The sequence below is a fragment of the Diadema antillarum genome, unplaced genomic scaffold (genome assembly GCF_040938485.1).
Source record: "Diadema antillarum isolate AM-2024a unplaced genomic scaffold, OU_Dant_1.0 scf00000089, whole genome shotgun sequence".
NCBI lineage: Eukaryota > Metazoa > Echinodermata > Echinoidea > Diadematoida > Diadematidae > Diadema > Diadema antillarum.
Genome location: NW_027270978.1, coordinates 33898 through 159905, shown reverse-complemented (window position 1 = coordinate 159905; position 126008 = coordinate 33898). Strand labels below are relative to the sequence as shown.

General features: G+C 37.9%; 4 protein-coding genes across 4 annotated transcripts; 1 reads left to right on the top strand and 3 right to left on the bottom strand.

Moving 5' to 3' along the window:
- Positions 1-6515: 6515 nt before the first annotated feature.
- LOC139718124 (protein SEC13 homolog) lies at positions 6516-29746 on the bottom strand. The gene is made up of 9 exons (XM_071629609.1): positions 29692-29746; positions 13041-13085; positions 11464-11579; positions 10464-10615; positions 9850-9980; positions 9103-9236; positions 8431-8611; positions 7867-7953; positions 6516-7017 (listed from the first exon to the last, which is right to left on the bottom strand). Exons 1-9 carry the CDS (start codon positions 29695-29697, stop codon positions 6883-6885), a joined length of 987 nt encoding a protein of 328 aa, XP_071485710.1. The 5' UTR covers positions 29698-29746; the 3' UTR covers positions 6516-6882.
- Positions 29747-36738: 6992 nt separating this feature from the next.
- Positions 36739-41046, top strand: LOC139718123 (putative deoxyribonuclease TATDN2). Its single transcript, XM_071629608.1, has 4 exons — positions 36739-36818; positions 37680-37880; positions 39100-39250; positions 40912-41046. Exons 1-4 carry the CDS (start codon positions 36739-36741, stop codon positions 41044-41046), a joined length of 567 nt encoding a protein of 188 aa, XP_071485709.1.
- A 9514-nt stretch (positions 41047-50560) lies between these two features.
- Positions 50561-82232, bottom strand: LOC139718138 (aminoacylase-1-like). The gene is made up of 15 exons (XM_071629622.1): positions 81884-82232; positions 75738-75802; positions 70786-70890; positions 68281-68352; positions 62549-62571; positions 60018-60094; positions 59390-59479; positions 58726-58782; positions 57716-57789; positions 57190-57239; positions 56060-56114; positions 54730-54810; positions 53786-53854; positions 53100-53176; positions 50561-52226 (listed from the first exon to the last, which is right to left on the bottom strand). The coding sequence occupies exons 1-15, from the start codon at positions 81966-81968 to the stop codon at positions 52019-52021; spliced, it is 1188 nt and encodes a 395-aa protein (XP_071485723.1). The 5' UTR covers positions 81969-82232; the 3' UTR covers positions 50561-52018.
- A 9190-nt stretch (positions 82233-91422) lies between these two features.
- LOC139718141 (aminoacylase-1-like) lies at positions 91423-111479 on the bottom strand. Its single transcript, XM_071629624.1, has 15 exons — positions 111265-111479; positions 108112-108176; positions 106231-106335; positions 105625-105696; positions 104918-104940; positions 103705-103781; positions 102915-103004; positions 100598-100654; positions 99238-99311; positions 97160-97209; positions 96654-96711; positions 96047-96127; positions 94692-94760; positions 93393-93469; positions 91423-92644 (listed from the first exon to the last, which is right to left on the bottom strand). The coding sequence occupies exons 1-15, from the start codon at positions 111365-111367 to the stop codon at positions 92431-92433; spliced, it is 1215 nt and encodes a 404-aa protein (XP_071485725.1). The 5' UTR covers positions 111368-111479; the 3' UTR covers positions 91423-92430.
- Positions 111480-126008: the final 14529 nt, after the last annotated feature.

Sequence of the window (126008 nt, the reverse complement as noted above, 5' to 3'; positions counted from 1 at the left end):
GCATTTTCTCTTTTTCTGTTGCTTCTTGTATTTTTGTTGCTTTCCATTTGAATGTCAATCTGCTGTTATTCTATGTATTCATTTCAGATTGGATATAAACCAATGATTTTGCTCTTTAAAGATGCCTTGCCATGTTCATAGTGTATGTATATTTTGGTTCGCATAGCTAGATAATGTATGGGCTATATTGAATCAGGTTATAGTATAAAAGAAGACAGTGGCAGGTTAACCCATGTTCTGTAAGAATCTGAAATCCTTCCATTGACTTTGTACATGATCCAACAGGTCACCCAGAGGGAATGAGTTAATAGGTCTATTTCTCAGTATGTGTATTGTCTGACCATCCGAGTCACGTAATGTTTTGGCACGTGGCAGTGAAGCCAGTCACACGCACTTCACGAAAGTGCAAATTTGAGCATTTCGATTTTGACATATACGTAATATGTTATGAATGTAATGTACCAGCAAACACCGATGCAGGAGCTTGATTTGTATAAATTTGTTCTTTTAACATCATTGAGAGTATGGCCAAAGAAGAATGCAGTCTCTACAAAAGATGAAGTACTGTTTTGTCTGAAGTTGAGGAATTTTAGGCATTTTGATTGAAATTCTAGCATTTTTGACCCATGTGACCTCCCCCCATCACCTTGAATACTCACATGGTGTTATTAAACGGGGAAGCCTATTTTCATCCTCTGTCCAAGCACTTGTACTGGGAACAATAATGACTACAGTTGTCGTACTGATGTTCGAATGGACATAAGTTGAAACTGGAAAGACTAAGAGATATATAAAGCAAATTAAGGTCACTATGCTACAAGGAATCTGACACAATATAACCTATAGTAGTTCATGTTTATTTCCTTCCCTACACTTTCTTGGTAGCAAGAGAGTTTTTTTTCCCCTCATGTTCACTTCAGCACTCTGAATACTGAAATGATTTGGTTGAAAACGCCCAGATAATGTGTAATTATGGTACTTATTAAATCAGTACTGTCCTTGATGCACCAAAGATCTGAAGATGTGGGAAATGAGGTGGTTGAGTTCACATTTGTAGCAAAAGATCATTGGGTTTACTGTAGAATAGCATTTTGGCTGTTGAGTACTTCTATGTGACTGCTGGTGGTACTAGATTGTGAGGATTTTTTTTCATAATTTTATGTTGTTTTTCTTAAGATTGTATTGTTTTTCAATGTCACTGGTTGTGTTGGAAGAACTCTTTACATCACTAACAATAAACAGTACTCTGAAATGAATGCCTGGGAAAAAAAGAAAAACTGCAAAAAATGAAAATAAAATCCATCTTGTCTTGTTGCACAGCATGTGAATTAAGCTGTTAGGATTCACCTACTGAACCTTGTTAAGAATTGGAAGTATATTGGGACTTATTGGCCCGAATTCACGAAAGTGGTACAAATGAAACCATGGTTTAGTCCATGGACAAAAACCATGGAGCGCCAAGCGTCGCACGGAATATTTCGTTACAAAATTGGTCATTTCGTTGACAAAATGACCGTTTCGTTAACGAAATGTTCATTTAGTTACAAAATGTTCATTTAGTTACAAAATGTTGTCATCTTGTTACAAAATAGTCATTTCATTGACGAAATGACTGATTTTGTAACGAAATATTCCATGCGACACTTGGCGCTCCATGGTTTTTGTCCATGGTTTAAACCATGGTTTCATTTGTACCACCTTCGTGAATTCGGGCCATTGTGTCTTCGTTGACAATAGCGAGCTTTAGATCTATATATGACCCGAATGCTAAGACGACGCATCCTCCCGAGTTGAACAATGGAAACAGCTGTTTCGTGCATGTGCAGAATGCCATTTCTTGTGTAATAGCGCCATCTCTAATATTCGCGTCACGCATCTAGAGCTCAACAACGAATCTTATTGGGATGTGTATTCTTTATGTGACAATCATGAAATAAATGCTATAGGAATTAGCATTTAATTACCCAACTTCACGAGGTAACGAAAGTTTGTTTGTTTGTTTTAATGGGACCAATCGTTATTGACAGTTCAGCTGTCTTTGCTGAATACTAGTAGTTCACATCATGAGGTAACAAAGATTAAACACCAAATTATCGTATACAATGTCACAAGGTCTACATTTGTCTGTGTGTGTGTGTGTGTGTGTGTGTGTCTTAAAACAAACAATTATGTAGCTCTACCACCATTCATACAAAACATCCATCTGTTTTGGAAGTGATTTAATTACAACCTTTGCATGTAGATGTACGATTCTCCTCGCGTAACTTGTTTTGCTCGAGGAAGCAAAGTGTGCGTACTGTGCCATTTACAATGTACTCCCATTTTCTTTAATAAGAGTTTGAAATTTCACCCAAATGCAGACAAATTGATGAAGTAAAGGTAGAGGAAAGCATGCAATGATGAAATTGCGGCTGTTTAAGTAATTGGTGTAATTTTAGAAATCATTGTATCGATATGACTTGGATAGAACCTTGATTTCTTTTCATTCGCCTGGTGTGTTTCAGTGGAAGTTAATTGTACCTGTGGATGCTAGTACTATATTTTGGAATCTTTCTATGTGCGCCACTTTTGTGATGTCTTTTGGTCAATCAAATCATAGAGTACAAAGTTATTGCATTTTATATTTTCCCCTTGTGTTTTCAGAGAGAAGTGAGATGTATTCTGTTTGTGCATTTCATACCCGAGTCAGTCTTACACTCAACATGTACTGCATGTGGAGAGTCCCAGGGGAGGGTAACAAATTATACAACATTGCTGCTGTGTACTGTAATTTATGGCAGTTTGTTCAATTTCTTACTGCTACTGCTGTATGAGTACATTTGTTGTGACAACTGTGTGTCTTTTTAAGTATGTTTGACTTGTCACTGTTTTCTTCTTGTTTACAGAAATGTTTTACCACTCTTTCATGATATTGTAATCCAAAGAACTGTCACAAATGATTTGTGGTTGTTATTTTTTTTCTGCTCAATATGACGAATTTGAAATACTAATTGGTGCATTCTTACTGTAAATACTTTCGTGTGTTTGACTATTTGTGTTGTACATGTTAAAGAGAACATTTGTGATATAATATACATTGCACCAGCTGCATTATAAATGTTTATAGTTGTAAAGAATGAAAGGTTTGTGAATATGATGTGTTTGGAAAAAACAACAACACAGGAGTCACTTCTTCTGACACTGGGTATGGACGTAAAAGGCTTCACTGCAGATATGGTTCTTGGTAGGTTTTCAGGACAAGGCAAGAGTTGATAAATGCACTTCAAACTTTCCTTGTAGCGTCTTTGAACAAAGCTTGGTACAAGTGGAATGAGGCAAAAGCACTGTTGTAGCTTCTGGTTTTATTTTTCAAGTTTTCCTGATTTATGCAAATTTCTTATCTTCCACCTCAAGTTTAATTTAGAAAGGTTAAGTCATCTTCCACATCAATATATTGTTTTGAGATCTTTCTTCACCCGTGTTGAATGTGTTCAGTGTAGTTTTTTTTTTTCTTTGCTTGTTGTAATGACAATAAAACTGTTGTATGGTTCACTACAATGGTGGTCTTGGATCACATGATCAATATCGTACGGTCATGAGACTTTCATTTGTTTTTTTTTAATGTGTGTTTGGCATGGTGGTTACAAAAATAGCTTCTTTAAGAAACAATTCCTGTATTCCCCCACATTTGCCACTTTTCTCATGGATGACTGGTTATAAATCAAGAGGAATTAAGCAGTTGAAGTACATTTAAAGCAATTCATAAGAGCAGTTGTGATGTTTGTGAACATTTCTGTAATTTTTGAAGAAAAAAAAATCTAAGGAAAAAAAAAAATCTTGATTATTGTGTCTTAATATGGCTGTGATGACAAATATTGATCAGAAAATGGTTATGATTTATTCTTGACTGAGTTTACCGACTGTGTGTCTTAAATGCATACCCTTGTAGCCTAAGTAGCTTTGGAAGGACATTTTGAGTAGAATGGTGTCGTAGTTTGTCTGTAGACCTGTGGACGATTAGATAGAGACAGAATCTTGAGAGAGGAGTTTTCACCATTCCCACCATATCTGTTACCCCCCTGCCTAGCTTGCTGTAGAGCTGTAAGAAAAAAACAAACAAAAAACAATGGAGAAGTGAATAAACTGCAGTCATTCTTGTCAACACCATCTTCCTGTACTGTCTGCTTCAGTTTTCGTCTCTCTCGGGTCAAAAGAGGATAGGAAAAAGTGTTGCCAATTCACTGCAGATCTGGGCCCCATTTTCAATAAAAGATGTTAGGATAGCAACTCTTGCTGGAATGGCAACTTCCCATAGCAACAGCCAATCAGGAAGCTGGATTCTTGTCATTACTATGACAATTGCCATTCCAGCAAGAGTTGCTATCATATCAACTTTTTATGAAATGGGGCCCTATACTTGCAATACATTGATTTTCAAGATTCACATCACTTCTACACTTAATATGACTGATATTGCTTTACTGTCTGCTATTTGGTTCCAATACAAGGGGAAAAATATTACATACAACAAAATTTGTCAGAAGAAAGTCTTTAAAAAAAACTAATATAACAGGTCTAGGGCAATTACTCAGTATGCAACTACCCCAGACCATTGCCCTAGCCCTAATCCTAATCCTGAACCTAATCCTAACCCTAACCCTAAACCTAACCCTAATCTTAACTCTAACCTTACCACTAACCAGTATTTAGCCGGGAGGTAATTGCCCTCTGGGGGTAATTGCCCGGATACGAATGTAACACAGCTATAGAAAATTGGCTGGCAATATCGTTAGCAACTTATCTACATATCTATAAACACACACACAAACTCACACAAACATGCACACATACATGTATCCAATAAATTCTCAATGATATGATGAAACAACCATAAAATACTGGTAACAGATTTCTATGTACATATTTTTATTCTATTACATTACATAGTCCTATAAGTACAAATGATGGACATTTGTTTAGTGAAGACATTCCATGAAACAAAAACAATGGCAACAACAACAAAAATTGAACCAATTTACAAGAAGCTACACAAAAGATTGAATTGACATAAATTGGCCTTATCGTCCTAAAGTATGAGATTTTGACTTTTGGGGAAAGATTAGATCACATGACTCTTGTCATATTTTGCCAATGTTTGTTGGCTTCTGGCAATATAGCAGAAAATTGCTTATTTCAGAGAAAACAATTCCAAAGGGCAAAGAGAATAATGTGATCCATAGCGTGCTCTCCTAAACTGTATCACCGAAGCTGTGGAATGTTTCCTGCTTGTTATGAGAGAACTCGATGGTCATGGAAATGTAACCTTTAGATTTCTCATCACTCACCATTCACACCTCCATCTAATTGGTAAAATTTATCTTGGCTTTGAAATCTGACTCACTTGTCTCACCATCAAGATTTAAAGGGATGGTACAGTATTGGTGGAGATGAGAATTGGGCTTTTAACTTTTTGTGAGATACCGAGAAAACACTTATATAGTACAGAGCATACCATTTTAAGAGGAATTCAAAGTTTATTTGATGAAAATCGGGTTTGGAATAACTGAAACATCCAAAAACAGAGTAAAACAAAGCGATCGTAATAAAGTGTGGGTCCCACACTTAATTAGTTAATTAGAATCACTCTTTTTTGGATATCTCAGCCATTTCAAAACCAATTTTCATCAAATTATTGTTGAATTCCTCATAGAATTACATGCTCTTTCATATTTCAAAAGAGGTTTCTCATCTCACCAAAAAATGTTAGAAACCTGAAATTAGGTCTCAACCAAAACTATACGATCCCTTTAATGTGTATTCTGAAAACTCTATCCTCTTCTCTTTCATGATGTCCTGTATGCTTCTTGTACTTTCAATGTCTATGTAAAAAATTGGCAAAATTATCCTTCACTGAATAAAACACATTAACACATGAGGTGAATTTGTATGTGTTGCACAGGCCATGGAGATGATGATCAAAACAAAAACTAGAATTCAGAAAACAGTTGGCTATAACCTACTTTCTGCAAATATACATTTCCACTGGACAATTTGTCCATTACAGCAGGTGACGTGGGGAAATATACATTACAGTAACTAGTTCTATACGATTTTTCTTTCTTTCTAAGAGAATTGTCTCAAAAGCAGAACATCTGTCGGATGTTATATCAAAATAGATTCACTGGCATTAGTATTTTCCTATCTCCATTTTCCCATATTGGTCAATAGCAGATAAAAACATGTTTGAAGCCTTTATTACAGTCCATATGCTAGCCGAAGTATTGATCAATGAAGTGTCTTCTCAGAGAAACTTTTAACACTTCTGTGAATTTCATTTCTTACTGAGTAAATGCCAGTTATAGGCCAGATCACATGGACCAGCATTAAAATTTAGTCAGAGTTGCTGAAATCAATAATACTTGAAGCAAGACCAGCGCAGACACAGATATGTGGGACTGCAAATTCTTGGTAGAGTTTCAAGAAGTTGCTGCCTACCTTTACTACATAAAGAGATGGAGATTTCTTTTTTTTTTTTTTAAGTCTGGAGTGTCACAGATACCACCATTCTTATATCCTCTAAGAATGCTTTATCTGTTCATGAAAAGAAAAGTTCCAATTTGATAATTTGCTTTGTGGGTGAATTTCCAAAACTGAATGAAGGCTTCAACATGCACGTACACTTCCTATTGGGTGTAGGGTGTGCTGTTCTTTTCTACCCACAATGCAGCACTTTTTAAAACTAGATATAAACTGCACGAAATGTAAGGTGATGGCTTGCCAAACCGAGACCTGCCATGTGTGATACGACAAGGACAGAGTTTTCAAAATACATCAATTGAGTCCGACACAAACATGATTACTGCTGGATATAAGATCTCATGCACAGACGGAAGTGGGTGACCCTCATTGTTCGGGCTGGGCGTCCCCCGTCGTGGTCGTAGCTGTCGGTGGTGTCTGGGTTTGTGACTGGCCCTCTCCCTTGTTGACATCACTCACACATACCCACTGGCCTTCCAGGGACTCCTTCCATAGGCTCACCTGAAAAGTGGGAAAAATAGAAGATAGAGAAAATATAGAGGAGTATCATCATTTGTTGGTACACATATGTCTTCATCACCTACCCAGAGATGCCAATTTTTGAAATCAAAATTGGGGAGGATTTGCAACAGACACCAAATAATGTGCACAAAGCGCACATCTCGATCGCAGAGCACTCAAACCTTGCAGTGGGGTCCAGGGCCTGCCTTAGGGCCTGGGAAGCTCTGTGGTTCTTGACGCTCTCTGGTGCAATCTGAGGCTTATTTTAGAACATTTTCACGTTTGAAAAATCCCCATTTCTTCATAGCACAATTAAATTACCCCCAAAAAGTAAAATTTGATTTTTTAAAAAAAATGTAGTGTCTAAACTTTAAAGTCTATCTAGATCTAGACACAAAATAACTTGTAACTTAACATTAAAAATAAGGGGACAACGATTATTAAATTTTCAAGCTCTTGGGGTTAGGCCTAAGCCATTTTGTCAGGCTATTTTCACACTACTAATGTATTTTGAGTGACACTCGTGTATAACTCATTGATCTAGCAGAGAGAATACTTGAGTTAACATGTGAGGTAGCACTCTACTGGTGCTTTGAGGTTAGCATAACGTGGAAACTCGACATAAAGAGATCTGATACAACACTCATATAAAGAACAAATTGTCTTGGTCCCAAGGATCTTGTTACGCAGAGCTTCCACTGTGTCATTTGCCATGGAAACAGTCGGGGTGTGATGAAGCAATTCTTTTTAAAATCTTTCTTCATTTCCTTTATTCACTTTTTCAATAATTCAAGGTTTTAAGTGACTTTGGTCAAGCACACAGTAACAGTTACCAGAGGGAACCCCTACCTTGTTGTCTCCTCCAGACACGGCCAGAATGTTGCCCGTCACTGACCAGCTTACGTGCCACACCACATCACTGAATTTATTCATAATCTGGGTGATTTGATGCATGGAAAAGACATGATATGAAAGGTGAAATCTCGCAAGAAATCCAGAATGGATCAACATGTTTTCCCCACACTATTTTTTTTTCCTAGTAGGCAGAAATGCTATGGGCACTTCAAACATGCAGCACTTTAGATTCACAGTTTGTAACAAAGAAATAAATAGGTGCTATCTTGTACACCATAAAACATGACACAGTGCACTCCCATTATAACAAACACAGTTGTGATGAAAATCTCATAACAGCATAGTAAAAATCCAGGTTCAAAAGTCATCATCTACATAATTTTCTATACATCGTTATTATTACATAACTAAGAAAACTGCCAGTCCCGAGGACTTGGTTACAACAGGAGTTGCCTGTACTCTCCCACATCAAAGTTATTACACATGATGCATACAGCAGATGTGCTACAAAACTGAGTTTTGAGTCCAATCGGGGGGTAAATTCAGCTTTAAACTCACCTTCGGCGTCCATGTGCTTCCCGTACTCTCGTCATTGGTCCAGATGATCACCCGACAGTCCTGCGAGCAGCTGGCTATGACGCTGTGTGGTAGGCCTATAGAGGGCGCCCAAGCCACATCACGCACCCAGTCGTTGTGCGCCTCCAACCTGTGCTCCTCTTTCCATTTGCCATCTTCCTCCCTATATAGCCATGCAGGTCAAAACAAAATAAAGCACACCATCAAAAGAAGGTGGAAAATATGTGTCTCATTATCAGTGGTATCCCATCGCTCACCAGAACCTGTTCGATCTTCCTCAAGGTTCATGGGAATTTCAGAATCTCATACTGTGGAAACCCTGTAATAACGAGCGTGCTTACAATGAGGTATCACTTTAACAGGGTGAATTCGGCAGTCCAGATTTTCCATTACTGCTTTTTTAGCTGGCCTCTTTTGGTATGTTTACAACTGAAACAATGAGGTAAAATCATGGGGCCCGGGGACCTCGACATAACAGCGGTTTCCCTTGATGGTATGGCTTAATATTTTCTGTTTTTATTCTTAAGATTGTGTATCAAGAGCTGAGAAAAAAGAGAAGTCATTCACTTGTACTCCCTCAGTGATGAAGCAGTAATTGGTTTCAAGTCAAATGAATGTGATTCAGAGATGCAGAAGGACGCTAGCCACACTTACTTCCAGACCTTGACGAGGTTGTCGCAGCCTCCTGTCACGAGCCTCCTGACCAAGTTCGGTTTCTCACCAGTCGGGGGTTCAATGAGGGAGCCCGGCTCTACGGCAGGGGCCCAGCTCACGGCATTACACCCAATCTGATGATTGCAACACAAGAATTCAGCATGGACAAAACCTATTTGCCAGTTGCTTGATTTGTGTTATGCAGTATGCTCATTCCAGTCATGCAAAAGCAAGACTTTTTAAACGAAATAAATCATTTTCTACTCAACAGCACATGCTACATTGCAGATGAGACACTCTCTTCCTCATGAGTAATCTATACTGATGACATAATGGGAACAGAATGCTAAATATTTCTTCCCTATAACAAGATTTTGTTGTTTTTTTAAATGTAGAATATGCTAAACCACAGTCTTGTTATCCTAAATGGTTAAATATCCCACTTCAAACTAATATTCATGATGTCTTGATTGAAAGAAACAGGAAAAAAAAAATTATGGCACACAGATTTCCTGAATACGTTCAGATTTTACTTCATGGTGGTAGTAATGTTTGAGAAAAAGATCTTTAGTGAAACTTTGTGGAAAGGTAACAGAATCAACGACTTACGATTTAATGCTATTAGATACAATATGATTGAATGACAGTAGCCTTGCACTCAATACGGTGGGGGGGGGGGGGGGTGAAAGAGGGGTCACGAGCAGTACATCTTTGGCTTGGAATAAGTTCTTGCAGTATCTAACTCACCGCATGGGCTTCTGTGATCTTCTGTGACTCCCACTGGCCCTTGGCATGCTCTAGGATGGACACCGACCCGTCGGACGAAGCGGCTGCCAGAACAAGTCCAAACTCGCTGGGTGCCCACTGGACAGAATTTACTGAAAACAAACAAACACACAAACATACAAAATTGTACATGACAAACCATTCAAACATTTCAGTGAGTAAAGTGAACTGTATATTTGCTGTAAAAGCAGTATTTATGAAAGCTGATCTCATGATTGCTAATTATCTTCACATGAATAAATTCTAATTCAGTATACACTGACAAGATTTAAACTTAGACGCACTTTTCAAATTGCATTAATGAGATAACTTTTGATGCTATTATTACAACCGACACAAGTTTACAATTCTACAAAATACACGATGAATAAACAAAACATTCCATAACTACACGTTTACAGTTTGATGAACTTTGTGTTATGAGAATAGACAGTCTTATGGGTATCCACCTGGAGGGAAAACCCCACACAATATCCATATTTTTAACATTCTCAGCATTCCATCCATATCCAACTGCTACATGTGATTTTACCCCTTCCCTCCCCAACCCTTGTTTGCACTCTGCATCATCTCACCGGACGAGTCGTGGCTGTTGTACTCGTAGAGTTTGTCCCATGCGCCGTTGGTCTCCTTCCAGATGATGACCTTCCTGTCGTAGGAGCACGATGCCAGGATGTTGCCGTACATGGGATGCGCCCACGCCACCTGCCACACAGGACCCTCATGGCTGAAGGTTTAGATGAATAGACATTACAACATACCGGTAGGCATCAATAATAATAATGATAATAATTGATAAAAATAGTAGTGAATCACATAAATCACCTCACACCAGCTATGTCAGAGTTCACAGTCATATTAACTGTGCAAAATATCTCTTTCAAGTTGCTACTCATGACATTTACATATAGGAATTTTTGCTTCACCAATCTCATAAATTAACTGAAATTAAGATGAAATTTCCATAAAAACAACAGTAACTACTGTCTTCATGGGACACAACCACAAAGTTTGCAATACAGAATCTCTCATCCTTTGGCAAGAAGACCCTTTATAGCAAATTTGCAGATGGTCATCTCTTACACTAAATGCAACAGTGAAATAGCATATTCAAAAATAGTTAAACAGTTATTCACCAAAGGCATTGTAGATTATTTCACATAAAATTGGTTATCAAACAGTCTGCCAATAAAGCTTGTTGCTGGTAGCATAATTTATTAATACCCATTGAGGATGGTCTGATTTTGCTACAACATACATTTCACATACACACCTGCCCATATTGGGACTTGTCTTCAACGGGTTGAACAGTCAAGCTGTTTATTATTTCCATAGCCAAATTATGAAAAGAGACAATACAGATATTTACATTTCATAAATTTAAATCTCCCATTTGATAACATTTTTATGATACATCAAGACTGTGTGATTAGAAGTATACACAATTTCATTATTGATGACACAACATTGGTACATGATGTGCTCTCCCTGGCAGGTTGAAACCTTTGATATAACTGCAATCAATTAAAACAAGCATAACAACAACACCAGCAACAAACAGATTCTGTTACTTACCCTCTTAAATTGGCAACAAGTGTCTGTTGGCCACCTTTGACATCAAATATCTTCACAGATCTATCTGACGAGCACGTTGCTAATCTGATTCCATAGTAGTCCATTTGTGCATCATGCTGTTAGTTGGAAAAACATAAAGTTAGCTTGACACTGCTGTCCCAATGCTCACTGAAGCATGGTTGATCTTACAGTGCCCAGCAAAATACATAAAAGTGTACCTATCAATATTCTGAAAATTAACTTCGTGACATGGAAGAGCATTGTTTTCAAGATGTGTGTTTATTTTTTTTTTTTTTGGACAATATCATCATTTGTATAAGAAATTCTTTGGCAGCTTCAGAAATCTACCTAGACAAGAGATAATGTTTATGACTGAGATTGTATCAGTTAAAGATAATATATCAAACATAATACATCATACATGAAATATGAATTTTACATTCCTTCAAAGAATCACCCATGACATCCCAATGTTACATCCTGTACAGAGGTACTGGTAAAAGAGGTACTGGTAAAAGAGGTACTGGTAAAAGAGGCACGAGGAACTTTTTTTCTCATTTCCTGTCTGTTGTGACCTATGCTGTACAGTACATTACATACTAGTACTGCTAAAGTACAATGTAAATCGATGGCAAAGTAGTTTTCGATACATACATTGTCTCATAATCATAATTCCATTCCTACACTGTATTGCTAGGAAATATTTGTATTTCACACAAAAATGATCATGTCTAATCCCAGCTATGTAAACATTCATTGCTTCTTTAAAGGACAAGTCCACCTTCATATACATAAGGATTGAGAGAATGCAGCAATATTAGTAGAACACATCAGTGAAAGTTTGAGGAAAATTGGACAATCCGTTCAAAAGTTACGAATATTTTAAGTATCTGCGCAGTCACTGCTGGAAGAGAAGACTACTACAGTGTATGATGTCACATGCATACAACTATGTAAGGAAAATAAAAAGAGAATTTCACAAAACTTTACTTTTTGAATAAAGTGCACATTTCTTCGACTTGCTACTGACGTATGTTAAGGGTAATATTACGGGTATTCCCCCTGCCTCCTGAAAGAGAGAAGTCGAGTGTTCTTTTAATATGCGAGAAAAATGAAAATATGTTGAATTTTCTTCATTCTTTCTTTATATCGTTGTACTCATGTGACATCACAAGCTATAGTAGTCTTTTCATCCAGCCGTGACTGAGCAGAAACTTCAAAAATTCATAACTTTTTAACGGATTGTCCGATTTTGCTCAAACTCTCACTGATGTGTTCTACTAATATTGCTGTATTTACTCAACCCACATGTCTATGAAGGTGAACTTGTCCTTTAAGTCGATTCCAGATGATAGGATACAAGAATGAATACCACAATATATTCTCTGCAAACACAACAAACAGAATAAAGTCCTTTATTCACTTCGAATCAAGAAATATCTTTGCACTGCCAATTATCTTTCATCATCTGTCATGCAGTTTGTGTGAGGAGCAAACTCAGAGATGAAAGAAAGTCATTCTGGGAATAAGAATGCAACCATTGAGAATAACTTCTGAAATAATAAAAAGCAACTTACAATCATATCTTCATGAGCAGTGTCCACTGTGCTTATTACAGACACCTGTAAGATAAGGTACAAAAACAAGAACATATAAAATTGTTTCTGCGGGTTTACAGGTTTGGTAGGTGGGGTTTGATTTCTAGAGCTGAAGTAGAAACAGCTGTTCACTTCTTGGTAGTCCAAGAAATCTACATAGGCAGACTGACAGATGAATACAGGTAGATGGGTATGACAAACTGTATCATTGTACTAAGGTTTTTACAGAAAGTGGAATAATCAATAGACAATGAAAATTCTCCACAAATTTGCTGAATATGTCACAAAGTTCATGAAATGATTTGTTTGACACTTACACTTTTTCAGTAACTTAGTCTCCAAGCAAAGTTTGTATAGAATCACCGATTACTGCACATCGTAGGTACAACATACTACTAACAGAGTTTACTTGCACTCATTAAATAACAAGAATGAGATGAACATCATAGTGTGCTTTGTCCAGTCTGGACCTCCTAGCAGTATAGATGGATGGTGCATGGTGAGACATTCTATTTCATACTTGATTTACAAGAGATGCTAATGTACTTTCACATTAAGGTAGTTATTTAAAATTCCACATCATTGAACTGTATAAAAATCACGACAGGAAGCAATTATAGTGTTGACGATATCAACATCAATTTACGTACATCTACATGTCGTCCTCTGAAACAATTCCTTCCTTGCAAGCTTCACAATGTACGCTGCTGTGACCTTCGCACGATGGAACTGAAGTTAGTCGCTCATATTTATTGGTAAATATATCCTCATCATATTCAAGTTAAATTAGGTTGCTAACTTCAGATTCTGATTGTGTAGGCAGTGTATGCCACAAAAAGGTCCCAAAAGAGCAAGTTGTTTTGAAAAATTGCAACAATACATTAAAATTAACCCATTGAGGACAGACTTGATACATCATGCATTTCTTATGGACACCTGCCCGAGTATTCTCGGGACTCGTCTTCAATGGGATAAGGCTTGAAATTAATAAATGGCTAGCCTGTCTCATCTAGCAGTAACAAAAATAACATACCACTTTAGCGCTTCGTGTTTAGGTAGCAGTGCAGAGAGCTCATTAAAAAGAGGTTTGGGCGATGAATATAATTAAAATTGACATCAACATTATCAGCACTTTCTGACAATAAAAAATGGTTTGGCCAAATTTATGAGAGTGATATTGGAAATGTAGCTTTTATCGAGCAGGGAGCAGGGAGATCTGGAGAGTGGAGTGTGCACTCCGTACGCAGTCCGAGGCTTGGGCATAATCCACCCACCTGATTCGATAACCACAAATAAATTGATATGTCAGCGACCCTCTCCTTCCAACTGTGAATCGCCCTCGAGCTCCGAATTACTAGTACCTCACGCCTAGCCCTTCCCTTCCCAAGATCTGTCAGAGTTGGTTAAATTTCACCGCTCGCTCTTTATCGATCTTGCGTAAAACTCCACTTACATAAATCTCAGTATGTGGGATAACGCAAGCCGGTCGCTTTGAAGTGACGATACATGGCCAACTACAAAAACAGAGTTTACAATACACATTGTACTCAACCAGAACATCACCTCACCTTGATTGATGAGAAGAAAATATGACAATTATCATACGACAGAACAGACACTAAAAATAAAAGAAACTACTCACCATTTTGCCCGAATAGGATCAACACTCGATATGTAAAGCGCTGGGAGCTGGGACCGGTAATTCAACGTGGCGATAAATGACACGACTACTGTACTAGTATACTATACTGTGTATACTGTGTATTGTATTGTACAGTGTGTATGTACTGTACGGCTGTAAGTACACTAGTGTGTGGACGTGTGTCACAGAACTATGTGTCCATTTTGCGTTATTTTGCGATGGCGCCATCTTGCGGCGAAAGGCCTAGACTACTGTTTTAGTTCAGTGAGGGGTTCCTTCCACAGAACTCTGGTTCCTTCCCCACCTCCCTCAATCTTGTTTTTGTTTCTCCCCTCAGCCCTTTATTTATTTACAATACATCGTGAATCATTTCCACTCATCTGTATGTATTTATTTTTTTTTTAGGGGGGGGAGACCTTGCTTCTTCAAGGTCCCACGCAACATTGGCCATTTTAACATGCATGCGCTCTGATTCAATTTTTGTAATTATTATACAAAACATTGTACTTGTCCCCACAACGATTTACTGTCACAAACCATTCACATGTATAATGTACCACAAACTTTGTGGTACATGTACATGTGAATAGTTTGTGACAATAAACTGAAATTGATTGATTGAAAGTGCTATACACGTGATTATGTGTATACTATTTTGCCTTGAGAGTTTAGTAATAAAGAGAAAGATCCCTGGTAGGATCATTGGTTAAAACTGCTGGTATCTATATCCGAATTGAGGGGCACAGGACGTTCCTAAGTGAATATTAAACCTACTCTTGGAGGTAGCGAGGCACATAGTTTTTTTTTTGACAAGAAACTCACATTAAAGGCAGAGTTCATTATTTTGAATTGAAAAAAAAAGAAGTAGGGGAAATGAGGCGGGAAGTGGTGGTGAATATGATGAGCATTGTGGAGGGATCCTACGCTGACAGAACGAAGTATGTGTACATAGGGGTGCGATGTCACGGACTAAGCACTCGGTGCGCGGTGTCAGCATTGCTTTGCGATATCATAGTAATAAAATTGTTTTTGACCGTATATGAAGCGGAGGGCAATGTCATATTATTGCTTTGATGATGTCACAATTGCTTTGAGACATCATTTCACGAATTAAGAGTGACGGCATTATTAGATTAGTGAGGCCTGTACATGGACTGTCAAACGGGTCAACATTCCGAAAAAGTTGAAAATCATCAAATTACGTGAAGCTCCCTTAACCAATCACTAGGGGATTTTTTTTTTTATTCAGAACATAATTCGAATGTTTCATAATTTTGGCATGTCTGAGAGTCCATAAGAATACATTTTGTGAAACGATGCAGTCGCAAATTGTGACATCGCGCGTTCCTTCGCACGGTCACTTGTGAAAATGTTCCAAAGTCAATGTGACATTAGGCTATAATTCGTATAATCATTATGGTCACATGCTTTGTGAATGTATAAGAACAAAGCGATAAATTATTGTGATATCAATAACAAATCAATTCTGACATTACCACTCGACCATGTCGACCTGCCTAGTACTTCATCATGCCTCGCTTTCTGTCTCTAGAATCCCTCAAAGAAAAATCTATGATACCACATGACTTATCGCCTAATTTGTCTCTTTCTTTTGTTTTGAAGTTTTAATAAGAATACGAGAAAATGAAAATATACTCTAACTAATTTTGAGTTTTTTTAATATAAAAACCATGGGCATCGGTGCCTCTTACAGTATTTTTTACTTCGGAGTCATGCCCCTCTGTTGGTATTGTTCCCAGCTATTAACCATCATCTGTATAGGCCTATATCAGCAGGACTTGACTGTGTAATGTAGCCTACTTAATACGCGTGACGTGTTTACACAGTCAGTTTCGGATGATGTTCGTTAGAAAACTGAGGTAATAAGGTTTGTTCCTCTGAAAGTTCCTTATTCCGAGACACATGCAACACAAGTTCCCCATTATAGAGGTTCGTTATTCCGAAAATTTGCAGGCCCGTAACTGGGGTGGTGTGTGTGTGTGTGTGTGTGTGTGTGTGTGTGTGTGTTTTTCAATGAAATGATTTCATTCTAGTTTTGTATAACGTATTTTTGTTGCTTTTTCATGTATATACCCTTATAATATTATATACCCTTATATACCCTTATATACTCGATTTATAATCGAGTTATGTTGAAGAGAGATGATTGGCAATATAAGTATACCATAGTCAAAGATATATATATATATATATATATATATATATATATATAAATATATATATATATTTTTTTTTTGTACATGTCAATACTTTCTCGTGAAGAAATGGTTAGAAGGTTTGATTTATAATCGAGTTGTTATGTTGAAGGGAGATAATTGGCAGTATAAGTTGGTAATGGATTTGTCTTTTGAATGGCATTTGTATAAGACCGTTTTTATGTTCATGTTACACCCAGAATGGGTTGATTTATGTTTGATTTGAATGAAATCAATAAAATATCATTGAAAAACAAGTGTTGGGGGGGGGGGGGGTTAGGGGGTTCCGCAACCACCCCCATCCCCTGCACCCGTTTAGCTGGCAGCCAAAAATATAAAAGAAATGAAAAAAAAAGTGAGTCGCGGAACCGAGAAAATTGCGTTGAAGCGTTTTTAGTTTTGTTCTGTTTTTGTTTTGTTTTGTTTTTGTTTTATTTTTTGCTTGTTAGCCGATGAAATCCGGAAGTGGCATGAGACTGGAAACGAAGAAACTTTTTTTTTGTTACTTGTCAGCTGATTAAACCCGGAAATGGTCCACGTTTTCTATAATTCGGAACCTTCCATAAAATCCTGGCCTGGTTTGTTATTCTCAAAATGAAATAAGGTTCTTTAATCCAAAAACTTGAATAAGGCTCGTTATTTTGAAAATTGAATAGGGGACTTTCAAATATCTGGGATGAAGAACGGCTCATCCTGATGATCATGTAGAGCCTATGTGGATCAATATTAAATGTTAAAGGGTGGCACACATAGAATTAAGGAGGATAGGGCCTATTCTTCCTTTTTTTAATCAATAACACAGATTGTATTTTAGTAGTCATCAATAAGAATATTGTGTATTTGCATAATTATGTGTTTAAATATAAATAACACATGTGTGTGTGTGTGTGTTCATTCACTGTGCCATTGCATAATTCCCATTTAATAATGATTCCATTTTGTTTAACCGTATATGATTATTTGTCACCAAATGAGGTTTACTTTTCCGAATTACGAACCTTTCATTTTCGGATTAATATTTCATTTCCGGATAAACAAACCTTTGGAATGATGGACCTAATTTTCTCATGAATGATTGTAACGAACCTTCGCATGCACTTGAACATCATTTCATTTTCGGAGGGTATACGAACCTTCGGTATAACGAACTGTAACTGTAACTGTAACTATGCGATATGTGGTATCAACCACAATGTTCCGTGGAAGGCTATCTTAAGAGTCAGTATACTAAAAAAACATACATTTTGTGTTATAGCGATAACTCATTTGCATACATCAACTCCATAACATTTTTTTTTTAAATTCATCATTTATTGTTTTTTATATCAAAATAATATAGGGCCTACTGGGGTCAGTTTGAGCCAAAAGGTAAGAATCATCTACAAAATTAAAAAAATAAGAGTTTGTCATCATCTGAATGTTCTATCAACATCTGCTTATAGATTTTTTTTTTCCTGAGGGTGCAATGCAAGTAAACCAATTTGAAGGAGACAATATATTTCTATTCTTATCTCAATTATACTCCCCCAATGAGCCAAATGTATAGTTTAATGAATGTCAATTGCAGGATCCACCGCGGTCAACTTTGCATGCTATCTTAACAACAACTGCAATTCAGTTCTCGTACAATTTTATTTGAGAAGAGTTCGCTATTTCATCATCCCCGAGTATTATTGGCCTCCACCCCCCCCCCCCCCGCTCTATCTCTCTCTCTCTCTCTCTTCTTTGGTCCCTGGGACCTATAGCTTCCCCGTTGAGGACGGTTTGATTTTGCTACAACACGCATTTCCCATAGACACCTGCCCGAGTATACTCGGGACTCGTCCTCAACGGGTTTTAACATGCCTGTTTTAAAAGTAGGTTCAATCATATTTCTCCTGTATATTTAAACAGTATCAAGTTTTCATAGACTGACAATCATGTTAGTAATATTTTATAGTGCACCAAGTTGCAAATTATGCATATTTTTAAATAGCTGACGTGTTTTTCTTGAGAAATATGAAAATAAATTGTAATGAAATTAAATTTGATTTACCATCCTTGTCTGCATTACTGTTTTTCCGATCCACTAATGTGGCATTAGAAATAAATCTTACTTTGAATTAAGCTGTAACTCACCAAATTTGTATCCCATTACCCATCTGTTGGAAGTCTTGATTGTGTCGTAGCCTGTGGAAGGCCTGTGCATGAGACAGCATCAACAAACACACCTGTGCGATCCGGTGCGACACGCGATCGAGGCCGATCTGTGCGTGCTCATGATGTGCGATGGCCAGCGACTTCAGCATTGCGGATGCGAATTACTGCGATCAGGCGCGAGAGTTGGGTACATGTACATGTACTACACCCACCACCCAGTTTACCACGGATCGCAGAAGATTGCTAGCTCCCGCTACTGATCGCCCGGGCAAGATGACATCATCGCGTAGGTGCTGTGATCGCAATCGTAGTAGTGAGGGGAAGCGCGCGGGGCGCGGCGGGAATTCTAAAGGTAAATTTCGGAACTAACGCACCGCACATGGAAGAAAAGCTAAAGTTTGGTGCTGCAGCCCCCGGCAGTGAGGCGTAAACACTCAGATTTCAAGACACTGCTGGAAATCTACCGCTTGTGGTGTATAAAGGTACTCGGTCATACGAGCAAGTCGCAATTCTTCATTTTCATTGCCATGACGGTAAGCATCATTATTTCCCCCCCACATCCGTTTCAGGTGCGGAAAAATTGATCGAACATCCACAGCTACAGACGAGTTTCTCGCACAACGTATCACGCCACGTGCCTACTACTAGTTTTGCAATGAGGATGGTATGATGGCATGGGCTGCGTACGACGACCCCAATAGCTGCTGGAAGTGTGAGTGGGCGCAAGGGCATGGATGGCGGTGGTGGGGCGTGGGGATGGGTGGGTCTCGTTTTTTCAGCCATGAATTTTTAAAATTTAACTCTGATATGATTCCTCCTGTTAGATTATCAAATGAGGACATAAACGGTCTGATTATGCAGTGGTCAGATCGATGGATTTATAACAGGGCCTTGCCTTACTTTTGAGAATTGTCTTTATAGAATTTGCCTACGTAAGTAAATTTGAGCCCAGTCCAACTTGGGGGGCCACAGTGATTGAAGGAGGCATACTTTTGTTAACGTTAGGCCTAACCAAACAGTCTGTCAAATGTTCTTTGTAGGCCCTATGGCTATGTGACGAACGTTAGGTACAGTAGATGTCTACCTACCGTGTATTAAGTCAACTCGTCATGCTCATAACACGAGTTGTACTTTCTGCAGTAAGTTACTTAACACTGTAAAAGTCAAAGACAAGTAGGTATAGGTAGGTGTCCTACATGGTTCACTGGAAGATACAGCAATATTCTTTTCTTTTGACAATGTGAATAATGTGAAATCGCTCACTGCATGTTTATTTTTGTCTAACTTTATAAGTTTAATGTTGTAAATTTAAGTTGTCAAAAGCCTAATTAAGACTTTACCAAGATAATGGCAGGGCTGGCGCAGCGTTTTCAAAAGTGTGGGGGCCCATTTCTGGGTTTCATGAGCTAACAAGCAAAAAAAAAAAAAAAAAATATGTTGGCTCATCTCTTCTCCCCGTCCACTTGCGGGTTTCTTCAGCTGACAAGCAAAAAAAAAAAAGAAAAAAAAAAGGGAGTCTTCAGCCTATCTCTTCCAGTCCACTTCGGGGTTTCTTCAGCTGGAAAGCAAAAAAAAAAAAAAAAAAAAGGTCCTCACCTCATTCTCTCCCCTCCTACTATTTCCGGGTGTTATAAAAAAAGTCTTTAGAGAAAACACATAACCTTAACCCCCACGGCCCCCACGGCTGCGCCGGCCATGATATGACTGAGCGATCGAGGTAAATTCTGACTGTTCTACATCATGTACCGGTAAATTTACTAGACTATGTAGTTCTAACGTCAACAACTATTGGATCGCCAGTTTTTGGAGGGTTTCTTAAAAATGACAAGTTCATTGTTTTACTTACATTGCAATGATATCTCCATGTGAAAATGATAATCCTTATCTTCTGTTTTCATGCAGTTTGAGAAGGAATTGTGATGGATTTTTTTTTTTTTTTTGTTGGGGGGGGGGGGGGAGGGAGAACCCTTCTTTCATTCAAATACTCCCGGCTGGTGACTCACCGAGCGTACTGCCATTGAGTTGCCACACGTGCGTGCAGTGAGCTGCACGCTTCCATGCACCCGTTTCATGCACCTGATGTGTCTGTAAACACTGCCTGTGCATCATGGACGTGCCACGAGCTGAGCATTCCAGGAAAAGCTAGCCGTGAGTTGTGTAACACACACACACATGCACACATCCCATCATGCAAAATAGTACACACGTCATACTATTTCGCAATGATTAGTATAATTACAGTAGATTCATGAACAGATTCCATTTTATCCTCCTAAGTCCTCTATGATGTGTATTGGTAATGTGTTTGTATTTTTTTTTTGTCAATACTTTGCTGAAAGTACAGCATAATTTCATTCTACCCATATACACTGTATTGATAACAATTGTACTGATTTTCTAATATTTATTGTATCTTTCATTTGTTCTTTTAATTATGGAATCAAATAAAAGATCATTGTAAACAAGCTTTGTTATTTATTGTGTTTACAGGCATGTATTGGCAAACTCAGTCTCACATCGATGTGTCCGCAGCACACACACATACACACACACAAGCACATTAGAAACACATACACGCGCGCACACACACTCTCCATTGTAAGTAACGTCATGACATACCAGATGGACAAAAAAACTGCTTTTCAAGATGGAAGAATTATCTTTAACTCAGAAGTACCAGTATATTATAAGAATAAAAAACAATAATACACTGCAAATGATTGGAAGTGGCAAGCACAGAACGATGTCAGCTACATATTGATGTCATTAGTCTGAACCACTATTCCCAAGGGGTACAATTAGGCATTACGATTGCAGGAAGAAGAAAATGACACTGATGGGGATCCCGCCCGTTCTGGATATTTAGTAAGTAAGAGGAGGAGGCATGTAGATAAACAACTGGACTGAGCTTTTCAAAATGGACTCGGATTCTGCTACGCAGGTAAGGATCAAAACACAGAAAATGTACGCTGCAAATGATTTGAAGTGGCAAGAACGATGCCAGCAACATTTTATTTCTTCAAATACAATTGTATTTAAACAAATGTCTCAGAAATACAGATCATGAAAAATATGGACGAGCCGTTTCAAATGAAATAAAAATTGAATATTGTAAATTGAATATTTATACAGTAATTCTATTCTGCAGTTTGCACACATGTAACAAAAATTTGGCAACAAACAGGGCGATCACTCCGACAGTATATGAAATATTCAAGCTACAAATAATGCTAAAAAGTAGAGCACGATCATCTTTATGCATCAGAAATTCTCAGAATGTATTTATAAGTTGTGTGTAATATCTCTGAACTACACTGTACAATGTACAGTGCACTCCCATTACAACGAACACGGTTATAACGAAATTTCGTTATAACGAAGTAAATCTTCTGGTCCCAAAATTATCACCATTAAAGTCTATGGTGCAAAATTCGCTTATAACGAACACGGTTATAGCGAAATTTCCGTTATAACGAAGTCTTTTTCGAGCGCCAAAAACAAAAGAAATGTGCTCCATTATAACGAAATACGAATTGCTTTCGAAAATACGTAGCGGAACAAGCATTTATACAGCGTCCCTGCATGGGTGAACGCTTCACATCACTGTGTGTTTGCTCCTTGTGTCACGCAGTTTCTGAGGGGAACTTGCGTTTATTATTGTAATACAGTTATCCCATCACATTTCACATAGCTTTCCAGTGTATGATGAGTATTCAGCAAACAGAATATGATATATATATACGTGGTTTCCTTGTTTTCGTTATATATTGTATTTGTTCGGTTATAACGAAATTTTGTTATAACGAAAGAAAACTGCCGGTCCCGAGCATTTCGTTATAACGGGAGTGCACTGTATATATACATTTACGCTTGTATACATGTATCTGTAAATTATTTGTTGGTATTCCATGATAAAGTAAAAACAAATCCATTCCTTGAAAGTACAATCACACATTTTCAACATCTCCATAAAGATCTAGAACTGCATGCCTTTTTTCAGAACATATTTACAAATGTTTGCAGTATAGATATCCACATATTATGCAACATACAAGTATACTTCCGAGTCAAATTGGATGCATCGGATAAAAGATAATTATAGGACTGTTCCTTCAATATTCCTTCAAAGTACAATCACATGTATTCATTGATCATTGATCATGATCATGTACAAATGTGCATTGTTACGTCACAATCACTAGCCACCGGACGACGCACTCTTACTTGCGCGCGTAGGCCTACCAATGGCCCAGTCTGACCGCGCCTAATATGCGTGCACTCCATATTTAAGGAAAAAATTGCCCTAACAAGATGGCGACGCAACACGGTAATTTGGCTGCACGGTCTCGTGTATGTTGTTAATAGGGACTCGCATTCCACTATGTTTTAGTTCGCTGGTTGTGGGGTGTGACTCGGATGGGTTAACTCCAAAATCTATTACTAAGAATGAAAATGTGTGATTTGTTATTCTCATGCAAAGTAGATATAGTATGAGATACAAAGGTATGAAATAATCATTTGAAAACACTTTAAATGTAGATCTGGAGGGGCTTTTTGTATAAACACACTTACAAAAGTAACTTCTTGACCTTTGTATTTTTACTATTTATGAATGATATAAAATGATTTGTGGACTGAATGTGTCTTTCATTAAAAAAAAGCTTTTATTGCAATTAGTCCAACACAAAAAATGGAGATGATTGAAATGAAAAAAAAAAAAATGTACAATGCATAGATGAATGAAAGTAATTGATTGTATGATAAGAATAAACAATAACTGAAGTGTGTGGAATATTTCACATGAATCAAGAAAATATTTGAATTGCATTTAATATTTCACACGAATCAAAGAACTGCCCTTTATTGTAAAAAAAAACTAAAAACTAAAAATCTGCAGATGAACAACTACATAAGGACTACTAAAAATTACCCAAAAAAATTCTATGCCAAAAAATAAAAATAAAAACCGCGAAAAATTACAGTTACGAACATAACTGCATAAACCTACCAATGATAATTCTCAACTACACAAAATAATATTTTTTTAAATCAATTGAAAACAGACTGAATAAAGATAACTCAATACTACACAAGATAAAAGATATAATTCTACTGTATGCCAAAAAGAGAAAAATTCTGCCATAGAAAATAAATTAAAGAAAAACCTATATAACTTCTTATACAAAACAAAACAAAGCTCTATGGAGAAATTAAAATAAAAACAAATTTCTACCATAATATTTACAGTTATAAACAACTACTCAATACTTCCCAAACAATAATTCTACTTGCACAAAGCAATAACACAAATGTGAACTATACACCGTTAAACGACACTGTCATCAAAATACAAATCCCACAATTGCGTAAACTATAAAAAAAATCTACAGTACTTGACAAGGGACGCCGAGGCAGCTAGTAATGATATAAAATTTATGATACATGAAATGATACACATGTGTATGGCAAGATGCATCCTGGTGTAAAAACACGTGTCCATTTCCCCCCTCTATCGCTGTATCCTGTTAGATGAACTCTGAGAGAAGTTGCTGATGGCAGTAAACATATATTGTAGTAAAGTTAAATGAGTTAAAGTACATTATGTTGTAGTTTGTAGCATGGAAAGCAATACAGAGTAGAAACAGATGGCAGTAGAACACTCTATGACTGCAGTTACACAAAATTAGATTGTTTAATACCACCATTTCATGGACATGTCTTCATAATCATGGTACATGTACAAACAACACAGAACCCAACTTCTTTGTTTAGTAAGTTAAAAAAAGACAGTTTGCATGTTGAATAATTCATTACACACGTACAGATAAATGAACACATTCATGAACCAATGTATAGTGGGAAGGATATTTTGTGCCTCAATGTCTTTTCTTTTTCTATAAAACTGCAAACATTTAGATTTTATGACTTTGTCCGAGCAGTAGATGTGTACATGTTACAGTAGTACCACTATCAGTACTCGGTGTTGGTAATATTTTATATACCAAGTCGGTGATTTGCAATATTCAACACAAATTATGAAATGTGTGGAGGGGAACAATTAAATCTGAATGTGTCTCTCAAAAGAAATAAAAATTAAAATTGTTTCTGAGTGTTTTAACTTGAATCTTTATTGGAACATTTAAATCTTCAGCAGTGGTATGCCTCTTCATTCTCTTACCAGAATGCACATTGCAGAAATAGTCCATTTCCTCTGCTTCATCTTCTTCATCATCTTCAACCTCTTCTTCGTCTTCTACCTCTTCTCCATCTTTTTCAGAGTTGACATTTACTTCAATGGGTCTCTTTTCTTGATTTTTCTTCAATTTCCCTCTTTCCTTTTTTTTCTTCTGCCTTTCGGCTTTCTTTCTCTGCTTCTCTTTGATCCTCTCTACTTCTCTCTCATAGTCCTCCTTGGCCTCCTTGGCCGTGAGGACACAGGCCTTGCTCTTTCCTCTAGGTGCCCGTTTTCTTCCGGGTGGGATCCACTCTTTTTCAGAGTTGACATTTACTTCAATGGGTCTCGTTTCTTGATTCTTCTTCAATTTCCCTCTTTCCTTTTTTTTCTTCTGTCTTTCGGCTCTCATTCTCTGCTTCTCTTTGATCCTTTCTACTTCTCTCTCATAGTCCTCCTTGGCCTCCTTGGCCGTGAGGACACGGGCCTTGCTCTTTCCTCTAGGTGCCCGTTTTCTTCCGGATGGGATCCACTCTAGTTGGGGGAGGAACACCTCAGCAACCTCTGGTGACACCACACCATACCTGACTAAAGGGTTATCCATCAATGCCTTGGAATACGATGTACTTGGCCTGTCTGGTGTCACAGCGTCTTCTGCTTCCGGCATTTCCTCAGTTTGGGGAGCCTCATGGACCTCTGCTGTTTGCTGATCGTGGGCTGTTACGGCATTGGTCCTGTCAGGCAGTGCAGCATCCTGCTCATTTGGGGGTTGGATGCTTGTCTGTGTAGTGGCATCAGCGTAGCGGTACTGTGGTGGAAGAGCCAAGTCGATATCAGTGGAAGGGATCATTCGTGATCTTACCAGTTGATGTTTGTCAATGGCGTTTGGGTCAAAGGGGTGGATTCCACATTTTCGGAAGCCTTGTTTGATGTTGTGGATTGTCATGGCTTTCTCGAACGGGGTCTTCAGTACTCGTGGGATTTCCGTCTTAGATACCCAGAGTGATCCTCTGATGGCTTGTCCTTCCTTGATATACTGGCCAATGTGGCTCTTCAGGCTCTTAAAGACGGAAACATCAAGAGGCTGACAAAGGTGTGTTGTGTGTGGAACTAACTGCAGAAGTATGACATTTTCTCGAATGGCCTCCAATATCAGCAAGGGGTCCAGATGTGACACATGTCCGTCTTGTAGCAAGAGGACGGGGTTCTTCTCACTCCTGTCTTGGGAGCAGTACTTCAAGAAGACCTTCTTGAACCACTTTAGCATCAGCTCTCCATCTACAAATCCACTGCTCGATTTGGAATAGAGGGCATTGTCTGGGCCTCCGACTGAATAATTCCCTCCAGGCATGCCTTTCTTGAAGATCAGGTTGGGAGGCATCACCGCCCCTGCAGCAGAAACGCAGCACAACAAGGAGATATGTTGTGAGTCCGTGACAGTGGCAGCATGGGCATGGCGCTGGTACGCAGGCACAACCACCTTCTGGGTTGATTTGTTTAGGTCAATCATAGTTTCATCTACATTGTAGATCCTGTCTGGATGATCATGAAGATTGTACCTATCCAGGACTCCTTTGAGAAGTTGAAAGTATTCTCTCAAATTGTCAACAGTCGAAGAAACTATCCTCGATCTATCGAGGCGATCTGGCCGACGGAGTTTCAGAGTCATGTCAGGATATGCCTTACGAAACCTCAGCCACCAGTTGTAGCTTGGCCCGTTCTCACCAAACTTGCTGTCTCCACATTTCCTGTCCAAGACCCACGCATACATCAGTATCTGGTTCACTGTGAGGGGCATGGCTTTAGCTGCCATATAATCAATGACAGTTAGGAGGTCCCTCTCAAGTTCTGTGGATAACTTTTTCATGGCACCAAGTTTTGCATTAAGGGGCACTTTACCATTGACACGGTCACCCAATGATCTCCTTGGCACACCATGGTCTCTTGCTGCGACGGATATTGGTACATGGTTATCTCTGACCTCATGGAACGCATTCTCCATATCCTCCTCAGACCACTGTCTGTACTTTACATTTCTTTCACCTGGCATGTCTGTAAAGTGTAAATGATATTACACCAACCAAGGAAAAATAAATCATGTAAATTATACGAAAAGGAAAGCAAAAGTCTTAATATAAATATATAACAAAGAGTAATTCAAGAACAATACAATCATAATGAGATATGACAAATGGATTTGGGCATTTCTATGGTAAATGGGTACTTTTCAGGGGTGTCTCTTTATTTTCTGTGTCCAATGTGCAGTACCTCTAAATACTATCCTATCTTCTAAAAAACTTAAGTGATAGATAACTTTGCCCTAAAATTGCTTCAAACAAGCAATTCATGAAAATTTATGCCATTGAAATGAAAAAATTTGGGTGAGCGTGTGTAACGCAGGACAGCAATTAATGTAAGTAAATGAAGCTCAAATTTTGAAAGGTCATTGAAACTTTGCACTGTATTTCAATTGAATGGCTTAATTTTGATGAGAGAAGATAATAACAGCTGTAAGATTCTATTGAAATTTGTGTTTTATACCATATCTAGACCTAGTGGTGAACGCATGTAAAATGGACAGACCATCTTGTCGCATTTTGGTCTGTCCTTGTTACGCGCGTTCACCACTAAGTCTAGAAATGGTATAGAACACAATTTTCAATAGAATTTTACAGCTGTTATTATCTTCTCTCATCAAAATTAAACCATTCAACTGAAAAACAGCAAAGTTTTTATGAGCATTCATAATTTGACCTTCATCTGTTTTAGTACCTATAGATTTCTGTCCTGCATTACATGCATTCACCCAAATTTTTCATTTTGGCATGAATTTTAATAGATCGCTTGTTGTTTGAAGCAATTTTGGAACAAAGTTATCTCTCGTTGAAGTGTTCTAGAAGATCAGATTGTATTTGGGGGTACTGCACACTAGAAACAGAAAATACAGAGACATCCCTGAAAAGTACCCATTTACTGTGGAAATGCCCATTTCAATGCAGATGGATAGGTGGGAAAAGGCACAAATAAATCATAATATTCAAAACGAATTACATACCGTACAAACCAAATAAAATATACAGGGGACAAGAATGGAGAGAGAACAGGGAAGGATCTACATATGTGAGTATTGAACAAGTCACATCATTTGATACTAGATTATACATGTATGTATTTTTAATATTTTTAATAATATCTTTACATACCATAAAGGCTATATTTTGAAGATTAAATTGTTTGCATGTAATAATTCTCCCACACATGTTGATTATTAACAGCTAGAGAAGAAATTAAACTTTGTTTCTTATATCACACAATATTGAAAGACCGAGTCCTTGCAGTGACGTTCTAAGAATAGTCCTTTAAGTTTAAGTGGGGCTATCCCAGCTATACTGGGGGCTAGGATGGAGGCAAGGGGCCCATTTATAATATTTTGGGGCGGATGCATATAATTCCTACTCCGATATAGCACTTGCACGTGACTAAGACAGTACGGGTACAGGATGACCAAAAATAATGAGGTAAGGCAACTACCAGTGACCAAAGAAGGGAACCCTCGACGCCCCCACCCCCATTCCGCCAATATTAGGAAATAAAACTAACAAGTTAAAAGGTGAAAGTTTAAAGCAAATTTACACCAATAACAGGGCTGCCAACATTGGAAACTACGTTGTAGTTGAAAGTGAGACTCCCATGGGCTAATGCTATAATTTAGGAGTCAAAATGAGATCAAGATAAATGCATGCAAATGAAATAAAGTTAATTGGCAGCCCTGCAAAAAGTTGGATGGTTCCTAAGCGTGACTCAGACAAAAGTAAGAGAAACTTTTTTATGATCAATACTAGTATTCTTATGCTTACAAGTCTCCAGGTCAGCGTCGGTCTACTTGATACCCTCCCCCCCCCCCCCCCCCCCCATTTACCTCCCAAGGTTGTTGACCCGTGTTGACTCCATCCATCCACCCGCATGCATTCGTGATCATGACAACAATCAGGGAGGTGACCTCCCTGCAACAATTCAGGGCACACGCAAAAATCGTTGATTTTTTTTTTTTTATTCCATGCCCACATGCACAGTGCACACTCTGATCGACATGAATTTTACCAGAAATAATAATGGACTGAAATACTTCTCATTATCTCAAGGATCTAGCAGATCTTCATTTAATAGCATCTTTTTGTTCTCGTTCTTTTAACATGCCCAAACATGCAACCATCAATTACTAGTATTCCAGACAATCCAGCAAGCGCTCCCATACGATACACGTACACATCGCACGTAATACACTATTCGCCAATACACTCGTTGAGTAGCCATCAAGCAGTCACGGTTCTATCGCGTATCGTTGAGCTGCCACTCTCACTTATTTCATACTTTCCAAACACATCCAAGGTTCAGGCCAATGCTCTAAATTCCAAGGTTTAAACTGATATAGTATAATCCTTCATAGTTTTAATAACTTACCGTCATAAACTCTTCTCCCCTCTACATGAAAGTCGACGATGCCATCGGTGTCGCGTGAACACCTTCAGTGCAGTAGTGTGTGTGTGTGTGTATGTGTGTGTAAAGTGGTACGACATGTATACAGGTTTCTACGCACAATTCTTCCTTCCCGCCCCCACCACATAGACATTTTACCAGAGTACTTTTGCGGAATTCCTATACATGTACTTCTCACTCCATACAAACAACAGACATGCACAAGAGTACAAGAGGAGAAAAGGGTAACAGGTGCATGAATTTACAGGTGGCGAATCAATGATAATGGCGACTTACCGGTAGGTGACGATAGTCTTCATTCTACTGTAAGTTGGATTTCTTGACCTCCAATACTTTGACCTAAGTTTTAAAATAACATTTAGAAAACCAATAAATGGCAACTGTTAAAGCATAAAACTATGTGAAAAGACAAAAACGGGCAGTTTCAGGCGTCTTAAAGGGATGACCGTAAGAGGACTAGCTGGCAGTAAGGGTCAGTAAGTAATGGGTTAATAGTGCAACTGCAAGGTTACAGAATGCATATGGAGCTGAGTGAATGTGCCCCCTCTTTATAGTTGGTTCAAATAAAAGAAATAAAAAGGAGAAAAAAGGGGGGGGGGTTGCATGAACCCCCCTTTAATTTTGCAAAGGAGCCTCCCCTTTATGGAATTCCTAGATCTGCCCTTGAGCTCCGTATGGGACATGAATTTTTACTGCAGGGCCAGCAGAGCGTTTTTAAAAGCGTGGGGGCCCACTTCCAGGTTTCATGAGCTAACCAGCAAAAAAAAAAAAAAAAAAAAAGGTCCTCGCATCCTCTCTCCCCTTCCATTTCCGGGTTTCTTCACCTAACAAGCAAAAAAAAAAAAAAGGTTTGAAATTTCAGTGGAAAAACGTAACCTTACCGCGCTCACACTTCAAAATCTCTATAGGCCTATTTCTATTGAGTGCCGGTTATGTACTTCCGGGTTAAAAAAAGTGTGGGGGCCCAAAGTGATGACACCTTATGTATTTCTTTATCCGTGGTGCACAGCTCCGCCGGCCATGTACTGTGTTGTACAGTAGACTCCTGCTATAATGATCGAAGTAGGCCTACCGGTACTCGCGAATTGCCGTCTTATTTCGTTATATGGAAATTTTGTTATAACCCAACAAATAAAAAAAAAAAAAGAGAGGATGAGGTTGCAACCTGAATTTATACTTCGTTTTAAACCGGAATTTGGTTATATACTTGTTCGTTACTTAATGGGAGTGCACTGTATTGCACAGTCAATATAAGACTTTGTCATGACCCTGTTAGACTCCAGAGACTTGTTTACATGTACCTTCTCTATTCATGTGTATTAAATGGTAATTGATATGATATGAACTGGCCCTATGGGGTTTCAAAATTTATCGTCTGAACTATGTTTTGCATATCATCCATGCCAAAAACCCAATCAAATATCGGTATAATGTATACGCCATATATCTAGCGAGGCAAAATTTTCGCAAATCTGGACTTCCCGACAATTTTGCGTGTGGTTAGATTTGCGATTGTGGAGTATTGTACTAAATGGGAAATGTAAGTGTGTCACATTCACATCGGAATCAGAATCATTATTTTCGCCTATCTTTAATTTGGTCAATAGCACCTGACTCGCAAAATTTGCGAAATATTCGGCATACGGTACTTACTAAATGACAGCACATTGACGGAGACAGGTGTCACACACAGGTGGGTGTAGGGATACATAACATCAGACTTGTCATGAAACAAACTTGTACACAGAACATTTGCTGATACTGACAGGACCATAGGATTTCTGAGGTAAAATTTACATGACTCTGGGCCAAGAAAGTCGGGGACATGAACTACGGTACAAGACCTTTAAGACCAAAGCTTGACTGCTGCTCAACAGTTTGGGACCACAGAAGCAGATCTTTATTTACAGACAGACTGGAAGCTGTACAAAACAGAGCAGCACAATTTGTTAAAGGGGGACCAACAATTTTACTCTAACAATGTTACTCAAACAATAGACTATATGTCAACCTTTTTATTATTGGTACATTGTACATACTGGATGTTACGCTAGCCATATCATGGTAACATGAGCAAAAGTTTCCCACGTATGTGAGCCCTAACCAAGTGGGCAAACTCTTTTGCTATTGTGTGATAGCGTGTATACATTGTCTATCCAAAATCCCATCGACTTTTCTTTTAGTGGGCAAGAAACAATTATTTGGCGTGCATATTTTGTCTGTTTGTCAAAGTGGGGCAATCTATGCAAAAATTAATTGCTCTGATGTCCAAAGTAGTTTATTTTATTTTTCAGCATGTAATATACATTGGAACGTGCATTAAAAGTTGTAACTCAGCCAAGCTTGTGCTCAGCGCTCTGCTTGTGTATTGTCCTGAGACTGACTTTTTTATTTGTTTTTGCATCCCATTCTAGAAAGTTATGTTTAGTTTGTGTTCCACACTCTCTGCCATTTTTAGTAAAGAAGTAACAATGTGCAACTGATTGACAAATTGCCCTACATCAACGTATTTAAAAAAAAAAAATCACATGTGGCTACTATTAAAACACTGATCAATTCAGTGAGCACTTATTTACGTCAATGTAGGGCAATTTGTCAATCAGTTGCAATGAAAACACCTTGATGGAAGAATTTCATGAATTTGAATAAGACATGACTTACCCTAAATAAGTGTCAGATCCTTATAAATTAACTTAAAGAAAAGGAGAGTACCGGTACAAAAGCCTTTGGAATTGATTGTGGCAGCAGTATTTTGTAACAATTTTAGGGATTCAGAATAGCACCCTGTGAATGAATTGATGTTGACTTACTGTATAATTGGACCATGTGACAGTAGCTTTGTCATGGAATTTAAATGAGACATTACTACACCTGCTTTGACTATTATTCTAGTCATTCTAATGGTTTGTTAAGTAGGCTATGGCATGTTTTTAATTTTTGCCTTTTTTCCCCAAGACTTCTCAGAGAACACACAAAATGAGTGTCGTATTTATAGTGCTTTCCTAGCAAAAGTTGGTAGGTTCAATATCACTACATCGTACCAGAAGTTACACATTTTTTTTTTTTTTTTTGGGGGGGGGGGGGATAAATTTACTGGGTCCATGACAGGTGTACTTTTGACAATTGCTCCTATGAGATATCTGCATGCCAAACCAAACATAAAACCTACCAACAAACAAAACCCTAACCCTAAGTCCTTGGAGAAAGTAAGACTGGAGCAGTTGTTGCTTTAAGCAAATGTAGTGTCACCAAATTTACTAAACAATTCTACAGACATTACAAATTTGATGAATATTTGCCAAAGGTGAAAACAAATTTGATGATGGACTTGCAACTTAGGTGAAATACTTGGTATAATGAGAAAATGCTTCCAGTAATGCACTAGTAAACTTATATTATTGACCTGTGGGCCTTTAGACTCCAAGTTTATGATACACCCTGGGGAAAGAAAATGCTTATAAACAGAAACTACTTGTAGATTAGCAAAACTTTGATAGTTGCAATTATCAATCATGATGGTAATTTCCTGATTGCACATGAGTACAGCAATGTGAATCTGTTGTCTTGCTCTGCCAGTAATGATAAGCTTTGATTCATTCACATTAATTTCATCGAATAGCAAAGTGAATATTTGTTTGATTATGTGAGTCAGCATTCACAGTACTAATCACTTTGATTCTAATATGTTTCAATACTTTCCTTTTTTATATACTTTTCCAGAACTGATCTCTAGTCTTTGAGCAGGCATTCCCAAGAATCAGCATGGCAGATAGTGGAATCTTCAACTGGAGACAGTGGAAACGGGGCCAGCCAAGACTGAGAGGGAGAGGAAGGGGGTTTGCAAGAGGTTACAGATGGAGCAGGGGCAGGGGTAGGGGTAGGGGTCAAAATCTCCAAAACGAAAAATGGGCCTCATTACATGTTGTTGGTCGTACAGATCAGAACCGTGGGGAGAAACCACCCATTCCAGCAGTCAAACAAAGTGTGCTCATGCAGCCTGATGAAGGTAGAAGTGATCACCATCATCTTCCAGATGATGCGCTAAGCCCCAGTTCTAGCTCTTCTTCCAAGCGTAGCTGTGCAGAAATTGAAGATGTCAGTGAAGATAGTGGAACTGCTCTGAAGAGGCGTTGCAGAAAGATCTTGTCAGGAAGTTTCCCTTCTTCCAGAGATGGAGACGGGATAGCGAGAGATAAACCAGTGCAGGATCTTGCTCAACCGAACCTCCAAGGGCACAGTGACAGTGTCGTCTGCAGTGAAAACTGGGATGAAGTAATCAATGATACAGAGCAGTCTACAAACGCGCGTGCTGTCAGCAGTTTAAAACAGGTCCAGGACTCATACCAGTCATGTGAAAGTACTGAAGAGGACCAAAATGACAGTGCAAGAAGGGAACAATCTAAAGTTTTGCAACCTCAGCAGCAAGAAGACAACAAACTGGTCAAGGATAATGTAGATGTGATACAACAAAGACAAAGGGATGCAGGTGTTGAACATCTTTCAAATGCCATCACAGAAAATTGTATTTGCACATCTGGTGAGGATGGAATGCGCCTTGCCTCAGAAAGGAAGACTCTGCTGTCGGTACCTGGACAGGAGCTTTTCAGTTTCAGCAGCCCAACGGCAGGATCGAGACAGCGACCTGGTATGCCAATAAAATCAAAATCAGATTCATGGATAAGTAAGGTGGATTGCTCAAAGAGAAGGGAGAAATTCAAGCGGAGACAGAGAAGTGCTGTGCTGAAGCTTGTAATGAGTAGCTCAGATGAGGACGGTGAAGTCAATGTGAAAGCTGTGAGCACTAAAGGGTCATCCCAGACGAAGCTTGGACAGACTGTAGGAACAACTGCTGCAAGTGATGGAAATGCCAATGACGGAAATGATCTAGCAAGTCCAGGCCAAATGACAAGCATTTCTAGGGAGCCCAACTGGGAAAGTGAGGAGTTTGATGGCGACGTTGATAGTAGCCCAAGCAGAGATGTACAAAGTGTAGATGACTCTCCAACAGATGATGAGCGCTGGGATTCAATTGTGCAAAAACTTTCTGCAGGAGGAGTGGATACAGAAGATGTCCCCTCTATTCAGACAAAACTCAATGAATTCAACAAAAAGAGTACTGCCGGAAAGAAAGCTGTTCCAACATCTACACTCGGGCCTCCACCCTATGTCCCTGTCATCCCTCGTGAACGATACCAGTGGCAAGACCCTATGGATGCTCCTTTGCAGTTCCGTCCTGGCTTCCATGCAGTGTACCCTCCATTGCATACCTTTCCCTATCCCAAGCAGTACATGACCCCACCAGGGCAGCACTTTCCAACACCACAACACCCATACATGTGGTCAATGAGAGATCCATACAATTTCTATGGACATCCGCCAGGGATGAGACATCATCAAGAATCTTTGCCTCCCTTTCCTGGAACATCTCCACCACCACATTTATGGCAGCCTAATGTCTCATCAAGGCTCCAGAGATTCACAGGCATTTCTACTGATGCGATAGACACGATGGAACCTCAGAGAATGTTTCCCATATCCAAATCTCTTTGTCCTTCTCTCGACGATACAAGTGACTGTCGCACGCATGAGGATGGACAGGGACTTGATGAAGAGAATTGGGCAGAAAGAGAAACCGACTACCAGGGGGAAAACTGGTCTGGTGATTTTCATGTGGACAGGTACAAGGATTTGGACAGGTACGAGGGTTTGGACACTGGCACCGCAGCTGACTACACCATGGAAAACCCAGACAGTAGTACTGCAGCATCATACTCCTCAAAGGAGGCAAAAGGCAGCTACCAGAATCGTGACCAGCAGATTATTCCAGATGACCGTACAGAGGTGATGTACCATCCAGAGTCTGACCATGCTCTGCATGGAGCTTTCATCCCAAGACAGGTTGCTATTAATTCATTCCGACAACGAGGCAGTGGCCAGAAGGAAGACCAGTCAGGAATGTTGCACGAGACTCCACATTTGGACAACCCAGACTGGCAACCAGCCAACGATCCTAGTAGTTCTCTCTCTACCAAAGGTAGTCAAATGCAGTACCTTGGGGAGACAGAAGGGACAGAAGTACCGCAGGTGACAAGTTTTGCACCAGAACAAGATAGTGTGAGAGAGCAACCTCAGCAGAACTGGTATGACGCCATGAATGCTGCTTCAGAAGAATTTGGACCCATGAGAAGGAAAAGTAAAGTCTGGGGACAGGGAGTGAAACCTCTGAAACACCAAGTTCATAACTTGGAAGAGCAGCCCACTTCCCGCATCTCTTCTGTGAGAAGTAGTAAGGGGCCTCTTTCATATGCAGCTATTGTGTCATCCAAGCAGCGAGCAGATGCTATGTCCATTTCTGAGAATGTTGGAAAGAGTACTCCAACACCAAATTTGTCAGCAACCAAAAGTTTTTGGCAGTGTGATACCCCTTCATTTGAGTATACTAGTCCAGCTGATGTGACGTTCAATAGGAATCAGAATACAGAGATGAGTAGACCGATGCAGGTAACAACACCACAGATGTCAGGTCCACACAGGTTTAGAAGCTGGTCTGCCGGGGCTCAAGGTTGGACCAAGAGCAGTGACACGCATGTCTTTCATCCGGACTCTGCCCCACCGAAAGCAAAGACTTTTGCGGAGGTCCTTCAACGTCCTCGACGCCTGACCCTTGAGGATGAGGTCAGAGCCGAGATGACTCCAAAACTGCCCTCATGGAGATCTACATCAGAGTCTGATGATATTCTTGAAGTACAGTATCCATTCAGCGATATTGACTACATCGATTCCCACTGCCACATTGATTTGTTGTACCAGAGGTACAACTACAAGGGAACCTTCAGCAAGTTCACTTCGACCAACAAGTTTCCAACAAACTTTGCGGGATGTGTTGCCATTTTCTGCTACCCTGTGAACTTTTCCAGTGGATATAACCTTGCCAATGACTTGTTAAGAGAACCCAATGTTTGGGGTTCCTTTGGCTGTCATCCTCATCAAGTGAAGCACTATGATGGTGTAATGGAGCAGAGAATCATGGACTATATGAATCACCCCAAAACTGTTGCTTTAGGGGAGATCGGTCTGGATTATTCAAATAGGTGAGTTTCCTGAAAATATTTTTCAAGCATAGTAAAATCATGAGAGATAATCTACTCTACATTAAATTATGTTTGTATGTGACATTGCTGCTGAATTGAACAAAACATGTAACGGTTCCAACAGTTTGCTTTCCACAATTTCAAAAATGCTTAAGACCAAAGTAGCATAGTGTTTTTGGGAATCCTGGGGTACCAAGTGAAAATCTACAAGTTTGTACAATAGTTATTCATTCTTTTACTTATTTGTTTATTTTTGATGCTGTACCTTGGGTTGCCAAAAAATAGGTGGCAGCAATTTTAGTGCTTTATGGAGGAATGTTTTGTTGCAAAATGACCTCAGGTGTGCAGCAGTATTATAACATTAGTGCTGCACATCACACACACTACACCAATCACTGTACTATGCATTACCAATCCACGGAAGACGTACAAATAGTTATCATAGGACTACTCTAGTTTGTGGATTAAAATAATCTCATTCCGAATTACTTTTCATTATTGTAATAGCATATGAAAACATCCATTATTATCATTATTATTATCATCATCATTTTTATCATCTTTATTCTCAGTACTGTTATGGTAAAAACTCCATTACAGGGCAGAATTGATATTGGGATCATTATCGCCGAGTGCTAAATATTGGCCGCCATGATCGCATTGTGTAAATATACATCTTCTGAACATGAGATGGTGCCATACAATGCAGTGCTCGGGGGTACTGCTTGGTGCATCATTTGAACATTCAATGAACATAGTCTTCACTCAGAAATTACTGCAGCATTTACATCTTAGTTTTGCAACATAAGTTTTGAAAAGATGTGCATTTGCTCCCCTCCTCTCCACACTGTTCTGCCTTAGACCGATAGAGATGACATCAGACCACGAGCTACAGAAGGTGATCTTCCGCCGCCAGCTCAGCCTAGCCCTAGAGGCAAAAAAGCCCCTAGTCATTCACTGCAGGGACGCCGAGGAAGATACACTAAGCATTATGATGGAAATGGTTCCCAGAAACCACAAGATTCATCGGCACTGCTTCACTGGTCCCCCAGAGGATGCTCTGTAAGTGGGGATGACATAACATTTGCTCCTGTGACCATATTTCTCCAGTCTCATTTTCTCCAAGGACTTGGGTATTGGGTTGTGATAGGGTTTTAGGTTAAGTTTGATGTGAGGATTGGGATTATGGTTAGGGTTATATTTGAAGATAGGATTCATTTTTGGCTTCATAGCGTGCAAATATTTCATGAGAGCAGTTGTCGCAGGAGCAAATGTCATGGAACTGTAAGTGGGATAGCTTTCATCATTTAAGAAAAAAATTATGCCTTTAACTTGACAAAAAAGATTCTGAATGAATACAGAATTAATGAATTAATGAAATGTTAGCTGACTTCATGATTATGTCTCCACTTCTGCCAAGATATGTAAACATTGAATGTTAGTGAATCTGTCGTTCTGAAAGTACCGAGTAAGTAAATGATGCAATTATTGTCTGTCTGAAGAAAGATGATTCTGTCCGGTGAGGGAAAAACTTAAGCTTTACCAATGATTTGATTTGCGTTGAAAGGTTGACTTGTCTTTCGGTTGTCATGATTTTGAGTATTTTTTTTTTTCATCTTCAAAGTAATTCTTCAGGTAACTACCTGATTCATATTCAAGACATAAACTTTTGAGTATTTAATCATGATAAAATACATATTCACAAAAAAAAGGATTCAGGGTAGACAGCTCATTTTCAACGAATATATTATTTCTTCTTGTGTTCTTTGCTCTGCTAAAGATCATAAGTTACAATCACGATACACAAAATGAGAGTCTTTATGTTATATTTTGTGCCCTGTGCTAGGCAGTTCTACAATAGATAAATCCTTTATATGAGATAATGTGAATGTAGTAGATGTAAAATGTATTTGGTATCAAATTTAGTAGAATATATCAAACTCTTCCAGCAGTGGTAACATACAATATGTTACCATCAGTTTGGCAGCAGCCAATCAAATGCATGTCTTCTAGTGGTTATAGGTTTGTAAGGTTATTACAATCATAGTGAAATATAGGAGCTTTTTTTATTTCTTCATCAAGATTGGACCAGTGTGACAGTGCTGCAATTTGATTGATCTTACTTTGAGGTTGCTCGTCCATGAAACATAGCCATATAGGAACTTGTCTTATAGCACACAGACAAAGAATGTTGGCAATGTGGTTTTCTGTATGCAATATATGTGTTTCTTGATCAGATTTTCATTTGTTACAATGTAATGAAATGTTGATATTCCCATAGCACATTCCTGAAAGCATTCCCCAACTCCTTCATTGGATTAACTGCTCTCGTCACGTTTCCAACGGCAACCAACACACATCAGACAGCGAGAGCTATCCCCCTGAACCGCCTTCTTCTTGAGACAGACACACCCTACTTTGTACCCAAGAAGGTCAGTTTCTGTCATAATTATCATCATGTCATCATGTCGTAAAATGTGTTTGTGTTAACCTTCAAAGCTTGTGCAGATAACATAAAGTTTATATTTCCTTGAATTGTGGTAAGGTTCTCCTCATGGAATTATTTTTCCCTTTATTTTACTAGTAAAATAACACCTACTTCCAGCCCTTTTTAAAGAATTAAAAGTTTACCATAATTTAAAAGCTACAGGACAGAAAAATCATTGTATTCTATACAATGAAGCAAACACTGCATGTTGGTTTTGTTTTTAGTTTTGAGATATTTTTTTAAAAGTACAACAGATCCCTCATCTCTTAATGCTTTGCAGATTATGGAAATGGTCACAAGTTTAGTAACCTTTAAAGAAAAAAAAAATATAGCATTGCTCTTCATTTTCGTCGAGCCCACTGGAGGTGTGGGGAGACTAAGGGATCGCCTGTGGCGTCTGTCCGTCCGTCGTCCGTCCGTCGTCCGTCCGTCCGTAACGCTACAAAAACTTGAATAAATCTCTACTGAGGATTTCAATTTCAATCAAACTTGGAGGGAAGAGTGGTTATACAAAGTTACACATTTCACCAGACATGAAGGGCACCTCAAGGTCAAAGGTCACAGGCAGAGGTCAATGAACTTTAGGGCCCAATGTTAAGTTTTTAGGGCGCGTTTCGTTTATGGCTCGTAACTTGATGCATCTTTCTGTTTGTGACCAAACTTAGATGGTGGATGTCCCTTGGGAAGTTGAAGGTTACCACAAGGTCAAAGGTCACAGACAGGGGTCAATGAACTTTTAGGGCCCAATGTTAAGTTTTTATGGCACGTTTTGATTATGGCTCATAACTTTTGATCCCTTTGTCCGTTTGTGACCAAACTTGGATGGTAGATGTCCCTTGGGGAGGTGAAGGTCACCTCAAGGTCAAAGGTTATAGGCGGGTCAATGAACTTCTGGGAGTTAGAAAATATTAATTGTACGCGAATGGGCGAGACACAATTTGGCACTTGCCTTTTGTTATTACCTATCACTGCAATTTGTGTTACCCTCTCAGACAAACTTTGCAACTGGATAAGTTTTAAGCAGTAGTGCTTATGATCATTCAAGTGAAAAGATCAAATACTCACAATTTTAACGTTGGACATTATTCACATCAGTCTTCTCTAAATCAATCTCACTAGGGCCCTGTTGCATAAAAGTTCAGATCAAACATAAGTCAGAAAATCAAACATAAGTCTATGAATATTCAATTTCGACTCTTTGATTGTTTGAGTTTCTGACTTTATGTTTGATTGCATCTCTTAATGCAACAGGGCCCTGAATTGGTAGGTCATTTCTTTTTCCTTTTTTTTTTAGGTGTATATAGACATATTTATGTGGATGAAATGATAAAATTCTATGTTATACAATAAATAGTGAAAAGAAAAAGCAAGAGATGTGAAATTCTCTATGAATTAAATCAGGTTTTCCATTGGGTGATCCTGTTGACTTATCTTACCCATGCAGTTTTTCCTCTCTCTTCCTTTTCTTCTCCATCCCCTTTTCCTGTCCTCGTGCTCTCCCTTTTGCATTCTTTTCACACTCGCCCCTCCCCTCACCCCTCTTTCCATCACTCCATGTCTTCCTTCTCATATCTCTCCTCCCCATGTTCCCTCTTTCAACATTAGGTACGTGGAATGAAGTGGTCTCACCCTGGCATGGCCATCCTGGTGGCAGAGCGCATCGCCCAGCTGAGGGGAATTCAGCTGGACGAAGTACTTGCAGCTGTCAGAGAGAACACCAAACTCATGTACGGCATCTGAGAGAACACTGTGATTGATCTGTGGTCGTGAACACAGTATGTAATTTAAGCAGAGATGGCAGTGGCTATGGCAACATTCACTGTGCTCACACTTGTATCAGTAGTTGGAACTTCATCAGTAGTGTATGTATCAGGAACTGCTGCCATCTTGATTGGAACTATTCCAAGTTGCATTTGGTGGAAGAGTCTCATGAAAGAAGGGGACAGACTTGCAGAGATTACAAAGCATGTGTGTTTCCATTGATGGAGGTGCTAGCTTTTGAAGCAGCTCTATTTAGGCTATGGTACTTGGGCCATCTCATTTGATACACGTTACCTGTCATCATGACCTGATGTAGCTCTTGGTCGATTTTGTAGAGATAGTGTATCATACTTTGTTGGAACATACTTCCATTTAAACAAAGTTCACATAAAAATCACAAGTATTCAGCGTGGGCACTGTCCAGAAATAAATGACTGCCAAAAGTATCTGTTAGATGAGTGATAGGCCAACAGGTATTGGTCTCGTGGGCCATCCGTAGAAGTGCTGAAATTTTGCTGTATTATGTCACATATCGGCCTTTACCGGAAGCAAGAAAAGAAAAACAAAACAAAATAGTATTTAGACTTTATCATGAGTAAACAGTAATGACAACACCTAGTTATTATGTAATGCAAAAGTAGAATACTGATGAAGTTGCAGGTATTTTTGTGATGCAGAAATCTCTCTTTTGTGGATTTTTTTTTTCAAATTTAATGTAAGTATAAGTAGTTACCCATAAGTTGCATCATCAACACTGAACGCATTTAAAAATAAGACAACAAACAAACCAAAGAATTGAGAAATAGTATGCATTGAACATTGCATCAAATTATTTGGAAAGACTGCACAATTTAAAGAAAAATAAACTTGTGTCAATTATTGACTTGTTCAGAATAGTATGTCATAGAATTGTTGTTTTGCATTGTGTAAGCACTTTTCCTCTAAGAACATCTGCAACATGCATGCGTAAACATTAGTGTGTGTTAGGTTGCAGTTCCAATTTTTCATCTGCACCTTTCATTCATTTTTGTTGTAATTAAAGCTCCAAGAAGATTTTTGTTAGCCTTTTAAGTCAATCCCTTCATTGAACTGCAATCCCTACTATACTGTTAGATGGTTTGACCTGTAAATGTTGTATGTTTTACATTGTTCCAGAGTTATTAGGATTATTGTCCCCGCCGAACGAGTTCGAGCAGGGGACTATGAAACGGGCTCCGTACGTGTGTGTGTCCGTGTGTCCGTCCGTCCGTCCGTGTGTCCGTCCGTCCGTCCGTCCGTCCGTCCGTGTGTCCGTCCGTCCGTGTGTCCGTGTGTGATCAAAATCTTCAATTTGCTACTTCTCTGTCATTTATGAGCCAATTTTGATTCTGTTTGCTTTATATGATAGCACTACATGGGAGCTTTGAAACTTCTACACAGAATTTCAGTCGTGACCTTTGACCTTGACCTTTGACCTATATTGTACATTTTGCTACAAAATGCTACTCCTTCGCCATTTCTAACCCGATTTCGATTCCGTTTGCTTTATGTGATGGCACTAGGTGAGGGCTTCAAAACTTCTACACAGAATTTTGACCTTTGACTTCTTTGACCTTTGACCTTGATTTTTTGACCTATATTGTACATTTTGCTACAAAATGCTACTCCTTCGCCATTTCTAACCCGATTTCGATTCCGTTTGCTTTATGTGATGGCACTATGTGAGGGCTTCAAAACTTCTACACAGAATTTTGACCTTTGACTTCTTTGACCTTTGACCTTGATTTTTGACCCATATTGTACATTTTGCTACGAAATGCTACTCCTTCGCCATTTTTAACCCGATTTCGATTCCGTTTGCTTTATATGATGGCACTAGTTGAGGGCTTCAAAACTTCTACACAGAATTTTGACCTTTGACCTCTTTGACCTTGATTTTCGACCTATATTGTGCATTTTGCTACAGAATGCTACTCCTTCGCCATTTCTAACCCGATTTCGATTCCGTTTGCTTTATGTGATAGCACTAGGTGAGGGCTTCAAAACTTCTGCACAGAATTTTGACCTTTGTCTTCTTTGACCTTTGACCTTGATTTTTGACCTATATTGTACATTGGCTACAAAATGCTACTCCTTCGCCATTTCTAACCCAATTTCGATTCCATTTGCTTTATGTGATGGCACTAGGTGAGGGCTTCAAAACTTCTACACAGAATTTTGACCTTTGACTTCTTTGACCTTTGACCTTGATTTTTTACCTATATTGCACATTTTGTTACAAAATGCTACTTCCGGCGGGGACATATGTTACGCACCGCGTAATTTCTACTTTTCCTTGTAGTATAAAGCAGTTGGGCCTGCTTTGATGAACTGCTCATTTCAGAGAAGTATGTACTAGCTTTTACTACCTGAAATGAATTATTTTTTGTCGTTCATTTAGATACAAGTATGAGATAACAGTGATTTTAAGTGTGCATCTCAGAGCTTGGGAATCTTGTGAACAGCGCTTTTCTGTGATTCAAAGTTGCATATAACGTGGCACAGTTGTCTACCTACTTAAATTTTTGTGTGCCAAGTATGTAAAGGAATAGAATTTGATACTATTAGTTATTTTCTGCACAGTGTAGTCTCCATTCTGCAGGGAGGTCTCCTTGTGAATTGCGATCATATACCCCACTGCACACACAGGTTCCAAGTTCTAAGTCCATTTATGCTTTGAGGAGTGGTGATTTTGTAAGAAGCAGGACTCCATTGAGCCTCTGGTGCAAAGCATGAAAGGCAGATGTGGTCCAATATCTCAGGAAATGTATGAATATAGCAGATCATATTTATGTTACATATTTTGTGAGTATGCAAACTATCATTTTGGTTGTCAACTTCGCAGCTGTGTTTGATTTGATTGTATTCCCCAAACAGAGTTTGGAGGATACTATGGATTTGGCCTCATTTTGTAGTGTAAAGTGTTCTTCATTTTTTTAAGATAGTGCGCATGATTATACCATTGCACAATCAAAATGTCACTCCTGTGCATTTGACACATCAAAACTGAACAATGTGCAGACATACATGTATCATCCTATTGGCTATATTAAAGGTATTTACATTTACTATTCCTCTTTCTTTGCTGAAGTGATATGTACTAAGAAAGCAAGATTATCTTTTCTTCAGGAGAGGTGTACTAATGGAAAAAATTATTCATGCATTATTTTGATTATGATGTACTGACATCCATCATTTTCAAATGTTTCTGCATTCCAGAAATTATTGCATTTCCCTTTCATACAACTGGTGTTGAGGATAGTGTGTCAACATGCTCTGTAGAGCTTCTTGATATTAATGAGGATACTACAAAGACAGGGGAAACTGGATGTAAACAAATATTGGACGCTAAAAGGAAATTCCTGCTGTCTGGACTTTTCTTCCATCCAAGTTAATGCACTATGTTAACTATTGAAATAAGATCAGCTTCAATGAAATGACTGCTGTATCTAAACTAGCTGAATCTGTAATGCCCACGCAGAACAGAATTGAACAGCTAACAGAACCATGTAGCAAGAAAAAAGAATATTTCTATGGCCTGCACATAATCATAACAAAGTGTTTAATAGAGTATTAAGTTTTATGCCAAACATAAGAAAGATGAATTTGATTTGTCGTTATGAGCAAGACAGCTTCTGATGATTTTTTTTTTTAAATTGGTGAAAAAGTTATTTTCCAGATGTATTGTCACTTCACTGCAGACTTTATATTTTTGGCATGTCTATACATGTAATCCCATTCATATTAGCATAGATTTTTGCAAACAATTAGGGCCCATTTATATTACAGAGTGTCAACCATAACAAGGAAAATGGCTGGTTTGACGTGGTTATATTGCATTTTCCCCCAGAATGTTTAGAGTTTGATTAGTGTGTTACTTTTGTATGGTGTGACAAGTACTATGCAACTCAAATTGAATTCAAGAGTACGAAAAGAGTAATGTTTTGTTTGACCAGTAGGGGAAAGCACTGAACAAGCACACAGCTGTGGAAAAGAGTACAGTAAAACTCATGTAGATTGACTTTCATGGAAGAAGAATAAATACTTTGACTTCCACAAAATGCTGACCTATCACTCTCGTGGAGTTTGTTGCATCTCGAGTTAAATGTTGGTCAGCAATGAATATGTATGTGTGGTAGGATGACTGCTGGTGATGTCCTTGACCTTTGAGTCATCAATATTCATTTATTAATTATTATTTGCATCTCTTTCCCCTCTTTTTGTTTAGATAACTTCTATAGCCTCTTTTCTACACACACCCACATATATATACTATATATATATCTATATATGGGCATTTCCACGGTAACTCACGTTACATTTTGAACTCAAAATTAGGTCGTTGAGATCAATATCCTTAAAACCTAATTAGTGATATGAGTTACTATATGTGAATGAGTATCATGCACCTCCATCCTACCTCACAGCAACATTACATCCACAGACTCTTATGAGAACTATGAGAAAAAACACTACAAATGTCGGTAACTCACGTTACATGATTTGGACATGCAAAAATTTGGCATGTCTTGTATTCAAAAGTTTCCTCAAACAAGAAACAGAGAGACTTTAAAGTCTATTGTGTCAAAGTCATGGACTAACAACATACATCACCGAGTATGGTAAAAATTCAAATTGTCTTACATTCTCCAGGTATCGTCATGTGAAGCGGTAACTCACGTTACGGTAACTCACGTTACAGTTTGTCCACATGATCACAAGACGATTTTTTGTCTTAATAATCCAAAGAAAACTTACCAAGACAACTTTTTTCACAAACAAACTCCATGAATAAAGAATCTAAATTGATTTGAACATTGATCTGACAGTAATTAATCCCATTTTATCCATGAGATTACCAAAAGGCAGGAAACTTTACATTTAGAATACCAACTTGAAGATAAATTTCATTTTTAATTGAGTTGTTTTCCAAGCTTTCATTTATACTGAGACAAAAATTGTATTCAACATTTAAAATGATATGAAACAGAGTCTATTTCATTAAATTACACTCTTTTCCAGTTAACAAATGGATCAGAAATTGAGGATTTAATCGAGAATTTGATTTGATTGTTTTTTTATTTTACTAGATTTAAATGGATTTCAGGCTATCTAGATAAAAACAAGTCATCCATAAACTATTCCATTTAATACACTGAGTCACAAGACTAGAGACCTGTACATGTAGTCTGTGGAGAGTTTAAAGGTTCAGAAATGAATATTTCAATAAATCTTTTAACTTTTAAACAATGCAATCTATATTCTGATTATTTGATAATTGTTTGAATTACTCAATATTCAATTGTTTGTATGTTTGATTTGTTTACAAATTCTTATACTCAACTGGTACAGAAATTAGACTTGAATTACAGAAACTGCAGATAAATTTTAGTTATCTGCTACCAGTATTGATCAGTTTAATAAAACATGTTCATAAATGTTTAAGCCTTAAAAAACAATGGCTTTGGTCTATGAAATGTCAAGTAGCCATTATTCAAATTGTACATGTATACATGTAAAAAGTATACCAGTATTTTCGAGAGTAATCAAGCAGACTGAAGCAGTAAATTCCAATGAAAAACATGAATAGTAAATATTTTGTGATCAGGAAGCTAACTGTTAATATCACAAAATGTTGATAGTTTGCTTTAAGGTACATGACTGTCCAGCTCTTAAAGAAAATGTCTGATAATGAGGTTCACATTCAACAAGTTTTTGGTAATAGATCAGCATGTAAAGTAAATTATAGTAAACATGGAAAAGTTTCATTGTAGGATTTTGCAACAATATAGCTAAAACCTCAGAGTAGAATAGTATAAAACACATAAGCGTGTCAAATTCACAATGTTCAGTTCTCAAAAATCTCAGAAAAAACAGCAGGAAGCGAGCTCCAATCTTAAAATTCTGTTCACATGTAAATGTTTCAGCCTCATAAGCAATGGCTTTGGTCTATACAGGTAGGTATAAACTATGAAATGTCAAATAGTAATCACTTGAATTACAAAAACAAGAACTTTTCAAGAGTAATCATGCAGTGATTATCCCAATCAGAAGGCTATTAATAGTTATCACAAAATTTTGATAATTTGCTGGAACAAGGTCCATGCAGCTGTAGAGGAAATGTCTTTTAACAACTTTCGTAACAGATCAGTATACATGCACTGTAATATTAAATAGTAAATATGGGACCTGTTGAAGCACATGTGATGAACATGTGTAATTAATACATGTAGACCAGTTGGTTTGGTGATCTAGAGAGACCAAGAGAATAACAATCTACTGGAAATAGAATCTTAATACAAGAGTTCAGTAATCATGTACTCATTGGTTACTTACAATCACAACCTTCATATCATTTCTTGGTATTAAACAAAAATCATGTCGGTAACTCACGTTACATTGTGGTAACTCACGTTACACGGTAACTCACGTTACAATTTTAAGACCTCTGTTATGAGAATTTGAAGCAAAGACTATAAGTCCCATCATATTTCTTGGATGTGTGCTGCATAGTTATTTGATAATCCAAAATACCATGTCTCAGTTGGGCATAGTAAAATTGCTAGGTTAAAAAGTTCATGTTTCGGTAACTCACGTTACAGCAGCTTCTCGAGCTATGTAAGAGCACGCTGATGTCCGAAGTACATATCTTATATCGAGGTCTCCACTTGATTTACTGCTAGAATAATATATTTTTGATTTGTAAAACCAAACAAAGTTTGATTTGAGCCTCAAATATAAAAAATAATCACAAAGAGCAACAAAAATGCATTTTTAGGGATTTTTAGGTCAAAAAATGTTTTCTGGTTTCAAAAGGTATAAAAATGCACAAAAGGGAACTTTTCTTAAAGGTAAAGTTGGTTTCACACACTTCAAACTATGGCTAACAAAGTAAGATTATCAGTTGTCCTGAAATATGTGGGTAAAATTTTGGTGGTCATGTCGCACAACTCACGGAAATGCCCATATATATATATATATATATATATATATATATATATATATACAGTATATATATAGCGAAAACTTTGAGCAAAGAAAATGGGTTTTCATCGGGATTTGAACTCGAGACCTCCGGATTACTAGACCGGTGCTCTACCGACTGAGCTATTGAAAGCCCTAGATCAGCGTTCGTCCCAAACACTTAACTCTCTTTGCTCGTGTGGTCAGAAGCTATAGTGTGTGTATGTGTGCCACACACACACACATTAACCTGACATAAACCCAAATGATGTAAATCAACTTTGGAATAAATGTGAGGGATCGCCGAAGCGATGCAGCTTTTTGTAATATATTTTGAAACAAGGAAGGAAAAACTGACCAGAAACAATTGTAATAATAAATAGTGAAAACTTTGAGCAAAGAAAATGGGTTTTCATTGGGATTCGAACCCGAGACCTGCGGATTACTAGACCGGTGCTCTTCCGACTGAGCTATTGAAAGCCCTAGATCAGTGTTCATCCCAAACACTTAACTCTCTTTGCTCGTGTGGTCAGAAGCTATAGAATATATATATATATATATATATATATATATATATATATATATATATATATGTATATATATATATATATATGATATAGAATATATATATATGAAGAGTTTGTTTGCAAAAACCGATAAGTCCATTTTTGAAGATTTTGAAGTATGGTCTCTGTCATAAAGTACAAAATAATACCTTTTAAATGATATATTGGTCACTACATATAAAGGTATATTTTTGAAATTATGGTCAAAAGAAGCAAAAGTTTTCTTATTATTCTCCTTATTTTTCTTAACCTTTAATTGCAAATACATAGTGTATCTCCATTGGACAAATATGGACTTATCGGTTTTTGCAAACAAACTCTTCATAATCCTCGTAAGTATTATATTTATTTGTATATCTTATACGTTGTGTAAAATAGAGTCTCTCACTTTAATATTAGCCATACTTGTGCACAAGCTTGAAGGCTTCAAATTAATGGATGCTCAAGTTGTTTTTATTGCAACTGATGCCCCACATCATCATAAATGAGCACCAAATTAATCTATGTTCAGGCCTTTTGTTTGTAGCCCTCCCCCCCCCCCCCTCATCTCTTTACTTTGATCCTGCCCCTGATGTCACCCCTTTCCTACCCTTCTCCTCTTGTTTGATGTTACCTCCCTATTCATCTTTGCTATGTTCAGTATATTTGTCGCCTCATTCATTCACCTCATTTTTATATTTGCCACACTTGTACGCAAGCTTGAAGGCTTCAAATTAATGAAATTCTTGTGCTTAAGTTGTTCTTATTGCAACTGATTGACAAATTGCCCTATATGAACACCAAATTAATCAGTGCTTGGGGCTTTCTGTGTATACACCCCCCCCCCCCCCCCCCACACACACACACACACACACTTCACTTAACCTGTCCTTATGTCACCCCTTTCCTAGCCCTTCTCCATCTTGTTTCATGTTGCCTCCCTATTCATCTTCACCCTACACAGGTTGCCTCTTATGATCCTTGGGATCATCACAAGGCCCTGCCTCTCCCTTTTGTTCACTCGGCTCTTTGCTTTAACCCCATCCCCCTTACCTCTTTGGCTCCCTGCTATTGACACCATAACCTACCCCTTTTGTTTCTTTGTCCCATGTCTCTAGCCCTTCCCAGACAGTCCATGCATTGTCTGTGGTATTATGTGTCTGGACTCTGCTTGCCCCATTTGTTTGTTATTTTGCCTGGAAGGAAGATTCTGTTATATTACGATTGAAAGCTCAGACCACTTTTGACTCCATATCTCCATTGCTCAGAATTTGCATAGCTAATTACAGGGATAGTATAGTTTTGGTTGAAATGGGGGATTCAGATTTTAACTTTTCACGAGATAATTAGAAACCACTTACAAAATATTAAAGCATACGATTCAAAGAGTTATTCAAAGTTTTGATGAAAATTGGTTTTGAAATGGCCGAGATATCAAAGAACAAAGAAAGACAAAGTGGTCTTTAAAGGTGAGTCTCACCTTTTCTCAGACCTCTTTGTTTCTGGATATCTCGGCCATTTCAAAACCAATTTCCATCAATTAAACATTTAATTCCTCTTAAACTTGTGTGCTCTTCATATTTCATATGAGATATCTCATTGGGGCCTATCCTACAACAAAGTTGGAAACCTGAAGCCCCATCTCGCCCAAAACTATACCATGACTTTAATGAGGTTGGCATCCTGTCCCATATGCATCCTTAAACGGGGTATCTATAAGAATCTGGAACAATCATATGAGTATGGTTGACTGCAGTTCATGAAGTCTGCAAATAACAAAATATTTTGGACAAAACCTCGAACCACATGGCAAGGTTTTCCTTATGTTTCCATGCTCAAACAGAAATTAAGTAATACATATTTTGACAAGATAAGTAAATGGTTGGAAAAAAAAGGAGATTACTCCCACATTTAACACCACATAACAATGCATTGATATGCATATCAATAAATGACACATCATACTTTCTTTGAATTGATACAGTACCATCTTTGTTTTTTCACACATTATTTTTTTCATAAAACTCTTCACATTTAGACATACAAGCTCATCTGCAATCTCAAAAAGTTTTATAGCATTCAGCATTCTGTAACTCAACGTGTCAAACCACTCATGCATTCATGACGGATTACTGTGTTTTACGACTCCATTACTCAGTCGGGGAAACTATTGATTTTGCTTTTTAAAGCAAAGCTCTGGCCAACAATCTGACACGTTTTCCACATCTGCATTACTGTGCGTAGTTTATTGCTGTAGACTTGCAATCCACATGTAAAGTGAAAAGAGTAACCAAAGTGCCTACATCACAGCAGACAGTCTGCTATTGTAAAGCTGTACTCTATAGCAGATAGAAGTCTTTTATTTTGTGCTAGCTCTGGATTATAATTTATATATATATATTTTTTAAAAAGATAAAACTATACATAGAATGCTTTAATAAAAGTCTTATTTTGTGATTTGTATGCAAAAAAAAAAAGAAAGAATATTGCAAGTGATCCAAGTGACATTCTGATATCGAGTTGAAAAGTATAAACCCATTGAGGTGTCTAAAAGAGAAGTACAATGACATTGTATTGTTGAAGTAAAATGCGTGACATCAATATAAGACATTAAGGCACAGGCAAAATTTTAACAAAGCAGAAACATGTCAGTAATTTTTAGGTAATTTTTCATACTCTACCATCTTCTTGATCTGTCATAATGGCTGGCTTCATCACTGATTTTTACAACATGATTAATAACAATAATAATGAGAAATAACCAGGTTCTCAATGCTTTTTCCTCTCCCAAATTGACAGCTGGGAGTTAATAGCACAATAAAATCTTTATTGTGCCCCCTGTAGCGACATGCATACAGTTAAGGCTTGGATGGAATGGTTCCATGACATTTGCTCCTGCGACAACTGCTTCCACAAAATATCTGCATGCTAAGCCAAACATAAAACTGACTAACAAACATAACCTTTACACTAACCCTAATCCTAACATCAAACTAAACCTAAAACCCTACCACAACCCTAACCCTAACCCTAAGTCCTTGGAGAAAATATGATCGGAGCAATTGTCGCAGGAGCAAGTGTCCTGTCACCAGATGGCACATGCATGGTGGATGCATGAATTCTCTTGAACACTTGTGAGGTGCCCTAGTGAAATTGCAAGAACAAAGTTTCAGGTGACGACCCCCTTGTTACTACTCCTCATTGCTGCTCCTTGTTACCATTCCTTTTTCCTATTTGTTAGTATTCCTTGCTTCCACTCCTTGTTCCTTTTCCTTGTCACTAATCCTTAGAACAACTTCTGGTCACCACTCCTTGTTTTCATTCCTTGCTACAATTTCTTGTTTCTACTCATTATTACTGCTCCTTTCAAACTTTCCTTGTTACAACTCCTTGTCCCTTTCCCCTTTAGAAGGAGCCTGAACTCCTTATTGCACATTGGCAATGGCCGGAATGATGGACTCATAGATGGCAATGCCTCGAAGAAAGACGTTCTCGTTGAGGAACTCGTTGTGGTCGTGAAGGAGGATCTTTGTGTTGCTGATGGGAGAGAATCCCAGGCAGGGGATGCCAAGGGCTCGGATGTAGCAGCTGTCTGTTGCCGCCGGGAAAATCTCTTTCTCAAGCTCCAGTTTTCTATAGTTGTAATTAAACAAAGAGAAATAAAATAAACAAAATACAGGTGGTCCCTGTTGTGACAAAGTCCTTGGGACCACAAGTTTTATTTACTTTATTACAATTCTGTTATAACCAAAGAAATAACATGAATAAAGATATATAGATAATAATTTTTGGGCCAGAATGTTTACTTTATTGTAACAGCAATTTTGTTATAACCAAACAAATAACAAGAATAAAGATATATAGATAATAATTTTGGGACTTGTATTTTTGTACTTCATTGTAACAGGAAGTTTGTTATAGCCATGTTCGTTATAACAAGAGTGCACTGTATAGAGAAATCTGCTTTGCTATTTCTGTAATAAAAGAAGTTCTGATGAGCAACTAGCTTTGAAGTAAAAACAGTGTGTCAATATAACATTTTAATGCATGAGGTGAGGTACATTATACACCTCATGCCATCTGATGTATCCTCCATTCTGATTGGCTGACATCGGGGGCATAACTTCAACTATCATCCTCAGCCTCATAGTTGCTAAACTGCACTGTCCATGGTAGCGCCTAATTGTGAACTCGCTATTTGAATGTGATCACAATTGGCCTCAAACAATTTCTTTTCATTCCACTAAATTGCTATATAAAACAGACATAGACTGCTTTGTATTTGATTGCCAGCTTCATGCTATGACCCTCATAGCAAGCCCCTCGGGTCATAGCATGGAGTCAGAGATCCTGTGGGTGGGGCAATAATATCAACAATGTCCTGAAAAGCAGTAAATATCAGTATGATATACATGTACATTATCATGCTCTATCAACCCTGACACACTACCAGTACTTTTTTTTTTTTCCAACCACAGTAGATTTCATTTCTACATAAATACTTACTCCTCATCGCATGCTTTCTTGAATGCCATCCACCAGGCATTGCTGTCTTCCAGTGGGGTTGTAAAGCACACTCCCTTCTGCAGTGGATGGAAAGCAATGTAGAAGTCATGAATTGCCCACATCTCCTCCAATGTGCCATTTGGCCGTACCACATGTCCTTAACATCCATAACATTGATGAATCAATCAACATTTGCTGAAAATCTAGACAAAAAGCATATTTCACAGGATCTAAAGCAAAAGGTTCTCATTGAGGCATTTGTAGATAACTCTCAAATGGTCATATTTGATCTGTGTGTCAACTGGAGTGATGCTACTAGAACTATTCCAGCACAAGGCTCTAATATACCAGGTACCTGCATTCACACCATACAGTGGATATTTGATCATCTGTAGTTTTGAGATACAAAAAAGTCTCACTTTTGAAGCTTGGTGTCAACATCTATTAACCACCCCCCCCCCAAAAAAAGAAAGAAGAAGAACCAAACAAAAACAAACAAAAACACTTCAGAGAAATAAAAAACAACACCACAACAGGTGTGAGTTCAACAGAAATGAGTTTAAAAATTGCCAGCATTTCTAAAATGCTCAACCAACCAACCACTGCTGGTTTAGCAGAGTGAAAATATATCTTATGATTTATTTCAAGACAGTGATTTCATCTGTTTTCATCATTCTATATCTTACCCTGAGCCACTCGAAGCTCACGCCATCACCTCCGGCTGCCACCATCTCCTCTATCTTCTTCTCCAGGTACTGGTAGTCAACACAAAACGTAGATACAGTGGAACGTCATTATAACAGAATTGGATATAGTGAGATACCTGATATAACGGAGTTGGATATAGCAAGATACCTGATATAACAAGGTTGGATATATAGCAAGATTTCCGATATAACAAGGTTTGATATAGTGAGATACCTGATATAACGAGGTTGGACATAGCGAGATACCTGATATAACCAGGTTGGACATAGCGAGATACCTGATATAACCAGGTTGGACATAGCGAGATACCTGATATAACAAGGTTGGACATAGCGAGATACCTGATATAACGAGGTTGGATATATATATACAGCCCATATTTTATGAATAAGTCGAGAATAACAATTTATTGCGAAACACTGAAAATGTCAAAATAACTTGCTACAATAATTACAAATTCAGCATTGCTAAAGGGATCGTACAATAATTGTTGAGGTGAGGCTTCAGCTGTTAACTTTTTGCAAGATATTTAGAAACCACTCCATGAAATGTTAAAGAGCAAACAATTCTAAGGGGAATTGAAATATATTTTGATGAAAATTGGTTTTGAAATGAATGAGATATCCAAAAACAAGGTAAAACAAAGAGATCTTAATAAAAGTTGTGGCCTGTCATATTTTACTAGGATTGCTTATTTGGATATCTCAGCCATTTCAAAACCAATTTTCATCAAATAAAACGTCAATTCCTCTATTAAAGGGTTACATGTTTTCATATTTCTCATTGTCTCACAAACACACACACACAAAATAGGTTGGAGACCCACAGCCCCATCTAAACCAAAACAGCACCATCCCCTTTAAAGGTCTGCTTCAAAAAGCAGCAATGAATTCTTGACTGAACAGGTTTTGCTCTCACTCACCTCTGGTGTCTGCCAGGGGGAAAGCCTGAGGTCAAATCGCAGTCGCAGCTCTATGGGCACGACGTTGTTTGCCACACCGCCCTGAAAGCACATTTTGTGTGTATGACAAAGATATATTGAACCATGCACTCACAAGCCACCTGCTTTCAAGGATATAAACAGATGGTAACAATACAAATATTATGATGATTATTCTTCTTTTTTTTGGGGGGGGGGGAGGGATTTAATCCTCCCATGGGCACAGATTGTTGGCTACACCTCCCCAAATGCAAGTGTTTGTTTGTTTGCTTTTTTTTTCTCTCTCTCTTGACAAAGTACAATGCATCATGCACTTATCAGCTAATTACTCACAGAAAACCTCATTCAGATGGTAACAATGCATTTTTTTTATATTTTAGTACACCTTCCTATATAAATACCCTCACAATAAACAAGTTATCAGATATATCAAATTGTCAAACATAGACAAATACCATCACATATTTTCAAATTTAACCTTAGCTGACTGCCTGATACAACTATTTCACTTTGAAAAGTGAATTTCTTACTCATTAGTCCTTGCAAATAATAGTATGAATTGATGAAATTAAAAAAAAATGATATGTATGTTACATCAAGACTTTATTTTTCTATCTCTATACATAACTGTACTTCTTCACCAGGTGTGTGACATCTTTTTTTAACACAAGTCATCTAACTTGATTTCACTTGAAGCTGAATTTGACACCAGTTAAATTATTTTATTTGCATGCTACAGTACGTGTGATTTTAAAAAAAGAATAAATCATAATTATTTCATAGAGCTTTTGTTATTCATTGAATATGGTGTCTCTTTGTTTTGCTTTTTTTTTTTGCAGTTAAAGTCTTCTCTCCCTTGATCAGGGGTGGTACCCCCCCCCCCCCCCCCCCCCCCACCTTCCCCAGTCTAAACCCAACATGATAAAATTTGCAGAATTTGACTATTTTACAACGGAAGAACAGTGCACAACCCTAAAATGGGTAGATATTGACAAGCAATTGTCTTAAGAGTAGAAGCTCATCTGTATTGGAAATTCACCTATGACCCCCTTATCGACTAAGTGATCAAGGCGAAGGCGGGTCATTCTGCTGATGAAGGTTGTAGCATTGAGAGCTGCATACTTCGGAGGCAAATATTTTGTAGTGAGATCAAAAGTAAAAAAACACTTCTCAAGTAACTGTCTTGAGGTGAAATACCTAGATATCTTAAGGTTTTTTTTTCCCTGTATATTTTTTTTTCTTTTGTTTATAAGGCTCTCTGGAGTGGATAGCATGCTGTTTTTACGCATCACTGCATAAATCTGAGACTTACAGACATTCTTGTCAGGTTCACAGTTTGGATATCTCCCAGTTTCTCTGTTTTCAATCTGCAGTACAGAAAAATAAAACAGACAATATAACAAAATACATGATATCAATTTGCTGCTTACAAAAACAAAATGGCAGATTACAATATATTATGTCTCCATGTTTATCTCCTTTCAATCTGCAAAGAACCAAAAGAATGCACTCGTGTGCTGCTAACAAGAGAAAAAAAATAAAAGCACTCAACATTGTTATGTCTCCAAGACTGTTTTCAATCTAAAAAAAAAAAAAAAAAAACACACAACAAAATAAAAAACAGACAAACAAACATGTCACTAATTAAGAAAATGACAGACAACACTGTTATGTCTCGTAGATTCTCTGTTTTCAATCTCAATTGCTGTGCGCTGCGAATTATTCTCAGCCATCTGAGCATTGATCAAAATTATGAAAAATTGATTCAGAGTTTGTTCTCAGATGTTTTAATTTGTATTCAAATGGAGAAGAGTGCAGTACTGCTTTAGCACTGTAATTTTGCTATCAGAGATTGACACCTCTACCAAATGATTAACAGACAGCTTAGTCATCTTTTTTCTTGGTGAGGGGTGTCAAAAAGAAGATACTGTAATCATGCACTCACACTATGCAAAGGCAGCACTATGAACATGATTCTGTGATTGTAGATGTTTCACAAGCTCCTCTTTTCAGTAGATTACTCTATTCCATCGCTATATTTACTTGTCACCATTGCATATTATGTATTGTTTCTGTCATTACATATTCATTCATTCATATGTTTCATATCAAACTTCATGATTTGCATTTCTTATAAATTGTTAACATTAAGCAATGTGATTTATGAAATAGATACTCTGCATACAAGCACATATGAACAAGTGTATTACCTTTTGTTTGATGGAAATAAAGCACAATTGAATTGAACTGAATTGAATTGAATTAAATTGAACTGAATTGAACTGGACTGAATTGAATCAAATTAAATTGAATTGAAGTGAACTGAATTGAATTGAACTGAATTCAATTCAATTGAACTGAACTGATCTGAATCAAATCAAATTGAATTGAATTGAATTGAATTGAATTGAACTGAACTGAACTGAATGGATTTTTACTCACCTCTTCTTCTCCTCATTTCTGAAATCAAGGAAGGCATCCATTACTCTGCGCTGAAAACCATGATGGATTTGGGATAAAGGTGAAAAAATCATACAAATTAGAAACAACTACAAAAAAACTGACAAACCACGGAAGCAGTGAAAGTCACTGATACAGTTAAATCTTCATTCTTCATATAACTTTATGAATAAAGAATGTTAAGAAAGAAGCCAACAGTACTGATTTCACTATTACAAACATGCAGAACGAGTTTACAGTAAATGAAGCTCATCAGAATTTACACATCTTTCTATAAAAGAAATAGATATAATCAAAATTTTTGGCAAGTGGACACATAGATGTAATAACTGCCAGAGGAAATTTCAGTAGCAAGATTCTCTGCTTAAAATCTCTGATGAATAATATGCCAAACTAAAAAGTAGCTGTCCAATATAAACTGAATAAATCTTAGCTTCTGCCATTTGAGGTGGGTAGAAATGCATATACAAGTAAAATTATACAAGAAAATTCTGGGAGTTAGACTCACAGCCTTGTCTGCAGCAGTGTTTTCAACAAACATGAGGGCATGACCAGGGTCTCCGGTGCATACAACATCAATCCCTATATTGAAACAAGAACGTATTGTTCAAAGTCATTGTAGTCAACAAATCAATCAACAGAGGTCAACAAAGTCATCATTTATATCTTCTTGTCTATCAAGTATTCCAATCATGTGAATATTTAAAAAAAAAATTCTAATTCATTTATCCACCACATTCTGTCTAACAATAACTGCTTTGGAAAAAAAAAATCATGTTGGAAGCATTCATTTACACTTATAATCTAATATCAAGAAATCATTATCTGAAAGTATGAACTTTGAAACTTCACAACTACTAACTATTTATCATGAGCAGACTACAGCATGTGTAACTTGAGACAACATTTCATTGAACAATATGGTGATTGCCATGTTCTCTTCATGGTAGAGCTTGCAGCATGGCAATTTGTCACTAGTAGTCAAAAATATCCTTTCATCACACTCTATATCATGATAGATAGTATGTTTGTATGCACAAGTATGGCTGCAATTCTTTTTCAGATCTCTAAAATGCAGATAATCTCATTGTGCACAACTGGAGTTTGACTATTAGCCTACACAAAAGTATTCATAAAAGTATTCATTATAATATTTTCAAAGCAGAAATTTTTGGAGTGAGTAATTTTTGTACAATAAATTTTGTGTATTTTTGATTCTCCAGAATCAAAACATAAACTAGTATTACATACAATGAACAAAAAGGTTTGCATCTTTCTATTTCTGTGTAAGATTCATGTTGCACAAAATGCATGAAAATCTCCACATCGCTAACACTTCACCATTTAAAGTTTTCCAGAAGTGATCATCAAGTCTCTCTGTGCTTAGATAAGTCCATCAAAGGAAAAGTAGATTGATGTAACAACTCATATGCATAATGAATATATTAACAAACAACTTGTACTTTATTCAATCTCTTAATATCCCATAAAACTTCAATAGATATGTTCTTTACTTACACCAGGTAGCTCGTTCCCCATAGAATAAGGTGAACTTGTCTGTAGGATTTGCCAAACCTAACAATGAATGAAGAATGAGTCAAGGAAGTGAGTCACAACATGACAAATAAAAACAAATTGATGCAAGAATCATTAATTTGGATGAATATGCTGTATAAAGATGCACCTGAGCTCAAATCACCACAGGCACATGCCACAGTACACTGCACAGCACATCCCTCTCCAGGACAGCATCTTCGCTTTTTGGGAGAGTACTCTTTCAAGGTTCAGGGTTCAAGGTTCAAGGTTCAAGGTTCAAGGTTCAAGGTACCTGCTGCTATAAGGGATTAGAACCATCACTGGCTATCAGGCAAAAGCTTGGTTGTCTAGTGGATATGACGCCTGACATATGATACATTGTAGATAAATACTTTAATATGTTCATACAAAAATATATGAGGTATAATCCTTAACACAGACCTTCTAAAGATTCTCATCCTTATTTACAGCAAAATTGGGGTGCTATTCCCTCTTTTTGTGTATTCAAAGTAGGCAGAAGCAAGAATGTTGACAGGTTAAGTGTTTCGAAAGCATCTACATGTATACATTCTCATGCTTTTTATTTTCTCATTCAATGTAAATATTAAAGTTTGTTTTTTGTTTGTTTGTTTTTTTTGTCACTAACCTTCATCCAGGCCAAAGCCCATATTGAGGGCTTTAAACTCAGGTGTCTTGACAAAGAGCTGCATGCCCAGGAAACCTCCGATCTCCTCATCTGCAGCGAAGTGAAAGCAAAGCTCCAGTCACCAAGTATAAAAACTCATACAAAGACACTGCATGGAGGATGTACACAAGTCAGTTTAAACCCCTCAAATGTGAATATTTTATTACTATAGAAGTGCTGGTACTAAAGTGCTGCATTGTGCCAATGTCATCGTGCCCCAGACCCCCCCCCCCCCCCCAACAACAACAACAGCAATAATTCAACAGAAAATAAGATCTAATTCTTAATGACTTTTTTTCTTTAACTATTGTTATTTCTTCTTCTTCTTCTTCTTCTTTTTGAAGGGGAAAGTATTCCCTTGGTCTGTCTGATTCCCTTTTCATATGTGAGACCTCTGGTTATACTTCTCTTCAAAATAATTTTCTACTGAATGAATATTGAATCTTTGTATAATAATCAAATCATAAGAGGACAACTTTTATATGATGAATTGTGTCCTGCAAGGTATATCAATAATATTTACAAATGAATTACAGACTGGAAATAATGTCATGAAAGACAGTTTCTGCCTTTAAGGTCTCTTTGATACCTGGTACAAATGTCATGTGAATAGTTCGCAGCAGTCGCACTCCTTTCTTGATCAGTCTTCTTATGGCTTCTATGTACCTAGGGAATTCCAGAGCAATGATTATGTATGTAATTTCAGTTTCTCCATTGTAAGATAAACCATAAAAGTCATGCAAATGCAACATGGAAGATCACTGTGGTGAAATACATAAAAAAAACAACTATATATTCAAATTGCTGGAAAAAAAGGACATACTGTATTCATTAAACATAATGATATTAAAATCCTATGATCCTTGAGTTTACTGCCGAGGCCTTTAATAAATAAATCAAACAGTCAAATTTTGTTTTATTGTTAAGTGTAAAAATCAACTGATTTCCAGACCATCTTCAAGATGGTAGTCACATGCAATCCTAACTAAAAACTACTGGCACTTTTTTTTTTCAAAGATTAAATCATGATCATAATTACATACTCTAAGAAAGTATACTTAATTTGTGTTCATGCATTTATTTATACAGATATTCAATAAAATCATATTAACTGAGAGTAAAAATGTCGAAAATGATGCATGTACACCTACAGTCACACATTTCCAGCTGTTGCACCATGGGGATCAGGTCTGGTCAGCTGACAAGGGAGATGCTATATCTCTTGTTAACTGTAACCATTCTGCAATCCACGACTCTCTTCAACAGAAATAATCTATCACTCAAGTTTACAATCTATCATATCTTTGACTTGAACTTGGTTTATGAACAATTTGAGGGGATACGTAATCACCAGCCAAACCAGCAAACACATAACATTTTCAGAATGTTTCCTCAAATTTTTCTTTGAGGTTTCTTGAGGTACATCTTCGTCTAATATGGACGTTTTTAAAATGTACATATAGCGTCAAAGTTTGGACTTAGCATTTACTGCAAAGCACAGGTTTTTTGGAAAACGTTTTAAAAACGTCAGTGGACATTACAAAATGTTTTTATTATGTCTGCTACATGTTCATCATTTATGAACGTCCAAAAATAGTTTTTTATTAAGACTGCTATGTCTTCACCTTTAATGGATTAAAAAAGAATGTTTTTGTTAGGTCCACTATGTCTTCGTCATTGGTTCGATTTATGTCATGAATATTCAGGCATATTTATGGAAATTCACGTAAGAAAATCTAAAATTTGAAAACTAGTGAAAATAGATAAAGACACTGAAATCTAAAGATATATGTTGAGTTCAAACTTTTGAACTGTGTTAGAAATTGTAGTTATGTTATTGTTCAGTTATTCAAAATTTCAAAATCTGTTATGAAGAGGTATTTTCATATCATAGTAGGCCTAATTAAGGTATGTGTGATTCAATTTTAGTAACCATGTCTTCACGCATTACAACATTTTTGCTAGTATTTAAAAGAATGTGACACAAACACATCAACTGGGAATAGGATGTAGCAGGTATAGTTGGTAGGACATTAGGAACAGAGTAGGATAAGATTATATAGGATTAGGATTAGGGTACATTAGTTTCAAGGTTGTGCCTGTATAAACGTATAACTATACTTTTTTTTAATGCCCAATAAAAAATACACATTAGATGTTCATACAAGGTTTTCTGAACGTTCTAGACGAATATGAAATGTTCTCTAAACATTCTGGAAAGGGTCATAAGACTTTTTACAACCTCTATTAATAAAACTTTTTTTGAACATTCTAGGCAGTTTTTAAAGGTTTTCTGGTCATCCACAGAATGTCCACAGAACATTTTGAATATTCTTAAAAGCTTTTCTGACATCTATAATGTCCAAAAGGTTCTCAGCAGGTTCTTAAAAATGTTGAAAGGTTTTTTACTGTTTTTTCTTGTTAACATCCATTTGAACATTTCAAATACGTCAAAAACCTTCCACAAAAAGACATTCTGAAAATGTTTTGACAAACTGTCCAATTAATGAATCTGGAATGTTTCAAGAACGTTCAGAAAAACACCCAATTGTTAGCTGGGCAATCAGCTTCAAGAAATTTGTATGCGTGGAGCTTATGAACTCACAGCACAAAGCCCTTGCTCAGGCTATGAAACCCAAATGGACAAGGAAAAAAAAAAATGCCTTTGACAAATTATAATTCACACTTTTCTAGTATACACGTCTTGAAATTTTAGCTAATAGTAGACAAAATTCTAAAGATTCTACAGATTCTAAAGAACTAATGTTGAACTTTTCTTGGTACCTCGACTAAAATCTGATTTTTTCTGATTTTTTTCTGATTATGGTGCCAGTAATTTGTAGCTTCTTTTGACTTGAAGGGTCACAAATCTTATGTCAAGTCATGTATCAACTTATGTCTGTGGATATATTGTTTAGAACTTTGCTCAATAAATCTTATCAAATCAAAGCACAAAAAAAGTATGAAATATGATTTCCTGTCATGTAGTACTGTCAGAAACATAATTATGATTTTAAGTTATGAGAGTACCACTGCATTTCAGATAAGAACCATTTGATGACACTACTTTGGGAATATTAAAGTGCCATCACAAAGAAGTCAAGCTGTGAATATACTTACTGAATTCCAACACACTTCATATCCTGGGATGCAGAGGGGGAATGAAAAATACAATTTTTGCTGTTAGAACGAATCATTGAGTCTTCTGTTCTTACACCACTGACGAAGAAAAAAAAATAGTTATAAAAACTATTAACCCTTCTCAAATTGTCTTTTTTTTTTTCATGCTGGTGACAAATTATGATACCTTTAGAACCAGTGATATTACTCAGGCATGCACACAACTACTCTACAAGGCCATTGAGACTCATCTGTGCTACAAGCTCAACCTCAAAAGGCTCATAAGCTCAAATCTCCTTGCCAGTTTCATCAATCAAATACTTTGATATCATACCCCTCATGTGCAATGTTTGGTATTATGATTGTACAGAGCATGAAAAAGGGAGGGTTTCACTAGAAATTTATGAGAGTGAGAGATGATATCCTATTTGTCATAATATACTGGTAGTACATTTTGGAATCCAAGATTACCCCATGATCACTGATGCTGAAATCAATATCTACATTTCTTACACTTTTGCAGGGCGCGTAGCATGCGCCGGCACAGCGCGCGAGCAATACAATCCAGCTCAATCGACAAAATGGCCGCTTCCAGTAGCGAGAGCGGTGAAATGGCTGACAACTATCCTCGTTTTGACCTACGAAATGTGGAAGAATTATTAAATTCAACAAAAGAAACGACAGGAAAAACACAGAGAAACTATTCAGATACAGGATTTCTGCATTCATGATTTTGTAAAAGGAAATAAAAGCCAAAGTTGATGATGACCTGGATAATAAAGCCCTATAGACCTCCTCTCACAGTTCTACACTGGAGCTCAGAACCAAAATGGTGAACACTACAGCAAGAAAACAATGCAGGCTTTGTGAATTAGCCTACAAAGGCATTTCAGATGCTCATGAGGGATATACAACAAATATGTCTCTCTTCGCTCTAGGAAGCTATGAGCATTCAGAGGTATAAGTGGTAACTTATATTTCACTTTATCATTGTACGTTATAACAAATTGACTATACCATCGCCAAGTCTCAGATATAGTAAGTAAACTTGTTGACAAGTTGCCCTCTGGAAAGTTACTATCTCTGCCTCTTCATTAACTAATAGTTTTTGCCAAACCCTCGAAAGGTCTTGTATTCGTATACTATCCACTGTTATCAATTTAATAAAGAAATCCTGCCTGTTATCTATCTATCTATCTATCTATCTATCTATCTATCTATCTATCTATCTATCTATCTATATCTATCTATCTATCTATCTATATATGGGCAACAGCTGAATAGTGTACAATTTTGTTGGAGGTAATTTGAAAATGAAAGCATAAATCAGTTTCATGAAATTCAGGATTTCTTTTTAAGTTAGGTTTCAGAGTTTGCTCTATTTTCAACCCTCTGTACAAAATTTTTATTTTGCACAGGGGTCAATTGGTGTGTATGGGAGTGTGTGATTAACACCCAGACAATGGTCCTGAACAATGGCCAGGGTTTGAATGCTCTATTACATATTCATGAAAAATTTCACTATCACAGCTAGTCTATATTCATCCTGAAATGTAGTGTATGCAAGCACATGAAAACATGTGCTTACTTCTTTCATGTGCAATGTATGCATTTTACCCATCACCATGAATTCAGACTAGCAGTGCCCAGGGCAATCATTCATGAATTATTAATAAGGCATTCATGTGCCTTGGAGCAAGAAAACAGAAGCCTAGTCAGCAGAACTCTGAAAAGGTGGTATTCGTGGTATTCATGTCTATTATTCAGGGTCATTGTAAGCACACACTCACATACACATCATTGGTTCCTGTGTAAAGTTCAGTTTTTGTACAGAGGGTACAAATTTGGCCAAAATCTGGAACTTAACTTTAACATTAATCATGGATTTAATGAAACTGATTCACGCTCTCCTATTCAAAGCACCTCCAAAAAAACTGTACACTTCTCAGCAATTACTCATATCAATGATAATGTTATATGATATCTAGTTTTCGAATTATTAAGGATCAAAAGTGGGGAAATGTTTTTTTGTAACACCTAGTATAATTTATACCGGTATATATATGGGCCATGATACGAGAAAAGAGCCCTTAGAGCATAAAATACCGAAATTGAGTTTTTACCACCACATTGTAGAATGAATTTTGACGTATTTAGATATATATATGCAAACCGTTTTCTGAAATTCTACTCCTTAGTGCCTAAATTATGATGATTAAAAGAGGATGTTCTGCCCAAATACTGCCACTTTTGATGCTCCTATGCATTTGCACACAGCTAGCTACTCCTGTAAAAGTGGAAATTTTCGCGCATTTCGCGCAACCAGAAACTACCGCGAAAATAAAAGCACGCGAATATTTTTGCTAGCCATATGTTTCTGTGCGTCATGTCTTTATTCCGCGGAATTAAAAACACACGAAACTCTTCTTACCCGGCCAAGCGCGAAAAATTAGTTGCGCGAAAATATCCACTTTTGCAGAGTAGTTCATTTTTTTTTTTTTGCGCACGTATTGGTTTGTCCACGCCGTTTAATGGCATTTGTGCGCTACAGCGCTAAGGGCCCTTTTCTCATGTCACAGCTCATATATATATATATATATATATATATATATACATACATATATATATATATATATATATATATATATATATATGATATTCATGACATTATCACAATATGGAAGAGATTCATGTGACAGAAAAATGGCACACTCATGTGAAACCATGACTAGCCAAACAAACAAGACGGACCCAAGAGAAGACAGGACCTGGAAAATGAGTGATCTAAGGCTTCCCTCGAAACATCTGTTGTTGTAACACTGCACGGAGTGTTGGTTTTTGAATAGAAAGTAAAAAGAACATCTTTAGTTAGAGTTCATCATGGAGTCAGCTGCCTCAAACAATGGGGCTAACTGGCCCAGACTTGATCTTGGTTCCTATGCTGTTTGAACGGCAGCCCAGCACACATCCCCTTCTGAGATTGACGAGGTCATCCCACAGTCAGTCAATCCTCAGAGGCATAGACGAGACTGTCGCAGTTGCCCTCCTATGGCTTGGCAGAAGTACCCAATCTTTGATCTGAGTCACAAAGGTATCGGCAGGTCATGAAACTATTAAAGTGTTATTTGCTTATACTAAATGTTGTTTGTTTTGCTTATTATGTTCGCCACGGTACTTGTTCCTGTATTTGAACTTTGCCTACACAGTTTGAACAGCACTCAGGCACATATGGTAGCCTTGGTATCAGTGCTCTGTGCACTGGGTTATTTGTCTTTTGCATAATAGGCAAATTCCTTCTTTTATTATAAAATAAGCAGCTACTTGCCCTACCATCTCACTAGGAATATAAAAGGGATACTGAATTTTGAAAGGTTTGGCAGCAGTGCCTGAACCGTTGATATGTGTTATGGTGGTATCAGCAGATCAAAAAACAAAGTGCTATTGGGTACTTAATGTGTAAGGAGCTAGTTCCTATGTTCAAACCTCACCCCTAAAGTTTTAACAGCAATCAGCATAATACATCCTTTCCCTGTGTACCAGGTCAACCAATTGTAGGACGATCCTCTGAAGTTTAATGCAATAGAGCCAAAAGTCAACATATTCTCACCAAAGAAAGTGAAAGAAATGTTGAACTTTATGGCTTATAGCAGGATTACTCCACCCTTTGATCTGTATTAAGATAATATCAACAGTTTACACACACACAAAAAAAAAACAGCATTGTGTATGTGCTTGCATGCAAGGAGCTTGTTCCTGTGTTTGATAATGCACTCATTATTTCCTGGTATACAAGGTAAGCCTAGTGGAGCATGGTGCACTATTGTGCAAAAGGGGCTCCTTGCTCTGATTGCTCACTTTGCCCTTAGTTTGAACAGCAGTTAGGTGCAGAAGATTGAGCCTTCCCCTGTACACCAGGTCAGCCCACTGTAGGTCTATTCTCTGAGGTAAAAACAGGATAGTCGTGCCTCCATACCTCCCACAGAAGTCAGAGGATGTTGGTTTCCAAAGGCTTGGCAGACGTTCCCCATTCTTCCATATGTTTCATGCTGATTATCAACAAGTTCATAAGTTTAGCACCATGCCCTTGCATGCCAGGGGCTCCTTCCTGTGTTCCACAGTTACACTTCATACTTGCCACCATTTTGGTTTCTGGTATGAGGCTGCTAGCTGCACTGACAATGTTATCAACATTAAGTGCACTATCCTCCCTTTAGATATCAAGGCAAAATAAAACTCAGTCTTCTCAAGGGGTAAGGTTATCAATAAATAAACAAAACAGCGATGGACAACAGATATTGACTGTCATGATCTTATCAACCATGGCCTGACCTACAGTGCACAATACAATTAATCATTCAAATTTGATATTATAAATACGCATGCAAGTTTGGCCTTGAAAAGAAATTGGTAGAAGAGAAACTTGATGTAGATATGAATAATATAATCTTTATCAGAAGAGAGGATCCAAACATCTGTCTGTTTCAGTCTATGAAACATTTTCAGCCCTTGAAAATGCTGACACATAACAAATCCAATTCTATTCACTTGTATGATTACTGGGTCAATTCTCCTTGCAAGGGTGAGAGATGAGAAAATGAGGAAGATGTTGCACCAACTGTTTTGACACTATCTGAAGGGCCTATCCTACTGGAGGGGACATCGCCGTGACTCATGTGACTTGAAAAACCAACAAAATGGCTTGCGCTCTCACCAAGAAGGCGACTCCAAGGCCCCCACGAAAACTTGTCGTGAATAACAAGTTACAATAGTTGCCATAAGCTACTGAAATCCTTGCATCTGATTGACTAAGAGCAAATTTGTCATAAAAATGTGGCAGTTGTTACTGATAACAAACTTTATGAAACAGGACCTTGGGCAGCTTCAGAGACATTTCCAAATCTATTCATCTGAAAGTCACAGAGACGTCGCCGCGACGTCTCCAAGAAATCTCTGGTAGGTAGCAAATGAGTCTCTGCAACTCTCGGGACCACCCTGAGAAAATTAGTCTCCACGACTTGGGTGTGACTAAGGAGACATTGTGGAGATGTCTCCAAGACCAGCTGGAGACTGGAAAAAGTCTCTCACAAAAATCAAACATGTTTGATTCTCTCCGAACTCCCTGCAGACCAGGCTGGTCTCCAAGAGATGTCACAAAGACATCTCCACGACTATTCCGTGAACAGCGAGACTCAAGTCACCACCAGGTTGCTACCTATAGTCTCTAAGCCAACAAGATACCCACTTTACACAGTAACATGAAAGGGACTGTACAGTACTGGTTGAGGTAAGGGATTCATGTTTTGAACATTTCTAAGTGAGATAATGAGAAACCTCGTATGAAATATGAAAGAGCATGTAATTTTAAGAAGGATTTAATGTTTATTTGATGAAAATCGGTTTTGAAATGGCTGAGATATCCAAAAAAGTGATAATAATAAAAGGCGACATGCCACAACTTTATTATGATCTCTTTGTTTCAGCTTGTTTTTTGATATCTCAGCCATTTCAAAACCGGTTTTCATCAAATAAACTTTTGATACCCTTTAGAATTACATGCTCTTTGACATCTCATAGAGTGGTTTCTGAATATCTCACAAAATGTTAAAAGCTAAATCCTCACCTCGACCAGAACTGTACACACCCTTGAAACACATAGCCTAGCATCTTTGAAGGATTGCCCCAACTGGTTGCTATGGTTACAGACATAGGAGACTCTCTACAGTGGCCCTTACCTGAGTTCCTCTGGCGACGATATCGCCATTTTCCAGTTTCTTCGCCTCAAATGGATCGCATATCCAGTGCTCCTGCAAGGTAAAAACAAGAATCCCCATATCACAATACATAAATGTGTATTTTAAACCCATTAAGTCCTTGGGGAATTTTGTTGCACAAATCATTGTCTTATCATATTAACTGTGCAACCACTGAGTTGCACCTTCAATTGGAGAAAGAATCAATAGATATGGACAATTGGTTATATCAGCACAAAATCAAAAGAAGTTTTTCTTTTATGGCATAGCAACATAAACTATAGCTTTCTAAAATATGTTTCTAGTTTTAGGATCAGTTTGAAAATTTTATGATTTTCTACAACTTAAATGAGCAATAGTATGAATATGACCAAAACAGGATTCCAATAAAAGAGAAGCTTCTACTCTACCTTACAGAATACTGGCGAAAAAACATACAATGATTATAATATAGATCCAAAACCAAACTACAGGAATATGGTTACTGGAATCTGATGGGTCAAAATCATATCGCTACACGGTTTGCAATAAACATGGTTCCTAATGAAAGAGAGTAAAAGTGTTATGTATCATGAAACTACTGTAGAACCAGAAATTTTCACATGCATGAAACTTTTGCAAATTTTGCACAGAGCTAAGACTCAGGAAACTGAAATGTGCACAAAAGTTTTTTGTCTGCATAATGCATGCTTATGTAGTATACCTGTAATTTTTTCATGGTCAGCAATTCATGAAAATTTCATGGTGAGTGAGTAATTTCCAATTTGCAAAAGTTTTATGCTGTAAATGTTTTTTGTTTTACAGTACTTTGGTGTACTCAATCACTGTAATTCTAACTCTAAATCTTGTTTTTGGCACATTACCATTCCAGAAAAATTGGCCACAAGACAAAAGGTCATACTTACCTGTAAATCACACAGAAAATTCAATTAAATTCTACTTTATGTTCAATGACATGGTGCTTTGATAATTAGAAAAAAAAAAATGCCCACGGAAATCAACTACCAATAAATCCATTGAAACAAAGGAACAAAGTCTGGACTGTTATGACCATGTATACACTTGGTCAGTCCTTGACTTGGAGGAGATCAACTCATACAGGTCAACTTATGACATCTTATCTACATCACATGGGTCAAAATGTTATCTCTTTGCAGGAAAAAAGACAATGACTCCCTACACACTGAGTATCACTCCTGACTGAAATATCAATAGGGTGACTCATAGGGCAACCATGATAACTTACACCAAAACAATTATAATAATATGTACTTATAATGGATTGTCATATCACAAAAAAGTGGGTGGGATTATTGTTTCTGGGAATATCATCTTCAAGGGAACTTAAAATATATCATAATACCTTGAAGAGGTGATAGTAATCCATTTTAGAGTCTAATTTATTCTATGATGTGTGCACCTGCATGGTTGTATACATCTGTACTGGTTAAGGCATATCAATCACCTTGGCACACAGTTCTACACAGTACATCATAACTTGTCAATGGGCCCAGGCAAAACACTTTAAAATCCGTTGAGGAAGAGTCCCAAGTCTATTTGGGCAGGTGTCTATGGGAAATGCGCGTTGTACTGACTTGTAGCAATATCAGCCCGTCATCACAGGGTTAAAGGTAATAGATTAAAAGAGTAGACATTGGCATTAGTTTATGACTTTGTTTTGAGGTTATTCTTCTTTAATCTCTTGTAATACCATTACTGTAAAAGTGGAAATTTTCGCAGTGTTGAAATTTTCGCTCATTTTGCACAACCAGAAGCTTGCGCGAAAATAAAAGCATGTGAAGATTTTTGCATGTCATATGTTCCAGTACATTGAAGTCTTGATTCCACGGAATTAAAAACATGCGAAACTCTTCTCACACGGCCAAGCGCAAAATTAGTCTCGTAAAAATATCCACTTTTTAATACAGTACGTTAAGTCATATTACCAGCAATATTGACTAATTCAGCCAATAAAAGTACATTCAATGTATTTAACCTTGCAAACAAAGGTCACACAAACAGTCTAAGTGTATCAAGGCCAGGTAGACATTGGCATGGCACAAAGTCAATGATCAAGACAAACCCACATCCTCCAAACATTTCTCCTTTACTCATAAAGTTGAACACACTTTCTATGTCATAGGATCATTCCCATGATAACCATCCGTCTTGTCAAAAGCTAAACAAAAGAATTTCAAATGAGACTTTATTTCCAATAGCACATTTCTAAAAGAAGGTGCAGAAAAAGAAGGGGAGAAAGAGAAGAAAGCTGGAGAAAGGAGAAGAAGATGGTGAAGACAAGATCCAAAAGAAGACAAAGAAGAAAAAGTAGAAGATGATGAAGAAAAAAAAACAACAACATAGAAAATAAGAAGCAATGCAGATCGTAACCATGTCATCCCCATCCCCAGGAACTTCCATTAGTTCTTTGTTCAAACTTGATAGAACAATGTACTATGAAATAATTTTGTGACTCAGTAAACTCACAGGGAAGACAGGCACCACATCAATGTGAGAGTTGAGAACAATGCTCTTTAGGGATGGGTCTGTTCCTTCCCATGTTATGATGACAATTGTCTTGCCTGGATGAACCTGGATAATAGAGGTGAGATCATGTTATATGTAGATAGACTTCAACCTACAGTTGCATAGATGATAGGGATTATTACATACTTTCAATCATTCGCAGACACAACATTACTGGTATATTCCTTTGACACTCATACCTGTTGGAGTAGTGAAGGCAATGGGATAATGTAATACAAATGATACCTCAACATGTATTGCAGACTTATTCAGGGCTTACAATTGCAACCTCATGTCCTCTTGAAGGTGACTTGAATGGAAAGTCAATTAGATGATCAGAATAGAACAGATTTTATCAAAACTGAATACAATTTTTGACATGACATCAAAGACAGGGCTGCACACTAACCCATTTTTTCTGCCGGTCCAACCTGTCTCTGTCGGACCGGTAAATGCCCCGTTTTACCATTTTTTGCCGGTCCGAACAGAAAAGTTACCGGTCAACAACAACAACCTAAAAAAACATTAAATGACTTGCAAACTTATTTTCTTGTTTTTTATGGACGTACCCCCCCCCCCCCCCCCCACCCATGTACATTTTACAGATTGATATTTTTTTTTTAAATTTGCATTATTTATTGCACAAAAAAAAATTAAAAAAAAGATAGGAAAAAATAGAATGTTTGTTTGTGAATTACAATGTAAAATGATAATGAACAAAATCAGATTGTATCAAATGCGTTTGTGACTTTTTCTAAACATCGGCACACGAACTTGCTGAGTAACCTGCTCTTGGTGGTCAGTTGGATTGCGACGATTTAATGAATTATTTTAGCTGCGATATTTTCTGATGCACGCGCTACAAGGGGTTCTTTATTTTTACTATAATCTATTCGCATTTGTGCATGCGTTCTTGAAAGGTACACGACATGCAGGGCCGAATTCGCGATCCTTTTTGCGCCCATTTCCATCTCAAATATTAGCGGGACTGTGACGATTTCATGTATTACTTCGGCTGTAATATTTTCTGATGCAAGCGAAAAAAGAGGTTGAAAATGTGTCCTTTATTTTTTCCCGACAAACTCTTCGAATTTCGTAAGTGCGTTCTTAAAAAGATGCACCACATGGACGAATTCATGATACTTTTTTCGCCTATTTCTACCTCAAATATCAGCGGGATTGATTACGATTTCATAAATTACTTTGGCTGTAATCTTTTATGATGCACGCGCCAAAAGGAGTTGAAAATGTGTCCTTTATTTTTTCCCAATAAACTCTTCGAATTTCGTAAGTGCGTTCTTACAGATATTCCACACAGCCGAATTCATGATACTTTTTGCGCCTATTTCTACCTCAAATATCAGCGGAATTGTGGCGATTTCACGTATTACTTCGGATGTAACTTTTTGTGATGCACGCACCGGCAAATATGGTTGAAAATGCGTTCTTTATTTTTCTCCCCATAATCTCTTCGCATTCCGTACATGCGTTCTACGACACGGCCGAATTCACGATCATTTTTCTATTTCCTATTTCTACCTCAAATAGCAGCGGGATTGCGATGATTTCATGAATAACTTCGGCAGTAATCTTTTATGATAAACGCGCCAAAATGGGTTGAAAATGTGTCCTTTATTTTTCCCGGATAAACTCTTCGCATTTCGTAATGCGTTCTAAACAGATATACGACACGGCCAAAAATCATGATTCTATTTGCGCCTATTGTTTCCTCAAACTTCAACGGGATTGCGATGATTTCATGAATTATTATTCGGCCGTAATCTTTATGATGCACGGGCCAAAAGGGGTTGAAAATGTGTCCTGTATTTTTCTCCCAATAATCTCTTCGCATTTCGTACATGCGAATACGACACGGCCGAATTCACGATCCTTTTATTGCCTATTTCTACATTAAATATCAGACGAATTGTGGCAATTTCATGAATTACTTCAGATGTAATCTTTTGTGATGCACGCACCAGCTAGAATGGTTAAAAATGCGTTCTTTATTTTTCTCCCCATAATCTCTTCGCATTCCGTACATGCGTTCTTGAAAGGTATACGACATGGCCGAATTCACGATCCTTTTTGCGCCTATTTCTACCTCAAATATCAGCGGGATTGCGATGAGTTCATGTATTACTTCGGATGCAATCTTTTATGATACACGCGCCAAAAGGGGTTGAAAATGTGTCCTTTATTTTTCCCCGATAAACTCTTCGCATTTTGTAAATGCGTTCTTAAAAGATACACGACACGGCCAAAAATCATGATTCTTTTGCGCCTATCGTTTCCTCAAACTTCAACGGGAATGAGATGATTTTAAGAATTATCACTCAGCTCTATAATCTTTATGATGCACGGGCCAAAAGGGGTTGAAAATGTGTGCTGCATTTTTCACCCAATAATCACTTCGCATTGCCTACATGCCTATACGTCACGGCCGAATTCACGATCCTTTTTGCGCCTATTTCTACCTCAAATATCAGCGGGATTGCGATGAGTTCATGTATTACTTCGGATGCAATCTTTTATGATACACGCGCCAAAAGGGGTTGAAAATGTGTCCTCTATTTTTCCCCGATAAACTCTTCGCATTTTGTAAATGCGTTCTTAAAAGATACACGACACGGCCAAAAATCATGATTCTTTTGCGCCTATCGTTTCCTCAAACTTCAACGGGAATGAGATGATTTTAAGAATTATCACTCAGCTCTATAATCTTTATGATGCACGGGCCAAAAGGGGTTGAAAATGTGTGCTGCATTTTTCACCCAATAATCACTTCGCATTGCCTACATGCCTATACGTCACGGCCGAATTCACGGTCCTTCTAGCGCCTATTTCTACATCAAATATCAGCGGGATTGCGATATGTCATTAATTATTTCGGCTGTAATCTTTTGTGATACATTCACCAGAAGGGTTGAAAATGCGTTCTTTATTTTTCTCCCGATAATTTCTTCGTATTTGGCGTTTTCAAAGCATGCAGGGCCGAATTCGATATTCTTTTTGCGCCTATTATTGTTAACTCAAATTCCAACGGGATTGCGAAATTTTCATGAATTACTATTCGGCTGTAATTTATATGATGCAAGCGCCAAAAGGGGTGAAAATGTGTCCTTTATTTTTCTCCCGCTTTTCCCATTTCGTACATGCGTTCTTATCTACAAGGTATACGACACGGCCGAATTCACGATCCTTTTTGCGCCTATATCTACCTCAAAACATATCAGCAGGATTGTGGCGATTTCATGAATTACTTCGGATGTAATCTTTTGTAATACACCCACCAGAAGGGTAAATATGTCTTTTTTATTTTTCTCCCGATAATCTCGTCGCATTTGTGTATGCGTTTTTGATAACCAAGACGACATGCAGGACTGAATTCGAGATCCTTTTTTTGCGCCTATTATTTCCTCAAATTTCAACGGGATTGCGTTGATTTCATGAATTGTTATTCGGCTGTAATCGTTTATGATGCACTCACCAAAATGTGTCCTTTATTTTTTTTTCTTTTTCTCCTCTATAATCTCTTCGCATTTCGTACATAATCTTTTGGAAGATACGACGCGGCCGGTCGAATTCATGATCCTTTTTGGGACGATTTCCACCTGAAATATGTAAGCGGGACTGCCATGATTTCATGATTTTTTTTTCTCCCTAGTATTATCTCTTCACATTTTGTGCATGCGTTCTTAAAAAGTACACAGAAGGGCCGATTTCGTGATCCTTTTTGCGCCTATCTTCGTTATGAGAACATTCTGAGCGAATGAAAATATTAATTTGTGAAATGACTGCTCAAAATGAAAATAAACGCAACCAGATCCATCTACTGTATCGCTGAATATCGAGTGTGTTTTTACTTTTTCTAAAAACCGACACAAGTAAATTAGTTCTAACATAACTGCCACGCTGCTGCGAAGCCGGGATCGGATCGATCTTGCGTTCAAAAATCACGAGTGCTTCTTTCAATGCTTCTTGTCTGGCATGACCGCCGATCGCAAGCAAACGAGAAGCAGTTACACTGTACATGCTTTGCATCGTTTGCTTTGCATGTATTGCATCGCATGGCAGTGCGTGAGCAGCGCCAAATGCGCAAGCGAGCGCGAATGTAACTGGTCGACTGCTAGTGCTCAAAACTATGTTTTTGTACAAATTGCACCGGTAGACATAAACGAAAACTTGCGTAAAGCTTGTTGAACAGTGTGATATCTTGCATTCTGTTTCTCCCTGATCGGGGCTGCTCTTTTCCTTTCTACTGACCCCACCAATGCTTCTTTTTTTAACTGGTCATGTCGGACCGGTAACTTGTGGATTTCCTGAAAAGTTACCGGTCCGACAGTGACTTTTACCGGTCTTTGACCGTCGGACCGGCGCCAGTGTGCAGCCCTGTCAAAGATAATAAGCTCATGACAAATCAACACAATCTTAAACTATTCTTAAAGCAATGGCTTTCATCGAGAATAAAGTGATGTACATTTGTAGTTGCCTATCATTATCTTCTAAACCAAAAAAAAAAAAGAAAGAATATATATATATATATATGTATATGAAGAGTTTGTTCGCAAAAACCGATGAGTCCATTTTTGAAGATCTTGAAGTACGGTCTCTGTCATAAAGTACAAAATAATACCTTTTAAATGATATATTGGTCACTACATATAAAGGTACATTTTTGAAGTTATGGTCAAAAGAAGCAAAATTTTTCTTATTATTTTCTTTATTTTTCTTGACCTTTAAACACAAATATCTCCATTTGGCAAATATGGACTTATCGGTTTTTGCGAACAAACTCTTCATATATTACTATACACATTCTGCAGGATTCGGTTCTGGGATATCTTCCTTTCTAACTAACAGTAAAAAATTATCATACAGTTGTATTACCATAACAACCTTTTGCCACCCACCTCAACAAACTGCACTGGAAGCCCCAGCTCTCCTGCCATCCGTTTAAGAAATGAATTCGCTCCATCTTCATTTGGGCAGAAAACAGAAAAGAAGTCAGAGAACTTTTAACCGAAGTCCTGAGTATACTCGGACAAGTGCCTAAGGGAAATGAGTGGTGTACATTATATCAAAATCAAACCATCCTCAATGGGTTAAAAATTGCTGAATTATTTATGTCATCAACTCCTAATCCTATTCTTACCTAAATTATTTGACATACTGTATTCATGGCAATGATATTTTTCCATACATATAGGTTTCAGTATACAAATGTAATCTATCAGGATATAGTATGGGGATATTACATATTTGTACTATAGGGCTTACACATGCAAACTACCAAGTAGAGCTACACAGACATACAGGAAAATGAAAATTCATGAAGGTGGTACAATCTGGACAAAGACCGCAGTTATGTATGGGGCACCAAGTGTCGCATGGCCTATTTCGTTACAGAATCAGTCATTGTCAGTTTGTTACGAAATCAGACCCACACTAGAATATTGCAACTCGGTATGGTGTCCAATGTTTAAAAAAGATGAGGATTTGTTAGAGAAAGTGCAACAAAGAGCCACACGTCAACTTCCACATCTTCGCCACCTGGAATATCTAGACAGACTAAAAGCCCTGGGTTTGGAGACTATTGCGTACAGGAGACAAAGAACACAGGTTCTACAAATCTGTAAGATCATGAACGGGATTGACGACCTTGATGTACACAAATTTTTTCAATTGGTAGATAGCTCCGGAACCAGAGGCCACTGCATGAAAGTCAGAAAACCCAGATCCAAATATATGATGCGCCAAAAGACCTTCTCTGTTCGCAGTTGTGAAACAACTGGAACTCCCTGCCAGACGCAGCTGTCAGAGCAACAAGTGTTCATCAATTCAAATCTCTCCTTGAAAAACACTGGAACAGCCATCCCTAAAAGTACAGCCTTTATCAGAGGGATAGCAAAACCTGGAGGGGCAAATAAGCAACGCTTTAAGTCTCTACATCCAAGTAAATCCGAGTAAAGTAAATGATCATTTTGAAAAGGCCTTCATGAAAGGCTATCTTGACACCATGGGTAGGTCTACTACACAGATCCCTTCTATAAAGTCAATAAAAACAACATGGAATTTATACTATCCAGACCATTTAATTTTACAAAAAGATGTAGAGTATATCAGAGCTACCAAGTCTCACGCATTCTGCGTGAGACTCAAGCATTTAGGGTCTGTCTCACGATCTCACGCATGGCACCCATTTTTCTCACACATCTGGTGAAGTCTGCAATTTGGGCCAAAAATAAGGAGCATAGCTCAAAGGATTAGAGTGATAGTTGCAATTGAAGGTATATTTCCCTTTTGCCTTTCAAAATTAGTAAAAAATAGTCACTTAAGTATGCACCCGATCGCATCATTAAGAGCTAATAATTTAAAAAAGCTCCTTATCATGGGAGGGGGACACCCTCCTCGTTCACGTGCGCATGCGCGCGAGCGCCGAGACGCCGAGTCATAAAAATCTCACGCATAAAAGTTTTTTGAACTTGGCATCTCTGGTATATTGCTGAGTACATGATGTAGCTTGGCCTTTATCTGCTCGGTCCTGGGATCGTTCTTCATCAGCGGTGAGTTTGTTACTGTTGTAAGCCGGGTTAATGATGACGCTGACGATGCCAGTCTCCATGAGTTGAAATTGCAATGATTTATTGAGCAAATCAAATAGACAGTCTAAACTCCGCACTATCCTCAGCTACATGTCGAATACAGAGTGAATAACAGATACAGGCCTATTAACTATTCAACATAGCAGAGCTCATAGAGAATACATTTGTATGTCCATTCTCTCTCAAGTGAAAGTGAAGAATCAAGAATCAATCAAATCTGCGTCATTATATTCACATGAAAAATAAAAGTTGCGTTGTGCCCATGCCAACCACACGCACACTGCGCCATTGGCATGGACACAACGCGCCTCAACGCATTGACGCAACAATAACATACCGCATATTTCCATTTACCACAAACTTCCCCGCGATTATATAACACAACCATGTGTTATATAATCCCAATTACATCATATTATTTTCATACCATTACACACAATAATACATAACGAAAAATTCCCCGCTCTTCACATCAAATCATTACACTTTACAGCAATTCCACACAGAGCGGATTAACAGTAGATAATTACAAAAATATGTTTCAGGAAAGCGTGTGTTCCCCGCTTTTCCAGTCAAATATACAAACGCGGAAATACTACAAAATCGAACATTATTTTTGAAATCTGCCAAAAGCTGAAACTCTTGAACCTTCCAAATTTACAGTAAATCATACAAATTCAGATACATGGCATAAAGGTTCGGGCCAAGAGAATAACGCATCAATACGTCATCTTCAGTTCCGCTTCAATGTAAAGCTCAGTTGTTCCACATTGTCAGTTATGTACAGATTCTCCGAGAAAATGGTCTATATAAGCCCAGAATAACGTCAAACGTGCCGCAACAGAACATGTTCTGCATCGTATATAAAACCATACATTAATGTCTGTATCAATTAAGATTTATATCGAGGCACAACATAGACAGGTCTCTTAATACACTATGCAAATTGTACATACAACACGACAACTTCCCCGCGATTATATCATACGACCTGTATGATGATAATCTATTTTCTAAGAGTAATATTTCTCAAGTACTCAATATAACACATATCAGGAAATGCAACAGTTAAAACAAAGTGAAGTCACGGAATGTTAGAATTCACTAATAACAAATATGAGCTTCCCCGCTTTAGCAAGCGAATGATAAAGATAACTTCCCCGCTTTATGTGTCATATCGTCACAGTCGACAATTTGCTCATTGACAAAACTTCACACAAATTAAGGGATCATTCAAAGCATGAATTTTTGACCAATTATTCTCATTATCAAAAGTTTCTGACTCACTGAACAACCACTAATATTGTCAGAATGCCATGTTGTTCAGTTGCCAACAAAACAATTAAAACAATAGCTATTATAGTTCCTTCGTTTTTCCACGTAATAGTGATTTCAAATACTTTCATATCACTATTCCAATATCTCATAAAAAACTTCTTATCGATCACATATCAATTAAAACAACCATATTATATTGATAATCATTTCTCGCATTGATATTGCATCTCTAAATGCGCATAGTTCCTAATTCCATTGCTACTTGAGATGGTACACAATTAGTTTCAGCTGCAGTCATGAACGTATACACTGTAAGTGAATCAACTCACAACAAATTCCATGAACGGACAGCGAATTTCTAACCTGCAGCGACCAACCCTAAATCCGGTCTCCAATTTGACTCCCAGGGCCCCCATACCGTTCCCTGAACATGACATCCATGCTTCCACATGTTACAGTTGGGTATGCATGCCTCCCTTGTTGTTACATTATTGACAACAATGTCACCATGAGAAATATTCTCCCCTTTTGGAATTGACCGCTCCTTTGGCGCTACGTTAGTTCTTTGTGGCTGCACTTTTGCATGCTTCTGGACATCCTGACCTTCATGTGATAATTCGGGACCCCTCTTGGTACCCTCTCCAACAGGTTTTGCAATTAGAAGCACCCCAGCATCTAAATCCTTTGCATCAACCTGTTCATCACATGACTCATGTTTATGTCCCCCAGCATCAATTTCTACACCACTCTCATCTACCTCAACGCAACCCAGAATCTGCGATCCCCCATTCAAAAGAGTAGATATGGCATCCTCCTTCTCCTGTCCAGCTGTATCTGAGGAAAGATCTAGCTGCTGAGCAACCGGGTCAGTGAACACTCCTTGTGTTCCAGTATCAGCACTCCCAGTTTTCAGCCCATCTCCCTCAAGCATACAGTCTTCACGGAGAACTAACAATGCTTCTCTCCTAAGCACTTCAAATCGGTCTCCCCTATTTTTCATGTGCAAACGCCTTAACAAAATTCGTTCTCTCTCATCCCGTGTTCCACTGACAAACTGATTTGACAGAGCTTCATCCCTAAGCTGCCTCAGAGCCGCAGCTTCCTTCTCATCGTCTGCAGCATCTACCAATTTGGCATAAAGACGCATGAGAGCCCTACTGAAGTCTGCCAAGTCTTCACTATCATGTTGAACACGATTATAGAACAAGCATCGCAAATAGTGAGAATTCTCTCGACTAAAACACAGACGGAGAGCTTTTACAATCTCTGTGAAACTCCTCCGCTTCTCGTCAGACAGACAATAAAGAATCTCCTCTCTTGCTGACCCCGTAAGGTTGCTCACCAAAACCCAAGCCTTCTCCTCATCATTGAAATGGAAAGGTTCAATAATAAAATTGAATCCTTCCATCCAGTTAGAAAAAGGTGTTCCAGTGCCATCTTCACAATACCCACTAAACTTTTCAATCTGAGCATGGCCTAGAGCGAGATTTACACACAACCCTATTGCCTGTCGATATGATGACGAAGAGCAATTATCACTTTGCACATCCTTATAAACAAACTGTTCACACATGACTAATTACGCAGTTAAACTGACCAATTAAGACACATCATTTTCAAACATGAAACGTAATGCCCAAATGGCATCATAGGTCAAAATCTGCCTGAAGTCCAATCGGTTTAAACGAAAGTTATCAAATACTTGTTCAGTGCGTGAGATGCCAGCTCCAACCGTCACATCCTGATCGATGTCCTGCTGCTCCTGTGGTACACTCGCGCTGATAGACATCTACGGCAAACTCTCGATGCACCATTTGCTCCAGTCTTCAATCTGCTACCGACGAGCCTGATCATCTTGAAGTTGCCTCACAGAGTAGCGTTGCTCTACCAGAGCTGATCAACGTACACCATCAAGATCACTCCTGCATACTCCTGTCTGCTACCAAAGTGTCGTCAAAACAGCAGGTCTCCTCGGAGCGAAACGTGGATTGTTCTTCCGTCATACTCGAGGCTGTTATTCGTTGATCAGGGTTCTTCAACTCGATGAACCGTCAGAACGTCGCAATCCGCCAGGCTGTCATCATCCCACTCCTGACACCATTTGTTGTAAGCCGGGTTAATGATGACGCTGACGATGCCAGTCTCCATGAGTTGAAATTGCAATGATTTATTGAGCAAATCAAATAGACAGTCTAAACTCCGCACTATCCTCAGCTACATGTCAAATACAGAGTGAATAACAGATACAGGCCTATTAACTATTCAACATAGCAGAGCTCATAGAGAATACATTTGTATGTCCATTCTCTCTCAAGTGAAAGTGAAGAATCAAGAATCAATCAAATCTGCGTCATTATATTCACATGAAAAATAAAAGTTGCGTTGTGCCCATGCCAACCACACGCACACTGCGCCATTGGCATGGACACAACGCGCCTCAACGCATTGACGCAACAATAACATACAGCATATTTCCATTTACCACATTACTAATGTTACTTGTTAGCTCAGTCAGTAGCGTGTCTGCCTCACGATCTAAGGGACCCAGGTTCGATTCCCGAGTCCCACTGCACTGAGCAATGTTATGTTGTGTGTATATCATACCTTCCCCTCTAACATGTTATTTCTTGATAGTAAATTTAAAGAGGCAAAACACTCTGTCCCTCGATCGGATCATCATGATCATAGAACATTAAATGGAGGTCCTGTGTGGCCATGGCATACTAGTATTCATGCACGTAAAAGCTTCCGCTTCATTTATTCATCGCATCAGAGCAGGGTATTTGACCCATTGTATGAAGTGGTCCATGTTGAACCCACATTAAAAAAACGCCCACAAATGTAAAAATACATCGCGCCCACATCCAAATGGACCCCATGCATGGCATGGAAGACCAGTTATTGTGCAGCTGAATATGGGCTATCCAGCCACCGGCCTTCTCAGATGGAGATGAAACAAACAAGAAACGAACAGTTGTGACTATGATTGGTGAAGCAAAGAGAGCCAGGCCCGAGCAAATCAGAGCCCGTCTGTAATTCTTTAAATTAGGCCTAACGTTACAGTCTATAAATTTACAGAGGGAAAATATGAAAGATATCAATATAATTTTAGGCCATAGACACGGCTACACTAAGCGGTACGCGTACTAGATCTGTGTAAGACTTAAACAACTTACCGTAATCTGGATCGGGCTCGACAGTCTTGAAGCGGAGGTATTCTCTGAAGTTCGTAACTGCTGAGTTCTCACTTTCCTGGGCCATGATCACCAAATCGATGAGTATTTGTTGTTGGTTGGTGTACTAATGGTGCACTATCAGCAAGCTGCAGGCAGTATATACTACACGAGATTGCGCGACTGCGACGAGATACGAGGGGCGGGACTGCTACTACTATTCAGTAGTATACTGACTGGCGGCTGCTGAATCCTGTACTAGTAGTATGCTAGTATCTGCTGAAGTTCAAGTGCTTGGCGACCGTAAGGTGACCTTATGGGCCCGGGTGCAAACTTCGATTAGACGATGGGCTCGCAGCGCAGCATTTTTACACAGTTATGTTATTCACTAGACAAGCCAGACAACAAGCTTTGTTTACAATCTGAACGTATGTCTGCGTGCCATCTGCTGGCGATCAATCAACAATCAATGGACCAAGGGTAAGGACAATAAAGGTTGGGCCATGCATGGATATGGGCCAGCAGGGTGGGTGGGGGGCAACGGTGTATGCTGCATGCATCCACTCTGATCAATAAGACCAGGGGAAAATCCCGCGTTGTGCGCAAGCGCGTGCCTCGTCGTTCGTCCTCGACCTCCACACGTGCTCACACACACACGCACTGTTTCCGACCTGTTCCAAAGTGTGTAGATTTTCGGTGATGAGCAGAGGTGATCGAGTGGTGAGAGCTTTGAAACAGATTTGAGGATTCCATCTTGATATTTCTTATACAATAATGGCATACCGGTACTGCAGAAGTGACTTTCTTTCTACCATAAAAAAAAACCGACGTATTCTTTGTGGTGTTTATATCCATTTTACTTGTTTCTATGGTATCAATTGTATTTTTGTCTTGTCCACCGGAGGTGCGGGGCCTCACGCTATGCGGTTTTTTCTTGCGACTGCTTGCGGTTTCGAGAAGTCGCACGCGGTTCTCGACCGCATGCGACTTCTCGCGACTTGCGGCTGCTGTCAAATTTTGAGCATGTTCAAAACCTTGCGATCGTCTGCGGTTGCCTCTGCGAACCCTTGCGACCGGCTTAAATTCCGCAAGCCTTGCGGTCGTTGCGCTCACACTATATGCGACTCGATGATCGCGATCTGGCAACCGCAACAGATCGCAAGCACCGCGATCGAAAAAAACGCATAGTACTGTGAGGCATCACCTGCGGCGTCTGACCGTCTGTCGTCCGTCCGTCGTCCGTCCGTAACCCCACAAAAACTTGAATAACTCGATCTCTACTGAGGACTTCAATTTAAATCAAACTTGGAGGGAAGAGTGGTTATACAAATTTTACCAAACATGAAGATCACCTTAAGGTCAAGGGTCACAGGCAGGGGTCAATGAACGTTAGTGCCCAATATGTTGTTTCGATTATGGCTCATAGGCCCCCCTACATGGGTGATTCTTCACTAAGTATCTACTTTTATGTCCCGCTACTTTCAGGGTTTATAAGTGGATTTTTTTTTTCGATTTTAGTTTTTAGATTTCATCTCTTTCAGTGAAGAAGATGCTGTTCTGATTATCTGAGGTAAAAAAAAAAAAAAATGCTTCAAGTCGCTTTATTTTTCCCGCTCCTTATCGCCTGCAGCACCCCTCAAATCTGCATGCCCCGATGGGTACGCAATTTAGGAATTTCAAATCGTCATATTTTTACTCTGACGACATCTCTTTTTCATGGAAACACTCTTATAATGCTTTGTTTTCATGCACGCATCACTTTGGCATTCAAAAACTTTGAATGTCCGCAATGTAAATTGAGATTTTAGCTTTTCCCGATACCGATTTTTCTGTCCCGCCATTTGCGTCATATCCGTCACGCACTTTTATAGGGCCATTTATTAATAAATATAAGCGTCTCGCACGACGCGTTTTCGGTTCATTGCAAATGCCAAGATACTGATGATCATCTCTACAAAAGTCCATGTCTTATAGCTGTGGAATATCCCCCCAAAAGCATGATCGTGCAGAATGGTAGGTGCGTATAACAACCGTCATATCGGAACGGCGTGGATTTCATTTATTCGTGTAATGATTTTTTTTTCGGGTTTCCTATGTGTGTATGATAAATGCTAGTATTGCAATGTACCTCCATACATGGAAACAATCGTGTCAGGGGTCGCCCCATCAGGATCACAGGACGAGACCATGATGGATTGAGAGCTTATATCGTCATATCCGTCACGGTCGTTTCCGTCACGAAATAGTGGAAATCCAAAGTGACGAATACGACCATAGTACACAAAAGGTATGGCGAACTAGACTTTCTATCATAATTTTGGATGTGTAGTTAGTTTTTAAAATCTTTTATTCAGATTCGATCTTGAATAGATTTAGCTCTAATGTAGATCAGAAAACTTTATTCTAATGGCATAAAAATGCTTTCAAGTTTCAACCTTGAAAATAGGTGCGCATATCTGTTCATTTTTAAATGCTAAAGTCATATCCGTCACGAGTGGTCATCTCCGTCACGGCTTGTCTTATCCGTCACATGCAAATTTATTCTTCATCATTAGAAAACTAATGCGGTAATGACCATAAAAGTTGAATTAAAATGGCAAATGAAATACATTCTACCATAATATAAGTATACAATTCAAACAGCTTTAAGGTAAAAGGCTAAAAAGTAATGTGACAAATGTCATTTTTGGAAAAAAAAAATTCCATCGGCGGTGGATTATAAAGTGGATTAAAATCGTTTAATGATTGACCCAAAAAATCATTCTTGAAAGGTTTCATAAGAGGTTTTTTTCTGTAGATTGATAAGCCAAAAAGTGTAAATTTCAATTAGTTATCTAATTCTTGTGTTTTGACTTACATGTATTATTCTGAAACGTGACAGATATGACAAAACGCAGTGAACAATGGCGGAAAATGGGCGGGAAAAGAAAATTAATCCTTGTAGAGATCGTGCCAAACCCATTTTCCCATTAGTAGAGATGTCTGCGCGTATCAAAAAGGAATGAGCACGTATTAAAAAAAAAAATCGGAGTTGAAGGTCACCACAAGGTCAAAGATCACAGACAGGTGTCAACGAACTTTTAGGGCCCAATGCTAAGTTTTATGGCACGTTTCGATTATGGCTCATAACTTTAAATGTGTATTTGCGTTTGCTACCAAACTTGGATGGTAGATGTCCCTAAGGGATTTGAAGGTCACCACAAGGTCAAATGTCACAGACAGGGGTCAACAAACTTTCAGGGCTCAATGCTAAGTTTTTATGGCACGTTTCGATTATGGCTCATAACTTTTGATCCCTATATGTCCGTTTGTGACCAAACTTGGCTGGTGAATATCCCTTGGGAAGTTGAAGGTTAACATAAAGTCAAAGGTATTAGGCGGGGTCAATGAACTTCCGGAATTTAGAAAAAACATTCATTTCTTCTACGCGATGGGCGAGATACATTTTGGCACTTGCCTTTTGTATTCTCAGAATGTTGGACGGAAACTTGAACTCTTCCAGTAGGCCTATATGGGCCACAAACATGGGGGGGGGGGTGTAATGCTAATGGTATAAATGCAAGGGTACCGATGATTATAATAGCAAGGCCTTCATGACCACATGAAATTACTCAATAGACCACAAGTATTTCAATTTACTTACATAACTGCCTTGACCAGACTGTTTGGCCTTAAAGGAGACCTCTGGATGATTTTCAGACTTTTACATTTGAACAACTATTATTAGTTATACTGAGGACAGAGTTTCAGAATTTGTGATAATTGGGATGAAGAATAAGAATATTTTCAAAATTTAGAACAAACTGTAATGAACAAGGATGATGACATGGCAGAGTCACCATAAGAATGCAAGAGTTAGGGCTCATGGAAGCAGAACAAAAGAAGAAGGCATGCATAGATTATACACAGGTGAACTCGCAAGCAAGCGGTATTGTAATGAAATTACACTGCTCAGTACATTTCTGAAATATGTGAACCTCCTATGTCATCATCCTTGTCCAGTGTAATTTGTTTAATGTTTTTCAAAGTATTGTTTCTCTGCTCAAGAACCACAATGAATTCCACAAATCTATACATGGAGTTGTCGATTTATGTACTACATGATGTGAAATTATGAAAATCGTCTGGAATGTCCCTTTAATTCTGACACTAGCGCTGTATTTTGACTATTCAAACTGGTATTATCGTGTGTAAAACTTCTGCCTGATGCAATCACACACATACATCCTGGGTCTGCTACACAGCAGTGGGATGAGGGCCCTGTTTCCTGAAGAGTTATAATTGATTAATTTCTATATGGTAAGTCTATAGCAGCCTATGTAGTAAGGGAATCTATGATCGACTATATCTTTTGATAAATTGGGGCCCTGTTCTCTATTTCTTTAGTTTTGTATTTTGGGGCTGTTTGGTAATAATTGAGGGCGGGGAATTGCCAGATCACTTCTTCTCGATACTCTTAAAAAACATGGATAGAAACATTGTAAGTTTATGACAGCAGCTAGCTAAGAATCTTCATCCAGAACTTGGATTATGAAGTATATGTATTAATATCATGCAGTACACATCTGTAACAAATCTCCAAATTATGTTAACAGTCATCCCTCTTGGTAGGCCTATATTGCTGGTGCAGTAATTCCCCTTCATTCCCTCTGTCAAGTGAGACAATTTATCAATGCACTGCATCACATGTGCTGATAGCAATTAAAGGGATCGTATAGTTTTGGTTGAGACCTAATTTCAAGTTTTTAACATATTTTGGTAAGATAGTGAGAAACCTCTTATAAACTATGATAAGAGTATGTAATTCCATGAGGAATTTAACGTTTATTTGATGAAAATTGGCTTTGAAATGGCTGAGATGTCCAAAACAGAGTGATTCTAGTAAGTGTGGGACCCACACTTTATCACAATCATGTTGTTTTTTACTTTGTTTTTGGATGTTTCAGTCATTCCAAACCCGATTTTCATCAAATAATCCTTGAATTCGTATTTCATAAGTGTTTTCTTGGCATCTCACAAAAAGTTAAAAGCCCAATACTCATGTCCACCAATACTGTACCATCCCTTTAATAGATCCACTGTCAAACACACAGACAAACATGCACGTACAGTATGTAGATACCTGTCGCTTTTAATACATAAATTCACACATTACAATACATCTAGGCACAACACACAAGCACACACATCCACTGAAATTTGGGGTTTTGTACATGTGTTTAATGCTCTGTTCAATTCAATTTTTCAATTCAATAGTTTATTTATTTCCATCATCACAAAGAAAAGAAAAGAAAAAGTTGACATAATCCAAAGTGATACATTTTTTTTTAATTTCTCTTACACTCGTCCGATAAAGGATTTTTTCAATACAATATAAAGTATATTATACACGAATGATGTCGTAAAAAAAAAAAACAATGCACTTTGTCATGGCAACAAAAATAGTAAATAATCACAATGATGGAAAACAGTGTTCCACTAAAAAAGCCACGCTTGTAGCACGTGGAACACTGGAACAAAACAACAACAGCACCAATTTGTTATACCAATAAGACATATTCATTTTAAATTCTTCTATATACTATTGTACATTTTATTCATTGATATAATGATGTTGATACTATGAACAATACTTACTAGGATTTTAGGATGCAAACATATAAACTATATAACATATCACATTTGTGGCACAGACACTATGGGGCCAGGTGTGCCAGGAAAATTGAACGGAAAGGAAGATATGCAATCGGCCACAAAAAACAGAACGACGACAACAACAACAACAATAACACAATACACAGAAATAACAGAGTTTGAGGAAATGCACTCAGACAGATACTGGACAACGAAGAACGAGGAAAAAGGAGCAGGGAAGAAAAGAGAAGGAAAAGGAGAGGGATGGAAAAGGTCTGTGGACACACTACAAAATCTCAAGGAAAAGTGAAACATGACGGGTTTTTTCATTGAACAGAATTAACTGGTATATTTAGAAAACAAATATTTTTTGAGTTTATACTTAAATGTAATTAACTTCACAGATTCTTTTAGATCATTATCTAAGCTATTCCAAAATCTGGGTCCGGTATAAACAAATGTATTTTGAGTGTGTACAGTTCTAACTAAGGGAAGATGAAATTCTTTAGATTGTCTAGTGGGATAATTATGTACGTGGCTGTTACGGTGAAATAAAGAATAAAATATTTTGGGTAGATGATTGCAGTTGTAATTAAACATAAATTGACCAAGTTGAAACAAATACAACTCTTTTATTTTCAGAATTTTGTGCTCAAGGAAAAGCTTGTCAGTATGTGCTCGGATATGAAGGTTAAAAACGATTCTGAGCGCCATCTTTTGCAGAAGAAAAAGTTTATCTAACAATGTCGAATATGTATTCCCCCAAGCAAGAATTCCGTAATGTTCAAAGCTCTTGTGGACTGAAAGGTGGAAAAATCTGGTGTTCAAGTAAACTGAAACTTCCCACATCATTTTTCTTGTCATTTCCTCCTTAGTCTTGCACAACATGAGACAGTGGGATATCGGGTCCTACAGTAATCTATTTGGACTAAAGAAACAGTTTTGACTTACAGAAAATTTTAACTTTGATATGAGAAATTAAAATCAATAGAATATAAAGAGAAGAGGACTTGAAAAGACCTTTGACTTTGGCAATTATTCAACTTAATGCGAGGTCAACTTGAGCAAGGTTGACAATAGTTTCTGAGCATTCAACCTTTCCTGTTTTGTTATGTTTTGTTTTGTTTTTGTTTGGTTTTTTTTTTTTTGGGGGGGGCCACATATTTAAAGACTTATGTTAAAGTTTTACGCAATGATGAAGATTGCAGCTCAAAACATCCTATTGTGACATTCCAGTGTGTCAGAAAATATTAATTCAATCTCAATCAATATTGTTTGATTCTTTCATACTCGCATTTTCTCCTCTTCCTCATCCTCCTCTATCTTTCCTTTCATTATCTCTCACATTTTTTTTCCTAGTCACAAACAAGCATCAAGTTCACATGCTGGAGACTTGGTGAAGTACTTGTATGATTTTGAATTTTAATCCATAGATGCCAGGCATCCCAATATGAAAGTAAGAAAAAACAAACAAACAAACAGAATCAACATTTCACATACAAGATATCATAGTGTTGATCATCAAAAGTAATTTCATAATCTAAGGCTCATCACAAACTGCTATGAATATTAAGTACATGTATTGATTTACCAATGTGGTATATGACTATTACAAATAATTTTTTTTTGTTTTGAGAAGGTGTGGGGGGGGGGGGGGTCATACCAAATAAGAACAATAAAGACAATTTTCAGGCTTTACAATTGTGCCTGATATTTTCCCTTTGTCTGGCATGATAAGAGAATGATATGATTGATCTTAGTTGTATTTGCCAGCCTTCCACATCAGAGCTCAAATATGCATGTCATTTTTATAGAGATTTCATTACTACAATTATGCATAGCGGACTCTCCCTACATCACAGCTTGAAAAACAATGACAATGAAATACTAAAAAACATCTGGACCTTTGTGGCAAGAAAATAACTTCCTAATAACACCACTTTGGTGTTTTGATGCTGTGGACAGTGTATTATGAGATTTCACTGTATAAAAAGTCAATATATTGTGGTGAACTCAAAAGTAAATTGAAATTTTGCAGACATCATAACCCCTTTATGCATTTGCTCTAGATGTAACTGTCTGTCTTTTTATTTTTTATTTTTGTTGTTGATGAAGTTTACATTCCATAACATAACTTTGAGAGTAGATAAGATACAGTCACTGTAAACAAGCTGTTGACACAGCACATACAACATAACAATGGGCTATCAATACAAGTTCAGCATATGAACAAAAATAAGTTTGCAATCACATAGTTCCCATGAAGATGACACTGTATCTCTTGCAAATACATGTACGCATAACCTTTGTGCAAATGTTTCACAGAGTAAAATCCTCTGACATTCAAAAAGAAAAACAAAATTGTACAAGGATACTCTCATAGATACATCATAGACATAATAAGACCTATACTATGTGTGAATTCTGTGCACAGATAGGAAAATGACATGCTTTTTCATATTCATTTACATGGCTTTAGTTGCGGTCACCTTCACAAGTGATGTTCAATAGGTCTCGAATCATCCTGTTCTCAGCGTAATGATTTATTGCAAGACCATCATATAAACAGCGCGTCAAAGTGTGATGTCATCGCCATTCATTGCCGTGGTAACTGGTTCCAAACAATCTCACCTGGCCTGAATGATTATGCATGCACCTGGTTAAAACCCACGCAAGAGCAAAAGACTGTGACATCATCACTTTGGTTCTCTCTAGACTTGCAACCAACAAGGGGACTTTGAATTTCACATTCCTACATGGTCGGTTATCTCTCATGGTTTCTTCATCATCTTTTTTATGCCCCCTCCCCCCAAAAAGAAACATTTTCTTGAGTATACAAAAGAGCATTACGTCTAAGGCTAAAATCACTGTGTATGCTAGAAATGTTTAAAAACATGAACATTTCAATAAAGCAGATATATCACGAAAAGCCACTCAACCGGCAAGTTAGTTTATAAGTACATGATATGGCAGTTGCACAACATAATTCGTAGATCTGGAACAGCTGGCTACATCAGCTACCACAAACACTCTGTAAGAGCAGACTACAATTGTATTGTGCACCTGTCAATATATAGTAAAACCTCATTACAACAACGTCAGATACCACCTGATATAGCAAGGTAATTTTGTCCAAATTCCTTTTCATACAATGTATTATCTTGTTTTTATTCCTCATGCATTGAGATACCTGATACAACAAGGAAATATCAGTGGTCCTAACAAGCAGCACGTTATGACGAGGTTCCCCTGCATAGTGCACCAGTTCTCCGAATTCATATTTCATTGTAACTCATGAAATATCATTACAGGAAGGAAAAAACATGAGGCATGAGTTGAGGTTTCACGGTACTTCATAAGAATGGACATGATATGACGCTTCCTGTTCTCATGCCATGCTACAAGTGACTTAAGGGTTCACAGAACCAAAAGTGAAACTTAACTTCAAAATGAGTTGCAATGTGCAACACCACTCAAAATTCAAATTGACTTTGATACAAAGAGTGAAATAAGCAAGAAAAAAAATCCACAATGGTACAACTATCACAAAAATTAGACAAAAAATGAAAGTTAGAGGGTTTTGAAGACTCCCATGATTCTGCTTGCAACCACACATAATAATTATATGAGGTCATTTATTGTCTCTTAAAGTCTCCCACTGACCTGTACTCAAATCTCCATCAATTTCCTATTCTTCTTTTTTTAAGTGATGAAATTGAGAAAAAGGAAACCCATACCCTTTGCATTCAACACTCATGATGATAGAAAAGCTTAACCATTATGATTCTTAAAGGGGGGGGGGGATGTAGTAGTTGTTAACTTATTGTTTAAAGTAAAGACTTTAATATTTTGGTGTACACATCACAGAGAAAGTTATAAAGTGATGATACTAGTATTATTGCCTGAAATCTTATTTCTTATGTGGTTGCAACCAAGATCAATATTTTGTTTTAAAAAGTACATACACGTAAATACAAAAAGTCATAACCTCATTTATGTCCCATCTCAATAATTCTTCCACCATTCTCTTTGATTAGCATTACTCTACAAATAGTAAAGTCAACTTGAACAATACGAGTCGTTTTTCACTTTAATTCACTCCTAGCCTCTTCTCGAGAACTATGCATAAACATCAGAGCACATGCCTACAGAGATAAAAAAGTTATGCAATGTAACCTGAATGTTTCATCCAGTTCTTGCTTAATAATAATTCTGGGGCAGTGAATCACACTGAGAATTTAGTGCAGTGACCTTTGAACTCTAGATCTTTGCATCACAATGAATAACAGATCATCAACAAAGATCATAGAAATGTGGTAAATCTATAAGGAAGTGTTATCACAGTACTGTGAAAATTTGTTGTCATGGTAATCAGTTACACATGACTACACCGGGTCTCAATGCTTCACTATAGTGGTCATTCAGGTCATGCGTTACGGTAGGCACTTTCATTGACATCCCTTTCTTGCGGTAACATACTACTTCAAGGCACACAACTGTTTCTTTAACAATCAATGGCATGAGATTATTGCCTCTGCATATATAGGCATGAAATTTGCCAATGTAATATATCATGTACAGCCACATTTTCCAAGGCAAAACCAATGCTTGAACATTCTAATCCTGTTTCTTAATGTACCATATACTAGCACTCATAAGGTGGAACATACATATCACACCTCGATACATAATTTTACCAGAAAGTTTTCACTGGTGTGTACTGAACCATTATGTCTCACATGATAGGTGTGCCTTCTGATGACAAGTTTATCCCCTTCAACAGTTTGAAAAATCCTCATTGCACCTAAGCTATCAATGCATTACAAGTGCCTCAACACACTGGGTCAGCTCGGCAATCTGATTGGGTATTTCCAATCTACGTATCGGACGAAAGCGCCGTTGCAGCTCTGAGTACTCTACGCATCCGGCACATTGGCGACGGCGGGGATGATGCTCTCATATATCGAGATGCCGCGGAGGAAGACGTTCTCGTTGAGCCGCTCGTTGTGGTCGTGCAGGAGGATCTCCGTGTGGTTCATCGGAGAGAAGCCTAGGCAGGGGATGCCCTTTTCCCTGATGAACCTGCTGTCTGTTCCAGCAGGGAATATTTCAATCTGCAACTCAACTTTCCTAGGAGTTGGCAAAAAAATATACATTAGAAATCGCTATCAAAAAATAAAGATATGCTTTTAACTTTTTACGTCTCGAAAATATTCCAGTCTTCTCAACATAGAATATCTCAAATAACACCCTACACATGATATCTCAAATAACACCCTACACATAATATCTCAAATAACAGTAAACTTTCTGCATGTCTACAGGGACAAAAAAGGATGACCATGATGAGAAACCATAAATATTGTAAAGCACATAAAGCCAAATTAGACCTGGTAATCATGATGGGTTCATGCATTCTCAGACAAACCTTAATACTAACAGCTGGAAAATGAATTCTTTTTATGGGCTATAATTCAATGTGTACAAACAGGAGCTGCTGTGAATTAAGAGAGAAGTAAAATAAACAAATGCGATGAAAAGGTTATCATTCAAGATGCAACCTTTCGTTTGATACATTAATTAAATGGGCAATGACTGACAGAACTTCTTTCTCGTGCATAAACTGGTTGCAAAGATGTGTTTTGCATTGGTCTGCAAGACAGAATAAAAGGAAAATCTATGAAAAATGAAATTTCCAAACTTCCCACCATATGTTACTGTCAAAGATAGCCATTCCTTGACAAGGGCATATGTATGAATGTTTGGAGGAAAAAGACAATCATTAACAGCTTTTCTTTCATCTGCCCTTTTGAAAAACATACACGCACGTAGATGCACATATGTACAGAAAAGGTAAGCAAGGTTTTATTAAGCTCACTCCTCATCACAGGCCTTCTTGAATGCCTGCCACCAGGCGTTCCCATCATCCAGTGGTGTAGTGAAGCAGACTCCTTTCTGTAATGGTTGGAAAATAGTAAAGTCATGACATTTCTTTACAAATGTGTGTCGTTAACCCCTTGGCTCTAATAAGCGGAGATTCCCATAGTTTATGCTCCAAAGATTCCGGCTCCCACATGCAGTACTAGCATTATCATATAAGCTCACAGAGCATGAGACCAATTGAAATCAAATTCATTATGATATTGAGTTCTTACATAATGGATCAGGAAAGTATGACTTGTACAATATTATACTCAACCATTCTCTCAAAATGAACATGAGCTACCAACTGAAACTTTTGCTTTGAGGGTTGCACCAACTGAACATGTATTGTCTTCAATCCTTGTATTATTACCTGACACAGAAAAAGAATGCAGGAATGACGAGAATGTAAACTTGCATGTAAGTGAGCATAATCAAGATCATTTTCCTGGCATACACTATGAGACAGTCATTACATCACCAAAATATTTCGTCCTTGGAACAACATCTTATCACAACATGTCTCGACACAAGCATCTATGCAGAAATACAAAAACAGAGTGCCTATACCTGTATATATGATGAATCTGAATGAAGTATGAAAGAGTAAAAATGGAAAAAAAAGAAGAAGACAAATTAAGAGAGAGAAAGAGAGAGAGAGAGAGAAATATAGTGAGAAGAGAGATGAAGAAGGGAGGTGGGGTTTAGGAAAAAAAGGAGTCATATAAGAGTGTGGAGCTTAACCCATAGGGTGGAAGATGATTGGAAATGCATGTTTTGAAAAATTGCAATATTCTATAAAGCATCAAACCAACACGTAGTCCTACCTACAAAAATTGAGAAATAATTTTGCTCAAAATCTTTCATGCGTCACTTTTAGTTCATATGAATATCAGTCTGTATATATCATGAATGATACACAAGAAGGATTTTATTTTTGACTTGCTGCAAAATTCATATGAGTAGCACATGGCTGTCTGCATCGACTATTCCTAACTCAAATGTCAATTCACACACAAAAATGCTCATGGCAACCTTTGGGGTTGAAACCCTCAGGGTACATCTATAGCATGTTTCATAGCAAAATTTAATAGTTGTCAGTAATCATGATAAATCCACTTGAATGCTGCACTATGTTTGTGCATATGTGTGATGGGTGTGGGTCTCTGTGTTTGTGAATATGTCTACATAAGCAGGGTGGGGTGAGCGCAGAATGATATGGATTTCTCTTCCACTGTTTTCAGCGTCTACTTACCCTTAAGAGCTCATAAGAAACACCTGGTCCAGCTGATTCGACCATTTCATCCAATTTCTTTATCATGTCCTGTGGATTAAAACAACCATTTTGTTGACATGGTTAACATGAGGAAATTGCTGCTGGAATCTGTAAAGTGACCTGCTCCAAACACTGCACACTACAATGTCACTTGCATATTTGATATTATAAAATGGGTTCAAGAATGTAGCCAATAGGAAGCGCTGAAATGAGTCACATGTGCTTTGGTTATTCTAGTCCCATCGCACTGCGTGTTAAATCCACCGTGGTTAAATCCTATTGCCGATCGTCTGTGCGCGCGGCGGCTCCTTTGAATTGCATGCATACATACAGTACGCGCTGTTAATCCTGTAAACAACTTCTAGTTCGGGCTGCCGGCCGGCCGGCCTTTCTTCCCTTGTGCATAACATGTGTGGCGTATGCATACTTCATTATACGTACACTTTGTACAGTACAGTAGACCAAGCGTTGTGGGACGGGACGCGTACATGGAGTCACTTTGAAGGGCAAATCCAACGATTTAGCAGGTTAATTCTCACGCCATTTTCAGAGTATGTTGTCTAGTAGGCCTATATGAGGAGTCTATATCAAGTCTTTAAGGTAAAGGGTGCATATTCTATGAAAAATAAGTAAGTTTTCATGCGGGAACTTAAGTGTCTGGAAACCCAACCCCCCATCATACTTATACTGTATGTGCGGGATTTCCGAGTGCGACGTGCGTAAATGTTTGGGACAAACATCTTCAGACGTCTTGACCCACAAAGGTACATGAAAAACGCTGAAAAATGCTGTTAGTTTTCGAATTTTCGACCCATTTTATAAAACAAATGATGCACAGGATTATTTCGTGGCGTTAGTGGAGGCGTAGCTCACTCTCGGGTATTTACAATGTAGTGCATGTTTCACAATTGTAAATACCCTCGAGTGCACTATACGCCTCCACTAACGCACTCTATCCTTTGCATCATTTGTATATTGGTATGAATAAAGATCCTTCTTAAAACTCCCTTTATGATAAAATTTCACTTAGGTCATACACCTTGGTGCTTATCAACTGAGTGAAACTGTTAGAAGCATATTCTTGAATATTTTGTTTTCTTAGCAGGAGGATGAAATCACAAAATATTTGAGAAATTAGCATCTGCATTTTACAGCCAAATCACCAACAGTATGAAATAAACTTGAAAAGTTGTACAAAGCTTTCACAGACTAATCTCATACAACAGTCTGACATTAAAGTTTGAATGTTCTTACTGTTTTTTTTTAAATGTTGTTGTTGTTTTTTAAAAGCAAAAACAAAGAAGAAGAAAGGAGGATAAAAGAAGGATACTTGCCTCTGGGGTAGTGAATGGAGAGACCCGTAGATCAAAGAATGCAAACAGTTCACTTGGCACAACATTGTGTGCCACTCCTCCCTGGTGGACATTGAAGAAAAAAAAAAAAGGATATACAATAGTAAAATACAAACATAAATACACATTGGCTTAGGTTTCCTGCCCATTCTATGTATGACATGTTTCACTAAGAAACTACCATCTACTTTTTCTCACAATCCACATCTTCAGGTGTTCAGATTATTTCATGTGGTCATCAAATATCTCTGCTCATTTTGGCCACTATATGGATAATACTCCCCACACTGACATACAAAGTGACCTTTAAAAGGCTTCATAGAAATATAAAAGTATTGTGTCTATGATACCCTAATTTATGAACACACAAAATGCAAAACGTAATTAGACAACAGTACAATGTTCTTGAACAACATTTTACCCGAGTTCCAAACTATTCAATACAGTTTATTACAAGCTGCTCAATATCACTGAAATTTAATTCATCTGCTGAATTGATTTTCAGGCTTAAAGTAAAGACAGCTCTCCTAATGAAGTAAATTCTCTTGTTGATATTTTCTCAAGATTAAATCAAGATTGATTGGCTTACCCATATCTTGTTCAAATTCAAGGTGTTCACCTCCCCAAGCATCCTACATTTCTTGGCCCTGTGGAGAAAAGATGGAAGCAGATAGATACTGGTTGTTACTATCATCTTCTTTGTCAGCTACAACAGTAAAAAATGAGCAGTTGGTAAGGTTCATGATTACTGTGGGTTGTCTACTGCAATAGGCAGGCAGGGAAGTGTTGCCATACTGCATTCATTTTAATATGGTGCTGTTCATGCTGATGATTACATGCAACATACTTTTTTCATATATTTTTTTCTTCACATTATCATATTCAAAGTCATTCAGGTGACTTTCTATGAACTGGACACATAGAATTATGATATATACTGCAGTGACAAAGTGGCCAGTCAGGAACACTGCTGACCTTTATATTCATACAAAACCAGAGGTAAAATCTTTTCGAGAAATCACAGAATTGCCATCATCTAGAGGATTTGCATTATTTAGGTAGGTATGAAAGGTAAATGAGAATAAAATATGTTACCTGGCTTTTTCCTCCTCCCTGTAGTTTAAGAATGTAGTGATGACCTTTTGCTAGAAAAAAGAATATACATAAATGTTATGTTAGTATTGATATGGATTCTTTTACTTACTGTAACAAAAGGGAACAACTACACCATATTAGAAACTGCAATAATGATGAATCAATACCATACCATAGAGGATGGCAAAGGGATAGTCACCTTTTCCACGTCGAATCTATTTGGACTGAAGAAACAGCTTTGTCTTAGAGAAATTTGAGGTGATTAAAATTTATAGAATATAATAAGAAGAGGACCTGAAAAGACCTTTGACGTAGGCGATAATTCGACTTATGCGAGGTCGACTTTAATAGGCAAGGTTGACTGTAGGTCTTTTTCCTCACATGAGGGGAAACATGTGTGGAATTTTTATGACAACTTGGTTGCAGCACAGTGGACAACTTCAAAGTAGAATAGGATGGAGCAATACACGAACAAACACCACTGGTCTACTTGTAGTGCTTGTTCTAGCTTCAGTGGAGGCTAGCAGACGTTGCATACATTATCATTCTCAATGGCTTTACTTGGGAGGCAAATCAGTCAAAACTTTAGTTCCAGATATCACATATGAGATAGGGATGACACAGAAACAACAACAATTTGGATGGGTTTGCCTGTCACTATAATTTATTAACCACATCCGTCATCTGAACAATGAGATTTTTATATCTTACTTCCACTTTGACAAGCACACAAAACCATGAGCTGCAAAATGGCTTGTGTCAGCTGACGGAAGTCAGTGAGATTTTGCATGTAAAATGGCAGGCAATATATGGGATAGATCTGTATACATGCTATTGTGTACAGAAGAGTTTGCGCATTCTTAATAGCAAGAGATGGCTACCCATGCATCCAGTATTACAAATAGCATGTTGCCCTATAGTCTACCGTATATGCCGAATATTTTGTGAGGTTTTTATTTTCGCAAATTTCGCGAGTTAGGTACTAGGTTTGTGCGAATTCAAAAACACACAAATATTACTGATCTTGACATGAATGTGACATGCACATATACACTTCTCTGTTCGATTTGTACTGTACTTCACAATCGCAAATTTAACCACTCGCGAAATTGTTGGGGAAGTTCCTATTTGCGAAAAATTAGACTCGCTAAATAAATGGCATATACAGTATTTGTTTTTCCCTCTTTGAATGCCTTGCCTCTGATTCGGACAATATGATTCCAATTCAGGAAATGAATGTTGTATTCCCTGTAAGGCCAGTCCTTATTATTCTAATGTTCCCTGTAAGTGGGTAATGAAAGTGAGCTTCACTTACACCTGAAATGCTAATGGGTATGACATGCCTCCTCCCAGGTTGGAAAATGGAAACAGCTTTCTCTTGAATGCGCAAAAAAAAAAAAAAAAAAAAAAAAATCTTTGCCTATTAGCAGTGTCATAGGATATAGTGTTGCAGATAAAAAGCTCACTAATATATTGTTAGTTGAGAATCAGAAGGGCTTTATCGCAATTTTGTGGGGCACTGACTTATTGGTATCATGTTGTAGGGCTCAATCTCCTCTACATTATAGTGTCATTTCGAATTAACTTAATTTTCAGTAAAATGCTAAAAATGAAAACCACAAGGGCTCCATTTTACCCTCTATTTGGAATACTGCTTTTGACCAAATAAACTATTTTATGAAAGTTGACCATTTCGTTTTTATTAACACCAAAATCTTCGAATGCGATAGTGCCCTTCTGGTTCTCAACTGATGAAATCAAGAACCTTAAGGTTTGTAACAAATATAACATGAAAGCAGATACTGTATACGCCATATATTTCGCGAGTTTTAATTTTCGCAAATCGGGACTTCCCAACAACTTCGTGAGTGATTAAATTCGTGATCATGGAGTACTAAACTGAACAGAGAAATGTATATGTGTTACTCACATTCATATCCAGATCAGAGTCAACTTTTTTCGCATGTCTTTAATTTCGCGAATAGCACCTGACTCGCGAAATTCACGAAAATAAAAACCTCGCGAAATATTCGGCATATACTGTAGATTGTGGCAATTGAAGCTGACCAGCAACTCACCAGCTTCTCCCCTGCTGTATCTTCAATGAATTGAGATCCATGGCCAGGCTTCCCTGTGCAGGTCACTTCAACCCCTGGTTGATGGGGTGCGGGGGAAGAGAGAGAGAGGAAGGTATTTCATTAGTATTCCACTGACATATAAATTGCCAATGTGCAGTAATGACCTGTGACTCCACTGAAAAATCACTGAAGTTCTCACAAGGGGTTAACATTAAACATGATGTGGCAGCTGAATTTTATACAGAGGATGCTTCAAGCAATTGCACACGATTGACAAATACATGTTGAACTATTCAATTATAAGTATTGCATATGTTTCTTTTTTTCTGTGGCCCAATATGGCTATTACTACTGCTTTTTTTTTTTGAAAAGATGTTCTTTAAGTCTTTCAAAATCAATAAACTTTTAAGCCTTTTTCTCCCCATCCTACCCAAATGGGGGTCATCTGAATCATTTGAACAACTTTGTATTCCAAACACCTGGGAATGATATCCTGCCAAGTTTGCTCACATCAGACTATACGTTAAAAAGAAAAAAAAACAGAAAGATATAATAAAAGTGTAACAAGTTTTAACAGATGGCACATAATTCCCAATGAACAGAAAAATAAAAACAGATTGCAACAGCTTACTCTGTCCCCTGGCTCAAGTGAGCTGAAAAGATTCTTTTGGGGAGCTCTCTTCAGCTATCTGCTCAAATAATTATTCATCATCAGCCCTAATGTTCTGAACTTCAATACTTAGAATCAAAGTCATATTCTAATACTGGCTTTAAGATTCTACCTGTTAGAACTCAAGTCATCTAAATCCACAATAAAAATCATGCATACCTGGATGATATCTGTGATGAAATTCAATTTGATATGAGCCCCCCCCCCCCAAAAAAAAAAAATAATAATAATAAAAAAAATAAAAAAAAATAAAAAAAATAAATAAATAAAAATAACAAAAATAAAAATAAAGATATTTGAAATAAAAATAACAATAATAATTAGATGATAATGACAGCTACTGACATTTGAATGTATGTTGCAAAAAATATTTCAAAGAATGCACTTTGGACACTTAAAATCTAGGTAAAGTGAGAAGCAAGGGATGAGATGCATTTTCCTTGCTTGTCTAACAAAGAAGGCATGCAGTGTTACTTTGCTTGATAAGTGAAGAAATTGACTTCCTGTGTCTTGAAGGATAGAAAAGATCATAAAATCTTTGCCATGTCACGACTTGGAAAGATAAAGTTTGAAATAAATGATGTAAAATGTATAAATCAAGAAAACACTATAAGGCCAGCCCTCCAACACATCTGATCACGCCAAGTCTGGATCTGTTAGTTATGACCACCTCTGCTATAGACTACTTACACCAAATGGCCCTCTCTCCATAATACAGGGTGAACTTTTCAGTGGGGTTGGCAAGTCCTAAGAGTATGAAAGTATGTGTTGAAAGTATGAGTAACATCTGGTAAACAGAATTAACTATCGGGTGAAAAACAAGAAATAGATATGCAAGGGTGTCAATATACTGTACATGCTGACATTTTCACAGTGGTTCTATTTTAGTGAATTTTGACAAAAATGAGAACAAAAAATTGTCCACATGCATGCACAGCATCAGGCCTGCACACTGAGTTTGGGAGTATCAAGTAAATACTAACAGTAGAGCCCCAATGCCACACACATATTACATGAGGTCCCTGCTCAAATTCTTGGAATACTTTAACTTTTTTTTTTCTGCCAGATTTGATCTTATTTCAAGCAACATCCCAACAAAAGTTTGTTTGAGAAGTTACATTTTCTTCTGAAAGTTTGTGAATTTGTCTTATTTTTGTTTTGTTTTGTTTTTTGTTTTGTTATCATCATGATAATGACAAGACCACAAAGCACAAAATTAGCAACTTATACAAATATCAAATCAAATTACATTACATTTGCAAAAAACATACAGTGTATGTATAGAAAAATATCAGCATGTGCAGTGCCATATGCTGGTTCAGATTTGACACATGATATATATATATATATATATATATGCAAGATATGACAAAGACCTATATTTGTGTGAAATATGACAAATATCTGCTTGAGGCATGCATTCAGAGAGGTTAGAGGCAAGTTAGAAGCAAAGCAGAGGATTGTTAGAAGTACATGGTGTTTAGTGCCCACATCTGAAATAAAAGAAATATAAATAAGTTAGCCATGCTGCACATGTAAATACTGCCCTTTCAAGGGTTTTTTTAACCTGCCTCAACCTACTTACACCATGTTGCTCGCTCGCCATGGTAAAGTGTGTATTTCTCCGTTGGATTGGCAAGCCCTGGCAGTGCACATAAACAATTTGGAAATCTGCTGTTCAGAATTTGTTCATATAATGTATATTACTACAGGTACACTGCACAAAAATGCCAGCACATGGGTTAGGTTGGTAGCTACACTGTGGGCTAGGAAAAATCTACCTAGGGCCCATCATTTATAAGATTTTCCCTAGCAGCAACTTCCAGTGACTACAAATAGCTTGACAACAATCGTAACAGCTAATTTCCTGTCGCAAGGAGAGTTTCAATTGGGTTAAAGTTACTAGTTTGTCATCAATGCAGCCCAGCATTTTTAATTCCAGTATTTTACCCACTCATGCAACATTAATTCTGTATTTTTAACTGGAGATTTTGGATCTGATGAGTTTCAAATTACACAAGATATAGATCACAGATTGAGGTAATGCTCTGAACAGTACAAAGATTGACCACTGGCGTGTATTCCCAAACGGTGCTAAATTCGACCTTCAATCATCAGGCACAAAATCACACCAACCATTGCATGACATTTCAAATCATCAAGATAATGATCAGTACCCTGCACTCCAAGATAAACTAACATATGTGACTGTCCAGCTCAAAACCCACAAAAAGCGAGCCAACATGAATTTTCACTTTTCTACATAGTTTTTAAGAGTAAGCTCTAGGCTTTAATATGTTCTATAACTTGTTGAAATTGGACTATATCCTAACTCATTCAAAAAGTGATTTGAATATGAGAGAGATATTAGATGCAATTTTATAGAAAAGGAAGAAAAAGAGGATTAAAAGATTAAAGTCACTCAGGCATGCTGTGCAGAAGTATCAATTTGTCTGTCCCACAAAATATGTTTCAGAAAAACTCCTTAATTTTTCGATTTCAGTTTTATTTTATGTCACAAAATTTTGTCATTACCTTAGATAAAAGACTACTCTACTAGGTAAAACAAACTTCAAAAATTTAGATTGGTCAATCCAAATGACATATTTGGTCCATTAGGGAGAATCTTAAATTCTGTGACTTTTTTGTAGGTTTTGAGCTGGGTGGTCACAAGTATAATTAACACAGATAGCTTTAGACACCTGGACATTAAAATATGTTTTTTTGGCTTATGGCATACATTGTAGCAGTTAAAACATTCAATTGAAACCTTTTACATCACACAATTTGCAGTCTAAAAAGAGAATGCCTCATTAACACACTGTTTTACAGATAAGCGACAAAGGTAAGACAATAATAATTTGGCATGAGAAGGCCACAGTAGTGGACAAAATCTAGCAGGTCAAATACAAAGGATAGGAGAAGCTCCAATTCTTTTGTTGAAGTGTATATCTATAACTGATGAAGGTTTTCCATATTATTGGTCTAACAGGTGGATTGAACCGACCTTCATCCAGCCCGAAGCCAACATTCAGTGCCTTGAACTCTGGTGTCTCCACGAAAGCCTTCATCCCATGTATACCACCAGTCTCCTCATCTGCAATGACAAAAGACAAACAAACACCAAACTAAAATATACAAATCTGAAAACACACATATTAGCGAGGATAAATAAAATGCGTCAATGACCATTTGCATATAAGGCCAAACTACTGTACAGACCTTACACTCCGTAAGATTGTGTGCGTGTGCGTGTGTGTGTGTATGTGTGTATGGTATTGGTACTTGGTAGATGTTCATTGTCCTCCAAAAGGCTCCGTGAGAGGTGCTTAAACTGGAGAAGTGTCGTGTGTGTGTGTGTGTGTGTGTGTGTGTGTGTGTGTGGTAATAAGGTAATATGGAATCAACCACAAATATTAAGAATAATATCAGATGTTTCACCTACATCCTGAGATCAAAATATAGATTATGAAATTGTTGCTACTGGCTTTCTTTCTATCTTTCTTTTTTTTTTGGGGGGGGGGGGAGGGGAAGGGAGAGAGGGAGGGGGTGTATAAAGCACCATTTACTGGAACTTTCGGGAGGGGCAATGCTAGCTTCTCAGCAAGTTTGGTTTTCAATTTTTGAAATGTTATGCCTCTGATTGGCGACGTACAATTGTGATGAACAGTTAGAGATTACTTGACCCATTCGGCTCTGGTGCAAAAAACAGAAGTCAGCAGGGCCTTACGCAGTGAAGGATGTAGGTTAATGTATTCAGTTTATAATGCAGAGATTTCTAGCCCATCAGCTCTTACCTGGAACAAAGGTGATGTGAATCGTTCGCTTCAACCGCACACCATTTGCGATCAGTCGCCGGATGGCTTCGACGTATCTGGCAGGAAGATAACATGTATCAGAATTCAGTGGTACCATCTCGGGCAAACCCTATCACATCTTCAGAGACTCCAACCCAAAACACCTTCTGATCTGGAGATTCTCCCGCCCGAAACCCCTAGCAAACGGGAGACTCCAAGTTGATGTGTGCGAAGCGCGAGGTTCCTAGGGTTCTAGATGTTCTCTGGTGCTTTCTAAGGCTTATTTTTTCAACACACAATAGCAATAAGTAAGAAATCCTTTCCACCGGGAGACACAGAGCCAGGGCGGGAGAAATCAAATCTCAATCAGGAGAACGGGAGATTTTCCAAAAATGGGCTTTCGGCGGGAGATCTCCCGTCGAAAACGGGAGAGTTGGAGTCTCTGCATCTTTAATTTCTAATTACACTCTGTAAGGCTAACTTCCTATATGAGTCAGGGTTCAGCAAAATCTCTTACAAAACAAAGAAAGAGAAATGGGCTTTATTTCACATCTGTGTATAAAATTGAGCAGGGGCGGATACAGGATACAGGAATTCTGTAAAGGGGGGGGGGGTGCAACTAATATTTCTGGTGCCACTTCCGGGTTTCATTACATTTTTTTCCTTTTATTTCTTTTGTTTTTAACAAAAAATAAAGGGGGGGGTGCGCCGGTTGCGCCCCCCTCTGAATCTGCCACTGTTGAGTGTTAGACAAATCAACAGAGCAAATAACTTTGAATGTCATAGAGGAGTACCATCTCCAGAGCCATAAATGTTAATACATTGTAGAGCAAGCAATATACAGCTTTCATTTCCATAAAGAGCCAATGCACATTTCCCCCCATGGCTGTTTTATGAAGAGTTAAAATTGATTATATACAAGCTGTAGTTGATTTCAACTGTAAGTCTAAGGTAACCTGTGTGGTAAGGAAATTAAAATCGATTTTATCTTTTGATAAAATGGGGCCCAGGTGTTCATGGAAAGGTTAGGAAATCATTAAAATGTAATGCTCTGTTTCAGGAAAGGTGCCAGCCTTTGACTCTTATCTGAGTACAGTTGATATCCTGTTATACCTGCACATGTAGTGTAAAACAGCATGTTTTCAAGGATGTATTATCATTGACTTTGAGATAACTTCAATAGCGTGCAGCTGTTTAAAACATTGGTACTTACTGAATTCCAACGCATTTCATATCCTGCAAATACAACAAGCAAAATGCACATTATAGATTAAAGATGGCTGTTGGGAAGTGTTCTGCAAAAACGACAAACACACAAACAAATCATAAAAGTTATAATCAGCACACTGTATACAATGTCAACCAATATCTTTCATTTCTCTGTTCATTTCTAAGAATGACAATGACTGGTTTGATTGCTTCATGATCAATGCAGCATGATGATTATCTACTTGATCATTTCCATTATAACACACACCATCATGCCATTAAAAAAAAATGGTATGACAAAGTTTCATATCTTTACCTAAATTATTGTCATTTGGTTGTCACAGGAACACCCCAAAATATCTCACTTTGCTGCTTTACTTCTGTGCCATATATTTTGAAATTTGTTATAATGCAAGAAAGCAAAAAAAAAAAAGAGAGAAAAAGAATGAAAACTCAGCACAAATACATGTACATCCCCATCATTTGACCATGTTCCACTCATCCAAGCAATAGCTCAATCTCAGTTTTAATACATCCCTTTGAAATTGACTTTGAAGTCCTGAGGGAATATTTTGTTCAATATAAAAATACCCAGCTTTTCTTTGAAAAAAAAAAAGAGCGTAAATAGCTTAGATGCTTTTAGCTCATATGCTTTAATACAATTTTACACATTGTAATATCACAGAGCTTGAGAATGAACAGGGAATTTACCTGGGATCCTCTCGCATAAATGTCTCCGTTCTCCATTTTCTTAGCCTCGAAGGGATCGCAATCCCAGTGTTCCTGACATTTAAAAATATAACATCCAGTTAGGCATGCCCTTCTTGTGCAAACAGAATTGCTAACTCATCTCGTTGGCAGGCAAGCAAAGTAACTAAAAGTGATTTTGGTACTTTCATATCTTATAGCCTATAACCACTATCTAATGATAGTAGTGTACTTGGTCACACTGAGAAACTGTTGGTAGTCCTCATTAAGATGACCTTTTCTCCATCTTCAACAATAATTTTCTAGAGACACTATCACAAGCATGCCTTTCAAGAATTCTCCTAACTTTTGACTAAACTATCAAGAAGAAAATTAAATTGACCCTACCCCAAAAGGGTCAACTATGGCATCATTTCTGGAAAGATACCTACAACCAATGAAGCCCAAATACTTGAAAGATTGGTTGACTTGCAGTATGCAGCACAGAACTATGCAGAAGATGGTGTTACTGACCACCAGAACACTAGCTTTGAGTTTGCCCTACATAGCAACAACTATAAATGCATACAACTAAGTATCTAAACATTAAAGCTTTGTTTCCTCTCTCACCGGAAACACGGGCACAACATCGTAGTGTGAGTTGAGGATGACACTTTTCAGCGAAGGGTCCGTGCCTTCCCACGTTATAACCACAATCGGCTTGCCTGGATGGACCTGATTGGCAAAGAGAAATCGGGGAACACAAGGAAAGTTTGAATTACAAAGCATTACAGAACTCTTGTGAGATGGATACTCTTGACATTACAAAGAATCTTTACTCCATATTTTAGTTGACTACAGTAGACACCCTAAATTAATGAAGAGTAGTAAATTTGAATGTATTGCAATGAAATCTTTGAAATATACATAGAGTCAAAAATTCACCAAATTCTTTCATTTTTACGTTTGAAAGTAAATGAGTTATCAATGTCAGTGGTATACAGTCTGTGCATGATGACATGAGGTGATCACGCAAAGTCACACAAATCTTCTATTTGCTTTCAGACAAAGCATCACTTAATTTTCTTGAATACTGGATACGCCATATATTTTGCGAGTCTAAATTTTCGCGAATCGCGAATTCCCAACGATTTCGCGAGTGGTTAAATTCACGATCGTGGAGTATTGTACTGAACGGAGAAATGTACACGTGTACGTCACATCCACATCAGGATCAGAGTCAATATTTTCGTGTGTCATTAATTTCGCGAATAGCACCTGAAATTCGTGAAAATAAAAACCTCACAAAATATTCGGCGTATACAGTACCATGAATTTAAAAAGAAAAGAATACAAAAACATTTATTCTTCCCTCTGAATTATTCTAGATTTGCAATACACTGAACATACATGTGTTTCAATGTTAGAGTGGGTACATACACATCAATCTCACCCGACCCAAAATCGCTTTCTTAAGCCTCTCCAAAAGAAAAAAAAAGAAGGAAAAAAAATTGTGGCAATGCACGGTGCGCACTTAGCCGGCTACAAGCGCCACTGGCCCCGGCTAGGTAGCAAGCTCACCAGGGCAAGTTTACAGTGGCTTTGCAGCTATCCACACTGCTCTGCTCATGTTCACGCCAGCGCCCACCACTGGCTCTGCGCACACTGCTCTGCTTGTGTGCACACGCCCCTCGGCAGTCTGCGCGCTCACTTTGGGAAATCGGAAGCCTCACTCCCAGCAGGTCTCTCACCCTGACGCGCCTCCAGGGACAGTGCTTGGAAATTATTAAGAGAAAATAGTTCAAAACTCAACTTGTAATTTCCATTCATCAGCACAATGTAACAGTAGGCTCATTCAGCTTAAAAGTTGGGCTTAAGCTCCAAGAATTTTTCTCAGTCACAGAAATGTCTCCACCACATCTCCACATTGTCAGCGGTAAGTTGCCACCAGTCCCCACAAGGTTGCAGAGACATCTCCAAAACCAAACTAGTCTCAACGACTTGGCCACAACTGAGGAGATGTTGTGGAGATGTCTCTAAGACCAGCTGGAGACTGGAACAAGTCTACAAAAAAAAGATTGAACCTGTTTGATTCTATCTCGACCCTCTGGGGACCAGGGTAGTCTCCAGGAGACAGCACGGAGACATTTCTGTGACCAGCAAGACTCGAGTCACCACTAAGTTACCACCTAATCTCCAAGCCGGTGAGATACCCACTTAACATAAAATGTTAGTGTACCCACAACAAATGAAGGCGTTATATTGGATCTTTAGAAATCCACTAGGTCATGAAGAAAGTCAATCATATTATTAAAAGCCTTGCCATTGATTGCTATCCTACACGGTTTTCTTTCACCCGAGAAGCTTCCTGCATTATTGGTTAAAATATCAACATTAAGCTAGCCCGACCAGATGCTGTTAGTACGCTGTGCACATTCCTGGGCTGCGTATAGTTATGATGTAATATGATTTTTGCAAAGGGACAACTCATCCACTGCTTTGACGACTTACCTCTATGCATCGTATTGGGAGGCCAAGCTCCTTAGCCATGCGCTTCAGAAAAGTGACAACTCCAGCTGAAAAGAAAAAGAATGTGCCAAAATATGACATCACATACAAACTTTTTTTAAATAAGATTCTGTTCGACAATCAATATCACCTGTTAAAACATCCTCAAGTCATTTCACTACCATACTCCCACGTACTCTAGCATGTTCAAACGCATCTAGTCATGTTGTGTTTCTGTTTAGCCCGACCAGACACTGTTACTGTGAGTACGCTGTGCGAATACAGCTACTTACAGCGACTGGGCTGTGTATAGTTATGTTTCTGTATACATTGTGATACAGTACATGTGTTTGTACACTAGTCTGTGTATCAGCTGATTCTGCAATCCAACTAACCCTGGCGCAGGGCGCTGTAACGCGTTGGGGTTGCTGGTGCGGTTTACAATTCAACTTGCCTTAGACTAACAGTCAAAGATGAACTGTGCCCATATTAAACAAGAGACCCGCGGGTCACACGCTCACCTGAGTATCGCAAGTTCACCTTCCATGCATTCTTGCAGACTCTTACCTGAGAACATTGGAAACTTATGGTGGGGGTAGCTTTGAGAATGGGGGCATGGTGTCCATTTACATATTCCATCACACTGGTAAAAATACCTGCCAAGTACACTGTACTTTATAGAATGTTGGATTATGCAGCTTGGGAAAAAAGACTTAAAGCCCTATCACTTTTGATTAGAACTAGAGAAAAATATTATTTAACATTAAATTTAGGAGGTTTGGACCCCCTGGGGCCCCCAAGGAAAGCATGGTGCCCATTCAAATACTTTGAGATCTTATCCCTATGGGAATGCTACTTGACAAGTTTGGTGAAAATCCATTATGTTGTTTTCAGCAAAAAGATGAAAATTTAGGCCCGCATTTGGACCCCCCCCCCCCCCCATCCCATCCTGCTTCCTTGGGTCCCAAGGGGGTGGGGGGGGGGGGGGTAGGGAGGGCACCGCTGATTCTCCCATGAACAAACTTGAAACAACAGTCATCAATATACCGACTCATTGTAATAACTTAGCTCAATCACTTCCAGTTCTAGAAAAAATCTGTAAAGATTCCTTACAGGAGGGGGGACCCCTGGGGCCCCCCAGGTGGGGCATGGTGCCCAATTGATGGAATTGAGATTCTATCCCCCTAGGGATGCTACCTGCCAAGTTTGGTGAAAATTAGTGATAGGGTTTTCAAGAAAAAGATGAAAATTTACAATTTCGGTCCAAATTTAGGCCCCCTGGGGCCCCCCAGGTGGGGCATGGTGCCCATTTGATGGGAATGAGATTTTTTCCCCCTAGGGATGCTACCTGCCAACTTTGGTGGAAATTCATAATGGCATTTTCAAGAAAAAGATGAAAATGTACAATTTGGGCCTCATTAGGACCCCTCCCCACCCCCCTCCCATGGGTCCCAAGGGGGGCACCCCTGATTCCACCATGAACAAACTTGAAACTACAGTCATCAATGTACTAATTCATAGTATTAACTTTGCTCTATCACTTCTGGTTCTAGAGAAGAAGATTTTTTAAGATTCCTTAATTTTGGGGGGTTTGGGCCCTTCTGGGGGCCCCCCCAGGTAGGGAATGGTGCCCACTTGAACAAATTGAGATCCTATCCCCCTAGGGATGCTACCTGCCAAGTTTGGTGAAAATCGGTCAAGGGGTTCTCAAGAAGAAGATGGGCAATTCCGCAGTTAGGTGGACATGACATGGATAAAAGAAATGTGCCTCTTTATCATACTCTTTAATTTAGGTTTCAACTAATGCCATGGATGTTCACCAATCATTAAGGTCTTTCAAATTCAGTAGATTTTATTTTTCATATTTATTGATTTTGCGAGATCTAAAACCATCATTGAAAATGTACATGTGGGACTGGGGACGCTGAAATTCACTTAAATGCAAATTACAGTGGGTTCCTTTGAAATTTTTTCCTAAAAGTTTTGCTAAAGGGTAAAAGATGAATACATTTAAGTACTCCAGAAGTCATGTGACATTTTGTCAATTACAAAAGGGTGAAATGACCTGCGGAATTACTCCGGACAAATGTAACGTTACTAACCGTAACGTTACTAACCATACTTTTGGGGGTCTAGCTAAGAAATTATTGGTCGAACTGCTAAAAAAATTTGTGTGAACATTTGTCATGATGCGATAATTGAAATTAATGCAACACTTTGTTTGAAGTAACTTTAATTTTTGCACACTTTTTGTTACAAGACATTGATTTTTTTGTCATGTCCTTTTTTCGTAACGTTACTAACCAGCCTTTTAAGTTGCCATAGCAATTCTAATATTTCGTGGATTGTATCCATTTTTTTTCTGTATCATAAACCTGGGAAAGATGAACATGTTTTTGTCATAATTTTGACTTGAAATGAATAAATGGTAATTTAGTAGTAAAAACAAATATCTAAATTTGTTCAAATGTAACGTTACTAACCGCGGAATTGCCCAGATGAAAATGTAAAAGTTTACGCACGACGGACGATGGACGACGGACGACGCACGATGGACGCCGGACGAAGAGCGATCGCAATAGCTCACTTGAGCCTTTGGCTCAGGTGAGCTAAAAAGACTTGGTAGAACTGCATAATCTGACTCCCTATCTCACCCACCATTGCATCCCTTTTATTGCTTTGATCTAACCTCAGTGATCACTGGAAACAGAAACGTGACATTAATAAATTTAATTCAGTCTTCCAGACTGCATAAACTGGCCATCCCGTTAACCATGGTATGGATGCATCATTCACGTATTCACATGGCATGGGTATGGAACTTATCAAGCTCGGGATGGAATCCTTTGAATGGCCATCTTCGCTTAATTTACTTGGCATCATCGTATGTGGAATTCAGGTAATACAGCGGGTAATTAACAACTGTGCAATGCACAATGGAGTGTCCGCAGCAGGGGGGGGGGGGGGGGGGGTTGAGCCTTATACAAAAACCTACCCTAGCACTAAACGTTAGACCATTTTACTTGGCAATGAAGGGACCTAACATTGCAACAATCAAACCAGGGACAAGGTAAATTTAAATTAGACTCGACAAACATAGGTTCTAGATAAAGTATTCAGTAATATGTCATTCACGAATATGCCAGGGAATCTTACCATAGTCGGGATTTGATTCGGTTACAGTATATATTCGGAGGTACTCTCTGAAATTAGTCACTGCTGGGTCCTCGAGTTTCGCACGCTTAGAATCTGTTGACATCGTGGTGGTTGATTTTACTGCTAAGCTCGATGAAACCTTGAAAGATCTCCGCTGAAGCTGTGGTAGTAGTACAAAACTACGTCTGGACGTGTACACAGCTGAGTTGAAATAGCGGTTTCGAAATGTAACCAGTGGATTTGTGGAGGACGAACGTAGAGTACGAATAATGCTTCCCTTCCTAGAGCTGAAAAGGAAACATCTCTGTGGACTCGACTGTATCTCAGCTAAAATCTCGAATTCAGTACCCTCGATTCAACGAGTATGTTATGTTAGTAGGCGTATGTTTTATATGTGCACGTACGCACATAGACAGACAGGACTGTATGTGTGCAGTGTGTGTCGTATATGGCGCACGGCGAGTGCGGTGGACGAAGAGTCGCTGTTGTACATGTATTATACAGTGCGCGTACCAAGATTGCCCTTTTCGCATTCCATAGTGTAGTCCCCTTGAGGGGGCGGGGGCGGGGCGCGATTTTTTTTTCCGTAACCCTAACGCGTCGAAATTGCCAATTGTGTCACTTGAGCAAAGACTATCGGTGAACAAGTTGGTTTTTGTACGCATGTGGCGTGGACTTTGCATGACTTGGGCAGTTTCGTAGCTCCATGGTAAGGCCAAGGAGGTACTAGGCGTTGAGTTTGTACTGTATATCTACAGTACCACTGGCATGGTCGTCTGCTAACTACAGAATCAAATTACAATGTGAGAATGGGACGCCGTCCTTCAAACAGAAACATAACAACGGGTTTATGGGTATATGGGTATGTGATGCGTGTGTTTGTGTGTTTGTGTGTGTGTGTGTGTGTGCGTGTGCGTGGTTTCCACTTCACATGTCATCGGCATCGCGTTCGCCTTTGCCTTAGCTTACGTGGTATTTCTGTGGTTTTGTTCGCCGTCTGCTGACACTTTTCCTGTATCTCGCAAGACTTGCGTTTCTAGGATGCATGCAAACTCGACGTTGTCATCAATATCTTGCAAAAAGTAAATTTGAAATCTAATTGAAGCTTGGAATAGATTAAAATCAATATCTTGCAAAAAGTAAATTGGAAATCTAATTGAAGCTTGGACTAAATTAAAATCAATATCTTGCAAAAAGTAAATTGGAAATCGTATTGAAGCTTGGAATAAATTATAATCAGAGTATCATATTTAGGCCAACAGCTGCAGCATTGCTATTGTTATCAACATTGATCATGTTTATTAAGCCCCACAAAATCAGATTCAAAGTGGGCATTGGGTCTTGGGTAACATGGATGAACTACTGGGTTAATTTGGGTTTATCCTCCGACTTCACGATGATTCAGAAAGCCGTAGTATAGGCTCCTTTTTAGTTCAGGTTCATGTATATCAAGATATATGATTACATTCTCAATAATATAACATCCAAGATGAAGATGGGGGAGGGAAGAGAAACTGTGGGGGGGGGGAGCTATAGTAATCATCGATTTTGATCGATAATCTCTCTATAAATAGTTTAATTTAATCAGCTTTAAAAGGGCATTTTGGATCGGCCAAAAATCAAAAGATGTGCTATTTCCAACAAATTCTATTCATTTTCCCAGTCCATACATGTACAAAATTGTTCTAGTATCACGGTTTGAATTGCTCTATCAATATTTTTTGTTTGATTTTCACTTTATCATTGGCAACCCTATAGTCCTTCTCATCACGTACCATCGTCACCTCTACCACCATTGAAGGAAACCAAAACCCAAAAAGAAATGTGGATTGAGTGAAAGCAGCAACATTAGTAGAACACATCACTGAAAGTTTAAGGAAAAGCGGGCAATCAATGCAAAAGTTATAAATTTTTAACGTTTTGATGTTGGAACCACTGGCTGCATGACATCAGGGGTGGGCAACAACATAAAGAAAATATAAAGAAAACAAACATGTTTTCACTTTTCTTGAGTAATGGAAGAGCATTTGATTAACCACTTTCAGAAAGTAGGGGGAATGATTACTACCCTCAACATAAATTATGTCAGTATCAATTAAGTGAGGGAATGTGTAATTTTATTGATTTTTTTTTTTTGGTGTGGAATTCTCTTCATATTTTCTTTACATTGTTGTCCACTAAAGACGTCATGGTCTCTAGTAGTCTCTTTATTAAGTGATTACAACACCAAAATATAAAAACGAATAACTTTTGATTGTCCGATTTTTCCTCAAACTTTCACTGATGTGTACTGCTAATGTTGCTGCGTTCACTCAATCCATATTGTTCTTTGGGTTTGGTTTCCTTTCCCAGGTCAAAAAACCAGTAGAAACCAGTAGAAACTAGTCAGCATTTTTAACTGGTCGTTACTGGTTTTAACTGGTCTTAACTGGTTTCAACTGGTTCCAGTTGAAACTAGCAAGGTAACTCTAACTTTCCAGTAACAAAATGAGCAATTCTAATTGAAACCAGTTGAAGACGTACTGGTACCAGTTGATACCAGTTTAAACATACTGGTACGAGTTTATACCAGTTGAAACCAGTAAAAGTCTACTGATGGCCAGTTGTAATACCAGTTCAAGCATCACTGTACCAGTTGGTAACAGTTTCTGTCGGTTAAAGTTTTACTGCATGGTATACTAGTTGATATATTACCAGGGGGGGGGGGGCGTTTCATCAACGAGTTCGTTGGAGGTTTTCACCGACAAATTTGCTATCAGCCAATCAGACGCAAGGATTTCAGTAGCTTTTAACAGTTGTCGGAAAAACGTTTCATGAAACACCCCCCAGTTCAAGTGTCATTTTGTACCAGTTGATACCAAATGAAGGCTACTGGTCTATTATAAGTTAATACGAGTTGAAGTTCCCAGTTGATACCAGTTCAAGTCTTAATGTGTACAACGGTACCACTTGATATATTAACCAATCATCACTATACCATCATTGCTTTTATTGGATTACCATGCACGACCATAAACATCATTACTATCATTTCATCTTATCATCATCACCACGATTATCACTCGTATTACCATCGTATACATATCACCACAAGCAATGAATCTTCCACCACTATCAATATTTTTTTCATGTCATCAATCCATCAACAACAACTTCACGAAATCTCTTTCAAAGTTTTCAGCATCTTCATCATTATCCTCAGTCTAAATAAGCATTGCGACTGGCAATACATTCCTATACTCGATCCCTCCCTCCAATGCCCACAGTATATGGCCTAGCACCCTTTATTGAATTGATGAAGAGAAACGATTGAATATCAAAACACTGATTTTTTGTTTGTTTGTTTGTTTGTTTTTGTATGAGTACTAGCTGATTTATTCAAAAGTCTTAAATGGATGACACGACGTTTTGAGTTCAGTCGCCAGTGCGTCCATAACTTAGCACCTTCGTACCTTCAGGTGCACTTAGTTAAGCCTAGTGATGTACATGAACATCATATACAAGGCTAATAGACAGTGGAAATCTACATGTGCCAAGATTTCGCTCTGATTGTCACAAGTGCAGCCCAATCGTATCCTCCTTGAATGGAACAGGCTAGATCATTCAATTAGATCAGCTTCTTCCATATATTCATTTAAGAGATTGTTTAAGCAAAGTTGTTATTTGTAAGTAACACACGAAATTTATTCTGGGCTAGCTTAACATTCCTGTATAATAGCGTTTTAATTGTTATTTCGGCATTCTGGTGAACTCTTGCTGTGGCATGTACTTTTTTATGTTACTTTGCAATGTACAATATGCTGGTATGTATCTACACTGTATAATTATGTCATCTTCTGTATATACCTTTTGCTATTTAATGTACATATGTTCATCATTCAGGGCTCCATGGAAGACCAATATTTATTGGTGAATGGGCTACCCTGACAAAAGATTAGAAATAAATAAATAAGTAGATAAATAGATAGATAAAATAAATAAATAAACTAGCCGCATTCACACGTACAAAATAGCTGGTTACTGAGCGCGATTCAAAACTCGAGTTCTTGTTATACTCGCAACTTTTTATGAACTTCATGATGATCGATATATTATAGAAACAAACACCTGGCTTTAACTGGTATCAGATTCCCAGGTGGGTTCATGACTTTAAATGTGTATAAACCATTTGTTGTCGACCGACACCCGAAAAAGGAAGCCATGAGTGATTTGTCGTCTCGAAGTCGTGCAGTATAGTACACATAAAAAGTGATGAGATATTAGAGCTGTGAAAGAAGTTTACCAGTATGAAGTTTATCAATATCAGCATAACCATTATGTCTACTATGTGAGAGAGAGAAAAAAAAATCCAACCCACCAGCTCCGATTCTCAATTAAACACATTTGTAAAAGAGATTTGAAACGATCGTTTTGTAATGTGTTATGTGGCACAAAATAATTGCACTTATTTTTAATAATGGTAATCGATAACCAAATGAAAATCAATTTGCCAGATATTAGCCAATATAAGATCTTTTCATTTAGTTGGAGTAACGAGCATCAGTTCAGAGTCACAGAGGCTACTTACGAGCTTTTATAAAATGCATTCATAGGAAACTGATAACTACAAGTTTGAACGATGACATCACCCATTATGATGGTTACAGTTCGTTATTGAGGTGAGTATTCCGAAGGTTCGTTATTCCGAAGATTCGTTATTCCAAAGGTTCTTTATTCCGAAGGTTCGTTATTCCGTAGGTTCGTTATTACGAAGATTCGTTATTCCGAAGGTTCGTTAATCCGAAAATAAAACAAAGCTCGTTATTCCGAAGGTTCGTTACGGACCCTATTTCATTGTCGGATCAACGAACCTTCGGAATAACGAACCCTATATTTTATTTCCGGATTAGCGAACCTTCAGAATAACGAACCCTATTTCAGTTTCGAAAAAACAAGCCTTCGGAAAGCGAACCCTATATTTTCTTTTCGGATGAACGAACCTTCAGAATAACGAACCTGCGGAATAGCGCCAAATATGTTCGGATTAACATAGGCCTACCGTTTTTTTATGTTAGGAATAACGAATATCCGAAACACACAAATCCCCTATACCTAGAGGTTTGTTAACCCGAAAATCAAGAAAGGTTCGTTAATCCGGACATTTGTGACGTTATTCCGAAGGTTGGTTAGTCCGAAAATAAAATAGGGTTTGCTATTCCAAAGGCTCGTTTATTCGAAAATGAAATAGGGTTCGTTATTCCGAAGGTTCGTTAGCCAAAAATCAAACAAGGTTCTGGAACGGGTCACAAGACTTTTTGAACGTTCTTAAAACGTTTTTAAACGATCTAGAGGGCTTTCAAAAGTTATCTGAATGTCTATAACGTCCAAACGTTTTTCTGTCGTCCTTAAAAATCATGTATAGTAAGGTTTTTAATTGTTATTTTTCACGTTTATGAAACGTTTTTATAACGTCCAATTGAAACGTTATAAATACGTCGAAAAACCTTCCAGAAAAATGACGTTCTGACAACGTTTTGACAAAACGTCCAAATAACGAACTTGGAACGTTTCAAGAACGTTTAGAAAACGTCCAAATGTTAGCTAGGAACCAGATTTGTATCATGGTTGTCTTAAGGTGCTCACATGCACTTTATTAGACCTTAACCGGCCACGATCTAAAAATGACATCAAAATCACGTCCATTTTCCTTGTTTATTTTTCCTGAAAAAGGCGTCTTTCAGACATCTTTCTTGTTTTCTTTACCAATATACATCAAAAAGGCATGAGACGTGAGATGACGTGCTCATGACATTATTCTGAAGTACATCTTGTCTTTAGAATTGTGTTTTACACATCATTAAGACGACTCTAATGACCACCAATGACATCTTTGGGACAACTTCCATTTGAGCAAAAATACGACATATTCACGTCAGTTTGAAATGTTTATATGATGCAATTGTATCTGCCTGTTATTTTCGTTTATGAGACATTCACTTAGTAATTTACACGTCTTTACGATATCTTTGTATAACCAACCAGGCGTCAGAAAGACGTCACAAATATAACGTCTTTTAGATGTCTTCAAACAATAATACGACTTTTTGGCCTTAGGTTGAGACGTCTAAGTAGCGTCTGTTTTCTTTGCTTATTTAGTAATACGTCAAACAAACGACAATTATTACGCCTTTCTGAAGTCTAGATAATGAATTCTCTCGATGTCTTCCATTTGAGCAAAAAAAAAATCTTATTTTTGACAGTTGACTGACGTGGAATTGTCGTCGTTGTGACGACAGTATAATATAATACTGATAAAACTCTGTAAAACTATAATTCGTAAGCCTTAATTATATGAAGTCACAAAGACATCGCAAAACTGACGTAAATTTAACGTCACGTCATTAATATGACGTGGTAAATAGGTTGCAAGGCAGCGTAGATTTTATTTCACTAATACGTCGTAAATATAAAGTGGATAATACGTCACAAAACTGACTTGAAATTTACGTCTTTACCCAGCTAACAAAAAGACGTTTTCTAAACGTTCTTGAAACATTCCAAGTTCGTTATTTGGACGTTTTGTCAAAACTCTTTTAGAACGTCTTCTTTCGGAAGGTTTTCGACGTATTTAAAACGTTTCAATTGGACGCTACGAACACTTCTTTTAAACATTAAGATAACACTAAAAAAAACCTTTCTAAATTTTTAGGACCGACAGAAAAACGTTTGGACGTTATAGACATCCAGATAACTTTTGAAAACCCTCTACAACGTTTAAAAAAGTTTTAACAACGTTCAAAAAGTCTCATGACCCGTTCCAGAACCCTGTTTGATTTTCGGATTAACGAACCTTCGGAATAACGAACCCTATTTCTTTTTTGAATAAACGAGCCTTCGGAGTAGCGAACCCTATTTTATTTTCGGACTAACGAACCTCCAGAATAACGTCACCTTTCTTGATTTTCGGGTTAACAAATCTCTAGGTATAGGGGATTTGTGTGTTTCGGATATTCGTTATTCCAAAGGTTCGTTAATCCGAAAATCAAAAAGGGTATGTTAATCCGAATATTTGTGACGTTATTCCGCAGGTTAGTTATTCCGAAGGTTCGTTTATCCGAAAAAAAAACTAGGGTTCGCTTTCCGAAGGCTCGTTCATTCGAAAATAAAATACGGTTCGTTATTCCGAAGGTTCGCTAATCCGAAAATAAAACAGGGTTCGTTATTCCGAAGGTTTGTTGATCCGACAAGGAAATAGGGTCCGTAACGAACCTTCGGAATAACGAGCTTTGTTTCATTTTGTACTCTCTTTGCAACTTGTTCTGTGTTTGTTATTTGTTCTATATCATTGCATATGTTTGCATTTTCGCCGTGTGTTTGTATACTTTGTTATTCTATGTGAAACACGGCCTTGCTGAAAAACAAAAAATAAACTCAACTCAACTCAACTCATTTTCGGATTAACGAACCTTTGAAAAACGAAACTTCGGAATAGCGAACCTTCGGAATAAAGAACCCTCTGAATAACGAATCTTATGAATAACGAACCTTCGGAAAAAAGAATCTTCTGAATAACGAACCTTGTAGATAACGAACTGTAACCATAATAATGGGTACTATCATTGTTCAAACTTGTAGTTATCAGTTTCCTATGAATGTATTTCATAAAAACTCGAAAGTAGCCCCTGTGACTCTGAACTGATGCTCGTTGCGCCAACTTAATGAAAAGATCTTAAATTTGGCTAATATCTGGCAAAGTGATTTTCATTTGGTTATCGATTACCATTTTTGAAAATAAGGGAAATTATTTTGTGCCAAATAACACATTATAAAACGATCGTTTCAAATCTCGTCTACAAATGTGTTTTACTTGAGAATCGGAGCTGGTGGGTTGGATTTTTTTTTCTCTCTCTCTCACATAATATGGTTATGCTGATATTGATAAACTTCATACTGGTAAACTTCTATCACAGCTCTAATATCTCATCACTCTTTATGTGTACGATACTGCACGACTTCGAGACAACAAATCACGCATGGCTTCCCTTTTTGGGTGTCGGTCGACAACAAATGGTTTATACACATTTTTAAAGTCATGAACCCACCTGGGAATCTGATACCAGTTAAAGCCAGGTGTGTGTTTCTATGATATATCGATCATGAATTGTATAAAAAGTTGCGAGTATAACAAGAACTCGAGTTTTGGAGCGCGCTCGGTAACCAGCTATTGTGTACGTGTGAATGCGGCTAGTGTTCTTACAAACAAACAAGCAAACACACAAACAAACAAAAATCAGTGTTTTAATATTCAATCGTTTCTCTTCATCAATTCAATTAAGGGTGCTAGGCCATGTGGGCATTGGAGGAAGGGATCGAGTAGGAATATATTGCCAGTCGCAATGCTTATTTAGACTGAGGATAATGGTGATGATGCAGAAAACTCTGAAAGAGATTTCGTGAAGTTGTTGTTGATGGATTGATGACATGAAAAAAAAGTATTGATAGTGGTGGAAGATATATTGCTTGTGGTGATATGTATACGATGGTAATACGAGTGATAATCGTGGTGATGATGATAAGATGATATCCAGTTGTGAAATGATAGAAATGATGTTTATGGTCGTGCATGGTAATCTAATAAAAGCAATTATGGTATAAGTGATGAGTGCAGTTGTTAAGAAACCAAAACCCAAAGAACAATATGGATTGAGTGAACGCAACAATATTAGCGTTACACATCAGTGAAAGTTTGAGGAAAAATCGGACAATCGATGCAAGTTATTCGTTTTTATATTTTTGGTATTGTAATCACTGAAAAAAGAGATTACTATAGAGACCGTGACGTCTTTAGTGGACAACAATGTAAAGGAAATATAAAGAGAATTCCACACACAAAAAATCAATAAAATTACACATTCCCTCAACTTAATTGATACTGACAAAATTTTTGTTAAGGGTAGTAATCATTCCCCCTACTTTCTGAAAGTGGTTAATCAAATGCTCTTCCATTACTCAAGAAAAGTGAAATCATGCTTGTTTTCTTTTTTCTTTATGTTGTTGCCCACACATGATGTTATATGCAGCCAGTGGTTCAAACATCAAAACGTTAAATATTCATAACTTTTGCATCGATTGCCCGATATTCCTTATACTTTCAGTAATGTGTTCTACTAATGTGGCTGCTTTCACTCAATCCATATTTCTTTTTGGGTTTTGGTTTCCTTCAATGATGGTCGTGGTGGTAGAGGTGACGATGGTACGTGATGAGAAGGACTCGATAGGGTTGGCAATGCAAGTGAACGTCAAAAAAATTATTGATAGAGCAATTCAAATCGTGATACTAGAGCAATTTTGTACATGTATGGACTGGGAAAATAAATTGATTTTGTTGGACATAGGACTTTTTTTTTATTTTTAAATGCCGATTCAAAATGCCTTTGTAAAGCTGATTAAATTTATAGAGAGATTTTATCGATCAAAATCGATGATTACTAGCTCTACCCCAGTTTCTCTTCCCTCCCCCATCTTCATATTGGATGTTATTTCACGAGAATGTAATCACATATCTTGATTACATGAACCTGAACAATAGGCCTAAGGAGCCTATACTACGCCCTTTCTGAATCATCGTGAAGTTGGAGGATAAACCCAAATTAACCCAGTAGTTCATCCATGTTACCCAAGACCCAATGCCCACTTCAAATCTAGTTTGCAGGCACAAACCCTTGTTGGTCGTATTAGGAGTCTGCATGTGCCAAGACTAATACACGCACCACTGCACTGCAGCCTCTCCCAACAAGGGAGAAGCTACAACACAGGGCCTATATAGTCTGGGTGCCAAAGCCACTTTTTGGGCCTAACCTTGTTTTACCGTCCACCCAATGTTTTTTGATGGTTTTACCCTATTTCGAGGGTGCTGAATCCGAATCTGGATGATGCAACTCTTGCATCGTTGAGGGTTTTGAGATAATCAAGATGGCCGCCAAAATGGCCGCCAAAACCGGAAATTCCCACGTATTTCCTTCTGAATGGTGAGATATTGAAAACAATTAATGGTTTTACCCTGTTTCGAGGGTGCTGAATCCGAATCTGGATGATGCAACTCTTGCATCCTTGAGCGTTTTGAGATATTCAAGATGGCCGCCAAAATGGCCGCCAAAACCGGAAATTCCCACGTATTTATTTCTAAATGGTGAGATATTGAAAACAATTAATGGTTTTACCCTATTTCGAGGGTGCTGAATCCGAATCTGGATGATGCAACTCTTGCATCCTTGAGGGTTTTGAGATATTCAAGATGGCCGCCAAAATGGCCGCCAGGGTTTTGATTAAATGGCCGCCACCGGAAATTCCCACGTATTTATTTCTAAATGGTGAGATATTGAAAAGAATTGATGGTTTTACCCTATTTCGAGGGTGCTGAATCCGAATCTGGATGATGCAATTCATGCATCCATGAAGTTTTTTTAGATATTCAAGATGGCCGCCAAAATGGCCGCCAATTAAAACCGGAAATTCCCATGTATTTCCTTCTAATTGGTGAGAAATTGAAAACAATTGATGGATCTACCCTATTTCTAGGGTGTTGGATCCGAGTCTGGGTGATGCAAACTTTGCATCCTTGAGGGTATTGAGATATTCAAGATGGCCGCCAAAATGGCCGCCAGAATGGCCGCCAATTAAAACCGGAAATTTCTATGTATAAGCTTTTAAATGGTGAGAAATAGAAAACAATTGATGGTTTTACCCTATTTCGAGGGTGCTGAATCCGAATCTGGATGATGCACCTCGAGATAGTCAAGATGGCCGCCAAAATAGCCGCCGAAATGGTGGGAAATTGATAAGAATTGATGGCTTTACCCCAAAGATTTCAGGTATTCGTCAATGGCACAGTTTAAACTTGCTGTATATACAGGGAAACCAGCTCTATCTTTGAGTTGGTACGATACAAGTGTGCCAGCAATGGACCCTTCAAGACTACAAATGCGGTTGAATAATTGCAAGATTACACTGTTTCCTCTACATATAATGGATAAGTTTTGAACACTAACAACAAATGGACAAGACATGTTCATCTAAATCATATTGTGATAGTGATGCAAGAGAAGTGTACTGAAATTACCCAACATTACCTGTCTTAATCCATGAGCAGTTTTAATCTCTTCATTCATGAACACTCAAATTGGTTATTTGGTTTATATTGGTGGTCTTGATGACATTGTTGAAGACACGAGTGGGACATTTTTATAGTTATGATTCAATTTTTTTCTTCAATACGATGTAATATTATGTATGTGTATATGTATATATATATATATATATATATATATATATATGTATGTATATATATATATAATATATATGTATATATAGGCCTAATCTATTACAAACACACACGAGGGGACGGACAAATCACAGGTAACGCGCCGTGAAAAAAAAAACTGAATAAAAAAACAAACGACAACATGGAAGGTAATAGTTGATAATCCAGTACTTACGAATATCATAATCGCGCAGAGTGCTTTTGAAATTACCCTTATTGATATCTACTATAGTGGTCATGGATGCAACCATTTCCAGTGACCTAATCAGAATATGCGGCAAGTTTCATAAGAATACGAGGCGAGACTCGTCAGAATACAAGACAAGTTTCAACACCAAATACCAACATGCCATAATTTACTTTTACTCTATTGATAGCCGAAAAGGATTAACTTCACATCTGTGGAGCCATATTATTGGCGACCACAAGCATTATTTTCTAACAATTATGCATAAAGACATTTTCAGTCGTATCTTTCTTTGTGTTTGTACGTTTCAGTATGATGTCAATATCACTTCTTTTTTTTTTCCAGTACGTGTTAAAGTTCCCTTTGAGACATATCAGAATATCTCAGCATATTGCAATACCATTGTGACAAGCATTTTGGATGTCAATAACTTTTGGCTGATTTGACAAATTCACTCAGCTGAGTTGAATTTAAGAATACGAATTATTGCTTTTCACCCTACATGGGTTTAATCCCCCGCTTCCCGTTAGAGCATAATACTTCACCATTTTAGTATAAGAAAATGTTAAGGAGTTTCCGTTCATACAGGACATTTATAGATGTCCGAAAACCTTCAAAGACCTTCAGCACCCTCGAAATAGGGTAAGACCATCAATTTATTTTTAATTTTTACCATTAAGAAAAAATATATTAACACTGGAATTTCTGCCACTTATTTTGGCTGTCATCTCGGACGTCTAAAAACCCTAAAGAATGGACGAATTTCAACAACCAAATTTCGAGGGTGCTGAATAGGGCCTAAAATTTACCAATTTTTGACAGTTATTTTGGCGGTCATCTTGGACATCTCAAACCCCTTAAAAAAAAGAACACAAAAGTTGCATCAACCAGGTTCGGATTCAGCACCCTCGAAATAGAGTAAAACCGCCAATTGTTTTCAATTTTACACCATTTAGAAGGTAATATAGGGCTTACATGGAACATTTCGTTTTTGACCATCTTTATTATCTCAAAACCTTCAAGGAAGTTAGAGCTGTATCCTGGAGCTTCAAATTCAGCAAACTCAAAATAGTGTAAAACCACCAACTGTTTTATATTTTACACCATTTAGAAGGAAATAGGGGGTCTACATATGAATTTCCGATTTTGGCGGTCATTTTTGGCGACCATCTTTATCATCTCAAAACCCTTAAGGATACAAGAGTTGTATCCTGAGCTTCGGATTCAGCACACTCAAAATAAGATAAAAACCACCAATTGCTTTCAAATTGTCACCATTTAGAAGGAAATACACGGGAACTTCCGTTTTGAGCAGCCATTTTAACGGCCATATTGAATATCTCAAAATCTTCAACAATGCAGGAGTTGCACCATCTAGATTCTGATTCAGCACCCTCGAAATAGGGTAAAACCATCAATTCTTTTTTAATTTCTCACCATTTAGAAGGAAATACGTGGGAAGTTTCGGTTTTGGTGGCCATTTTGGCGGCCATCTTGAATATCTCAAAACCCTCAAGGGTGCAAGAGTTGCATCATCCAGATTCGGATTCAGCACCCTCGAAATAGGGTAAAACCATAAATTGTTTTCAACAGCTCACCATTTAGAAGGAAATACGTGAGAATTTTCGGTTTTAATTGGCGGCCATTTTGGCGGCCATCTTGAATGTCTCAAAAAGTTCATGGATGCAAGAGTTGCATCATCCAGATTCGGATTCAGCACCCTCGAAATAGGGTAAAACCATCAATTGTTTTTAATTTCTCAACAATTAGAAGGAAGTACATGGAAATTTCCAGTTTTAATTGGCGGCCATTTTGGCGGCCATCTTGAATATCTCAAAAACTTCATGGATGCACGAGTTGCATCATCCAGATTCGGATTCAGCACCTTCCAAATAGGGAGAATCACCAATTACTTTCAATTTCAAACCTTTTAGAAGGAAATACGTGGGAATTTTCGGTTTTGGCGGCCATTTTGGCGGCCATCTTGAATATCTCAAAACCCTCAAGGATGCAAGAGTTGCATCATCCAGATTCAGATTCAACACCCTCGAAATAGGGTAAAACCATCAATTGTTTTCAACATCTCACCATTTAGAATTAAATACGTGGGAATTTCCGGTTTTGGTGGCCATTTTGGCGGCCATCTTGAATATTTCAAAACCCTCAAGGATGCAAGAGTTGCATCATCCAGATTCGGATTCAGCACCCCCGAAATAGGCTAAAACCATCAAAAAACATTGGGTGGACGGTAAAACAAGGTTCAGCCTCTGGCACCCAGACTAATAGGACAGTGCCGAAGTGGTGCATATAGTAGTCTTGGCGCAGACTCCTTTACGAACAACAAGGGTTTGTGCCTGCAAACTACTTCAAATCTGATTTTGTGGGGGTTAATAGACATGATTAATATTGATAACAATAGCAATCGCTGCAGCTGTAGACCTAGATATATAATACTTTGATTATATTTTATTCCAAGCTTCAATTGGATTTCCAATTTACTTTTTTTGCAAGATATTGATGACGACGTCGAGTTTGCATGCATCCTAATTGGGCTCACACCTGTACAAATAAAATGGAATGTCCCAGACCCCTTCACAAATTCGTACCAAAGATACCAAAATAAATGAAGAAGAATTAATTTAAAATCAATGATATAGTTTGGCAAAAACTGAATAGCTGTAAATATTGAGTATGAATTCTTCTACAAACTGCATTTTGGTTGGAAGATGAAAGCTTTTCTGATTGAATTTGAGGAGACTTTATTTCATTGGCTGCATGTACAGAAAAGATGTGATTTTTTGAGTGAAGAGAACTCGTAGTTTGGCTTTGCAGACCCTTGGACAGAATTTAAGCCGAAGAACCCACCTGGGAAATTTGATGGATGACAGGGTATATCTCACTTATCCAGGTTAGTGAAGATGAAACATCTCATTTCTTTCAGCTGTTTTACAGAATTTTTTCTAAGGGGAATTATTTACCCGTGTGAGCCCAGTAGACACAGGAAAAATGTCAGTAGACGGCGATCAAAACCACAGAAATACCTACAAAGGCGAACGCGATGCTGATGACATGTGAAGTGGAAACACACACATACACACACGCACACACACACACACACACACACACGCACACACTCACACACACACACACACATACCCATACACACAAACCCGTTATGCTTCTGTTTGAAGGACGGCGTCTCATTCTCACATTGTAATCTGATTCTGTAGTTAGCAGACGACCATGCCAATGGTACTG

What these genes read in the sequence shown, in the direction of transcription:
- LOC139718123 (XM_071629608.1), top strand. Translation starts at nt 36,739, where the DNA reads ATGGAGCAGAGAATCATGGACTATATGAATCACCCCAAAACTGTTGCT. An exon ending in GGTCTGGATTATTCAAATAG is followed by an intron (nt 36,819 to 37,679) that starts GTGAGTTTCCTG and finishes GTTCTGCCTTAG; the next exon opens with ACCGATAGAGATGACATCAG. An exon ending in CCTACTTTGTACCCAAGAAG is followed by an intron (nt 39,251 to 40,911) that starts GTCAGTTTCTGT and finishes TTTCAACATTAG; the next exon opens with GTACGTGGAATGAAGTGGTC.
- LOC139718124 (XM_071629609.1), bottom strand. An exon ending in GAAGCACATGGACGCCGAAG is followed by an intron (nt 7,954 to 8,430) that starts GTGAGTTTAAAG and finishes CAAATCACCCAG; the next exon opens with ATTATGAATAAATTCAGTGA. An exon ending in TGTCTGGAGGAGACAACAAG is followed by an intron (nt 7,018 to 7,866) that starts GTAGGGGTTCCC and finishes CCCACTTTTCAG; the next exon opens with GTGAGCCTATGGAAGGAGTC.
- LOC139718138 (XM_071629622.1), bottom strand. Translation starts at nt 81,968, where the DNA reads ATGGCCCAGGAAAGTGAGAACTCAGCAGTTACGAACTTCAGAGAATAC. An exon ending in CGAGCCCGATCCAGATTACG is followed by an intron (nt 75,803 to 81,883) that starts GTAAGTTGTTTA and finishes GCCCAAATGAAG; the next exon opens with ATGGAGCGAATTCATTTCTT. An exon ending in ACACTGCTGCAGACAAGGCT is followed by an intron (nt 57,240 to 57,715) that starts GTGAGTCTAACT and finishes CATGGTTTTCAG; the next exon opens with CGCAGAGTAATGGATGCCTT.
- LOC139718141 (XM_071629624.1), bottom strand. Translation starts at nt 111,367, where the DNA reads ATGTCAACAGATTCTAAGCGTGCGAAACTCGAGGACCCAGCAGTGACT. An exon ending in TCCCAATACGATGCATAGAG is followed by an intron (nt 106,336 to 108,111) that starts GTAAGTCGTCAA and finishes TTTGCCAATCAG; the next exon opens with GTCCATCCAGGCAAGCCGAT. An exon ending in AAGAAGGCCTGTGATGAGGA is followed by an intron (nt 92,645 to 93,392) that starts GTGAGCTTAATA and finishes GCCAACTCCTAG; the next exon opens with GAAAGTTGAGTTGCAGATTG.